This window comes from Mustela putorius, unplaced genomic scaffold, assembly GCF_011764305.1.
Source record: "Mustela putorius furo isolate JIRA1106 unplaced genomic scaffold, ASM1176430v1.1 tig00003853_pilon_pilon_pilon, whole genome shotgun sequence".
NCBI lineage: Eukaryota > Metazoa > Chordata > Mammalia > Carnivora > Mustelidae > Mustela > Mustela putorius.
In genome coordinates this window covers 33,253,050-33,393,227 of record NW_025422005.1, presented here as the reverse complement: position 1 = coordinate 33,393,227, position 140,178 = coordinate 33,253,050, and the positions used below count along the sequence as shown (strand labels likewise).

The following is a 140,178-nucleotide window of genomic DNA, read 5'->3' as shown; positions in this document are numbered from 1 at the left end:
GCTTAACTGACTGTGCCATCCAAGTGCCCTGATGTCATTATTTTTGTGGCAAACCAATGCCTATCCCTGGCACTGGGGGTGCACTGCCTGTAGGGGGCTGACAACAACATAGGGGGAGCCCCAGCCCATTGAAAAAGCCTCCAAAACCCATGGCTCTTGCCCCTTCTGTGCGTCCCCCCCACTTACCCCGTCTCTCACTGCCCTGGCATCATTGCTTCATCTGGGACCTCCACTGGCAGTTCCCAGAACAGAACATGGCCTGCAGGTTCAAAACCCCTGCCAGGAGTCTGTCCTTCCAGGGGGTAGAGGGAGAAGTCTTGACACCATCAGATGGCAGGGGCTCCTGTGAGATCTGTGGTCCCTCTGGCGTGGAATGGAGTGGTTGGGGTGGGGGTGAGACCTGGTGCCAGCTTAGTGGACTTTCCACCAGGCTCCAATTCACTGTCCTGAGGGAGCTGGACCCCTGCAGCCTGATTTTGCTGGGGCTTTTCGGAAAATCCCTGAAAAGTCTCAGGAGAGACTTGGGCTGCTGACGTAGCACGAAAACAGATCAGGGAAGATTCCCCACATCCCATAGACCCACAGACACCCCATTCCTAGGAGTGAGGCTAGGAAGAGCTTTCTCTGGATGAGTCTCTGTGGGAATGGGTCGTTGATGGCAGCCCGTCTTGGTGCCAGGGTCTTTGAATCTGGCACTGGGGATTGCCAGGGCAGTCTGTCTGGCAGGGTTGAAGGTCCTGTTCACTTTGGCAGAACACCTCCCTCAGTTCTGGGAAAACATGGCGGGCCCGATGTCATTTTGAAAGTGTGTGGAGAACACTTGGGCAGCATCTGCTCTTCTGGAAAATGACACAGATCCTAGCACAAACGTCTTCTCTGCATGGAGAAATCTGAGCCTATGACACAGTGGCACGTGCCAAGACTCGAGGCCCATCTGCCCTCCCTGCTTTTTCCGCTGGGAAACACATCCAGCAGTAATGATCTGTGGATAAATACAGAGCAAATCCCACAGAGCTGATACACAGAGACTTGTATTATACAACAACCTCCTATAAGTACCAAAGTGTATTTTTATGTGCCTTGAGATTACAGGGCAAGTAATTCAGTGTATGTGCTGCCCAAGGGAGCATTGTCATGAGTAATATACGTCGCACAGGTTTACAAACAGCATGTCACAAGTGAAACATCACCGCACAAACACATTCTGAGTGAGTTGCACGTGGGTCTGCTAACCCTTAAAACCATGATGCGAATCTCAGAGTTTCAGTCGCTGGGAAAGTCAGAGGCTCAAAAGGATGCTCACGCAAAGGACAGCTCCCCACATTGTAAGGTCCATCCCTGAACCCCAGAACTAAGTTCATAATGAAAGCGCTCAACCAAAGATGACCCCCGCCCCCCAAATGGGAATAGCAGCCTGACCAACTCCACTCAAGGCTGATAATTCACAGCAGAGAAAGCCGCCCTCCTGCAAATAGTGGGCATTCCAGCTGCAGGCCTGTGGGCGTACCCGGGCGCGCTGTGCCAGCCAGTTGCCAGTGGTTTCTGGGCCGCCAGGCTTCCTGGTGGAATGCTGAAGCAGAGATTTTAGTGCCGCTGAGGATGAGATTTAAATCTACGTGCCACTTTTAGTTTCCAAATGCCAAAGTTGGGGACCTCTAATTGGAGTGTTACTGGTAAGAAGCCGTAGCTGGACCAAAAAGGAAGGGGTAGTTAATTATCTTTTGCCCGTAGTGACTGAAAAATGGACTTGTGTTTTTGGAATAATCAGGACCCACTGGGGCGACCCCATGCTCCACGGTGGGCTGTGGAGCTAAGCAGGTCTGTGTTCTCTCCGTGGGGTCATCCATTTCGAGTGACACTGAATTGTTGTGTGTTTTTCACAACTGGTCTAGATTTGGGGCTGCTTCCTTTGGAGAAGTCGTCTGTCTTGGTCTTTTCTGGCTGCCGAAACAAAATACCACTGACTGGGTGACTTACAAACAACAAATGTTGATTTCTCACCATTCAGGAGGCTAGAAGTTGGGAGAGCAGGTGCCAGCATCCTCAAGGGGAGGGCTCTCTTCCAGGTCACAGGCCCTCATTGGGCAGAAGCAGACTCTTGGACCTTTTTGAAATTTTATTTATTTGAGAGTGTGAGCGTAAGAGTGAGATCGGGAGGGAGAGCACAAGGAGGGGATGGGGCAGAGGGAGAAGGAAAAGCAGGTTCCCTGCTAAGCTCCATCCCAGGACCCCAGGGACCATGACCTAAGCTGAAGGCAGACGCTTAACTGACTGAGCCACCCAGGCACCTCTCAGACCTTTTATTAATAAAAGTATCAATCCATTCATGAGGGCTCTGCCCTGTGACCCAATCACCTCTAAAGCCCTATGTGTAACATCACACTGAGCATGAGGGTTTCAGCACGCTTTCTGGGGGAACACAAACGTTCAGATCATAGACAGCATAGTCCTTCTCTAGAGATGGGGACAGGCCTACAGCTTTCCAGGAACCCATGCCCACATGCTGATGTTTTCCACGTCCCTCCTATGGGCCAGACCCTGTGCCATAGGCTAAGGCTGCAGCCATAAGAAGGACAGACATCATGCTTTGGAATGTTTAGCCTAAAAGGCAGCAGAGATCCTTTCATGGCAGAAACCTGAAGGCTTGAAGCTTCAGGGCATCTGTTGAAAAAATGGGAACCACCTTACCCTTTGGGGCAAGGCCCATGTTCTACTGGGGTTCCTGTTAAGAGGCTTAGTGTGTGATTTAGTGACACATGGAGTGATGTCCGACCCACACTGAGGTTCCTTTGGAATGATGTTTCTTCTGTGGGGAGGGAGAGAGGTCTAGGTACCAGAATGACAGATGCAGAACCATAGGATCTGATTTGGCCATAACAATGTACAAGCCTCAGTGTGGTACTTTCTTTTCTGCATGTGCTGATTATGACTCAGTCTGAGAAAAATGTTAACAGCGACGGCAGCTTGACTGAAACGTTTCTGAATGTTTACTCTCACTTTTTGCCCTAATCTCTTTGTAAGAATGCTCTGACAAGTGCTGGGTCACCAGCCGCCTTTTGAGTCACACTAGTCTAGTAGGGTAATGGAGCTGGGGGGATAGGTGGCTGGGGTTAAAGGTGAAGTCTGACTTTGTTTTATTATACCCCTTTTTGGGGTGTGATAGAGTCTATGGTGTGGCTGTGTGAGTGCCAAGGAAGTGAGGGCCACAGGAACAAGAATCTAACAGAGTCATTTATCAGGGTGTGTTCCTTTTCCCTTACTGTTCAGAACACGCCACATCTCTCCATAGAGCGGACATATAGAGACTCTGCACTGGACATTTCCAACATGGGCCTTTCTGATTTGTTACCATCGCCATCTTGACTGTAACACAAGACTCTTAAATTATCTCAAGATGGAATTCTGTCTTTCCTCTACAGTGGTTCTAAATTCTCTCGGGGTGTGATGGGAAGGACAGAGCTCCTCCAAAATGATGGGGGTTTAGTTGGCTGCATTGGCCTGTTTGGCCAAATATGACCAATGAGTGTCCTATTTGACCCCAAGGTGCTCAGAGGACTCCAGACAATGAGAGACCTGCTTTTGGGCTTATTTGGGGCCAAGGACTACTCTTCTCCAAGATGGACCATTCTCCATCTTCCACGCTCTTCTGTGAATGGAGGTTAGGGAGCAAGGAAGGAAAGGGAGGAGGGTTTGGCATAGGGACCCCCAGACCATGTTGGGTCATGGGCAGGAGGTTGGGTGGGAGCCCGCCAGAGTTCCACTTAAATTGTACTTCAGATAGTGGTGGTCCTGGGGAAGATATCCCTTTCCGTCATCCTGGGTTTACATCAAGGGACTACCTGACCTTTCCCCTTGACCCTGTGACGAAGTCAGGGATGGGTTGGCAGTGCCTGACCAGGTTTCCTCAGTATCAGAATGATGGGCAATGCTGGCACAGTCTATGGCCATAGCCCATGGGCTCCTATGACTCTTGTTCTCCTGAGTTGGAGGAAAAGTGTTTTTTTTAAAAAATGGATTTTATTTTTTAGAGTGATTTTAGAAATCATAGAAAAGTGGAGAAGATAGTACTGAGTTCCCATATATGCCACACCTGCTTTCCCCTATTAACTTCTTACATTAGTATGATATATTTACCGTAAGTATGAACCAGTGTCAATACATTAGTATTACTACATTAGTATTAGTACTAAGTCCATAGTCTATTTGGGCTCCTCAGTTTCTTCCTATGTCTTTTTTTCTGTTCCAGCATCCATCCACATCATCACATTCCATTTAGTTGCCATGTCTCCTTAGCCCCTTCCTTGGCCTGTCAGTTTCTTTAGCATGACAGTTTCTCCAACTTCTTGTTTTTGGTGATCTTGACAATTTTGAGCTGTACTGATCAAGTATTCTGTAGGATGTTCTATTATAGGAATTTGTCTATAGATGTTTTTCTCATGATTAGGTGGGGTTACAGGTTTTGGGGAACAAGACCACAGAGGTCAACTGCTATTCTCATTCCATTATATCACAGCTACAGACTATCAACATGTTTTTCACTGTTGATATTGACCCTGACCACCTAACTGAGGTGGTAATGATCAGGTTTTTCCACTATAATGTCACTATTCTTTCCTGCCTTTCTGCTGTCCCCTCTGAGGTCCCTATGCATAGCCCTCACTTAAGGAGGGCAGACTTGCGCTCCCCCTCCTTGAAACTTACCATAAGTTATTCAGAATTCTTCTGAAATGGAGATATGTCCCTCTTCTCCTCCACTTATTTATCTAGTTAAGCATTTATTTATATCACGATGGATTCATCGGTATTTCTTTCATGCTTTGGCTTATAATCCAATGCTACTTTATTTTATTGCTTGTTCTATCTTTGGTCATTGGGAGAGCTTTCAGTTGGCTCCTCCATTCCTTTGACATATCTCCACCAATGTAGGGTTTTGTCATTGTTGCTGTCTGTGTGTTGTGCTTCAGTACTTCTAACTTCCTGGCACAAACAAGATGCTCCAGGTTCATCTTGTATATTCTGTGGTCTAGTCCTAGAATCAGCCATTTCTGAGGCATTGTGCCTTCTTTTATTTGAGACTGGCATTAGAAACCAGAAGCTGGGTGCCAGGTATGTTCATTGCAGCTGGGGTATTGCTCCTAGGCCCTCCCAGCAGACAGTGTAAGGACATATACATGTTTATGCCGACTGGTACCTAAGTGTTTCTGTATTTAACGATTTGTATTTATATTAAGCTAAACATGAATTCGTAAGATATCTCCAACTTTATTTTTTTTAAAGATTTTATTTATTTATTTGACAGACAGAAATCACAAGTAGGCAGAGAGGCAGGCAGAGGGAGAAGGGGAAGACAGGCTCCCTGCTGAGCAGAGAGCCCAATGTGGGGCTTGATCCCAGAACCTGGAGATCATGACCTGAGCTGAAAGCAGAGGCTTTAACCCACTGTGCCACCCAGGCGCCCCGGATGTCTCCAACTTTAATCCATTTCTACATGGGTCAAGGACAGTGCTTTTTACCTTAGAACCACCCTCTCCCTTGCAAAACCCAACATTCATCCCAATTGTTTGATTTTTTAAAAGCAAGTTTTTCAGAAACAGATCACATCTGGTAGGGAGAGCTTGACCATAATTAGAACTAAATGTACTTTATGAAAATGATAAAAGGTTGACACATGATTTTCAGTGAATTCACCTCAAGTACCAGATTTCTAAAAAGGTTACTCGAAAGACCCCTGCTGGTAAGAATAGTCAGGAAAACTCCGAGATCGAAGAGGGATGAAGGGTGTTCCTGCCCTATCAGATTGTCTTTCCCAAATTGGCCACAACAGTATCTCCAGTTCCAGTTTTACATTGCAAAAAAAATGTTTTTTCTTACAATGTGACCTTGACATTTGCCCCACCGGGAGGTGAGGTCATGTTTCCTCTCCTTGGCTTTGGAGGGGATTGAATCACTTGCAGTCAAACAAACGCAGAGGATGTGATGCTACGTGGGTGAGAAAGGGTAGGCAGCTTCTAGGTCCTGAAAGTGCCTACACCATCACTCTGAGCCACGATGTAAACAGTCCCACCTCTCTGAAGCTGCCATGCTGTGCGGAAGCCCAAGCTAGTGCATGTGGAGAGAGCACATAGAGAAATCTTGAAGCTTCATGATGACAAAAAGATGGTAGGCCAGCCCCCAGCTGCTCCAGCTCTTCCCCTCCAACATTTTCCCAATTGTACTTACTGTCTGATAAGCCAATGAGCCAAAACCACCCAGCCAAGACTTTCTTGAATTCCTGACTAACAGAGACTGGGAGATGGAACACAAGGATTTTATTTGAAATGACTAAGTTTTGGGTTGGTTTACTTCACAGCAATATTTGCCAGAACATAAAACATATTACATGTAAAGTCTCAATAATTAAAACAACATGATACTGGCCCACACATAGACCAACGGAAGGGAAAATCCAGAAGTGGACCCAAATACATACAGGAAATTAGCATAGATAAAAAGTGGTATTTCAGGGACGCCTGGGTGGCTCAGTTGGTTAAGCGGCTGCCTTCGGCTCAGGTCATGATCCCAGCGTCCTGGGATCCCACATCGGGCTCCTTGCTCGGCAGGGAGCCTGCTTCTCCCTCTGCCTCTGCCTGCCATTCTGTCTGCCTGTGCTCACTCTCTCCCCCTCTCTCTCTCTGATAAATAAATAAAAAATCTTTAAAAAAAAAAACTTAAAAAAAAAAAAGAAAAGTGTATTTCAGGGGCACCTGGGTGGCTCAGAGGGTTAAGCCTCTGCCTTCGGCTCAGGTCATGATCTCAACATCCTGGGATCGAGCCCCACATCAGGCTCTCTGCTTGGCGAGGAGCCTGCTTCCCCCTCTCTCTCTGTGCCTGTTCTTTGCCTACTTGTGATCTCTGTCAAATACATAAATAAAATCTTTTTTTTTTTAAAGTGGTATTTCAAATCAGTAGGAAAAGTTGGTCTTTTTAATAAATGGTGTTACAACAAATCGCAGCTGTCTATAAAAATATGAAGTTGGATCTATACGTTATAGATCCAGATAAATGCCAAGGGTGCCTGGGTGGCTCAGTGATTTGAAGTCTCTGCCTTTGGCTTAGGTCATGATCTCAGGGTCCTGGGATCGAGAGCACCGGGTTGGGCTCCCTGTTCAGCGGGGAGTCTGCTTGTCTCCCTCTGTCTCTGTACCTCCCCGCCTGTCCCTACCTTGCTCATTCTCTCTCTGAAACAAATAAATCTTAAAAAAAACAAAAACAAAAAAACCGTAACTCATATTACAGATTAGAAATCAATAAAAACACATAAAATCCAATAGATATATGGGTAAAGACTATAAAAAAGATACTATGTTAACACACAATTCCATGATTACAAACAGTTTATAGGAAAGTAAATACAAATAGTCCTTTAAAATATGAAAATGTGGGGCGCCTGGGTGGCTCAGTGGGTTAAGCCGCTGCCTTCGGCTCAGGTCACGATCTCAGGGCCCTGGGATCGAGTCCTGCCGCATCGGGCTCTCTGCTCAGCAGGGAGCCTGCTTCCTCCTTCTCTCTGCCTGCCTCTCTGCCTACTTGTGATCTCTCTCTGTCAAATAAATAAATAAAATCTTTAAAAAAAATATATGAAACTGTGCCTGGTCTTACTTATCGTAAGAATAATTCAAAGTAAAACTCTTCCTGAGTACCATTTTCATCCATCAACTTGGCAGAAACACAGTCTTGATGAGGCTGTGGGGAAAGAGGTATGTTCACATGTAATAATACATGCTGGTTTAGCTCCCACGGAGAGGGATTTGGGAATTACTGTCAAAACCACAAACATGTTGACTCTCCCACTCACATTCTTGGGAAATCATCCTTGCAGTACTCTATGTAATGGCGAAAGATTGGGAAAGACCCAAGTGTCAGTCAACATGGGACTGCTCCAATAAATTTTGAGGTAGCCACATGACGGAATATTCTGCAGCTGTAAAAATGGTTGAAGAAACTCTTTAAGTCTATATAAGGTTTTCCACACACTAATTAGTGAAAAAAAAAAAAAAAACAAGATGCAGAACAGCGTGTGCAGTATGTTGGCTTTTGAGGAGGAAAGAAGAAAATATATATGTATATTCATAGTGCTCGTATTTGCATAGAGGAACTGGAAAGATGCACCAGAAGTTCATAAAAGTCAGTCCTCGGGGTGAGAGGAATAAGACAGTTGGGAGCCAAGGGGCTGGGAGTGAGAACTGTAACTGTCCACCTTTTCTATTTTTCTGATCTCTGACTCATATTTGAGAATAAAATACAAGGCATGTGACATAAAAGGAGTCCCAGTTCTTTGATTTATTTCCTTGATTTGAGAAAAGGCAAAAAGCATTCTGTGACACATGAGACAACTCCCGAGTGTGAAGGTCTGGCTGTGGTCTTAAGTACCACTTAGAAGGGAGTGGTCAGCTGCTCACCAATAAAATAAATAAAGCCTTATTGTCTTGACTTTTAGTTTAGGAGAGTAAGGGCCCATTTCTTATGGTCATCCCCAATGGGTTGGGCCCACTGTTGTCCAAGTGACCCTCATGTTCAAGGGGGACAGAAAAACCCAACCCTCCAAGGCCCATCAGCCTCCCGTGCCCCAACAGGTCACTGAGACCACACACTGATTTATGCCCCTTCAGTGGTCTTCCAGGGTGTTCCATGTGGCTTCTTAAACTGCTCTGAGGGTTTTAGAGTGCATGTAAATATGTGTGGAAACATGCCACAGGTTCCTTTGAAAATTCAACTTAATGTTTTATGTATACAAGTTCCCGGTCTTCTGGCAGAAATGGTGGAATTGAGACCGCTCTGGGTTATGCGAATTATGCTCAAAAAGTTACTGGTAAAATTTAGGGCTGGGTCCGTGGATGATGAAGAACATAAATCTCTCCAAGATGCCCCTCACAATTGACATGAAGGCCATAGGAATGGTCAGATCAGTCCTCTGCTAAGTCATAGAGACTCCTCCCAAGGAAACCTGCCAGGCGCGGGTGGATTACCTGGGTGTCCATGCAATTATTTTTCCAAAATAAACAGAGTGAGAGTTCCATCTTTGCTTCTTGGATCTCAATAAGCTGTTATATCAAGCTGTGGAAAGTCAGTATGTGAAGCTGAATGCTGGGCTTTGTTTTCCTCACTGATGCTAAGGAGATGGGTGGTCCCAATATTCCCCTCCCCATTACATTCCTGTCTTCTCCTAAAGCATGCCCTTGTGCATTGGCTCCTAGAATATTCTGAAAAGTATTTAAGATATTTCTTTGTTTTGGGCAACCCCCAATGCTGGTGTCTTTATATATTCCAGAAGTGTTTTATCTCTCTCTCTCCTCTTGGTCACAATTGCTTTTTGAAAAACCACGTGAAATGTTGCCTACGGAATGGATGAAGTTTTCTTTTGGCTGAAATAAGCGACACGTTCACCCAATTCCTACACGCCCCTTACCCCGACTTTAATTTTACCAGCAAATCACTCTTCATGTTGATACGCCAAGAAGGTCAAAAAAAAAAAAAGTGATTCTTCTAAGATTTTTTTAGGTCAGCTGTTGATTAACAAGAGTCCCTTCACTTAACACTCAACAGCAACTAAAGTCATACTGTCGAGTCAAAACCTGTTTTTGCTCTTCTTCTAGGAAATAACTGTATTTGAAAGGAAGTCTGTCAGCAGATGTTTCTGGAACATCAGGCTGAGGCTCTGCCCCCGGAATTAGTGGGTGAGTGTGTGTGTTTTCACCCTGGGCTGAAAAGATGTGCCAGGTGTTTGTGACAAGCTGTGATGAGGACTGCAGATTACTTGGGATCCATTGTATTCTTTCTCCTTGTTGGAGAAAGAAAGCTCTGAAAACAAGCCCTTATTTAAAGGAAGCCCCAGTTCATCCGACAAGGCTTTGAATGAAGTCCCTTTCATGCAAACTGCTCTACAAAGGCCATTTGGCCCTGAGAAACCCTATGAGGCCAGAAGCTGGAATGAACACCCCATGGAGGGTTCAGACAGTTCCAAGCTCAGGACTTTCTTCAAACATAACAGGTGTTTATTGACCCTGGTCGGAATGAAAACAACCCAGTAACACAAGCAGGAGAGCCTGGCGTAGAACGAACATCCATCACTGTGACTAACAGTTGCGGAATAGTTACAGGTACTGGGAAAGGGTGCTGATGACTTCTCATGGGCTCTCTGCCTTTGAGGTACGTTTCGTTATTATTTTCTGCATCTTACAGGTGAGGACATGCAAGCTTCTTACAGGCAGCTGGGTTACGGTCGTGTGGGGGCCCAATAAAGATGGGCAGGCACGACTTTTCAGGGTGTCTGGCCTTGGAGGCCCACGGGGACCTTGCTTCACCCCTGCCACCCTGAAATCCTAGAACCAATAGCATGCAACACAAATGACTCATTGTCCTTCTGCCTCAAACAATAGCAGGCCTCCTTAGAATACAAAGCACATTTGATGAGAGAAAGCGGCCACCAGAGGCCACAGCCACACATTAGGGCAGAATCCACAACCCTGGGTGGGGGGGTGGCAAAAGGGGTGCTTCCCACTTGTTCAATCTCACTTCAAAGATTGCTTGAGGAGAAATGGTAATGACAGCACAAATCCATGAGCTCCGTGACCCATTGCTGGTGACACAGCGATGACACGGAAACGTCTGAAGGCAGGGCCTCAACTCCCACTCTTCTTGAGACACTTTTCTCCTGGAGGCACTCTGGTGCTTTGCCAGCACCATCCTGGCCACCGCCCTGAGGAACGGATGCTAGTACAACAACACCAGGTTCCCTGCCCCCATGGGGGACAAGCCTCCTTTCAGCCGTAAGTGGCACCTGCCACCAGAAGATTTCCACACGGGAATGGCCCCAACACACCCAGGGACTCACAGGTGGGCACCAGCTTTTTCCCCTTTCCCCTTTATTACCAGAACCCTGTGAGAAAGCAAGAATGTGGGAGAGACAACTGCTCCCCTTGCATGGGACCTGGGGAGGCAGGGCTGGGTGGGGCAGCATGATGGGGTCACTCTGTCTAGCTGGTCTGCCCCTTGGCCACTTGCCTGGGCATGTCATCCCTCGGGAGAGGGTGGAGTCATCCCCTGCCAGGTCTGCTGAGCTCCGTCCTCCTGGTCCAGTTACTCCAGAGATAACTGATCATGGGGGGCCTCAGACCGCTATCTCATATCCAATGTGGCAAGATGGAGCTGGCAGCTTGGGAAGAACTTGTCCCAGGAACCCGGATGTTGGACTGATGTGGCAACCGTCTGAGGTAATCATACTGGAGTTTCAGGGTGGTGTGGTTGGGGCTAGAAGAAGCTTGGTAAGCGCTTCCTTCAGGGCTTCTTGGAATTCTGTGGCCCTGGACAGGTTTTTCCTCCTTGAGGAAGGACTGGAAGCTTCCATCTCCAATGTTTCCCTAGTCTCAGGTCTGGGTCTGGGAAACTCCACTGGGATAAATCCTTCGAGCTTACCTCAGTGAAGTGTGACTTTTGGTGATGATGAGGTAAGAGGATTTGTTTCACTGAGCTTCGAGACCATTGCCCACTGGGGCCACTTCAGGGACGCTCCGAATGCTGGGGCATGTCCAGGAGGTCAGTGCTGGCAGACCAGGAGTGGGGACAGGGCCAGCCTCCAGGGACAGGCCACCCTCCAGTGGCTTACAAGAAGAAGGGTCCTCTACCTATTTCAAGGGTCCACCTGTTTACAACAAAATAGAGCTTCCTGCATACAGAGTGTGAAGGGTTAACACCAGTTCTTCTCCTGGGAAGAGCAGGTGAGCCCCCGAACTTCCAAGGATTCATCCTCATGATGAGTTTTTAGTGAGCACCTACTCCATACAGACCCGTGAGCGTGTTTGTAACTGTGCTCACTAGCATCTTCCTGCTCGCATCAGCTTCTCCAAAGGGGACCGCAACCACCCCGAGGCTAAGACCCCCGGGACGAGCCCAGGGAGGGGCTAGGTCCCATGGAGAAGGGAGTGGGTGTAAGATGGGGAGCAGGACACCTTGTTCTTTGCTTCCTCAGCATCCATTCCCTGTTCTTCTATTAGCAGCACTCTCCATTTCCTTTGGGAGATACAATCCAATCTTTGAAGGGACTGTTGTCTGTCACTGCAAATGATTGTAAGGAATGGAACTCCCTCGATGGTAAGTTTTACTGACAGAAGAGGGATCTAGCTGGGATATAACTGGACAGGTGCTGGACTTAGAGTCAGAAGAGCCGGGTTCGAATCCCGTCTCTTCCATTTACTCATAGAGTTATTAGTGGGGTTTCTTCAGTCCTCTGATTAGCAGGTGGAATTAATGTACTTCAGGGCATAGTAAGACCATCATTGGTCCATAGACGCCCATCTCAGGACCACCCCATGGTTCATATTGGAGGGCATGTCTGTATGAAGAACAGCATCCTCTGGATAACCTCTATTTCCATTTGGCACAGTCTGCTGCTGACCACCTCCTATTTTTTCAACCTACTCTCTCTGGCACAACCAGCAATGGCTCTAAAATTTGTCCATCCCACTTTTTTTTTTGGGACCCCTCACACCTCCTGCACCTGGCCCTCACATCCTCCTGGCCCAGATTGCATGGGCCAGCAGGGCAACACCTCTGTTGCCCACAGCTCAGTTCCCTTGCCCCTCTCTGGCTGTATCAGATTTGCTGGACAAATCCGCAATCCTGACCCAATGATTCTCTCTCCCAAACCCCAGGCTGAGGAATTTACATCTTCTAGAATCCCAGTACCAACACCCCCCCCCACACACACACTCTTCATCATGAGCTGATGACATTGCTTCCTGTTTCTCTGGAAAAACAGAAGCCACCAGAAGAAAACTCCCTAAGGCTCCCTATCATTTCACCTGTGCACTCCACTTTCGTCAGAGGGAGTCTCCCTGCTCAAGGCCAGTGCCAACCCTCCACCTTGACTCCACGCCCCTTGATGCCTAAGGACTCACACTCCCATTGTCTCTTCTCTCTTTGTGTCATCAGTTTCCTGTCTCTCCTGGATTATTCCTAACAGCAGACACAGACAGTCTAAAGGCTCCTAACCTTTTAAAAAAAAAAAAAATCCTCCCTGGGTCCCACACCTTCTTCTAGAGTCTGCCCTTCTGCTCCTTTTACTCCTTTACAGCAAAATCCCTTGGCAGAGTTGCCTTTACTTCCTCTGCTCCCAGCTTGTGCATGGCTCGTGCATCATACGCCATGCCCCGTTGGGCATTTGTCCCCACCGCACTGTGGAACTGCTCTTGTCACAGCTGCCAGGGACCTCCACATGGCCAATTTCAAAGTCAATTCTCAGTCCGTAGCTGGGCTGACCTCCGGTCAGCATCGGCCATAGCTAACTGAGCCCTCACCCTTGAAACGCTTGCTTCTCTGGCCTCCGGGACACCTCTCTGGGGTGTCGGCCTCCTACCACGCTGGCCAGTCCTAGGCTTCTTTCCTGCGTCTCCTCCCCTCCCCAGCCTCTGCTCCTGGCAAGCTTGAAGGCTCGGCCCTCCTCTCTTTCCACGTTTCCTTTGGGGCATCTCATCTAGATGGCTGGCTTTAAAAATCGTCCACATGGTGCTGGTTCTCAAACTTACATGTCTAACTCTTCCCTTCCTGCCACATTCAGGCTAGTTCCTGGTAGTGCGTACTTAGGATGTTACTTGGATGTCTCATGGGCACCCCAGGCCAGCGTGCCCACAACTGAGGTCCTGACTGCCCTGCCAGATCTTCCCCTTTCAGAGTCTTTGCATTTCAGTAAATGACGACTCCATCCCACTAGCTGCTCACTCAAAACTCAGGAGGGATTCTTGGTTCTTTTTTTTGCTTCCTCAAACCCCACACCCCATCAGAAAATTACATGGGCTTTACCTTCAGAACATACCTGAAGAGTCTGAGCCCTTCTCCCCTTTTCCACCTGACTACTCTGATGCCACATTCCCTCTCTCATGAATGATAGCCACAGCCTCCCAACTGACCTGGGAAAGAAGGTCAGCCCCTCTCACTGACGGAAGGAAGGATAAGGCCCGACATGAGTTGGCCCCACATAGCCCCTTCCATTCTCCCCACTGTGCTCCCTTCAGCTAGCCTCTTTTCTGTTGCTTGTATGAGCCAACATGTTCCCACCTATTGGTCTTTGTTCTGGCTGTTCCCTCTTTCTGGAATGTTCTTCCCCCAGATACTGGCATGATTGCTATCCTACTTTTAGTCAGATCTCAACTCAAACATTCCTTCTTCTGTGAGTCCCGTCTTTTTCTTTTTCTTTTTCTTTTTTTTTTTTTTTGACTATCTGATGTAGAGTAACAGCCACCTGTACAAGTCTCTATCACATGAAGCTATTTTCTTTTCATAGCACTCAGTATCTGAACTAATCTTATCTATTTCTTGACTTGTGTATTGTCTGCCTTCCTAACCAGAAGGAAAGCTGAATGGTGGTGGGAACTCTGTCCCCAGTGCTAGCACTGAGCTTGTCACATGGTTGCCAGGGCATGCCATGGTTGCCATGGAGGGTTGTAAGGGTTGTTCACTGCATCAGAGTTCCTGGCTGAGGAGCAGGTGCTGACATCTAGCCTGTTCCCTGCTTTCCATGCACTGGGGCCATCCAGCAGGTTGCCTTCTGCTGTTCTGCAATTTGTGTTGTATGGGCTGGTAGTGGCTCTGTGACAGGCATTCAATAAATATTCATTGAAGGTGCCTGGGTGGCTCAGTTGGTTAAGTGAGCCTTCAGATCAGGTCATGATTCCAGAATCCTGGGATCGAGTCCCATATCAGGCTTCCCCTGCTCTGCAGGGAGCCTGCTTCTCCCTCTCCCTCTTGCTCTGTCTTTACTCCCCCACTTGTGCTGTCTCTCTCTGTCAAATAAGTAAATAAAATCTTAAAAGTAACAATAAAAAATAAATATTCATTGAATAAATTACTGATGGATGTGCAGACCTTTACTTGTTTTCTTCTGTGGAACTTCATGCAAAATACCTTCTCAGGGCCTTATTTTCATCATCTGTCAAAGGGATAACTAACATCTAGTTCATAGTATAGTTAGGAAGTTTAAATGAAATCGTTCATAAAAAATCTGGCACAAATATGATTAGATTTTTATGAAATACCCAGTATAGGCAAATCCACAGAGAAAAAAAGCAGATTAGTGGTTGTTGGAGGCTGGAGGGATGAGGAAATGGGGAATGACTACTTAATAGGGTGAGGTGCTCTTCTGGTCTGATGCAAGTATTTTTTTTTTTTTAATTTTTTTTTTAAAGATTTTATTTATTTATTTGACAGAGAGAAATCACAAGTAGGCAGAGAGGCAGGCAGAGAGAAAGGAAGGGAAGCAGGCCCCCTGCCGAGCAGAGAGCCCGATGCGGGACTCGATCCCAGGACCCTGAGACCATGACCTGAGCCGAAGGCAGCGGCTCAACCCACTGAGCCACCCAGGCGCCCTGATGCAAGTGTTTTAGACTAGATAGAGGGATGCTTGTACAACGTTCCAAATGCCACTGAACCGTGCCCTGAAAAGTGGCTAAAATGGTGAATTTCTTACATGAATCATGAGTTATGCTATATGAATACCTCAATTAAAAAAAGAACCAGCACAGCGCCTGGGAACGGTAGGTTCCACTTGGGGACTGGTAGGTGTTCAGTGAATAGCTTTTGAATCTTATGATGATGCTCTTGATTCAAGGGCAAGATCCCAGACCTTCCTTGATTCCTTACTGCCCCATCTGGGATACTATTCAGTTTCCTCTCATTCATTTATGTCAGAAGCATCTATTACGGCCACTTCAGATATTGGGGATGTGGAGAGGAATAAGACAGACACAGACCCTTCTCCCAGAGTTTACTGGCTCATAGAGGACTGTGCCAGATGAAGAGAAAATCACAATACTGTGCAGTCAGGGCTAGCTGGGAGAAGGGCCAATGTCTGTGGGGCACAGAGGAGGTGGGTAGGGACCCAGACAAGGGCATGTCAGGGAAGGCCCCTTTAGATAGAGAGGCACTGGAGCTGGCGCCTGAGCCATGAGTTGGTCTGGCAAGAATAATCAGCCAGGGGGCGCCTGAGTGGCTCAGGTCATGATCTCAGGGTCCTGGGATCGAGTCCCCGCATCGAGCCCTCTGCTCAGCGTGGAGCCTGCTTCCTCCTTTCTCTCTCTGCCTGCCTCTCTGCCTACTTGGGATCTCTCTCTGTCCAATAAATAAATAAAATCTTAAAAAAAAATTAATCAGCCAGGTGGGAGATGACGCGTAGGGGTAGGGGCTGGAGGGCGGGGTTGGGGTCCCAGAAAGAGCCCAAGCAAAGCCTGGCGGGGAAGACCGTATGGGTCGGAGGACTAGAGAACAGTCTGGTGTGGCTGGCGCAGTGTGCCCAGGCAGATGACGGACCAGGCAGGAGAGTTCTAGAAGGGGCCACTGGCAGCAGGAATTCAACTCCAAGCTAAGATATTCAAAGTCCTGCAGGAACTGACCTCCACTTGGTTGTCCCGGGGTCCCACTGACACACCCTAGGGGCAGCCCTTGCTCTGGCTGTGCCCCGTGGTTCCCTGGGACTTCCTCGTTTGTACTCTTCCTCCTTTCAATATTTATTGAGAATCTGCCCAGTGTCAGGGGCCAGGAACCCTGCTGTCAGGATCAGGACGGGGGATGGGTGGTGGCGGAGGGCGGTGGAGCACCAGGAAAGCTCCTGGGAGGCAGCACCCAGGGTGCCCTGGGCAAGAAAGTGGGGCTTGCTGGGAGAAGGCAGGACTAGTCTGCCCAGATCTAATGCTCGGGAAGGGGACTCTGAGCTAGGTCTTAAAGGACAAGAAGGCGCTAGGTCTGGGGATGAGGAGGAAGGCAAGAGGGAAAGGTTCAGAGCTGGCTCTGTGGGCTCCCAGGATCCTCGAGATCCAGATCCAGATGACAGGGCTAGAAGCCTCTATCCTGATGCACACCTAGGCACACAAGTAAACCCCAAGGGCACCGGTACATTTTCCATTGACCTCAACATTCCGCACCCCCTACCCCCAGCCCCCCAGCGTCTGCTCACAAACATTTTTGCAGGCCATTCTGAGTGTCCTCGGTGCCTGTGGGTTTGCAGGGAGGAACTCCCTCCCTCTCCCCTCCAGTTCCGTCCCACTGCCTTACCGGGCCTGCAAAACTCCCCCTTCCACTCTAGACTTTGTACAGGTCATGGGAAACACACTAGCTTATGGGGCCGTCGACCTGAGCAGTCGCTCCGCTGAGATGCCTGCCTGCCTGCTCCTTCCAGAGCCTGTTGAACGCCCCCTCTGGATCCCAGGAACACGCCTCCCCCTCCCCCGACTTCTCACCGGGCGCAGAGGGTGGGGGTGGGGCCTGAGCCAGAAGGTTCCCTGCAAAAGCCGAGCCAGAAGAGTAAACCTCCGGATTGGAGGCTTCTCCTGCAGCCTGGCCCTCCGCCCTCACCTGAGGATTAGGCCCCGCCTGCCGGCCGCGTCGCCAGGTGAGTCAGGTGGCAGCTCCGGCCCACCCACCTGTCCGCGTTCTGCCCGTCCCAGCCGGAAGCTTCCTCCTTGGACTCTGCACAGTTCCTACAGGTGGGGAGCAGAGGGGAAGACTTTGGGGGGCCTGGGAGGGGGATCCCACAGATCTCTGAGGGCTCCTGGGAGTTTTAAAAGGAGCCCCAAACCAGGGTGGAGTGTGTACGTCTGTGAGATCAGAGACTGTGTGTTTGTGGAAGGAAGAGATGTGACATGTGGGGTAGGGTGACAGCCTGTGGGGGTGTGTGTGTCCTTGAGAAGGAGTCACAGGGGCAGGGCAGGCAGGAAAAGAGTAGGAGTGAAATTTTAGAGATATCCATTTGAATACAATTCATTTCCATTTAAAATCTGATTTCCTGAAGATCCAGTGCCTATGGTGGGGCCCAGAATAGGCACCCAGTGAGAGAATGAGTGATTGAGCCCTCCTTCCTGACGCCCCGCTTCACTCTCCAGCTCCCCCTTCTTCTTCTCTTACCCGCACTGAGCAGCTGAGCATCAGCTCTCCACTAGCTGAGCACCAACTCTCCGTTAGCACCAGGCCACCCATGAACCAGACTGGTCCTTGGCCCCAGGCAGCTGCCCATCTAGTAACTGGCCACTTCTGCTGGGTAGTTGACTGCGTAGGGCAGGGAAGGGGTCCTCCAAGGGGGTCCTGGGACAGTCTCACAGGAGGGTGTGGTCTGATTTGGCCTGGAGGGATGGGATGGCTGGGCAACAAGAGGGAGGTGAGGTGTGTGTGTGTGTGTGTGTGTATAGCATGGGGGAGGGAACTGTGGACAAGAGGGCTAGTTTGGCCCAAGGGCCATGTGCTGGATTCTGGAGCCTGGGAGAAAAGGCTGAGAATCTTCATGTAGCCCCGAGGGCTTGGGGAACGGTAGAAGGATGTTTAAGAGTTGGGGAGTGATGGGGTCAGATTTGGGCTTTAAGGCTCATGCCTCCGGGGAATGGACTGGAGGCAGGGCAAGATGGATTAGGAGGTCCCGTAGATGAAGGTGGCTTGGACTAGGGCAGTGGCGGTGGGGTGCAGGGGAGGGGCAGAGCCATTCCAGAGATGTTTAGTTCCAAGAAGAACTCATGAGTCTTGGTGACAGGTTGGAGGAGACGAGGGAGTGTTTCAGGAAGGTTATTAAAAAACATGGGAGGTACTCCCCTAAACTAGACGCTACTCTCCTAGGTGCTTTCCTGGCTTGGATACTCCTCCCCAGGTACTCCTCTGATAATCTGCAGCCCTAGCTGTTCCTCTGACAGGTACTTCCCTAACCTAGGTGCTCTTCCTCTAGATACTCCTCAGATTCAGGTGTTGCTCCCTCAGACATTCCTCTGACTCAGGTGCTCCTCCTGCTGAGTGTTCCCAGGCCTAGGTGATCTTCCTCCAGATCCTCCCTTAATTCAGGTGCTCCTCCTCTCGCTCCTCCCCAGCCCTAGTAGTTCTTTTTTTTTTCCTTATTTTAAAACATTTATTTAATTACAAGTTAATATATAATAGCCCTAGTAGTTCTTATCTGGATCATTTCCTGATCCAGGTGATCTGCATTTGGCTACTCCCTGAATACTGCCTCCCTTGGGGGCAAATGGAGGCCAATGGACAAGGGATGTGTCTGAAGAGCTAAGAGGGTCAAGGTTGGGTAGCAGGAGCTCCTGACTGAGGAGTGGGGTCCCCTGACTGGGCAGGGACTGGCACTCTCCTCCACATGTGGTCTCTACTTTGGTTCATCAGCTCTAAGCAATTGCTGTTGTCCAACCCCTGGGAGCCAGAACCGCCTCTGCCCCCCTTTCCCATCCAAGTGGTATAGCAAACTGGACTCTGGACCTTGGTTTCAGAGACCTGGGTTCAAGTCCTGGGACATTGACTGAGTTAGTTCACCCTTCTGGGCCTCAGACTCCTCATCTACAGAGAGGGGATCCTGTTTATACCCACATTTACAGGGTTCTGTGAGCACATTGTCCGGAGCTTGAATCAGACGTAACATTGAGTAAGTTCCCGCATTGATTTTTTTCTGAGGCTTGCAGAGCCGGACCCTGCAGCTTTCCCTTACAGAGAGCCAATTTCTAGGTGTGCAGCTCTTTCTCTTTTTTGTGCACAGCTGGTTGCGGCCAACTGTCCGGTGTCCAGAGATTGTGCAGTGCCCTCACATGGCTGTGTGTCTGCCTGAGAACGAGCACCTGTGCTCCCCGGACACCCTCTTGTGTGTGTATGTTCTAGGACTCTGGCCTCTGGGGCTGCCTGGCATCTGGGGGTTTCCTTGGAGCTCGATCTTTTCTGGCAGAAGCCGAGGCTCACCGGTGTCTTGAGGCCCCTCCATGCGTGAGACAAACCAAAGTGAGTGAGTGGGAAGGAGGCCAGGGCAGTGGGGAGAGGTTGGGAGAAGGACCCCGCCCCACACCTTTCGGTTTCCCCAGGGAACCCAGCTGGGGTCCCCATCCATAATGCTGTCCCTTCCTCTGCAGCCACTGTGGAGCCCTCAGAGCTCCCAACAGCATCGTCCATGTCCCCTGAAGTGGGCACTGGGGCCCGGGCATGGCCCGTGCTGGTAGGGGTTGTGCTGGGGGCCGTGGTCCTCTCTCTCCTCATCGCACTTGCTGCCAAATGCCACGTCTGCCGCAAATACCGTGCCAGCTACCAGCACCGCCCGCTGCCCAGGACAGGGAAGGGGATCTGCCCGGAGGTGGCCGAAGAGGATGATGATGGCTTCATCGAGGACAATTACATTCAGCCCGGGGTTGGCGGGCTGGGGACCGAGGGTAGCAGGGACAACTTATCCTTCTGAGTCCCCATCTCCGGACACCCCACCCTAACCCCGTGCCCATACCTGACAATGTAAGGATAATGGAGACTCCACGAGGACCGTGAGGCTCAGGGACAGAGGTATCTAGGGCTTCAGGGCGAACCAGGGGTAGAGCATCCCTTCTTACCCTGACACTGGCTACTAAAGTGACAAACCTTCTCTTGCTCTGTAACCCTCAATGGCTCCCTGCTGTTCTCAGGACAACCACAAGGGCCTGACCTGGGAAATAAGGCCTCTTTCAACCTCTTGATTCCCTTTCTTGCCTTTCCCAACTTCACTCCCTACTAAACGAATTATTTGTTATTTCTGTTCTCCCACATGGTGTTTTTCCATGCGCTTTTTCCTCACATGCTCTCCCGGGCCTACACTGCCCTTCTGTTCTCTCAAATCCTCTGTGACAGAGGGCACCCGGAGGGGGACTCACTTGGTGGAGCGGCTGGCTCTTGATTTCGGCTCAGGTCATGATCTCAGGGTCCTGGGATTGAGCCCTACACCGGGCTCCCTGCTGAGGATTCTCTTTCTCCGTCTGTCCCTCTCTGCCCTCCCCCACCCCGCTTTCACAGTGCGCCTGTGCTCTCTCTCCCTCTCTCTCAAATAAATAAATAACTATTAAAAAGAAATCCTCTTTGACAGTGATGAAAATCCCTGGCCAACAGAGCCCCTCTGGCCCGTCTACCTGCCAGCATTTCTGGTGTGCTGGAATGATAACAGTTGAGCGGGTGAAAACCAGTGTGCCAACCTTCCTACTGAATTTTTTTCAATGAAGTGAGTAATCTACATGGTTACATGACATTTTTCACAGGTAGTAATAAATTGATTTTCATTTTAAATGAAAGTAAAAAAGAGTCACTGATTTTTTATTTTCCTGAATTGGGACTTGCGGGTAAAGTGTTCCTTGTCGGGGCACCTGGCTGGCTCAGTGGTTTAAGCCTCCACCTTCCCCTCAGGTCATGATCTCAGGGTCCTGGGATCCAGCCCCACATCGGGCCCTCTGCTCAGCAGGGAGCCTGCTTCCCCCGCCCCCTCTCTGCCTGCCTCTCTGCCTACCCGTGACCTCGCTCCCTCTGTCAAATAAATAAATAAAATCTTAAAAAAAAAAAAAAAAAGCGAGGGAGGGAGTCAGATGTGGGAGACTTTATCAACAGTTGATCAAGAGGAGGAAGGCAGGTACATCCTTGCTGGTGGGGAGATTGGGGCAAAGGAGGCAGTTGTGTGTGTGTGTGTGTGTGTGTGTGTGATATTCAACAATTCCATACATTACCTGGTGCTCATCATGACAAGTGTACTCTTAATCCCCACCCCCTAGTTCCCCCGTCCCCTTGCCCCGCCCTGCCCCCGTAACCATCAGTTTGCTCTCTGTAGTTAAGGGTTGTTTCTTGGTTTCTCTTTTTTTCCCATTTGTTCATTTGATAAATTCCACGTATGGGTGAAATCCTATGCTGTTTGTCTTTCTCTGACTTATTTTGCTTAGCATTATACTCTCTAGATCTATCCATGTCATTGCAAATGGCAAGATTTCATTCTTTTTTAGAGCTGAGTAGTATTCCTGTGTGTGTGTGTGTGTCTGTGTGTGTGTGTGTCTGTGTGTGTGTATGTGTCTGTGTGTACCACTTCTTCCTTCTCCATTCATCTGTTGATGGACACTGGGGCTGCTTCCGTAATTTGGCTATTGTAAATAACGCTGCAATAAACATAGGGGTACATGTATCCTTTTGAATTCTTTGGGTAAATAAATACCTAGTAGTGTGAATCCTGGGTTGTAGGCTAGTTCTTTTTTAAGATTTTTCAGGAACCTCCATACTGTTTTCCAGAATGGCTGCACCGGTTTGCACCCCCACCAGTGGTGCACGAGATTTCCCTTTCTCCCATCCTGCATATCCTCTTATTCTAGCCGTTCTGACCAGTGTGAGGGGATAGCTCATTGTGGCTTTGATTTGCATTTCCCTGATGCCGGAGTGACATTGAGCATCTTTTCATGTATCTGTTGGCATCTGGATATCTTCTTTGGAGAAACGTCCATTTGTGTCTTCTGTAAAACTAAAAGACAACTTGCCGAGTGGGAGACTGGCAAATGACATATCCGATAGAGGGTCCGTATCCAAAATGTATAAAAAGCACTTCTACAACTCAACACCAGAAAACCAAATAATCCCAGCAAGCATCGAAGAAGGGAGCAAGTTAAGCTTTTGGTTGCAAGCAATGGGAAGAGAATAAAAGGGACAGCTGACTCAGGAGGGCAAGGAGCAAGTGGCTCCAGGAGCCTGAGGACAGGAACATACTCTTATTTGTGGACATTAATGAGACTCCATGCCTGGGACCCCCAAGTTCTTGACTCCAAGTTTCAAATACTCAGGTGATAGTCTCATCAGCCCAGTGTGGGTCAAGTATCCACCACTGGTCCAACCAGCTCTGAATGGTGGCAGGCTCCGTTAGTGCAGATGTGATTTGGGGAACCTGCCTATTTGTTCCAGGTCATTCCCAGACAAGGGGGGAAGTCATCATGAATCAGATGGTCACCCCGCATACACCCATTGGAGGCAGCGCTGGCCTTTGAGGAGGAGCCCGCACAGAAGGAAGGTGAGGGCAGGACTGATATAGGGAGGGGCTTGAGAAAAGGGTTGGTGAAGGAGGGCTGCAGGGCAGAGTCGAGGGGGGCCCTGGGCAGTGACGAAGCTGAAGGGTGGGCCAAATCATCTAGGGCTTTGGCGCCAAGAGAGCTTGCATTTCAATACGAGAGCAGCTGAGGCTCCGCTGTGGACAGTCAGGGAGTGATGTAATCATGATAGAAAAGTCATTCTGGGGGTGCCTGGGTGGCTCAGTGGGTTAAAGCCTCTGCTTTCGGCTCAGGTCATGATCCCAGGGTCCTGGGATGGAGCCCCACATCCGGCTCTCTGCTCAGCAGGGAGCCTGCTTCCTCTTCTCTCTCTGTCTGCCTCTCTGCCTACTTGTGATCTGTGTCTGTCAAATAAATAAATAAATCTTTAAAAAAAAGAAAAGAAAAGTCATTCTGGATGCCGGGCCAATGGGTCAGGAGGGAGAGACCCCAAGGGAGGTAAGACCTGCCTAGGATATGGCGGGGAACAGAGATTCCAGACACACAGGGAGGCAGGATTGGAGGGCTTGCTGCTCCTGGATGTGGGGAGTAGGAAGGAGGCAACAAAGTCACCTTGATTTCTGGTCGGGTGGCTGGGTGCCTTGGGGAGGGGCCGGCTTTGAGGGAACAAGGATTCAATGCTTGATGGGCGATTTCCAGGGGGAGATGCTCAGGGACAGCTGGATTCACCTGGGAGAAGTCCGGCCTGCCGGTGTGGGTTTGGGACTACTCTGCAATGGGGTCACTGAGACCCAGGAGTGAATGAGATCAGGGCCTGGGTGGAGGACCAACTAGGGAAACTGACGTTCAAGGACTTGTCAGCAGAGAAGGACGTGGCAGGAGAGCCCAGTGCATGTGTCACCAGCCCTAGCTGTTGTTCCTGAGTCCAGAGACCGTCTCACCCTCGCAGGCCTGGAAAGTCCCCGTGTCTGGAACAGCAGCATAGGCTGCCCCAGCCTGAGACCTTGAGAAGGACCTTGAGTAGCAGAACTAGGGAGCTGAGGGCACGTCCTGAGCGAGGGAAGAGCTGCTGGAAATGCAGCTGGGCCTGTTCCCTATGCTTATGCCCCCTCAGTGCCTATGTGGAGGGGTTGTCCTGTCTGAGTTCTGGGATAGAGAGTAGCTCAGCTGTCCCCTTGGTCACATACCCTTCAGGACCTGAGTCAGAACGTCTGAGGGATCCAGGGAAGGTAAGGGCTTGTTTTTCATGAGCCCAGCACCCAGCAAGGGTTGGCAGGGAGAGCTTCCTCCCAGAACCTGCTGTGGGTATCACGCCTGGCTGAGCAGGCCCCTGGGGTTGTAGGAACCTTGGACCCTGTCCTGAGAGGCTTTCCTGGATTCCTCTCTGAGGCATGGTTTTCCCTGTGCTCTGCATGCTGGGCTTCTTGTACACAAAGAGGGAGCTTGATTTGGGTCCACGGGTTCAAAGGCCCAGGGATGCTAGAATTGTGGGAGGCCTGAGACTCAGCCAGACCTCTCTGTCCTCCCTCCCCTGGCTTCAGACCCTCGCCCCAGCCTGCCTCTGTCCCCAGCCCTCTGCACCCTGTCCTAGAGAACACAGCAAGTGTTTTCTGTATCTTTCTGGGTACCCTCAGGGCTGGCTCCTTACAGCAAGGGGCCAGTCTTCATCCTGAAGGGGAAGTTTGCCAAGCCTCCTTCCTCCTCATTCACTCTGGGCTGGAGATTTGAATGTGTCTGTTTACCTGGACTCAGGTCAGAAGATCTGAGGCACCTGGGTGACTCAGTTGCTTGGGCATCTGACTCTGGATTTTGGCTCAGGTCACGATCTCCAGTTGTGAGACTGAGTTCCACGTCAGGCTCTGTGCTCAGTGTGAAGCCGTGAAGCCTGCTTAGCATTCTTCCCCCCACCCTGTACTCCTCCCCTTACCTCCCCATGTGCGTGGGAGTGCACACACACACACACACACACACACACTCTCTCTCTCTCTCTCTCTTCCTCTCAAATGAATAAATAAAATCTTATATACGTATATATAATATTATATAGAAAATAAATAAATAAAATCTTATATACATATATAAGATTTTATTTATTCATTTGAGAGGAAGAGAGAGAGAGAGTGAGCACAAGCAGGGGGAGCTGCAGGCAGAGGGAGAGGGAGAAACAGACTTATCTCTGAGCAGGGAGCCCAATGAGGGCTCCATCCCAGGACCCTGGGATCATGACCTAAGCCAAAGGCAGATGCTTAACTGGTTGAGCCACGCAGGTGCCCCATAAACAAAATATTAAGAAAAAAAAAAAAAGAAGAAGAAAACCCAGTGAGGACAGGACAGTAAAGGACTTGAGTTAGAATCTTTGATACTGTAGAACATAATAATAGTAGGAACAACCGCCCTGCTGGGCAGGAACCCCCATTTTACAGACTGAGAAGCTGAGGCACAAACAAGTTAACTGCAGCTTGCCTGCTTCACTCAGCAGCAACGCCGTGAGCTCACCCCAGAGTACTGATGAATAAATTTAGAGAGGGAGCCTCCTGGTTCTTGGACTTGCTCCCACTGTGCCTGGGCTGGTAACCCCCGCCCCGAGGGAATGGAAGCTGAGAAGTTCCAGGGCACAAGCGCCTGGTTTGGGAGGGCAGGCCGTGAGGGTAGAAGTGCTATGCCCCAAGCCAGTCCCTGGGGTTGACTTCTCAGGAAATCCGAGGAGCCTCATGGGTACTGGGGAACAGTCGAGAAAGTAGCCCCCATCTGAGTGCAGAAAGCTGAGCGTGAGGGGACATGTGTTGGTCCCCTGAGGCCTGGAGGAAGCTGCTCTAGACACCTGAGTGTCCCCAGAAGCCTGCGGTCTCATGTGGGATGTAACTGGATACGATGTAAGAACCACCCGGATTGGAACGGATCAAAAGTTTCTGGAACACGTTCTTCCAGTTTCAGGGTGTACAGGTAACACAGCGGAGAACCTGGAATGTGACTCCTGAGCCCAGGAGGAAGCTGTGGCAAGTGCCTCTGTCTCCCTCCCCTGTTGCCCAATGGGGACCCCTGTCTAGGCCCAGACCACTCCACTGTCTCCCCATCAGCCCCCTCTTAGCTTTGCTCTTTACCCAGTACCAGCTCGGATTTCAGGGTCCACTAGGTCGACCTTCCACTAACATCCTCACCTCACCTGCCCCATTGTCTCCCCATGCCCATTCCAGGTGGGGCTCCACCTGAGGCCTGCATCTCAGGCCCCGTGTGCTGTTAAGAAAAGAGCCCAGGGTCAACGCTGCCCGTGTCTCTGTTCCTGCCTGGTATCCGGCCTCCTGCGGGCTCCAGGCTTCCGGCCATCTTGCTAGATTGGCTAGATTGGCTAGACTGGCCATCTTGCTAGATTGGCTCCTTGGCTAGATTCCCCTCTCCTCCTGAGCAGCTCCTTGACATGGCCTCAGCATCTCCTCCTGAGCAGCTCCTTGACATGGCCTCAGCATCACAGAGAGAACAGTTGTCGGCCAGGGCCTCCCTCCTCTTCCTGCTCCAAACTTACCTGGTCTGCATTCTTTCTTCTCCCCTATCAAAGTGGCATCGGAAGCCCAAGGCCTCCATCGCGGGCCCTGGAGCCACCCTCCCTGCCTCTCCACTCAGGGACGTTAAGAACAGCCTCTTCTCTGCCTTCTGTCTTAAATTTCTGGTTCTGTCTGCATTCTATCAACACATCGCATCTCTCCCATCTTAAAAAGCGGCTCAGTCGCAAGGACGGGTTGGTCCCACCCTTCGAATGTCCATCAGATGTGTTGTGTTTCACTCCGTCCCGACAGCCACCCCTTTGTCTGGGCCCCCATCATCTCCCATCTGGGGATGCCATTCACCCCCAAAGGAGTCCCCTGTCCCTGATTTTGCCCCTGCCAGTTAATTCCCTACAATGCGGGCAGAATGACTATCCTAAACCACAATTCCAACCAGGCCATTCCTCGGCTTAAAATCCTTCACTGGCGTCCTCCTCACCGTAAGCAATGGTGTCACCTACTATGGAGCTGCTGAAGCCTGAGACTGGCCCAGGGCCTCTCCCTGGGTGTACCCTTGCCTCCCGGCCATGAACGCTTGGGTTTGGGCCCCACAAACTGTCCGTTTCCTTGAGGAAGTCAAGTTCTCTCGTCTCTGGACCTTCCTCCTGCTCTTCCTTCTTTGTGGGATACCCTTTCTTCTCCATCGCTCTACTTTGGCCTGCTGCTGCTCATCCCTCAGGGGCCAGCAGAAACGGCCCTTCTGGGACTGACTGGACATTTCTTCTGATTTGTTCTCTCCTAAAGCCAACTCCCGGCTCTACATCGCAGCCAGCCGGGCCCAGATCCTATTCTGGGCAGAGTACTTCCCTCATTAAAAGCTTTCCATGCTTCTCATTGTCCTGAGGACAAAGTCCAAATTCCTCCCGCTGGGCTGACACAGCCATTCCACAGACCACAGGAAAGGTGGTGAAACTCTTTGGTAGGAGCAAGGTGAAGGCTTCCCACCACATGACTCTATTTTCTCGTGACAGGGAGGCCAAGCCTGGGGGTGGGGGGATGTTTGCTGGGGTGTGAAGGTTGTGGAGAGAACCTGGGGGCCGCTGTGGAAGGAGGAGCTGACCAGGGAAGCTTGTGTAACTGAGGAGTACAACTGGGGACCGGTTGAGATGGGTGGTGGGGACACCAGGTTGCCTGGCCGTGTGGATTTCTCTAATAACATTTCACCATGAGGCAGACGGGTGGATTTATCCAAGGGCGGGGATTTGTTAGAAAGTGGGACCAAAGGATGAGGGACTAAGGAGTTGAGGACTCTGTGGAGGAGTGGGTGAAATGATGGGTCATGGAATCTTAACCAGAAGGGAGACGAAGACAGGAGGGCCAGTGGACGGCTGCTGGCGGTGTGGACTGAGATGGGAATCCGTGAGAGGCTCTGAGCAAACAAGCTGGAGGTGGGAGGTTGTGGGAAGTTAGCCCTAGTGATTGCGGAAATTGTAGCATTTCTGCCCTGCCTATGCCTCGACCCACCTCCTGCCCAGACCCACATTATAAGCTACGTTATAGCTGCATGTGGTGTGTTACTTCCCCAGCCCTTTGGAACTGCCCTCAGGGGTAAAGGCCAGATTCTTCATCTGGCATCCTTCCCAGGAGAGCTCAACAAAGGCCTTGCCCATGGTGGCTGCTTACTCGGACATGTGTGCTGTATAACCCCTCCCCTCCCCTTTCCCTAGGACTGTGTTTCTGTTTTCTTTTAGTTTTTTGTTTTTGTTGTAGCATGCTATTTGTTTGTTTGTTTTTCTCAAAGAAACCATCTGCCTCTTGTTTGGGTTTTTAAAAGTAATCTCTAGGCTCAACATGGGGCTCAAACTCACGACCCCAAAATCAAGAGTTGCAGGGTCCACCAACTGAGCCAGTCATGTACCCTTCCTTTAGTTTTTTAAAAGAAACATCGTAAAAGTTTAACCTTTACTCAGCTGCAAAAAAGCAGGACTTCTCCCCATATTACAGGATGGAGAGGCAGTCTGTGGTCCTTCGATGGCCCTGGAGGTGATGAGAATGGGAGCCCCAGAAGAGGGAAAATTTGGGGGCAGGAGGATTCCAGGCCAGTAGTGGACAGTGGCCCAAGTTCCCAACCCGTCCCTGTTCTGGGTAGGTCTCTTCCTGATCCTCACATACACATTGCCATCCAACCAAGCTGAGTCCTTCATCCATGCAGCAAAACTACTATGTGTCAGGCCCGCCTTGGGAGCGAGGGACATACGGATGAATAACATCACAATCCTGATTCAGGAGACAGGCACACAGGGAAAGAATTCTAGACTGGTGCCTACAGTTGTGGGTCCAGGCATAGAAAATGGGTAACTCATTAGTTTCAGGGGACAGGGCTGGGGAAGATGCCTAGAGAACTAGGTCTGAAGGGTATGAAGGCAAGGAGAAGAGAGACACGAAGCCTGGGAGAATTGAGAGGACATGGGACGGTCACGACAGTTGCGTGCGGCTGGCTCCTGGGCTGTTTTGAGGTGCGGGAGCAGCCAGATCATGTCGGGGAGCCCGCGCGTTAGCTTGCGTGCCATGGAGGGTCGGGCAAGGACTTGAACGTTTTAGGACAGCCCTGGGTTGCCACCTGGAGCTTCCTGGGTATAGTCTGAAACTGGCCCTCGTACGTGGAGGGCAGAAAGAGATGAGACACAGAGACAGGCCACTCTAGATCGGTGGCTCGCAGGTGTAATGGGTAAGGGAACTGACTTATGAGGTTTTCTTGGGTCACTACAAAACAAGGAGATCTCCGGACCTGCCCGTCAGGTCTTGAAAATTTATACAGAGGTCTTCAGTGGGTTCAGTCTCATGTGCCATTCCGATAAGTCTCCACACAACACAACTGTCTCAAGGCTGTATTTCTGGGGCAGCTTCCAGGAGCTGGAAAGTCAAGTGGGACACACATCTGAAGGACAGGAGAAGGGGTGGGGAACTTCCCACTGCCTGGTCCAGCTCATGGGTCAGCTGGCGGTCCCATTCCCCTAACCCCATCACCTCCCCTAAAGTCACTGGCTCAAGGGTGTGTGTTGGGGTTGGGAGGGAGATGAACTGAAAAAGAAAAGAACAAAAGCAGGAAGCCCCAAGGGGAGGCCGCAGAAATCAGGCTTGGTTGGGGAAGGTGCTAGAAGTGAGTCCAGAGAGCTGGGCGCCCCACACACATGTGTTTGGGGAGTCTGCAGGTGGTGATGTGGTTGCTAGACCCTGGGTAAGGAAGAAGCGAGGGCGCCGTCAGGGACCATGCTGCGCTTTCTAGCCTGGGTGCTGGGTGAGGGCCACAGCTCCCAGGTGAGACGAGGAGCTCATTCAGGATGAGGACAAAGGGGATTGGATGTTGAATATGTGGGGTCGGAGATGCCATAGTACCCGGGCAGAGGTTCTGCTGCTCCAGTGGTCCTGGACATGGCTTCTTGTTTCGGCTCACCTGGCTCCCTCCTTGGCAGGCAACACCCTTCCATCATCCATCAGCTCAGAGTTTTCTCCAGGAAAGCCCCTAGATCTTGCCCTGAAAGCAATTTTCTCCCCGTCAGAACCCAGGTAGCTCTACGCTTAGTGCCCCTTGGAGGCCTGTCCGGTGTCCCTGTCTCTCTTGGCTCCCTGGCAGGGCTGCGGGGCACCTGATCTTGGATGTTAGAGGTGATCGTTGCCACCCAGGAAGTTCTGTGCCTTTAGAAGGGCGATCCCTTCCAGGGCTGACCCCAAGCAGACAGTGACTCTTACAGCCCAGGGGGGTTTCCAACAACCCTTCCGTGCCTCGGGTTGGGGGGGGCAGGTGAGGGTGGGGTGCAGAGGGAGGCCAGCCAGTGCAGCAAGTACACAGGCCAAGATATCCCAGTCCCAGAGGTGAGATAGGGTACTGTGGCCTCCAGGGGAACCAGCTGATGAAACCCCAGTGCTTCAGGCTTTACCTCGAAACAGTGCAGGAGCAAATGTGAAGAATTTGGGGTACGCTCCCCCCGCCCCAGACCAGAAACCCACTTCCTCCCCCCCCAGTTCGCTCGCACAGTACCAGTGAGGAGAAACCACACCCCTGACTGGGGACATGGCATCTTTGTCAGCTAGAGAGAGACACAGAATATAACCTGTAGAAGGGCAGTTGTTGCGGGGGGTTGTCGGGGAGGGGGAAGGAAGGTCTCTAGGTGAGATGGCCAGGGACAGACAATCACCATGACAGCGGCCACCACTTTTATTGCACACCTGCCACGTGCCTGGTCCCTTCACACACGATGGCATGTGGTCCTCACGATCCAGTTCACAGCACAAGACTGTGAGTCTCTAGAACCCAGGGCTCAGAGAGGTTCAGTCACTTGCCCCAGGCCCCCAGCTGATGAGTGGTAAATGGGGGGATTCCAGTCCAGTCCCGGCACTTCCTGGAGCCTGTGTCCTTTCACTTTGTCACCCGTTACTCTCCTCAGTGAACAGTTGCCGGGATGGTCTCCGGGCTAGGCAGGTAACAGTCACTCCCAGAAACTCCCTGACAGGTGTTACGAGGCAGGGTTGCATTTGAGGGGTGTCGGGAGTAAGGGTCAAGGGTCTTCAGGGATCCCAGAGAGAGGCAGGGTCACACCCCCCCACTTCTGAGGAGACACCCCCATGCCTTCCTGTGGCAGGGGGACAAGTGGGCTCTTCAGCACAGGTCACGCAGCCCCACAGAGGGTCGGACAGTCCTGGGGAGATGGACAGACGCGCACACTCCCCGGCATGTGTCTGTGCAAGCACACACCCACCCACATGTACCGACAGCCTGGCGCAGCCCTGTGGCTGCTGGGGCAGGGGGCGGAAAGGGGAAGTGGGGCTTGGTCAGATGAGGCTGGCGATGCTGGACGTGGTCTCGTGACGCTGGCCAGCAGACAGCTGGCCTGAGATGCTGAAGGTGCTGCCGTGGCCACCGTGGTCACCGGGGGTGGCGGGGGCTGCTGCGTGGAGGGGAGGACAGTGTCCGCTCAGGCCCACCTGGTACAGTAGCAAGCCCAGCAACAGAAGTGAACCCGTGGCAGCCAGGCCGATGCCCACCGACAGCATGGCAGCCAGCGGCCGGGCTGGGGCAGGGGCAGCGGCCAGCCCGGCCAGCGTCAGGCCGGTGACCAGCACCACCAGGCCGCTGAGCAGCACCACGAGCGCATCGGCCCCTCCGCCGCTCCGCAGCAGGGCCACATGGTGGGGCTGGCGAAGACAGTTCATGTCCTGCACGGCAGAGCTCATCAGCTGCTTGACCAGCACCAGCAGGGCCAGCAGGCAGAGCACTGTGCCCGTCGCCAGCCGCCACTCGCCGGAGCGGCTGCTGGTGGAGGACAGCAGCGCCACGCCACCCGCCCCACAGCCCGCCACCAGGACCACGGCCACGGCGAAGCAGAGTGCTGAGCGCCGCGGCTGCTGGGACCACCATAGCTCTACCTGCTCTCCCAGCATGTCTGGGGGCAGCACCCCCGGACCCGGCGGGGCTGGAGCCTCTCCTTCAGACATGGCTGGGGGGCAGGCGAGAGGGCAGAGGGCAGTGTCAGGGGTTAGAGGGTGTGGGTCATGGCCTAGAGCCCCCACCACCTGCTTGGCAGCTAGAGGCCCAGAGTCCCGTTCCTCTCCCCGTCCGGGGTGTGGTCACCATCACCTGCAGGGGGGATCACACCTGTTACCTCCCCAAACAACTCACCCTTTTTGGTCTCTCCTGGGAGCCTTGGGGATGATCCCTGGGAATCCTCCCCAGTGTCCCCCAGCAGCCCCCTCCCCAGCACTGCCACTCAGGAATGCTTCTCCAATGATCCCAGGAGAGTTCCCCCACATAACACATCCCCCACCCCTTCCGGGGAAGCCCCTGGCCCAGCCCCTGACCTCTTTGGCTCTCTCAGTTGCCTGTCCCATCCCGGCGGCCGCCGCTGAAGGAGCTGGTGTCACAGTGGATGATAGGACCAAGAGCAGAGAGATAAAGCCTCATTCAGGATCTGCCTCACATGGCCTCAGCTGTCACGGCTGGCTCCTGGGGGGCTTATGACTTAACCCTTCTGGAACCAGCAGCTTGACCCTGAACCTTCTTTCTTGGGACTACAGCTACTTCTCTGTGGGTCAGGATCGAATCCCTAACTCTTCCCTTCCCCCACATCTCATCTGATTTCCTACCCACAGCTGCTGGTGCCCCATCCCTCTCTTCCCCAAACCCGGATCTCCCTCCTAAGCTCCAGACCCATAAGCCAATCGTCACCTTCATGTTCCCTAGTCGTCTCTGATGCAACACTTCCCCGCCCAAGCTCCGTCATCTTAGCCTAGACCTCCTCCTCTTACTTCCTTACTTCCTTGTGAAGTGCACGTCTCAAAGAGGCCACCTGTAAACCTCTCTCCACACGGTCCCTGCTTCCACCCCCACGCCTCCTGCCACATCATCCCCACCCAAGCCCCTCTTCCTGCCTCCTTTCTTCATTCTCCCTCTCACCAACCCCCCCCCCCCATGCCATCCTCCTCCTCCACCATTATTCTAAAGTGGAGCAAACGGAGGAGGGCTCTGTCCTGTCCTTACCAGCCATGGGACTCTGATGAGGGACCTGACAGTGGTTACTCATTTAACATTTAACCTTCCTCTCGAGGCCAGCCAACATGATTCAAACTGAGCAAAATAAAGCAGTTATGGTCCTTGCCTTCAAGGAAAGCCAGCTTACAGCAGGTGTGTATATGTGATTAAAGCCCCGAGTGGGGGAGTCAGAAGAGGGGCCTAGGGGAGGGTCAGAGGGGGAGGGTCAGAGAAGCCCCTCTTAGAGCCTCAGTCTCCCTATTGGAAAAGCGAGGACGATAATATTTATCTTGAAGCATGGGGGCGAGTCATTTGACATTTCCGCTTCAAATGCATAGATGTCCAAAGAACTCTTTTTAAAATAAAAGAATACATCTTCTCTCCTCCAATTCAGGAGAGGACTCCTGCTTTATACATAGGATGCGGGTCGTGGGTTGTTCCAGGAATATGATGAACGTGGTCCTCCACGGGTTAACACCCCTGAAGAGTGGTCCTTCCCCACCCCCCAGCAAGGGCAGCCACTGCACACAGGGTAGGAGGAGCAGATGCAGGTGCCCCCAAGGGAGGTGGGGGAGGGGCCCTAGGAGGGGACCAGGACTGAATCCCAGCATTCCTCAGGGCTGTGACTTCACTGATCTGAAGGTGCTAGCACAGGTGTGCTGGGACAGTGGGGCCAGGCTGGGGGTGGAGTGAAGGTTCTCAGGCAGACGGGGGGGGGGGGGGGGGGTGGGGGGGGGGGGGGGGGGTGGGGGGGGGGTGGGGATCAGGGGATCGTGGGAGACTCACAGAGGCCTGGAAGTGCTGGATCCGATGAGGGCAGGCTGGGCCAGGCAGGTGGGGCATTCCATCTCTGTTTCCGGGGAGGCGCTTCACCTGCTTAACCTGCATCCAGGTAAGGCCTGGGGGTGTGTGTGTGGTGGGGGAGGGGTATCAACAGGTGTTTCCTAGGCAGGGCTTGAGCCGATTGGCTGACGTGGCACAGCTCCATCTGCCTGGGCTGAGGCGTTCCTGGGAAGGGAGGGGCTTCTCTCTGCTGGCTGTTAGGGCTCGAACACAATTCTCAGTTCTGGGCAGTAGGAGGAAAGTTGTCTATCTGCCCCAGAGTCGGGACTCTAACCCATCGCCCTGGCTCCAAGCCCAGCTCAGTTTTAGTTCTATCCTAAACCTAATCCCAACCCCAGGTGCACTTTCAAACCCTAATTAGATTTCCTAGCTCCGACCCAACCCCTAGCCCACATCTCAGCCCCAACCCCCAGCCCCATTTCCAAATCCAATTCCAGTCCCAGCTTCAAATCCCAACCCCAAATCTGGCTTGAAACCTCAGCTCCAACTCCTCACCCCAGCCGCAGGCTCCACATTCTGGAATTAGATCCTAGACTACAACCTTGACTCTTGTTCCTGAATTCAGCCCCCAAATCCCAGCCCCAGACTCGAATCCTGCCTCAGCCCCAAATCCCAACACCAGCTGATCCCCAAACCCAGGCCTACTACCCTCATACCTGGATTGGAGCCCATACAAGCCCCTTGCTCTGTTTCCTTTAAAGCCCCAAGTGCCTAGGTTGGCCTCCTGGACTCGGCTCCTGCTGGGGGAGGTGGGACTTGGGAAAGGCTTTTCAGGTGTGAAAAAGGAACTCCCTTGCTTAAAGCTCTTGCAGAATAAACCCTTCAGGGTAGCCACCACACTCCTTTGCTGGGCTTGAGTTGCCCCTTCCATCTACCCCACGCCAGTCATTTGCCACTGGCCCTTCCGCTCCAGCCCGATGGCATGCCCCGCAGTTCTGTGTGCTCTGTCCACTGCTTTGCCCTTCCAGTGGGTTTCTGAACTCAGAGTTCCCCTGCATAGGGTATTTGCCACCATCCAGCCTCAGTCTGGCCAACTCAAATTCTTCAACTGGGATGTCACCTCCTCCAGGAAGCCCTTTGGGACTTCCAGGTGGGTTTATGTGCCTCTGGGACACCCACGGCCCCTGTGCTTGCTCTGCAGCTGCTCTTACCTGAGCCTGTGCTGTAATTGCCTCTATTTACCTACTTGTCGTCCCCCATGACACAGGGGTCTTAGTGTCTGTTTCTGCTAACCACCTGACCATAGTAGGCAGCATTTTGCCTGGCATGTGGGAAGTAATGATAAATATTTGTCGAATGAATGAATGTGTGAAGTGATAGGGGCAGGCAGTGTGCGAGATAAGGCTGGAAGGACAAGTTTGACAGGTTGCACCGGGACTCGTGTCCCAGAGATGTGGCCGGGGCCCTGCTTCTTCTTCTTCTTCTTTTTTTTTTCTAAGTATTTATTTATTTGACAGAAAGACACAATGAGAGAGGGAACATAAGCAGGGGCAGTGGGAGAGGGAGAAGCAGGCTTCTTGCTGAGCAGGGAGCCCGATGTGGGGCTTGATCCCAGGACCCTGGGATCATGACATGAGCCCAAGGCAGATGCTTAACGTTTGAGCCACCCAGGAGCCTCCCTGCTTCTAATAATAGGGGAATCTGGCAGCACCCACCACACGCACTTTGGGTAGGTGAAGGGGGCCTGCTTGGAGGCGGTTATAGATGGTCACCCATTTCCTGGGTTGGGCCTCTTGCAATGTCTTTGCTCTCTCTCCTTCTGATATGTGTGAAATAGACAAGGAAAACAAAGTCTGGGTTTTCTTCCCCTTATCAGCTTACAAAACAACCACGCTTGAGCTGTCTGTGCCTCTCTTAGCTTTGTTCTGTGCAGGTGATGGGGGAGCCGGTCATAACTTGAGAGCAGGGCTAGCAAATAGAATTACAATGTGAGCCACAGATGTGATTTAAAATCTTCTAGTAGGGGCGCCTGGGTGGGCAGTCGGTTAAGCATCTGCCTTCGGCTCAGGTCATGATCCCTGGGATCAAGACTTATATCTATCTGGAGGATCCTGCTTCTCCCTCTCCCTCTGCAGCAACCTCTGCTTGTGCTCTCTCTCTCTCTCTCTCTCTCTCGGTCAAATAAATAAATAACAACTTAAAAAAAAAATCTTCTAGTAGCCACGTGAAAAAGGTTCAAAAGAAGGTGAAAATAACACATGATCATTATTTTATTTAACCCCCAAATATTTTCATGATCGTGAATAATTATGATTTCCATGTAGTGTATGATTACAAATGAGTGATAAGATACTTCAGTCCTTTATTCTGGAAATCTCAGTTCAGACTAGCTATGTTGCAAAGGCTCGGTTGCCACATGTGGCCCATGGTTCCCTGACTGGTGCAGATCTAGATGATTTTTCCCCTCGAGGAAAAGTGCAGGCAAGCTGACTTGCTTTGGGGCGGGCTGGATCTCAGGGAGGCCCACGTGGGTGTGCCAACTTTGCGAAACTTTACAAAGGTCCCCCTGCCCTGGCGCGAGTGGGGTGAGAGGGGTGAAGGGGTGGGGAGGGTCAGGGTTCCAGGATGTGTGTTCCTTGGGCTGAGAGGCTGATTTCTAACAATTATTTACCTTCCTGGTTTTAAGACGTCAGCCCAGCCAGGCCCATGATCTAGCTGTCCTGAATGGAGCTGGGGCAGGGGAACTCATGAGATTTTTTTCTCCCTTTCCCCCGAGTGGTTTGAAAAGACCTTGTTGGGCGGTGGTAATGCAGCCTAAAAGGTTCCTCAGCTTACACTGATTGCACGAGTCCTTGGTCTCTGTCTGAGTATTATCAAATAAGTCTGGAGTCCAAGTGGGCAGCAGGCTCCTTGCAGGGCTTTTGAACTGTGTTCCCAAAATAGAAACTACAGAGTTAGCTCAGATGGGCGTCAGTGAAAGCCAGGAGTAGGAGGTGGCAGTGGGCACAGAACACAAAATATGGATTCTTTTTTTTTTTTTTAAGATTTTATTTATTAAACTGATGGAGAGAGAGAGATGGCAAGAGAGGGAACACAAAGCAGGGGGAGTGCGAGAGGGAGAAGCAGGCTTCCCGCTGAGCAGGGAGCCTGATGCGGCCGGATTCATGGACCCTAGAATCATGACCTGAGCCAAAGGCAGATGCTTAATGACTGAGCCATCCAGGCGCCCCCAAAATGTGGATTCTAACTGGTCGATTAGATGGCCATTGGACGGTGGGAGTTCTGAGAGGTCCACTTCTCAAAAGAGAGGCCCCGTGGCCCAGTCTCCCTGCTTCTGCTGCATTTCCCCCTCAACCTACTGTCACGTGGGAAGCTGGGCTGACCCTGTCCTCATGCGGAGCTGATCCTGTCCTTACTATGCACGTGCCTCCAGTGGCCCACCTTCCTCAAACAGCCAAAGTCCTCCCGGATCTCCAAGGCCCTCTCTGATTTCATCACAGCTATCCCTCCCTCACTTGCTCTTGCTTGGAGGCTTTGCATGGGCTGTTCCCTCTGCCTGGAATGCTTTTCTCCCACGTGACTCCCTCCTGCACCTTCTGTCAGGTACGTGTTCAAATATCACCTTCTCAGCAAGAAGCCCTTCCCCGACACCCTATAATCACAGCCTTCCCCACTTCCTACCCCCACCCTATTTTATTTCCTTTATACTGTTATGTTTCTCTGTAACAATTATCACCGCCCAGCAGGCTATATATTTTTCTTATCTGTCTAGAATATTGTCTCTATACTCCCCTAAAACGGAAGCTTCATGATGGAAGGGATTTGAGTGTGATTCATGATGTCTCCCCAGTTCCTAAAATAGGCTTGGCGTGTAACAGGTGCATGGTGAATGCGCTTTGAATGAATGGTGGAAAGCCCGTGGGTTTGGGAGCTAGATTGACCTTGAAGTGTCAAGCCCCAGCTCCAGCGGGGGAACCAGAGAAAAACTGCTTAAACTGTATGTGTTTCAGGCTCTCCATTTGTAAAATGGGAACAATAAGTACTTAATCTAAATTATGTGTGTGTGTGTGATTAAATAATATAATTATATTCTTGATTAATTCCAGCAAACATTTACCATTTCCTTTCTCTGTGTTCCCACCAGGTGCTGTTCCAGGTGCCAGAAGACATTGTGCTGAGCAAAAGAGGTGCTGTTCCCACCCTCCTGAACCGCTTTATAGCGGTTTGTAGCTGGGGTGACAGTCCCCTCAGAGACACATCTTTGGGAGTATCTGCCCTGTGCACAATGACTGCCTCCCCACCCCAGGGATGAACCCCAGCAACGGGGATCACATTTTGTGACCCATCCCCCTGGCTGTAGCCAGGGGTGAGCCCCAGACTCAAGCAAGGCCCCAAATGGTTCTCTTTTGGCATTTTGAAGTCAGACTAGAGATTCTGTTTCAACTTTGTAGCGGGTACTAATGAGACGCCGAGGCACCCTTTGCCAGCTGAGCTGGGGGTGGAAACTGGTCTGCAGAGATGGGTGAGGACAAGAGAGGGAGGGGTGGTTTCAGCTAGGCTCTGGTTCAAGTGTGTCTTGAGGCCCGGTTGTATCTCTGCCTGGAGATTCCTGAGACCAGCCCCACTCTCACCCCCTTGCCCAGCCCGGTGATAAACTTCCCCTTTTGCCTTAAACTGGCTGGAGCTGGGTTTTGTTACTTGGACCTAAAGAAGGGCTTCCATAGTTCTTCTGCTCAGAGCTAGACTCTCAAAGTCCCAACTTGAATATACTTACTCCACCAGAACACAGAGGCGGTGCTAGGTGAGTCCCAGTCCTGAGTCCCAGTCGTGAGTCCCCGTCTACATGGGACACCCCTGTCAAATCCCAGTACGCGACATGCCCTAGATGAGCAGTAAACGCCAATTCTGGTACAGGATTGGTCATCGGAAGCGATGGCGAGGGTTAGTTCTTCCGCCTGCCTGGCGCCCTGAGGGGTTATGTCCTTGTAAATTTGCTCTCTTATCCAGTTCATCTCCAAGCCTAAGTAGGCCCTTGAACCTCCAGTGGTCTAGGGGAGCTTACCCTAGCAGAGCTCAGGAAGAATGAACCCCATGGCAGGGCCTGACACCCTCCTCTGTGACCTCTCACTCTGCATCCAGACCGATGATTGCAAGGGGGTCCTACCTGGACACGCTCATATTCCCAGGGCACCAGACGTTGCACCATAAATGAATGAGTCCCCAGAGCTTCATAATGGACTGCGACCAGAGGAACAAGAGTGGGGTCTGTATGCCAAATGCCTGGCCACTTGGGGGACCAGTGGGGTCCTGAAGGAGGAGGGACTGCCAGGCCCGCCTACTCTGTTAATGGGGGGGGGGGGTTTCAACTGGCTGTAGGCCACTGGGAGGGAAGTTGTGAAGGCGGAGGTTGGCCAGTGGGTTGAGAAGCTCCCCATGGAGACAGGATAGGCAAAATGGAGAGAGGTCTCCTCTGTGGGAAGCCCAGTCAGCGGCCCCCAGCAGCCGGAAGTAGGAACAACAGAGGAAAATGGAGAGGTGAACTGTGTCGCTAAGCCCTGACAGTAACTTTCTTTTTTTTTTTTTGGTCACGCAAGTGCCTTACCTCTGTTTCAAAGAGGACTATCTCAGAAAACACATTGCCAGCCACCAAGACTTCTCTGTTTCTGAGATCTTGGTGGATTTCAGCAACTGACCAGCTGATACCCTCTCCTCCCGCTTCCTACCCTTCAAATTCCCATTCTTGTATTTAAAATAATGATCCCAGAAACCATAGGCCCCCACGCTTGACCCCAGCAGGGCAGAACCCCAGGCCTGTGGGATGGCTGTCTCTCCTCCCTTCCTCTCCCTCCCCCCGATCCTGACCTTGCTGTGTAGCCCTGGTGTTATTTTCACGTCCCCAAAACGATAAGCCTTTCTTTCCTGATGGCGGTTGCTGAAGGGAGTCTGGAATCGTAATCAGAACCATAAGAGCCAATCTGGCCATGACATTGGTTATGGAGAGGTGGAGGTTGGCACGGAACAACAAGACTATACTTCGGGCTCCAGATTTGCCTGCAAGAAGAGGTTCCCCCGCCCCCCCTGGGCAGCTGAGCAAACACCCTGTCCCTTGCTGGCCCAAGTGCCAGGCATGGCTGGGACAGGGCTCTCCCTCTGCCTGAGCATCTGCCTCCACTTCCCTCCCAGCAACTGAACTGCAGCCAGCCAGCAGCTTAGGTGAGCTGAGCTTGGGAGTCATCAGCTCCCTCTACTTCTGGTCTAGACTTTCCTGGCTTCACACTCCTGTCATCTCTGCCATCTGGCCCAGGTTGTATGTGGTGTTCCTCCAGAGCAGGCTTAAAGGGCTGGAATATGGAGGCTGCTGGCAGCCCGGGCCCACAATCCTGGCCTTGCCAGGACGAGCCTGGATCAACCATTTCACCCTTCTCAGTCTGGATTTCCTCACTTGGAAACTGTGGCCCATCTTGTAGGTGAAATGTGAAGTCTTGATTCTCAGGCATTTTTAGGTCGAAAGCCCTCTTGCTTGAATGTCGCTGCATCCTAGTTCCAGTGAATTTCCTTCTGGCCGGCAGAAGAACCACAGGTGTGCTCTGCATGTCCCCTCTTCCCAAATCCTTCTCCCTCTCTCTGTGTTGGGCTAGCTCCCTTCATCCCGAAGTCAGAGGCATTCACGTCTCTGCATCTCCACTGCCACCATCCGGGTCGCTGTCTTCTTAGTCATGGTTGGCCACAGCATCCTCCCCACAGTCCCTAGCCTCTCCTGTTGGGTCCCTCCATCAATGCTCCACCCAGACACGCAGGGAACTTTAAAAACAAACCCAGCCCTTGCACCCACGGCACTGAGAGCCTAGTGGGAGAGGCAGCATCCCACCATCAGATGGATGTGTTCTAGTGGGGGTGATGAAGGAAAACAATATGGTACATGTAATCCAGATTGGGGAGGAAGGGATCGGGGACTGTCTTTCTGAGAAAGCAGCATTTCAACTACCCTCTGAAGAAGGACATTCACTGAGTGAGGCGTCAGGACAGAGCATTTCAGGCAGAGACAACAGTATGTGGAATGACCTGGAGGCAGGAAGAACTTGACTTTTTATAGGAACTGAAAGGAAGCCAGTGTGGCAGGAGCCTGGGAATGGTGGGCAGGGATGGCTCAGGGGCTTTGTGCTGGCCTCTGGACAGTGTCATCTCTGGCCTTCAATACCCTGCAGCATCGGGCTCTGCTGACCTCCCTGACCCCCATTTCAAGCCATTTTTTTCTGCAAAGGTAAAGCCAAGAGCCTGGTTCGGAGTGACATCTGTTCTAGCCCACCTGCCGGGCACAATGACGTCACGGTTTGTTGTCTCTGTGGTTAAATCAGTCAGGGGGTGCCGGAATCACCTAGAGGGCAGAGGACATACTGGGTACACACTAGTCTGAGGGGGATGAGCTGGCACCTGTGACAGGGTATAGGCAGCCGCACCCTGGAGGCCCAGAAAGAGTAGACGGGCAGCAGGAAGCTGGGCCCAAGTCTACTGTGTTGGTCTCCACAGTGACAGGCAGCCCTGTGCCTGGACAGGGATAAGTAGCAATGGCTTTGGACAAGCTGGAGCCGCCCCTGCAAGTCCTCAGGATACCTACTTTCCCTCACCCCTCCCTGGCTCCCTGGGTAAACAGAGAGTTGGACATGGTTGCTGGCAAATATCTTTATTCTGCCCAGGGGCAGGACAAAGAGGTTGGTGTGGCCAGTGCCACAGGTACTGGAGGGACAGTACAGGGTTGGCCTGAGGGCAGGGGCACAGGGGCATCAGCAGATGGCTCACCAGAGGGGATCAGTTGGTTTGTACCTCAGTGTCCACTTCTGACTGGACAAGGGAAGGAAGCCGAATTCCAGCAAGGGGGTGGAAGCCCGGCACCTGCTCTTGCTCTTGGATCTGGTCTCTGAGGCGCTGGATTTCTAGGCGTTGCATTTCGATGATTCTCCCGGTTTCTTCTTGCTCATTCAGTCTCATGGTGGGTGCGATTCCAGGCATGTCCTCGCTGGACACTGGAAGGCACAGAGCAGGACTTCTGTGGGCCTGTTACTAGACAGCTGTGAGGTCTTTGAAACCAACTTACCCCTCTTCTTCCCTACTGTCCCCTGATTTATTGAGCTCCTCATAATCCCAGATGCTAGGGGCAGAGACAGGCCCTCTCACTGTCTGGCAGAGATGGAAGAATGAAGTGACACTTTCTCCAGAGTGAGAAAGCTTGTGTCCTGAGCCCCCCAGGCCCTTCCAGCGGACTCTGCTCATTCCCCCACGCCCCACTCCCCAAGCAGGGTGGTGTTCTCCTGCTGACCTAGGTCGGCTTCCAAAGCCCCCGGTCCTCCTCCTCACATAAGACCCCTGCTCCAGGAGGCAGACCCCTCTTTAACCCTCCTGGACTGGCAACTCACTCATGCCTTGAGGACCTTCCCCAGACTCCATTCTCCTGTCTCAGGAGCTGCCATCATCCCACACAATGCCAGTGTCCACGACAGTCCATGGCTCATCCCATTCCCTAGACCACACAGGCTGAACGCTCACCATTTATGTTCTTGGCCTCCATGCCATGTTGGCACCCGTTCTGTGGGTTCCCCTTCCTCAGCAGGCCTAAGACCCCACACCTTCAAATCTCTACCGTAGTAACCCATCCTCCCATTCCCACCTCTCTCACTGCCTTCAAGATTTCTGCTCTTTGACGGAGCATAGATTTCTTCTTTCTGGACAGTTCCGTTTTTTACCCACCAAATGGGTTCCTTTTAGATTCACTACCTTTTCTGTCCAGTTAGGCTCACTGTGGGTCTCTCTGCCATTTTCTTGACAGCACCCTCGAGGTTCTAGATGCCTAGTCTCCCTGCCCCGTGTGCTCTGCACAGCCTGAACCTGAGATCATCCAACCACCCATTCCCATCTGGCCTGTTGTGTGCTACCTATGAGATTCAAATTCTCAGTTTCCAGCCCCAGACGAACTTCCTGCCTGTAGTCAGCAAATTCTCATTGCCCCACTCCGGCTATGCTTCTGAACTTTGACCTGTCCTCTAACTCCTCACCCTCTTTAAAGAAAATTATGGTCAAATATAACATAAAATTTACCATCTCACCACTTGGAAGTATAGAGTTTGGTAGCATTGAGTTCATTTACATTGTTGTATAATCATTCTCCAGAACTCTAGCAAGCAGTCTCATGCCTCTGTTCTGCTTTCTGGCTCTAAGAACACAATGCTCTAGGAACTTCGGACAAGTAGAATCACACAGTGTATGTTTTTTTGTGTGTCTGGCTTATTTCACATAGCCTGATGTCCTCAGGGTTCATCTGTGTTGCAACGTGTGTCAAAATCATTTCTCTTTCAGGCTGAAGGATATTTTATTGCGTGTATATATTACATTGTTTTATCCCTTCATCCAATGATAGACATTGGGTTGCTTCTGCCTTTAGGCCACTGAGAATAATGTTGCTATCACCATGGGGTTACAAATAACCTGCTGTCAGTTCTTTTGGGTATATACCCAGAAGTGGTTTCTAGGTCATATGGTAATTCTGTTTTCAATGTTTTAAGAAACTGCCATGTTGTGTGGCTGCGCCATTTTACGTGCCAACCAACAGTGCGCTAAGGTTCCCATTTCTCCAGATCCTCACCAATGCTTCTCCATTGGTTTGTTTTGAGAGCCGCTATCCTAAAACATGTGAGGTGGCATCTCATCATGGTTTTGTTTTGTTTTTTGAAAGTTCAGGTTTTCTCTTCTTTTCTTTTTTTTTTTCAAAGATTTTACCATTTATTTCCATTTATTTGACAGAGAGAGGGAGAGAGCACAGGCAGGGGGAGCAGTAGAAGGAGAGGGAGAAGCAGGCTCCCACTGAGCAAGGAGCCCAACATGGGACTCCATCCCAGGACTCTGGGTTCATGACCTGAGCTGAAGGCAGCTGCTTAACTGCCTGAGCCACCCAGGCGCTCCTCATCGTGCTTTTGATTTCATTTCCCTGATGATTAGTGATGTTGAGCATCTTTTCATGTGCTTCTTGGCTATTTGTGCATCTTCTTTGGAGAAATGTCTATTCAAGTCCTTTGCCCATGTTTCAACCTGGTTGTTTTGTTATTGCTGTTGAGTTGCAGGAGTTCATTACATATTCTGGCCATAACTCCTTACCACATGTGTGATTTGCAAATATTTTCTCCCATCCCAAGGGTGCCCTTTGACTCTGCTGATTGTGTCCATTGATACATGTGAGTTTAAATTTTTATGTAGTTACTTTTTCTTTTGTGGCTTGTGTTTTTGGTGTCACATCCAAGAAAGCATTGCCAAATCCATCTTCTCCCCAACTCTTCACAGATGACATTGACATCTACTTTGCTGACAGTCTGTGTCTCCAGCTCCCAGTCAAGCTCCTCTCAGCAGAAGAGGGGTCTCTTTCCTACTCACTGCTAACTCTTCCCTGCACCTCAGAAGTTAACTCTAGAAAAGAATCCATGTTGGAACACAGTATTGCAAGGAGCAAGTTGTCAGCAATGCCCAGAGGCCAGCCTTGCCTTACGCTTGTAACTGGTCTGAAGATGGAGCCAGCTTTAAGAGTGCTTGACTCATCCCATTCTTCCTGAGAGAAATCTAGACCATTCTCTTCTTGCTTTTGCTCCTCAACTCTTTTTTTGGCAATATCTAGGCTCTTGATCTTTTAGTATTTCTTCTTTTTCTAGCTCTTGACGCTTCCTCCTCCTGCTGCTACAGGTTGCCCCTGATAACCATCCTTTTGGTCAAGCTGTGGCCTGGCCCTGGGGAGAGCAGCACCCTTCGGGAGGGACAGCATACCCAAACCAACGAGCCCAAGCACCTGTGTCACTTGCCTCTGCCTAGTTTCGGTTTGCCTCTCCACCTGCTTCCTTAGCTATTTCCTCTTTCCTGGTTACCAGCATAGTTTTTGGACTAAACTTTGTGCCCTCCCCATTGGCTTTCATACTTAGTTATTATCTTGTTGCCCAGAGAGATCCAACCTGTGTTTGTGAAGCCACAGTCCTGGAGATATGTACCAGACTGAGCTCTGCCCTGCCACTGGCCATACCATCCTCTCTTTGTCCCAGTGCTTCACCAGGTGCTGTAAGGGTCTTGATGCAGATTGTAGCTTTAAGCTCCTCTAGGTTCTGCAATCACTGGGTGATGTCAGTGAACCTCAGAGGTTTGGCAGTGAGAGGTAATGGATAAGGAGTATCCTAATTGGCATGGGGAGGGGGAATCAGACACTGCAGGGTTATAAGACAGCTCAGGGTTGACACAGCTGCTGGCTGGTGGCTGGCCTCCAGAAGCAGTTGTCTCCTGAAATATCCCTGGCCTGGGTGACATTGTCCATTAATGTTCCCAGGGGTGCAGCTTTGTCTCCTGAGAGCAGTTCATGTGGGCCCAATGTTTCCCCCTCTGTCTCCTTCCTTGGTCTGTGAGCTTCTTGAGGGCATGGGCTGGGCTTATCCTGTTTCTTCTCCTCACTCCCCAATTCTCTCACATTCTTTGATAGTGAACTGCCTGCTCATCAGAGTTTGGTTCCGTCTTATGGAGTCCCCCTTTGATGGTCCTTCTTCATGTGCCGTGGGTGTGTAAACCCTCCTGTCCTTTTCCTCCATGATTGGGTCAAGTCAGTGCTCTCCTCCTGGCCCCGTTCCCCACCTTGCTCCTCATATCCCCTGTGTCCTCTTAGTCCATGCTCTGCTCTGATCCTGCCATCTACCAAAAGCTGGGCAGTCTCCTCTCAGCACCCTGCCTGCAAGCTTCTTTTGGGAGATTAAGTTCTGATTTTAAATGATGGCAAATAAGAATGTGACTACTAATACATTTGCATTTATTTCTACTGTTTTATTTGCATTTATGTTGGTGTCACTTTTTTCCTTTTCTTTTTTGGCCTTTTCAAAATTTAGGGGGTTTTCCCCTTTACTGGTTTATTTATTTATTTTTTTAAAAAGATTGTATTTATTTATTTGACAGAGAGAAATCACAAGTAGATGGAGAGGCAGGCAGAGAGAGAGAGGGAAGCAGGCTCCCCACTGAGCAGAGAGCCTGATGCGGGACCCGATCCCAGGACACTGAGATCACTACCCGAGCCGAAGGCAGCGGCTTAAACCACTGAGCCACCCAGGCGCCCCCTCTTTACTGGTTTATAAGGTATACATACTCTTTCTTTTTTAATAGTTATCCTCAAAAGTTTAAGAAGCATATTTAACTTAAAGTCCAAGACTTAAAGTCCAACTTTACCTTCTTGCAAAACAATACAAGACTTAGAATGCTTTAGCTTTGATCCCCCTGGTTAAATGCTCAGTATTTTAGTTCTGTCTTGGTATTGTGATCCACAATTTAGACATTGTTAGTATTGTTTTATACAGTTGTCAGACTTCCCTCTGGAATAATTTTTCTTCCTGACATGTATTCTGTGACAGTTCCTTTAATGAGGTTTTGTTGGTGACAAATTCTGGTTTTGTTTGTAAAAAAATTTTTTTCTCGAGTTTCACCAGTTACATAACTCCAGGGGACAGTTATTACCTCTTAGCACTTTGAAGACTCTATTTCAGAATTTCTACGTGGTTTACACTGCTGCTCTTGGGAGGTCAGGTATCTGTTGAATTGTTACTCCTTTAAACGCAGTCTCTCTGTTCTCTGGCTGCTTTTAACATCTCTGTCTTTGGTTTTCTGCAGACCAGGTATAGATTTCTTTTTATTTATCCAGCTTGAGCTCCCCCGGGCTTCCTGGACCTCACGATTGGCATCTTTCATCAATTCCGAAAAACTTCCAGCTATTCTTTATCATAATGTCTCCTCTCCTCATTCTCTCTTTCTCAGACTTCAGTTAGACGTAAGCTGGGTTATCCTATCCCATCTTCTTTGTTTCTTATTACACCTTTGTCCCTTTGGGCTACAGTCTGGGTAATTTCTTCATTCCTTCAGTTCAAAAGTCTCCTTTCAGATACCTTTAACCCATTGTTCAGTCTGTCCATTGAGACTAATTTGCAACCTATAGTTTTCATTTCTAGGAGTGTTTTTGGCTCTTTTTCCAAATCTACCTAGTCAATTTTGGGAAACTCTTATTTTGTCTTATTTCCAAGTTTCTATTTCTTTTTTTTTTATTTTTAAAATTTTATTTATTTATTTGACAGACAGTGATCACAAGTAGGCAGAGAGGCAGGCAGAGAGAGAGAGAGAGAGGAGAAAGCAGGCTCCCTGTGGATCAGAGAGCCCGATGTGGGACTCGATCCCAGAACCCCAAGATCATGACCCGAGCTGAAGGCAGAGCCTTAACCAACTGAGCCACCCAGGCGCCCCTCAAGTTTCTATTTCTTTAAATATATTAAATATTCTTATTTTAATAATCCTACTATCCACGATCTTTTTGATTTTATCCTGTAGATTGATGTTTTTGTCATGTTTCACTCGTGGTGATTTATTTCCTCCTATATTTAGTGATTTTTTGATTGTGAGCTCATGTTCCTTAAAACGTTATCTATAGGAATTCCTTGACAACCGTGTTTAAAATGTATTCTTCCTTAGCAAATCTGCATTTGCTTCTGCTTGGGACCTGGACACACTGCCAGTGAAACTAAATCTTCAGCCAAGGTTGCTTTGAGCCACAAATTAAGTGTAAATTCTGGACTTAAACCTGCCCGAGTATGGACTTTGGTTAGACGTTCTCAGGGAGAGATCTTTTCTCTTGTGTTTTCTTTCCTTCATCCAGAGTCAAGAATGACAGATATTTATCTCACCTATCTCCCTCTGTAAGGTAGATTTCCTCCTCTAGTTAGCATATAGTTTTCCAATTCATTCTGTATTGATCTGACTCCATTTCTTCCTTCTTCATTCCTTTCCTTCCTTCCTTTTCCTATCTACATATTCACCAACACTTACAGGGTTTGTTGATGTTGTTGTTATTTGATGATAGTGATCATAATGGCTCCAGGTCATGATCGCAGGGTCATGAGATCGAGCCCTGTTCTGGACTCCATGCTGGCATAGAGCCTGCTTAAGATTCTCTCTCTCTCCCTCTGCTCCTCCCCTTCTGCTTGTGCACACGCATGTGCATTCTTTCTCAAAACAAACAAAAACTGCATATTTCTATTGAGTATCTTTTCATATGCTTATTAGACATTTGTGTATTTTCTTTGGTTAAGTGTCTGCGCAAGTCTTCTCTTCACCAAAAAACTTTTTTTGGTTGTTGGCGAGTTGTAGGAGTTTTTTATTTATTCCGGATCTCAGTCGCTTATCAGACATATGACTTGCAAATATTTTTCTCCCATTGTATGGATTGTTTTTTCACTCTTACTGAAAGTGTTCTTTGATACATGAAAGTTTTAAATTTTGATGTAGTCTAGTTTTTTTTCCTTTTGTTGCCTGTGCTTTTGATGTCATATCTAAGAAATCATTACCATATCCAAAGTCATAAAGCTTTTTTCCTATATTTCTTCTATGAGTTTTATAGTTTTAGCTCTGACATTTAGGTCCTTGGTCTATTTTAAGTTAATTTTTGTATATGATGTAAGGTAAGGGTCTGACTTCATTCTTTTATATGTGGGTATAGTTTTCCCAGCACCATTTGCTGAAAATATTGTCCTTTCCCCATTGAGTGATATTGGCACCTATGTTGAAAATCATTTGACAATATATGTGAAGGTTTATTTCTGGGCTCTCTACCCAATCCCACCGCTCTGTATGTCTGTCTTTATGCCAGTACCACACTGTTTTGATTACTATAGCTTTGCAGTAAATTTTGAAATCAGGAAGTGTGTGAAATTAGAATGTGACACCTCTAATTTTGTTCTTCTTTTCCAAGATTGTTTTGGCTATTTGGGATATCTTGAGATTCCACGTGATTTTTGGAATAGATTTTCTATTTCTGTAAAAAAAATAATTGAATTGAGATTTTTGACAGGGATTGTACTGTTAGTACAAACATAAGATGTCTTCCCATTTATTGATGTTTTAATTTTTTTCAACAACGTTTTATAATTTTCAATGTATACGTTTTTTTGCCGGCATATTTAAGTTTATTCCTGAGTATTTGTTCTTTTTGATTTATTATAAATGCAATTATTTTCTTAATTCCATTTTTGCTCATTGTTAGTGTATAAAAATGCAACTGATTTTCTGTTGATTTTGTATCCTGCAATTGGGATTTTTGATCTTTTGCATGAAACCTCCCCCATGCTCTTTAGAAGTTTGTAGATTTTTCCTTTGTTCTCTGGTCTTTGGGAATTTCATTCATGATCCATCTATTTTTAGCCATTGTATTGGCTACAATGTAGATTGAACAGCTTCTAAAGACCTTCCCTTGTTTTTAGCCCCATCTTCACCCCTACCTCCTGATATATGTGCTTCAGCTAATTCCTGAACCTTGAGGGGGTTCTGTGATGTACATTAGGTTTCTTCTAGATTCCCCACTTCTTGCCTAGGAGTCTCTAAAGTCAGTTACTACTTATCTTTCCGTTTCCCAGCTTTCAATATTTTGTGTCTCTTTCTTTGTTTTCTTTGTTCTGAAGGTTTATTTATGTCATTTTAGCAGGTTTCTAATTAGCCATCTTTATTTGGAAGTTCTAATTATATGGTTTTAATAATTGAAAAACATGCAGGTCTGTCTATTAGATCTGTTAGTTAATTGTTTTGTGAATGAAAACTTAATATAAATGCTGCTAAAATTAAAATAGTGGTTTGGGGATGGCAACCTGTCCTGTTCAGATAAAGACTTTTTTTTTTAAGATTTGTTTATTTTACAGGGCAGTGGAGGGGGGCGCAGAGGGAGACAATCTCAGGCTGAGCCTAGAGACCAACACAGGGCTCTATCTCATGACTCTGAGATCATGATCTGAGCTGAATCAGGAGTTGGATGCTTAACTGACTGAGCTACCCAGGCACCCCCAGATAAAAACTTTTTAAAAACCAACTGAATTGGTCAATCTTATACAACTTAAGGATATATATTTTGAGCTAACTGGTCTTCGTGGCCCCATGTTCAAAATTAGAAGTCAGACTTAGGTTCTTCATGATCAAAGCAGACAGTTGGAGTATCTGTCAACTGTTACAAATGAAATCTTCCTTGAGTAAAACTATAGCACACAAATGATCCGATGTTGGGTTTGTTTTAAAATAATCCATATTGATGGGAGAGGAAATAACTGGGGTTATGGATACTGATGAAGCAAGAGAGACAGCAAGCAAGATTCCCTATTCATTGAAGTCAGGGAATAGATTCATGGGAATTCATTAGACTTTTCTTCCATTTTTTAAATATACCTGACAGTTTCAACAATAGTAATAAGAAGAACTTGGCTATATCATAGAGTATCCTGAGGAGGTCTCAGCTGATTATTTGCTGGGACACTTGAGCATATTTGAAACATTTTTTAAAGGGAGGCTTTGCAGTTGTTCACAGGCACATCTACACTTCCCCTGCATCTCCAAGAAGTCAGGTATCTCAATCTTTCTAACACTCACTGTGCTCTTTTTAAAATTTTTTTATTTTTTTTTTAAATTTTATTTATTTATTTCACAGACAGATCACGAGCATGCAGAAAGAGAGGGGGGAAGCAGGCTCCCTGCTGAGCAAAGAGCCCATGTGGGGCTTGATCCCAGGACCCTGAGACCATGACCTGAGCCAAAGGCAGGGGCTTAATCCACTGAGCCACCCAGGCATCCCACATACTGTGCTCTTGTGTCAGGTCTTTAGACCTAATATTGTCACTACTTAGAGTTCCCTCTTGCATCAACTCCTTGACTCTAATGAAAAGGGTACAATTATACATATAATTGTATTGTGCTGTCACAATTATATGTATAATTTTGTAATAGTTTAAGAGTCCCAACAAATTACAGAGACTTCCTGTGTATACTTCAGTCACCTTCTCCCAATGAAAACCTCTTAAGTGACCATTAGCACATGAGACGACTGTGAAAGACTGTGAAAGACTCAATCCACGGCCAATGGCAGGTTTCCATTCATCAAGGCTTCTAAGCTCTATTCCTGAATGTAAACCACCAGAAAACAATATACTCAAACCACACTGACTTAATTTTCCATGGAAATGCCTTATACTCTCCATCTTTATTGACTGTCCAGATACGAAATGGATACCTGAAGAATGTTTTTTAATAGTCTGAAGACATACAGTTAAAGGCTGTCCACTGTGTGATTTAACAGCCCTTTCATAAGGATCCATGTGTTAAGTTTCTTACAAAATTTAGAACCAGGGAAAGGTTTGTTTCCCTAGGAAAAAAAGCCTCCAAACCTTCTTTTTGCCATAAATGAGGACTATGTAAACTATTGTGTTTTTCTGTTTCTTTTTTTGCCTTGGCTGTCAGAAATTCAGAAGAACTGTAGGATATAATCGCAGTAACTAACTCATTTACTATTTCAATGTCATTCTTTCTCTCTTTCCATTTGAATATTTCTAATCTTTCTTTTTGTCTTTATTTTAATTGCACGGGTCTACAATCCCTTATCCTCAATCCTAAAGTGCCAAAAGCTCTAAAAATGTAAAGTATTTTAAAATTTATGAAGTTCAGTGTGAATATTCATGTCTCACTACAGAAATACAAATGTGTTTGATTTCAGGACCCTGCCTCAGACTCCTCTAGGGATGTTATGTAATATGCAGTATATAGTACGCTCTTTCTAAAATCAGAAAGATTCTGAATTCTGAAACTATAGCTAATGCCAAGGATTTTGGTCCCGCACATGTTTGCATGTGGCAAGTGCCTCACAGATCCTTTGGATAGCAGGTGTACAGCATGGAGACGTTCCCAGAAGACCATGGGGTAGATGTGACCTGAGACAGAAAGAATCGGGAAAGGTAGCCTTGGAAGACAAAGGGAGACTTCCTTGTGGCTGCCATTGGCTTCTTGATCCCAGTGCTCATCCCCTTTGGCCACTGGTGATATTACCTGTCTCTGGAACATCTTGTGGTCGAAGTTTCTTGGTCAGTTTCAGAGCTGCTTCGAGGTCATAGACTTGGGAGCGGGTGAACTTGAGCTCCCTGCGGAGCTCATTAATTTCCTTGATCAGGGAGACATTTTCCTGTAGAAAAGAAGAGAGAATGAGTATGGATGGATGAGTGATCAGTGGGCACAGGGACTGCCCTGGCCTAGGGCTGAGGCCGTGTGAAACAGACAGGATTGGGCCTGCACCCAGATTCCTCTGCTGGGTACGAGTCCTAATCCTAGCTCATGGATCAGCCTCTTGAGGCACCAGCTGATTTGCCTTCAGGTGGACTCTGGCAACACAAGCTAGATAGAGTGTACCAGTCCCAAGCATCCAGACCCTTTCCAGCATCAACAACAATGCTTTTCTAAGTATTCCATATGAATTGAATGTTACTACAATAATCTTATGAGGAAATTCTATTTTAATCACAATCTTATAGTAGAGGAAACTGAGGCATAGAGAGGTTATGTCACTTGTCCAGATTACATAAACAGCAAGTGGCAGAATGACTCTGACAGTCCGGCTCCAGAGCTCTGAGCTCTTAGGTGCTGTGCTATATTTTATTCACTTTTCCCCCATTTATTTGTTGAACCTACCTTTATATGGTATCTGGTATGGCCCTGGGATACAGACAGAAATGAGAAATGGTTTCTGCCCTTAGCAGCATATTGTTTAGTGAGGAGCACAGAAAATAAATGAATAATGAACATTTGCTATACTCATTGACAGTTCACTTCTCCTATTTTTGTTTGACAAATATCCATCCATCCATTCACCCTTCCATCCATTCACCCTTCCGTCCATCCATCCGTCCATCCATCCATCTATCCATCCATCCGTCCAATACTTACTTGAGTACTTACTATGGACCAGGCACTGTGCTAATCCTGAGGAATATCGAAAGTAAGACCTGGCCTCTGCCCTTGAATAGGTGAGAGTTTAGTGGGGGATCTGGCTGTAACTGAGCATGGTGGTCACCTTGCTGTCGTGGAGGGGTGGAGCACAGAGGAAAGGCACTTAGCCCTGCCTGAATGACCAGGGGGCATTCCTAGGAACTGGTCTCTGGGCTGAGGCTGCAAGGAGTTACGACAGAAAAGGGAAAGGGGCGTGTGTGGGGGGGGTCACATACAACTGGAACAGCAAGAAAAAGGCACAGAAATAAGACATGGCTGGCGTGGGCAGGACTTGCAGCTGTTCTATATCGCTGGACACAAAGTGCGGGGGGGGAGCATGGTGGGGGCTCTGCACCTGGAACCAAGCAGTCACTTCTGTCTTCCCTTCCCACACCTTAAATCTCTGCTTTCCTTCTCACACTCAGCCTGAGGGCACTGAGGGTGCCTCCGTGAAGGTGTCCCTGTCACCATGGGTCTAGAGAAGGACTGGTTAGTGTATTCTGTTTGGCTTGTCCCCAAGCACATGAGACTGCTTCTCATGTGACAATGCAAACGAATCACCTAAGGATCCTGCTTAATGTGGCTTCTGACTCAGTCAGCCTGGGGCTGGTCCTGGGATTCTGCATTTTGAACTGGCTCCTAAGAGATGCTGCCGCCAGCATGAGGGCCAGACCTTCCGTGGGGAGCAAAGTCCTCGAGGGTCAGAGTACCAAAAAAAGGGCAAATGCAGGCCGAATCTCCATAAAACATATCTGTGCCACGGACTGCCACCACTCGGGACACTTCCCATAGTGGGAAGCATGGAGTCGGTCCAGAGAACAGGGTGATCCCAAGCACTATAGTCCATGAGGCATGACAACCACTTCTCTGTTGGGGGGATATGCCCGCAGAGCCCAAGTGCCTGGAGACATCCTGACATATTCTTTCCCTCCAGAGCCTCTTTATCTGAGCCTGTCAGATATACTTTCAGGTTTTTAGTATATCACTTAATTTCAGCATTCATTAAAAAAAAAATTCTCTCAGACGCCATGCCCAATTATTGCTGATCCCTTGTTTTCAGGCTGGGCTTTGTGCTTTTTTCCCTACAAAGTCAGCAGATTTCTCCGGCTGATCTTTCTCTTTTAAGCAACCCAGGCCTTAGTGATGAATCTCCCACATTTCCTTTCCAGATGCTCTCCAACAAAACTCGCTGCCAGTTTCCTCCCCTGGAACCTCTCCACTGCTGACTTTCTATTGTGATGTGCTCAATTAAATATGTATGTATTTGGTTCTAAGACGTTGGACTCTGCCTTGTGTGTAAGAGGCGCTCAATAAATATTTGTGGGATGGGTAGCAAATGAATAACGAATGCAGCAGATATCAAGCTGAAGTCATTCTTCCTAACAAGGAAATTACAAACTAGGGGGTAAAGGTTGGACAGGGGAGACCAGACAGAAGAGAGATTTAGGGGAGATTCAGGGAACTGGGGCAAACCTGCTCTGGCTCAGGGGCTCGTTCCACTCCCCTCTTCATGGGCGTCACTTAGCATCCCTTCACTTGCCTCTTTCAATGAAGTAACAATAACCAGAATGAAGATTAGAGACCACTGAAGGTATCATTTGGCCTGCCTTCTCCAGCTGTGTCTTCAGGTACTCCTTGCTCATCTCCATCCATTCTGTCACTAAGTCCTATCAATTTTGTGCCTCCCCTGGATCTCATGTTCACCTTCCTGCTGTGATCCGCAACCAGCTCTCAGCCTCTCTCCGCTCTACTACCTTGATGACCCCTGGCGGAGTATTTGCCCTGGTGTCTCCCCATCCCTCCGCCCTCGAAAACCCTGCTACCAAGGTTGGGACTTCTGGCTCCTGGTACTTTTTGATGCGATTGCCTGTTTCTAACCCCACTGCCTGCTTCGGACACCTCCATGACACCTGCCACCTAAATGGGCCTCCAGATGTGACCCAGTCCCTATTAGAGTGTGATCGAGACCCATGACTTGATGCGATCCAGTTCCCGGTTCTGTTCATTCATTTGTTCATTCATTCATTCACTTACTCATGCATAAAAATCACCTAAGAACCAGTTCCTGGAAGCCTACTAGGCACTGGTCATTGTGGCAACCACGGGGAGGTCCAGCTTGGATCCAGTGCTTAGAGATGCCATGGGAGTCTGAAGAGCGGCACTCACCTAGTGTGAGAAAGGCTCCCTGGGGAGGTGGGGGGCAGGGGAGAGTGTTTCAGGCCTAAAGGATTTGAGGCACGAAATGATGATGATGACGACAATAAGAGTAATCATAACTTCAGGCGACAATAAGAGTAATCATAACTTCAGGCACTGCTTGGATCCCTGCAGCACATCAAACATTTTGTATACAGTAACTCATTTAAACCCCACAACCACCTTATGACATAAGAAGTTATAATTAGACTCATTTCCATTTGAGCAAACTGAGGCCATGGCAGCACACAGTGGTAGAACTGGGATTTGAATCTAGCTGCATCAGCCTCTAGGACCATTGCCTCCCAGAGTCTACTTTCCATCTCTCATTGATGTCACCCCATTCTAACACCTCAAATAGTATGTGGTCAGCCATGGAAGTCCCCTAAATGTACAAGTTTGGCACCTTAAACAGTGTTTTCTGGCGAGGTCTGTGTTCTCAGGAGTCCAGAGGTCACACTGAGGTCAGCTGTATATGCTTTTGGGTAGCTGTGTGAGCTTAACATGTGGACGGGACAGGTTTGCTGATCTTCCGGTCCTGGTCCCTCTTCAGTCAGCACCACCTTCAAAAGCCCCTCCAGTCCTCCAGCACCCCCCCCACTCCCCCACCCCCAGCTCCTCTGCTGCAGGAAAAAATGTGGCCTGGGATCCATCAAGTGTCAGGTCTTGGGGTATGCATGACCGGCTGGGAGAATGCTAAAGTCCATTTCTATAGAAAACCTAAACAAAGGGGCTACACTCAGCTGTCCAGGACTGCCTTTGGTGGAGGGGCGGGGACTGACCCAGACTGAGCCCTCAGCCCAGAAGGGAGAAGGAAGGGAATGACTATAGCACCCCCTACCGGTCTTCCCTATGTTGACACCTTAAAGAATATGGCCGCGCCTGGCCGTGTGGGAAGTGCAGGCAGCATGCTGGGAGCCCTCCGTCAGTGGCGTCTCTCCAGAACCCACCACCGCTGGTGGGATCGCCATCGCCTAACTGCATGGACGAGGCATCTCTCTGCTCCTCTCTTAACCCTTCTCTCACATCCGACCTGACGTTTCATCATTTCTATGCTGAATTGTATTTTGATGTCACAACTTAGCCCCTTCCAAGGCCTTCTCCTCTCCCCATAATAGGCAGCCATCTTCTCATGGGGGTTTCCGCCACCCACCTTCCCCCCCCTGCCAACTGAGGTGATCGTTTCAACAGAAAACACCCCTCCCTGCTTCAACCTTGTGTGGCACCTGCTTCTAAGAGGAACATTATGCTTCTTAGTGTGGCCAGGAAAGCTCTGGCAAGGGACCCTAAGCTACTTGGCTTTCCAGCGGGCTTTGTTCTCCTTGTCCCCGGAGTTCTGTGATGAAGGTCTGAGGACTCCTGGGCCCCCAAATACCCCAGACACCTCGCTCTTCTCTGCGGGCCCGTTCTCAGGTATTCTCTCTGCCTGGAAGTCTCTTCCTCCACTTGCTCCCTGACCACCTCTACTCCCCTTCGAGGCCCAGCTCGAGGGCTTCTTCCGGGCCCTGAAGGCCGCCCCTCCGACAGGCCCACAGCACTGGAGCACTGGATACACTGTCCTGAGCAGGGATTGTCTGTATCTGGTTTAAGTTTCCTACCAGGATCTGTGGAGGGTAGGCATACCATCACATTCATCTCGGAATCTTCCACGGCCTGGCAAGGAGCTTGGCTTGCAAGAAGCCCTCAGAATTGTGTCCTGAATGAATAAAATGTGTGTCCTAGTTGTTTGTATTCAAAGCGGCTCTTACCTTCCTCTCTGCAAGCATGCCAGAGAGCCAGTGCAGAGGCCCTGAGCTCCTGTCTCAACATATAAATGAGACAGTGACCTCATTTTCTGGGGTTCTGCCCTGACCTTCCTTGCTTTTTTGGACTGAAGTGCCAGGGCCTTGGCACCCAAGGACGCAGAGCAAGGTGGGGCGGCGGGGCGGGGAGTGGGGGGGAGTGATGGGAGGAGGGAGATGGGCTGGCCACCTGCTGGGGAGTCTGGGACATGTCTGGCCAGCCCCCCTCCCTCCCATCCATCACGTCCACAGTCCACAGGCAGCCCTGGTCCTTGCTGGGATGGCCTTCCAAGCTCTCCCATTGACTTCTGCCTTGGTTGCTGAGTAGGTCTTTTGGTGAGAGGACCAGCCAGGGCCTCGTGCTTTATGGTGGTTAATCTCATTCAGTTCCCATGGTAACTTGCTGAGGTGGATACTTTCTTCCCCATCTTACAGAAAGAGAAGAAGTCCCCTGGAGAAGAGAAGGAATTTCCCCCAGTTCTCCCAGGAAGCGTGGCTGGGGCAGGATAACCCAGGTTTAGACAGACTCTCATTTCTGCTGCCCTGACACCTTGCCAGGTCCTAGCCTGTTCCCTCTCCTTCAGCTGAATAGCAAAGAAGGAAACCACTTTAATAACTGAAAACAGTGGCTTTCAAAGTTTTTCTTCCTTTTTCTCTCACTTCCTTTCTTTTCTACTCTTTCCCTCTCCCTCCCTCCTTTCCTTTCTTCCAAACCAAATCTGATACCTGCGCCTACTGTAAGCAAGGCATTTCCCAGGTGAAGGCGTAGGGCCCCAGAACCCTGCCTCTCGGCCCCACTCTGGCTCCCTGCTATTGTCTGAGGAAACATCTACGGATCCACTGGGTGCCACAGCACACAGATTTACAAAGCTGCTGGAGAAAGCACTGTTCCAGGGACTTCCCCTGGATGACAGCTCCCTCTGCCAGCCATCAGGCAGGGGCAGGCCAGGGCTGGGCAGGAGCCCTGCTTGTGTCTCCTTGCTCCGTCTGCCCTCTCACCCTGCCCAGCAGGCGTGGGCAGGAGCCTTCTGGGGTCCCAGGGAGCAAAAGAAGACCTGTGCGTGTCCTGAGTGGCCTCATGCTGATGCTTGTACCGTCGGGCTAGCCTGTGGTCTTTCAGTTCCCTTTCCTTCTTCTCCTAGGACTGACATTTGCTTTCCCCAAATCCATTTGGCATGGAGAGAGGCACCCCGACCCTGGAGGGTCCTTCAGGCCTGTGCACTGGTGGCAGGACACAGGTGAAGGCTCAGCAACATCCCCAGCTGCCAACTGCTCCTATAGTAGTCCTGGTCCCACTGCCCAGTGCACTGCATTCCAGAACCCAGTGGGGGCTCGGTGCCTGGGGGCCTTGAGATCTTAGCTGGGGCTCTGTGTCTCTGCTGCAGGTACCTAAACAGTCCCATCAATGGAATGCACTCCTCTCTCTGGGCTTCGACTGCTTTGGTGGCCCGGGAAAAGGGCAGTGGTTTGACAGGGTGGGGTGCTCTGAGGCAGGGGCCCAGCTGTAGGATGGTGAGAGAGACCCATCACGCCTGGGTCTGGCCTGAATCAGGATGCGCTCTGCTCACCCAGGCAGGGACTGGCTGAGCTGGGAACTTGTTTCAACCCAGCTGCAGCCCCTCCCCATCCTAGTATTTCAATTATGGCGTTCAAGAAATATAAATATAAAAAGGTATGTGCCTTATAAATGCGATGTTCTCTTTTGATATTAAATCATGTTAATTGCCTCAGACGATACTGATACTCCGGGCAGAAATCTGGCAGCAGAATCCTGCCTAGCAGTCCTGATAATGTGTGTAAGAGGAGGCGGTGGGAATGGGGTCAGCGCTCTCTGCACAGCCCGGTGAGGGATCGGGAGGTGGGTGTGGACAACTCATTAAATCAGAGTAGGGCCAGCACTATCGTGGGTGTGGTTGGCTCTGGACCCGAGAGATAAGGGAAGGGACCCGAGGCACCAGAAAAGGCAGATGAAGCGGGTGGAGAAGGGGCGTGCTCAGAGGGAACCGGCTACTGGGGGTCACGGGATTCAGGTAGCAGAATGAAAAGCAGCAAAACAAATCAAGGTGAAATAAGAGTGGGAAACCAGAGGAAAGAGGAGAGCGTGACTTGGGAGAGCTAAAATCCTGTGGCTGCAGGGCCAGAGGGGGCGTGAGGAGACGGGGCAGAGACAGGGAAGGATGCCCGCGGAGAAAGGCTGGGGGTAGAAAGGAATGGGCGCTGACGGGGCCAGGGTGAGCAAGGGAGCACCTGGAAAAACCTGAGGGGCTCTGGGCCTCGGCCTCAGCCAGGTCAAGCTTGGGGAAGGCAGAGAGGAGTCCGAGAGAAAGCGGTAGAGAGAGCTAGTGGCCCCTGGCCGTTTGAGGAGCGGCGGTACCTGCATGATGCGGACGTAATCTGTGCGGTGCAGCTCACTCTCCTTGACCACCTTCTTCTTGAGAGTGGCCAGGTTTCTCTCCAGGTGCTCCCGCTGACGGGCATACTCCTGCTGCAGGTCCGTGTTCAGCCCCGCGATCTCCACCTGTCGGGGGTGGGGTGGGCAGAAGGGCTTCTCAGGGAGGCAGCGGGGAGCCAGGAGAGCAGGTGAGCACGGGAAAGGGGAGCAGGGCTCACCATGTCCGCCCGCTGCACGTACTTCTCAAAGAGAGCTCGGACCTTCTCCTTCAGGAGCCGGGGTTCCTGGATGTGCGCCACACAGTTGTGAAGGTCTGTCTTAAACCTTTTGACCAGCGCCTCCAAGTCCCGCTCCTGCAACCATAGGCATGTACTTCTGGCACCCCCAGGGGCTCTCCAGGGGAAAGGCAGATGGCAGCAGGAGGACGAGACACACCGCCTCTGGGGCTCATGGTTGGCTGCTGGGACACAGAGACCTAGTGGGGCTCACAGCCCAGAGGCAGAGAGAGGTACTAACACTCATGGGCATCTGCCCGAAGAGCTTCAGCTTTAAAAGTCTACCCAGAAGATTCCTTCATTGGCTCTAGACTCCCTTTAGGACCACACACCTTAAAAGATGAAAGGAAGCCCGAGTGGTCCCACTACTCCTTTCTGAGCGAAGATGGATAGTATCGCTTCTCCCTTGCAGGTCTCTGGACCATCGCTTCCCTGTCCCCCACTCTGAGCTCGCCCGGGGAGCACTGTTGTGAGAGGGTAGCAAAAACATGACCAAATGGGGCAGATTGGTTGCGTCTGCACACTTGGGCCAGAAGCTTGCTTTTCCATCCTGCCTTCTCTGATACCCAGCCTCCCGTTCCCCTGACCTGGAGGGTCTCTCCTGCCTCCTGCTCCTGTAGCCCTTTGTTCATCTATCAGAACCTTTCGCCTTGCATCAGGATTGCTATGCACACATCACAGATCACCTAGCCACCTGGCGGGATCTGTGTCCGTTCACGGTGGTGGCTCGCAGCTTCTATTCTGACCCAGTACAGAGTCAGTGCTTAATGTGGGGGATGGAAAAAGTCAGTCCGCTGAACCAAACATGAGGGGCCTGTGCTAGGGGGTAGGGGGTGCAACCAAGTCCTGGCCCAGGAGCAGAAGACGTGGTTCCCAGTGCTGGCTCTGGGTACACTGCTTGGTTATGGGTGCCTTAACTTTCTAATCCCTCTGGCCTTACAAAATTACCTAAAGAGACCAGAATAAACAATTTCTGAGGCTCTCTTTGCTTCAGTATGTTTTCGTTTTGTTTTTGAGAGTCAAAACCTCTTCCCACTGCCTACAGATGACCTCTCTGAGCATATTCCTTCCCAGACCAAACAAGCCAATGCCGCAAGCGCCCTTATGATGCTCGGCTTCCCATCCCCTTGAACATTTTACCCAAAGTCCTCCTAGTCTCAGATGGATGCAGTCACGTGCATTTGCATGGGCATGAAACCAGGCAGGGCTGTGAGCAAGGGGAGAGCGAGTTAAAATGGGAATGTATCTTAGCAATGGGCTGGCACTGTCTCTTGGAAGCCAGCTGCCCGCTGCAGACAGGTGCCAGATTCTAAAGCTCAGATCTGCCAGACTCCGAAATCCTCACACCTTCTGTCTCTCTCTGTGCATCTCCTGATCGGTGGCTCTTAGTTTCTGCCACAGTTCTGCGATGTTCAGCTCCAGCTGCGTGTTCTGCTTATGGAAACGCTCCAGTTCTGCTTCCATCTACAGAGAACAAGGGGGGAAGTCAAGAAATAAGAAAGGCTACCAGGGCATCTCTTTCCTAGTTCCCACCTATGTCCTCTGCAATGAAACCTTTCTTCTCCACTGCCCGCACCCCAACTTTTTTTTTTTTTTTTAAGATAGAGAGACGGAGCAGGCACACACAGGACAGTGTTGGTGGGAGGGGAAGAGGGAGAGAGAGAGGGAATCTCAAGCGGGTTCCATGCCTGGTGCAGAGCCTGATGAGGGACTAGATCCCAAGACCTTGAGATCAAGACCTGAGTTGAAATCTAGAATCGAATGCTTAACTAACTGAACCACCCAGGTGCCCCCCAAACCTTTCCTCTTAACTCCTTGCCATCCCCAAAGCCCCCGCCCCTTGGTGGACATGTTGAGGCAGACCATGTGTTTTTATAACCAGGCTCTGAATTTTTCTGTCTTTGTTTCCCCGTTCCTTCATCCATGCTGATTACCTTCTTTTCTTGAATTCTCTATTACTTGGTGGCTTTCAAGTGCTGGAACCTGGAACCTGAAGCAGGGTTCTGCAGAGAAGCACTCTCCTTGCCTACTTTGTGAAATCGTGTGAGTGGACCCTGACCCTTTGGGGCCCGAAGACATCAGAGTCAATCCCAAAGCAGAAAGTTGTAAGGGACCAGCAGGTAGGTATTCCCCAGTTGAAGGAACCTCCACCTGTCATTCTGTTAAAAAGTACAACTGAGGAGAATGTCTCGTCTTTGAAAGAAAAGGAGGAAACTACTAATGAGCTTCTGCAAGATGTTTTTTTTACTCATTATTGCATTTTTATTAACCAGGGACATGAGAATGTCAATTGGAACTTGTTTAGGATGAGACCAGGTGTATGCAAGCTCTCAGTTGATCTAATTTCTGCCAAAAGCAAAGGGGTGATGTTTGATTGATGCCCCAAATCTGGTGGACACCAGTATTTCTGTTAATAGAGAGGTTCGCTATTTTGGGGGAGATGGGCTAGTTCACTGGGTCTTTTTTTTTAATGGCTGGAGGGAGTAGATCTTCTTGTCTATCCCAGGCCCTCTGGTCAGATTTGAAAGCTCCTGACCATATTCTGGGGTACCAGGAAGCCCGAGTGAGTCACATCTGTGTTCTGGACACGAAGGGGCAGCTTGTAGAACGTTCTCGTCATGACTGGAAGCAGTCTGTATAGACAGAAGAGCCCTCTGACCCGCTGTCTGGCAGGAAGGCAGCACTCAGTAGACACGCGTCTGAATGAACGAGTGCATGGCAAATGTCCAAGGCAAAGGGGAGCCCCCCCCCGTGAGGGAGGAGAGGGCGCTTGAAGCAACCTGCCTTCCAGGAGAGGAGTGGAGAGATAAACGTGCCGTGTTGGCAGGGCTCTGTCGGCCCATCTGTGGAGGACACAGCAGGTGTGGGGCTGTGCGCAGCTCAAGAAAGGATGTGTCCACCGGAGAGCGCTGGCCAGTCATGCCAGGCCTGGGGAGACAGAACTGATGAAGAGGGAGTTTTCAAGAGGCTGCAGGTCTAGGGAGAAAGCACCCTCTGCATGAACAGGGAGGCTCCGTCAGGTTTTGTGAGACAAATGGGTATGGGAGGTCAGAGTGGAGAAGGAGAGCTCCGGGCAGAGAGGGAGGACCGGAGGTGTGCGTCTCTGCAGGCTACAGGTGCTGGGGTGTGGTGTGGAGGTGAGGGGGCCGCAGGAGGGGTGCAGGTGAGGAAGGGCTATGGAGGCTGGAGAGGTCCGCTGAGCTGGGTCACATGGGCCCGACGCAGAAGTCCTACTGGAGAGAGCAAGACTGGAGCCAGGTGGACCAGTCAGGAGGCAACACGAGGGTGCCCAGACCAAGGGAACGGTGGCTGGAAGAGAGAACGGGGCTTCCCCAAGGTCATGTCGGTGAGCCTACAGCTGGCTGTGCCTCTTTCTCTGTAGTCTTGAAGCCAGTAATGACAGATTAGATTAGAAAGGAAGTAATACAGGCAAAGCATCAAAACCTGCTGAGAACAGAAATAACCTATTTCATAGAGAAATTGTGAAATATGCTGAATTTGAATCGCTGGCTGGACAGCTAGGATACTAGCCAGTATGTGGGAACAAGCGCCCTCTTCCCGGGGAGGAAATCCCATCTACTTTCCCATGTGTTACTCCTCACACTCAGTGACTCTCAGTTGGGGGGAAGGGGCAGGAAAGAAGCATTTTACCCCCTGGGGGACATCTGGCTACATCTGGAGACATTTTTGGTTGTCACATCTGGGGGTAGGGGAAGGTGGCCACTGGCATCTAGTAGGTAGGCCCCAGGGATGCTGCTAAGGGCCTTAGTGTGGGGCAGCTCCCTATCACAAAAGATTATCCCCATAACAAAAGATTAGCCACCCTAAAACATGAAAATGCTGAGGTTTAGAAACCCCCCCAGTCCTTGTAGGAAAAGGAACTTCATGGGAGACACGCAGTGGATGGGCCCAAGAGGTCTGTGGCCCCCCCCAGAGGGAGGCCCCAAAATCAGAGTCGTCCCCCCACCCTGCCGCCTCCAGGTGGAGGAATCAGGCCCAAACATCAGTCCTGGTGGCAGCTGGCATGGGGTAGGAGGGGCCCTGCTGGGATCACCCTCAGGGTGCAGAGATACCGTGCTGGGAATCAATGCGTGGGTAGCCCAGTTACCAAAGGCAAAGTGAATAATCCTTCCAGTGTGCTGGGGTGGAAAGTAAGTGACCCCACTGTAAGTCTCCCCGAGAATGAGAAGGGGAAACGGGAGAGTGATTTCGGGAGGCTGCAGTGTCACTTTCCAGGCAAGTGGGGCGTCTGCTCTTTTTCAGACAGCCATTTCTGGACCCGGAAGTCACTCAAGAATGGCAGGAGGCCTAGATGAGGCAGCTCTGTGGTCAGCCTGGGACATCCTCCCCTTTCCCAGAGGCCAGGGAGAAAGTCACTGCCACGAGGACATACCCTCTCCGAACACTCTAGCCCTGGACTGATCCCACCACCAGACTTCTTTCCTGGGTCTCCTGCAGACCCACCAGAGCCCTTGGATCCAGTTCCACTGAGGCTATGGACACTCTGACACACTCGCGTCCTTGCTCAGCACAATCCTCGAAAAGGGGTGGGGAGCAGAACTGCCAGAGACTTCGGGCTGGCGATGGAGAGGGGTAGCGCCTGGACCATGCGGGGCCCCACTGGCGAGGATGGGTTCTTCTAGGTGGAAGGGGACACCACTGGGGGCTTGCTGTGGCGTCTGTGTGGAGACCAGACTGGAGGCTGGAGTCAAGTCCAGATGAGAGACGACAGAGGCTTGGACAAACGTGAGACAGCAGAGAGGGAGGAGGCCTGGGTTGGAGCTGTCTCTGGTGACTGTTTGGATACAGCAGTTAGGGGAAGGGAAGAAACGAGAAGACTCTGTGCTTATACCTTAAGCACCTGGGGGGATTGTGGTACCATTTACTAAGAGGAAATAGGAGAAAGGTGACGTCAGGAATTCAGGCTTTTTTTTTTTTTTTTAAATTAAAAATTTTATTTACTTAGTTGAGAGAGAGAGACACACACACAGGGAGAGAGGGAACACAAGCAGGGGGAGTGGGAAAGGGAGAAGCAGGCTTCCCACTGAGCAGGGAGCCTGATGTGGGGCTCCGATCCCAGGACCCTGAGATCACAACCCAAGCCAAAGGCAGACACCTAACGACTGAGTCACCCAGGCACCCCTCAGGGTCTTTTTTTTTTTTTTAAAGATTTATTTATTTAGGGGCACCTGGGTGGCTCAGTAGGTTAAGTCTCTGCCTTCAGCTCAGGTCATAATCTCCAAGTCCTAGGACCAAGCCCTGTAGGCTCCCTGTTCAGCAGGGAGCCTGCTTCCTCCTTTCTCTCTCTGCCTGCCTACTTGTGATTGCTCTCTGTCTCTGTCAAATAAATAAAATCTTTAAGAAAAGAAAGAGTTATTTATTTATTTGAGAGAGAAGGGGGGGAGAGAAAGTACACACACACACACACAAACACACACACGAGTGGGGGAGGGGCAAGGGGGAGGGAGAGAGAGACAGAAAGAGAGAGAAAAGAGAGAATCCCCCCCACCCCGAGCTTCCCTGCTGAGCACAGAGCCTGACCCTGAGATCATGACCTCCACCAAAATCAGAAATCAAGAGGAGGATACTTAACCGACTGGGCCACCCGTGCGCCCAGGAATTCGATTTGAGATCAACCATGGACCCTACTGTCAGCTGCAATCTGTTTAAGGAGATGCTATGTCCGGGGCGGAGGGGTGGAAAGGGGACACTTGTCCCTCACTGGACTCTCGGGAGCCCTTGTCCTGTTGATCTTGCTTTTAATCTCTCCTCTCTACCTGCATCCTGTCTGCTTCCCAGAACACACACTTGAAGCTGCCACTCTCCTCTCAAGAGCCTTCATGACTTCCCGTTTCTCCTCACACGAAGTCCAAACACAGCAGTGCACCCGCCCCCACCAACAGTTCCAGATGGAAAAGATGTCGAAGGGGAGGGGTGCGCTTTCCCTGGCGACAGGCTGGTGGCTGAGTACGCACCGCCCCCTGGTGGCCGAAGGCCGCACAGAGCGAGCGCACTGCGACTCCGGCAGGGCCCAGGCCCACCCCAGCCTCCCGCCTTCGGCAAGCCAAATCGGAAAGCCTTTCACTTCTGCACCACTGACCTCCCAGCGGGACCTTTTCTGGGGCTTCCCCTGCAGTGTGGGGACCCACACCCTTGGGGAGTGGGCAGGGCTTGTGATGAGAGCTTTGTCTCCTTGCCCCTGGCGAGTGTCAGGAAGAGTAGGGGAGGAGACAGCGGCCCACCACCGCCCAAGCGGATGGCTCTTGCAGATGGCTCTCACCTCCTGAATCTGTTCCTTCATCACCTTGATCTCATTCTCTCGCGGTTCTATTTGCTTCTTTAGCTCCTTGATTTTGTAGTCTAGTACAAACTTGAATTTCTCTAGTTCTTGGTTTTTCTTTTTCAGATCATAGATGCGCTTCTCCTGTGGGAGGGATGAGAGAGAGAGAGCAGGAGAGAGAGAGAGAGAGAATATGGCACTTCCTTTAGGCAAAGGCCATCAGTCCTGTACCCTGACTGAGGAGGCCACAGACCACTCTCCCAGCCCGGGATACGAAGACTGGCTTCTCTGCTAGGCTGCAGCCCCGACTCTGTGGCTTCTGTGCTAGGACTGCATTCATTCGTTCATTCATTCATTCACTCATTCAAATACAGCTTGGAGGAGACTGTATTTTCCAGAATCTCTCATCCCACACGCTCTTCTGTCTCCAATGGGACTGTACTCTTTTCTGTCAGGAGCTAAGATCTAATTCTGTTGTCTTGCATCTGGCTCCACCTATGGTTTGCTTGCAACACAAAGAACACAGCTCGAGTGATGCTGTGTGGCTTCCCACGCTGGCTCAGAAAAGGCCAAGCAGCTCCCACCTGGTTCTCTGGGGACTTGTGCTCTGAGGGAGGTCATCTGCTCTGGAAAAAGTCCCATGACATCAAGCCCATCAGACTGAGGAGCATGATGGTACTCTGGTGGCCAGTCCCAGCTGAGCCCAGCCTCCTAGCGCCCCCGGCCAAGGGGCTGGACAGGTTCATGAAGAAGCCACATTGGATACTGGTCTTCCAGCCCCCAGCTGTTTGAGTCACCCCTAGTTGAGGCTCAGGAAGGTCCCTGCCACTAGGGACAAAGACAAGCCATTGTGTTGTAGCCTGTCCAAATGCCAGACCCACAGAACCGGAGAGCATAATCAAGCAGTGGCTGTTTGGCACCACCAGGTGTTGGGATAATTTGTTCCACAGCAATAGTAACTGCAAAGCAGATCTGTCCATCCATCAAACAGTTACTGAATGAGGACCTTGTGCTGAGATGCCAGAAATAGGACACCGTCCCTGTCCTTACAGGCAGGAGAAGGCAGATTTGTCAACAAGAGCAGCCCGGCCCTGTCATGGGTGTAAGAGAGGACGGCTCAGAAGGCGCAGTATGTACAGAGGCCATCGAGAATAACCAGGGGGCGTGTAAAGCAGTGCTTCATGGGACCAGAGGGGAGGAGGCGAGGGGACTGGGGGCCGGCCTGCTGGGTTAAAGGGGGTTCAGAAGGTGTCCAGGAGGCTAGCGTTGGCCAACTATGGCCCTTGGGTCAAATCTGACCCGTTTCCAATAAAGTTTTATTGGAACGCAGCCAACCCCACTCATTTATGTGTGGTCTGTGGCTGATTTTACAATACAGCGGCAGAATTGAGTGGTGTGACAGAGGCAACACTGTATGCAAAGTTGAAATATTTACTACCTAGCCCTTTACAGAAAAATCCTGCTGCCCAAGCTGCAGGCAGTGGGGAGCTATGGCAGAATTTTAGGTGGCGGAGTGACACAGTTACAGAGGACGGTGGCAGGAGCTGGGGTAGGCGGTGGGAAGGAAGGCTGTTGAGCTGGATAGGAGACTGTCGCAATTCCAGGTCAGGAGGCCTTACCCTCTTTATTCCCTTTTGAGGATCTGAAGAGAGCTTAGGACCTTTCCTACCCCAAGGCCCAGACACATACACAAACACGTGCAGAAATTTCATGTAGGCACCATCCCATTCCTCTTAACAGAACCCCTGAGGGACTCCACTTCACAGGTGAGAAAACTAGGCTTAGAGACACTGCACAAGGTCCTGTGGCCAGTAAATGACAAAACCTGTGCTGGAACCCAATTAACCGGGCCGAAGCCCAGGGTCTCAACCACCAGAGAATTCTGCCTGCCTGAGGCAGGAATGGTGAGGGGGTGGGCAAGAGGGCCTACAGCCTGGATTTGCTGGGGAGGAGGAGCCAAAACTTTGGGGTAAGCCTCACAAAATGTGACGGGTCTGTCTTCTAAGTGTTTTGTAAGAAAAGCATCCTAAAAAGGGATACCAGCTTTTTGGGGCACCCAGTGGTTGTAGGCCAACCACAGGGAGTGGGCAGTGGGGTAGGTGAGCTGCCCCCCATCCATGGGCACAGTCGCCCGAGGATGCCTGGAGCAGTGGAGAGCAGGGGTCCTGCTGTCGGCTGACTTAAGTTCTTAGCCCAAGTCTGTCGCCTATAGACTATATGACCTTGGGCAAGATACCAACCGCCTGGAACTCAGTTTCCTGAGCCCTACAGTTGGGTCCCTTGTGGCCCCTGGGGTCGCTGGGAGAATAGAGTGTGGTGTGTTTATAGCAATCAGCCCTGTGCCAAGTGCACAACAGGTACTTTGCAGACCCATCAGGTTCCACGAATGTGTTTAAAGCATCCAGGGGCCCTCTCTCCTGAGCTCTGTCCTCATCCCCTGGGTCTATCCTGGTGGTGGTTAAGGGAGGACAGAGAGGAGCCTTCACCTTGTCTTGAATCGTCTCGTCTCTTTCCTGGATTTCCCGCTTGAGGCCCAGGATGTCCTTCTCCAGGGACTTGATGACCCCCTGTAGCTTCACCTGCTCCCCCTTCAGGACCTCAATGTCATTGGTTCGCTCCTCGATCTCCTTCTGCAGGCTGCTGAACTGCGGGTACAAGTGGCAACAACAGAGACCACCAAAGTCTTTGCACTCCCCTCTCTGCCTCCCAAATGCCTGTCTGCACACAGAGCTCCCCGTCACCAACCTGTGACCCGAACTCCCCACCCTTGTGAGCTGAAAATCACATCTAACGCTCAACGTTCCTGGGCCTTTAGGAGTGGATTTTTGGAGATTTTGGACAGGTCAGGGATGTCTCGGGCCTCATAAGTGATGTAGCGTTCTGTCTGGGAAGATCCAGTCCCAGTCCCCTCTGCGAGGATGGACTCTTGGGGCAAGAAGCTCGGAGACCAGCTCCCCAGGTGGACCCAGAGTTTTCCATGACCACACCAACCTTGAAAGGTGGGGATCTGTGCCCCATCAAGGTCATAGATATTGTAATGGATGAGCCACCATGGCCATGTCTAAGAAGAGAAGGTGACATTGTCCCTGGATTGATATGCCGTGGGATTTCTAAAAGGAAGGAATGTAAGTTTGCTTTGAAGTTGGTTTCTTTAAGGCTAAACATTCTACAAGGATCTCTGAACTCTTTGCCCTGCCTTGTAGACTAAGCATCAGTTCTTCTCCCACCCAGAGCTCCCTATACCGAGAACCTAAGGACACCTTTAGGACTTGACCTCACGTCCAGAAGGTCTCATCTCCATTTCTATCAGAGGTTGAACTCTGAAAACTGACTAAATCCTACTTGACCATAAAGGAAAGCCGGGGATGTTCATCAGTGTCAGGGCCAACATCACTAAGTCACTAACCCTGTGAAAAGGACAGAGAATAGAGCCCCGAGGAGGGGTGGGAAGGGTATGCCTGCCTGGTGGGTTGGAAGTATTCTGGGCAATGCAGCCCAAGCCTGCCCAGAACAGCGTCATACCTTTTTCCTCATGATGCCCGTTTCTCCTTTGAGCCGCAGGTTTGATTCCTTCTCATCCCGAAGCTTTTTCTCGTACTTGGTTTTGATATCTTGGATTTCTCGGTCCTCATCTTCTTCAATCTGTTTCTTGGTCTCTTCGAACTCCCGCAGCTGTTGCCTGACATCCTCTTGTGCCTGGGTCAGAGAAGGGAGATTGTATGCTCGGGGAGAAGGGACACACACAACCCTTTCGCACTGACAGGGCCCGGGATGAGAGGAGCATATGGGGCCTCTCATGGGGAATGGGAAGGCGGGTGTTATTACAGACATGGGAGCAAAGGCCTTGGGGCCCCGGACCTTCCCCTGTCCTCCTGTCTGTCCCGTCTTCTCTTCTCTACCTACCAGATGAGGCCACCACTTCCATCACTTCAACAACCACCTTCCCGACATCCTCACGCCCGCCTCACCGCTGGTCTTCACCCTGACACAACCACACTTCCTCTATCTTTTCCTCAATGAATTTGTGACAGTTGGAACTGTATTTGTAAAACAACTTGACTGCCTTTCCCATTAGATGGGAGCTCCTTGAGGGCAGAAACCCGGTCTATCACGCCCACCACTGCATTCCCAGAGTACAGCCCCCACGGGCACACAGTAGGTCCTTAATCACCACCTGAAGGAGCGCATCTTGAACTCTGCCCTCCAGCTCCTTAATCCAGTCCGACCGTCCCCCAGCACTTTACGTTACATTGTCATTGCCTGTTTGTCAGGATCCTCCCCTGGCAAGGAAGCTCCTCGCTGGCTGGTGGGGTCACATCCCTCTGTGCCCCACGGGGGGGGGGGGGGGGCCCTGCCCTGCTCCTGGTACACAGAGAGTGAAAGCCTGGAGTCCGGATGCTGGAAAAGTTAACTCCGCCCACCTGGTGGAGTCTGAGAGGTGACTGGGATGTGCCTCCTCTTTGCTTACTGCCCCCAGGAGCTCCGAGTTCTAGAAGAAGTCAGAGGCTACCGGTTTCCCCTCCCATGGCCCCTGGCATGCTCTGAGCTGTAGGATCCCTGCAGTGAGTGCTTCGGGGATTCAGAGAGACAAGATGGTTTTAAGACTGGGCTCCAGAGGAAGGCTGCTCTCTTTCCCCATCACATGTCACCAGACTCTTGCTAGACAGAAGCCTGGCCCGGAGCACTCCATCTGCAGCCCAGAGTCGCCCGCCAGCCACCACTCTGGCTCTGGTAGGTGTCATTAAGAAGGAAAGTAAGCCAGCCAGGTTGGCGAGGCCTGCCAGGTGGGAGCTCCCTAGGGAAGTTCTGAACTGAAATCTTGGACTCAAAAGAAGAAACGGGTTGTCATTCCTGTGGGGGTCCTGGCCAGCCTCTCTGGCCAGCCTCTCTCCCCTCAGGGCAGATTCATCCCCGGCCCAACCCCGGAGCCCCCAAAGGCAAAGCTCCGACCAGTTTACTGGAGGTGGACTAATGTTTCAGGTGCTTCTAGGACGCCCTCCTCCCCCCATGCCTTGCAGGTTTTGAAAATCACTGATGGGTGAGACACAGTCCCTGCCCTTGAGAAGAGCCCCCCCTGGGCGGGTGGCGGGGGAAGAGAAGTAAAGGCAGGATGCTACTGGATAGGCCAGTAAGAGCAAGGGGTCTGGGGGCCCTGAGGATGCAGAGGAAGACTGCTTGGCCCCGTGGGAGGGGAGATGGGGGTAGCGAAGAACCCTGTAGGAGCTGGTTCTCCTCCCGAGTCTGTGTGGGGATGGACCAGTGGGAAGGGCAAGAGGGAACATCCAGAGCGGTGGCTCAGAGGCTGTGTAGGGATCTTGGCTACTCCATGTGGTTGGGTGGGAGGGGGCTAGACAGCGGCAGTGAGGGAGGACCCGGCAGGGAACATTCCCTGTCGGAGCTCAGCCTGCTCCGTGAAGAGACCCCCACTCTCCACCTCTCACCTCCTTTATCCCCCACGGCCTGCTCCCTTCCCTGCTCACTGAAGACTTTTGGGTGCCCACTCAGTTCTTGTGCTGGAACTGGGGGTGGTGACAGAGGGCCCTGTCATGTCCCAAGGTGCTTTGACCTTCGTCTCACCTCGGCCTCAGCTACCCACACTTCAGTCCACCGCCGGAATGGGGTCATGTCTGCAGCCCGAAAACTCAGGCCCTGCCCTCGGCACGGGTGATCTCCCTGGGGTACCCCAGGTACCAGGCACAGCTCTCCAGCTCACCACGCTCCCCCGCCCCCTCCCCAACCCTGTCCGGATTCCTCCACTGTCTTCCAGGCTCTCTGGCCTGGACCTGCTGGCTGTTCATCAGAGGACCTGTGTTGTCTTAAACCCCCAGCCGAGCAGCAGGGTGGCTCCCCGTCTTCCTCACTCCCATTCCTGCTCTCTGAGCCCTGCTGTGGATGAATGCCACCCGAATTCAGCCAGGATTCAGGTAAAAACCTCAGCTGCATGCTCAGCTACACACCTGCCAGTCGTCTTCTGCGTCACTCCCCCCCTCCCTCCCTTCAAGACTGCTTTCACACCTTCCTGACTCCCCTGCCCCCTCACTTGCAGGGTGCCATCTGCTGCAATTTCACGCGGAAAAGGCGGCCATCTGGCTCTTCTCCGTTTTCTCTCCATCTTGGGAAACTAGATATTTTGGCAAACCAAACTGCTTGAACATTCTCTGACTTGGCTCTGCCTGTGTGCCTTTGCCTCCTGCATTTCCCTGTCTCCTGTTCATTCTAGCTTCCATTCCCACCCACCCCCACTCCCGGGCCACCTTAGCTCCTGCAAGTCTCCTCTGACCCCTCCGGGAGGTCTGCGTCCCCCTGCTCTCTCCTGGGCACACCTCTCCGAGGATCCTTCTGTGGGACTGACTCCTTCACATGCCTGAAAAAACAGGCCCGGGTCTTTATTTCTCTTGGTCACCCAGCACTCAAGCTGGTAAACCAGTAAGATACCATCTGGGTTTGTTAAATCAGTGAAGGAATGATTTCATCTCGAAAGACACAAGAAGTGGCTAAAGGGATTCAGGCAACCGCCTGTCCCATTGTTCAGAGCCCTTGTTCCTCTCTTTCTCCTACTGGTGTCTCCTAAAAAGACCTTGCTGGACCTTAAGGCTTGAAGGTACAATTAGGATAGAACAGCAGATATGAACTTAGTCTGTCCACAAAATTTCAGTCCCTAAAGCTGAGTACCTCCCAGGTCCTTAGGTCCCCTGGTCTAGAGGGCAAGAAATGGTAAAAGAGCAGAACCCAAGGTCAAATGCATGTGTGTTGAAAGTGGGGGACAGAAGGGAAAGGGGGCGAGGCCAGCCCTCCCACGGCTATCTGGGCCGGTCACAGGCCAGGCCTGCAGGATGCACCGTGAAAGGGAGGCACAGGTCCGCTTCTGGTGAGTACCTCTTCTAGAAGGGTGGTCTTTTCCTGCAGTTTGGCCTCATAAAACTCAGTCAGCTCCTCTAGGGCCTGGCTCTTGGTCTCATCGTTATCCCGAAGCTGTTTTTCATATTCTTCCTGCATCCTCTGGGACTTGAGCTGCAGTTCCTGGTACTTCTCATATTCTAGAAGCAACTTTTGGTTGTTGCAACATTCTGGAGGGAAGCAAGGATGGTTATTTCACGTGGGACAGGAGCACGACCTCAGGGTCCCCTGGGAGCCTCTGAGATCTCCCACCTGCTGCCATTAGCAGCTAAGGGCAGGCGCCACCAAAGCCGTGATGCCAATGCCTGCCCAGCTGCCTCACCTGCCCACACCCCATCAGCTCGTCGGGCAACCAAACTCTGCTGCGGTGTCGGCTAGGCAGAAGGTTTCCAGGAAGGGGCAGAGGGCTATGTGGGGACTCAGGTCCAAGAAGAATGTCTTGAATATGCAAAAGAGTTATCAGCACCCCTGTTATACAGAAGAGTAAACTGAGGCTCAGTGAGGTTAGATGACTCCCCAGAGCACCGAATGTGTTTGGTGAGTCTGGGACCCATGGCAGCCTATCAGGCTCCAGACCTGCACTCTTCTGTATCTCCTACAGGCATGCAGTAAGTGCTTAATACATGTTTAACAAATGAGCAAATACACAGGAGTAAAAACCACAGTGAGGTCCAGGGCATAAATGCAGCCTGTGGACAGATAAAGCCAGATTACCTGGGACTTCTCTGGGGTTCCGGGGGACTCTCAGACTTTTATCCCCACCAGAGCCCATGGCCTCTACCTGGGGACTCACCCAGGTCCTGCAGCTCTCGGCTCTGTTTGTCTAGCAGGTCCTCAATGCGTTCCCGATGGGACACATCCTGCTTTTCTTTTTCTGTTCTTAAAACCTAAAACACAGAGTCCACCGTTCTCATTCCCACACATCTGCTGAAAGCAGCCCTAAGGCAAGAACACATTTTATAAGCGTTTGTTCGCTCACAAACATTCCTCAAGCCCTTATTTTGCACCAAGCATTGTTCCATGAGCAACAAGCAAGCTATCACTTTTTATTTATATTATATTCTGCTCTGAAAGTTCTAGACTTTCTCTATTTATATCCTGTCTACTAAATGGGTCTTGTCAATGATGAGTTCAGTTTTGGACATGTAGCAGATGGATTTTGGGGTAGAAGAAAGTAAAGACTCATTTGAATTCTCTGTTGCCTGCACATTGCTGTCAACTAACTTCTTGGATGTGCTAATGTGTCAGCTTCTAAGGGGTGTTTTCTTTAATAGGGCAGGAAAGCTCCTTGCAGGCAGAGGGGCCACCCCCAGGAATACCTTTGTGCTTAGTTTATGGAAGGCCCCACAGCAATGTCTGTTGACTAAAGGAACAAAATAATAAAACTAACAGCCAGGGGCTTTTTTTTTTTTACCCCCTGGTTGGTCAAATTCTCTGACCCGTGGAGATAACATAAAAGCACAATTACTCTCCGAGTCAAAATTTGGGGGTTTTGGATGAAGGGCAGGACCAATTTGTGGAGAATAAGGGAATTATTCTGGAGAGTCCTGGATCAAATCTTACTGCAGGAGGACCATTTAGACTAATTTTGTTCAATCCTGAACAACAATCCTGAAATCAGTGTTTGGTAGCTCTTCTCTTCCTATCCTCTGTTTTTCTTATGACCTTATCATTCTGTTTTTAAATAAGTTCCTCTTGATCATAAAGATAATATAGTCTCATTGTAGAGAATTTGCAAAAATACAAAAAAGCATAGAGAACAAAATTTAAATGATCCATAATCCCAACTTCCAGAGGAAATCCCGTTGCTAGCTATTTTCTTACTAACTGGTCTATGTGTGTTTATTTTACTTGATTAATACCGTTTGCTATAGAGAGTTATAAATTCTGCTTTATTCCACCTGGCACTTTGCTGGAAGCATTTCTGATGATAGCAGCTCTGCTGAAAAACCACACATTATCATGTGGTTCACCTTCCGAGTGTAGCTTGGATAGCCTACGCCACTTCCATCTTGAGTAAATTGAAAACGTCTTGTTATTTGTGGTTGTTGGCTGAGTCTCTCAAACACACCTGGTTTTTCGTTTTCAAGGACTCCATTTCCTGGAGGAACTTATCCGTTAGCTCCTTAATCTTCTCAGAGTAGTTCATGTCTTTCAGTCGAAGCTGATACTCGTTCTCCATTTTTAATTCTTCCACACGAGTCTTCAGCTCCAACATAATCTGAGCCTTTGGGGGAAGGACACCAGAATCAAGAACATTCACAGTGGGGGGGGGCGCGAATCGGAAGAGTTAACCTGGTGGCCTTGAGCTCTCTTGAGATCTGCAGCTCCGCCCAACCTCAAACTCATGAGTCTCCACTGCACCTTGTCATCTTTTCCCCGCAAGACAACCGGGCTAAAAACTAGAAGACATAGGAGTTTCTTTCTCTGCCCTCACAACATCCATACAGTGAACCCCTCTGGGCGCCAGGCACGACACTAACAACTCTCTCCTCTTCAGATCCGCGTAAATGCCACCTGCTCGGTGAGGTCTACTGGGACCACACTAGGTATTCCTGCGGCCCTTCCCTTCCCATTTCTGGCACTCATGACCCTCTGCTCTACATTACTATTTTCTTAGATCTAGGCACTTTCCAATGCAATTTAGGTTTGATTTTGTTTATTGTCTTTTGTCTTCTTCCCCCATTAGAATTTTTTTTTTTTAAGATTTTATTTATTTATTTGTCAGAGAGAGAGAGAGCGAGTGAGAGCAAGCACAGGCAGACAGAGTGGAAGGCAGAGGCAGAGGGAGAAGCAGGCTCCCCGCGGAGCAAGGAGCCCGATGTGGGACTCGATCCCAGGACGCTGGGATCATGACCTGAGCCGAAGGCAGCTGCTTAACCAACTGAGCCACCCAGGCGTCCCTACCCCCATTAGAATTTAAGCTCGAGGAAGGCTCAGCTCTTTGCTGGCTTGGTATACTGATATATACAAGTGTACCTAACACACAGTAGGTACCTAAAGAACATGTGTTGAACTAGGATGCCTGCCCCATGGAACTTACTACTGAGGAAGCCAAATAACATCATTACAAATTCCGATAGGTGCTCAGAGCCGGGTGGTTCCCCAGGACTGTCAGTGTGCCCCTCTCAACGTCTATCATGCCTCTTCTGGCCTCACTATCCTCACTTTAACTGAGGTCCTAACTCTTCCTGCCTTGCTGGTTCCTATGTCTAGGGACTTCTTCTTTCAATCTGTTGTATTCACTGATGCCAAAGTTTTCTAAAAATACTGTGAGACAGACACCCTTCCTTTCCTGAAAAAGGTAATGCTAATGACAGAGAGGGTGAGATCACAGGTGTTTTCCTCTCACTCATCCATGATGACCCCTCACTCCCAGCCGTGCGTCTCTATCTCATCTATTTTGGTTCATCTCCCCGCCCCCACCCCCCACTGCAGACCACTAGAGAAGAAGGAATGTGTTATGCACATTTCCGCAGTCCCTGCCAGTGGACAAGTGTGGACCTGGCACACAGGAGAGACTGATTGAGATGAGGAGTGGAAAACAAATTGCTTGGGCAAAGTTGGGGGTGAGAGTGTGGATGCCTGGTCAGGGCACTGCATGTGATGTGGAATGGGTGGGAGGCAGAGGGACAGGCGGCCTAGACCAGCTCAGACCATCAAGGTCCTTGCCAGCCATGATAAGCATTTAGGATTTTCTCCTAGAGGGCCTCTGAAGGTCCTGTCCAACCTGATTAAGTTAATTTGGTCTCAGAAAGGCCTCTCTGGTGGCAGTGTGTAGCTCGGGCTAGATTCAAACATGAAGGCACAGGGATTAGGTCTGTGTGTGTTTGTGTGTGGGAGGTACTTCACAGTCCAGTGGAATAAAGAGATTCAAGAGCAAGATTTTAGCGGCACCTGGGTGGCTGAGTTGGCTAAGTGGCTGCCTTCGGCTCAGGTCATGATCCCAGGGTCCTGGGATTGAGTCCCACGTTGGGCTCCCTGCTCTTTGAGGATCCTGCTTCTCCCTCTCCAACACCCCCTCTCCCCTGCCGCCACTTGTTCTCTCTCTCTCTCTTAGATAAATAAATAAAATATATATTTTTTTTTAAAAAGAGCAAGATTTTAGGGAATGTGGTGTCTGACTGGGAGTGGGGTGGAGGGGACAGCTCCTTGGAAGAGCGCCCCCTGCAGGTTGCACTTGGACTCTCTTGCTTCACCGCTTTATCCTGGGTGCCTAGCCCAGGACCAGCAACATATCTCTAAATGAATGTTTATCAGATGAGGCGGTCTCCCTGGGGTCTGCCTTGGACTGGTGGGATACATTTATTGATGGGAGTGCTGGCTTTGGGCTCACCTCACCGCCCTTCCTCAGTCTGTTCTCCCCCTAGCTGCAGAGGTGGCTTTCTACGATGCAAATCTCATCAAGTCATTCCCTGACTTAGATCTTTCAGTGGGTCCTTAGGAACAATGTCCAAAGTCTAAACCGTGGTGTAAAAGGCCTCCACAATCCCCTTCCAGCTCCAGCTCCACACACGCTCTCTTCTCTGGCCCCACCTAGCCAGGAGAGTCTTCCCCAGAGCACCTCTCTCATCCTTTTGCACACTCATCCCTTGGTGTGGAGGACCCTTTTTCATCTGTTCCTAAAGGCTCCATCCAAGGCTCACTTCTTCTAGCACCACCTGGCCTGGGTCAGGGTCCCTTCCCCTGTAACCCCAGAGCATCGTTCCTTCATAACACCTGTAACACACTTAATTTTCCTTTTTCATTTTACCGGTACCTCTTCCCAGGCTACAAGCTAAAGGCCCCTGCATATCTTTCACTTCTGGCACCCCAGACCTTAGTATAGTATCTGGTATGTAACAGACCCCTCTGTGAGTACTAGTTGGATGGCTGGATGAATGAATGAATGACAGAATGAGTAGGTAAATCATGTCCTGAGAGACAGTTACATAGAAAAAAAAAAGAAAAAAGAGAGCTGGGAATTCTGGAAAATGTGACTTTTATTTTAAATTTTATTTTTTAAAATTTTTATTTTATTTTATTTTTTAAAAAGATTTTATTTATTTATTTAACAGAGAGAGACACAGCAAGAGAGGGAACACAAACAGGGGGAATGGGAGAGGGAGAAGCAGGCTCCTCGCAGAGCAGGGAGCCCGATGCGGGGCTTGATCCCAGGATCCTGGGGGTCATGACCTGAGCTGAAGGCAGACGCTTAACAACTGAGCCACCCAGGTGTCTCTAATTTTTATTTCTTAAACAAGAGTTATTTATTTGAGAGAGAGAAAGAGTAAGCATACGCAAGTGTGGGGGAGGGGGAGGGGGAGAGAACATCCAAGCAGACTCCCACTGAGTGCGCCCGACGTGGGGCTCGATCTCACGACACTGAGATCATGACCTGAGCCCAAACCAAGAGCTGGATGCTTAACTGACCAAGCCATGAAGGCACCCCCAGAAATGTGAGAGAGGGTTGGGAGGGAGCTGGGAAGGACAGAGAGGCTCACAGGGAATAAGAGCGCAGTCTCACAGATACAGAGAGAAAAGGGGCACCAGGAAGTGAGCAGAACATACACTAGTCATTTCCAGCTTAGCAGCAGTTTGGCCAGGCCAAGCTGGGGGTTGGGTCGGGAGTCAGCCCAGACACCTCAGGCCTTTGGCACAGCCTAGAGTCTCCCAGTTGCTCTTTTCCTCTACCCTCTGGGAGGAATGGGGGAGAAAGCAGAGAAGAAAGAAGAGGAGGAGACACACTTGCCTGCCTGCCGTAGGGCAGAGCCTGACTGTCACAGGCTCTCCCTCATCCTTTCCTCCCACTTTGCCTTTCTTGCAGAAAGTTCCAGGGGGCTCTTGCAGAGATCTCTGGAAATGTCTGGGTCTTATCATCCTGTTTGGGGGCCATTTCTGCATGGTTGTTCTGATGGTTTTACTCATCTCTACTTGACTGAGTTTCCTGATCACAGGGCCCAGGCCTTTTTACACACGCGTCCCCAGTACCTAGCAAACAGTGGGTATTCAGTAGATGCCCTTGAGATTCTGGATGAACAGCAATGAATGCATAGCTCTGCCATTCTCTGTAAGCCTTGTGAGTTTCCCATCCCTTTGGTGTCTCCCTTAGGCAGCATGGTGCAGAGCTAGCTGTCCACTCAAGACTCTCAAAACACATCTTCCCACAGTGTTTAATGCATTCCCAGGAGGGAAGGGACTTTGGGGGTAGTGATTAAGAGAGTAGGGTTGAGATTAAATATGGAGCAGAACTCTAATCCTACTACATGTCACTTAATTTCTCCAAAGTCACCTCTTGAAACATGGGGAGAATAGGATCTTTCTCACAGAGATGATGTAACATTTAAACAAGAAAACACTTGTAATTAGTACAGTGCCTGGTTCGTGGGAAATCTAAAAAAAAAAAAATGCTGGTTATCATTATTTTTATTATTAAAAAGCCTGGGTTTCAGGGCTGTTTTATAAATACTTCATTTTTTTTTTTTAAATAAAGGCAGCTCCCCTAAGCAGTTATTAAGTTTCACAGATACAACTGGCACATTTAGCCAGTTGTCAGTTCAATTCTGCAAATATTTACGACCCTCTTCCACATGTCTAGCAAGGGCTAGAAACTAAGGGTCACACAAGAGAACGACTTGTCATGGTTCCCGCTCTCCAAGAGTGGGAGGAGGAAAGCTGGTTCACAGGCTAGAAGTGGAGCAGAGTAGGAGTCAGGATGACCAGGGGGCAGGATGGCACGCAGGGGTGAGGGTGGAAAGAGATCCAACCACAGGGAGGAGAGAGGCATGGCGGTGTGGGCTGGAAATACGCAGGGAGCAGGGAGCGTGGGACTCAGCACAGGGCACTGGGTGCAGCCAAGTGTGGGGGGCCTTGAATGCTGATCCTGGGGGTTTGGACACAGACTGCTAAGGAACTTCCACATCCCTCTTCATTCGATCTGGTTCTTACCTTCTCTTCCATGTCTGTTTTAGTAACAAGCACCTCTTCGGCAAAGCCCACTTCCCTCTCACGCTTGATTCCCCGACCATCCTTATCAAAGACCTTCCAGGTAAACAGGCAGCCATCCTCGGCAACGGTCAGCAGGAACTGGTCATCAAACGTGAGCGACATCTGAGGAGAAAAAGAGTTTAGAGAGGAAGCTTTCAGAGGCCACGGATGACCAGAACTGACCTGGTTATTTGCACGGTAACTGTTCAGGCAACCCCGAGTGGGCACAGCCTCACGGGCAGGAAGACTGGATCCTGGGTAAGAAGAAGACATGGAGCTCTCACAAGCTTCTGTTAACAAAGAGAGGAAGCAAGACTGTGTTTATGTCCTCTGTGGATTTGGAATCTTAGGAGTTAACTATTACCTGGATTATAAAAAGAACTCTCAAAACAGTAAAAAAACCAAACAATCCAACTAGAAGGTGGGCCAAAAATATGAGGACATTTTACCAAAGAGGGTATACAGATGGCAAAGAAGCACATGAAAAGATGTTCAACATTATTAGCCACTAGAGAAATGCATATTAAAACTAGGGGGAGATAGGACTACACGCCTGTTAGAACAGCTGAAATAAAAATAGTGACAATGCTAAATGCTGGCAATGATGTGGAGAAACTGGATCTTGCATGCATTGCTGGTGGGAGTGGAAGAAACTTGGCAGTTTCTTAAAAAATGAAATATAAACATATCCTATGATCCAGCAATCATTCCCCCAGGTGTTTATCTCGAGAAATGACGGTCCACCCAAAAGCTTTTTATGATGGGTCATAGAAGCTTTATTTGTAATAGCCCAAAACTAGGAAAAAATGAACTATCCTACAACAGGTAGATGGCTAAACAAATTATGGGGCATCTGGGCCATGGAATGCTACTCAGGAGTAAGGAGAAATGAAGTACTGATACGTGAAATAACTCAATGGAGCTCGGGGGTATTGCGCTGGGCGAGAAAAGCCACTATCAAAAGCTCATATATTGTATGATCCCATTTATATAAAATTCTCAAAATGACAAACGATGGAAATGGAGAACCAAGGAGTGTTTGTGAAGGACTTGGGGGGGCAGCTGATGGGGGCAGGGGTCACTTGCAAGGGCAGCACGAGGGGGCTCTCTGTGGCTATGGAGTTCTTGTGTATCCTGACTGCAGTGCTGGAGACAGGAATCTAAGGCACGTGATAAAATGACATGGAAACACACACGCATATTGTACCAATGTCAGTGGTATGATACCATTCTTCTTCTGTTGTGTGATTCACTTCCACAATATCGCACCAATAGGTATGACAGATGCACTTAATTGGGGCAAAGTGGGAGGGGGTGCCCAGGCCTCTATGCTCTCTTTAAATTTCCTGTGACTCCATAATTATACCCAAATAAAAAGTGAAGGCCAAAGAATCAACGACGAAAAAGGCCTTCTCAACAATCAGCGCATGTGTTGAGAACCTTACAAATGGCAATGCTCTTCTACTCATCACCTCTGTCTACCAGCTCAGCCTTTGGGATGATCAGAGACACCCACAGGATCTTGTGGAGCAGCATAGTGGGTAGAGTTCATAAGATCATCAAATGCCCAGTTGTAAGAAAAGAATTAAGTAAGTTATGTCCATCATTTGACAGGATATATGTGTGGTTACTAACATCATGTCTTTCAGGAACATCTAATTATATGAAAAAATGCTTATAATAGCATTAAGTAAAAAAAAAAAAGCAGGCTACAAAAGAGTATATACAGTATACTCTCAATGTATTTAAAATACATACAAAATGTAACAAAAGAGTAAGGGAAAATGCATCAAAATATTAATGATGATATTATTAAGAGGATTTTTCTTTTTTTAGAGAGAAAAAGAGCATGAACATGTGAGAGAGGGTGAGGGACAGGCAGAGGGAGAGAAAGAATCTCAAGCAGGCTCCACACCCAGCTTGGAGCCCCTCGGAGGCCTAACATCATGACCTGAGCTGACATCCAGAGTCAGATGCCCAACCACCTGAGTCATGCAGGCGCCTTAGGAGGAATTTTATTTCTAAAATAAACATGCATTATTTTTATAACAGCAAAATAAGTACCTTATCCACAAAACTTCATACTTATGAAGAGAAGAGGGGGATTTTTAAATTTACTTTGAGTGCAAGACTCAATCAAGGTCAGTACAAGAATGTTCCAGTTGATAATGAAAAATCCTTTCTTTAAGTCAATCAGAGAATGATTATCATATGATCTCATTGATACGAGGAATTTGAGAAACAGGACAGAGGATCATAGGGGAAGGGAGGGAAAAATGAAACAAGACGAAACTGGAGAGGGAGACAAACCAAGAGACTCTTAATCTCAGGAAACAAACTGAGGGCTGCTGGAGTGGAGGGGGATGGGAGGGATGGCCATGGCTGGGTGATGGACACTGGGGAGGGTATGTGCTATGGTGAGCGCTGTGAATTGTGTAAGACTGATGAATCATAGACCTGTACCCCTGAAGCAAATAATATATTATATGTTAATTTAAAAAATTCCTTTCTTAATAACGACATTATCTGCAGGCAAGCCAGTATAGAGTTTGGGACAAACTTCAAAGCCTTAGTTAGGTATTAGAGTTGTTGGAGGGACAATTTACAAATATGTGCTCACAGTATTGCCCCAGGAAAGGTCTTTTGTACCTTCTGGCAGTGGCAGGGGCTCATCTTCCGGGCTTTGGCTCTTTTTAAGTCCAAGGCACTTCCTTGGAAGAGGAAACCTGTGTGCCACGACCAGCACTCAGCAGATGGGAGATCTGGGTGGCATGCCTACAGCATCTCTTAAATGGCCCATTATCAGGCACAATATTATGGGGAGCAACGTTGTACAAGATTCTTTAGGTCTCTTTCTGATTATTCCCTAGAATATATTCCTGGGAGTAGTTTAAATAAAGAATATTAGTAACCAATCAATGTTCACGGAATGGGAGGTTGGATGAATAAAGAAGGAGAGAGGAATAAGGGGAGAAAAGCCACCGGGGAGGTGGAAGGGATGAAGAAGGTATGTGGAGGGCAGGATCAGATGGATCCAGCAAGGGCTAGTTCTGGGCATGGGCCCCTGAGCAGAGGAACCCTACTTACCTTGGTGATGGGACCTGCATGGGCCTGGTACTCATTGAATTCTTTCTGCAGAGGCAGTGGGTACTTCATCGCGCGAATGGTCCCCACCGAGGTGCCCACAAACATCATCCGCCCAGAGTGCGAGATGACAATGGCTGTGTAGATGACATCAATTGCTGAAATCTCTCGAAGGACCTGCGGAGACACAGATGGCTCTGCTCAGGGTGAGGGGCTGAGCCATACCCTCAGGGTGTCCCTCCTTCCTCACCACCTCGCTAGCACCATTTGATGGCTTTCACATTTTGTAACTCATTCAATCCTCCCCAAAACCCTCTGAGGTAGTTGCTGTAGCCCAAGCCCCAGGACCCGCAAGTAATTTGCCTCGATTCACCCACCGAGCCTGTGGCAGTCAGGCCCCTAATCTGGCCCCAGTGTCTCTGCTCTTGACTGCTGGGCCACCTTGCATCTCAAATTCAGAACCGATGTGGGTCCTACAGTTATTCAGCAATTACCAGTGTCTCCTACATAAAGGAAACCCTACCAGCAGGGAACTCATTCAATTCTTCACTTGCTCATTCACTCACCTCCCCATCTAGCCACCCAACTGCCCATCCCCCCTCCCACCAAACACTTGTTGAATGTTTGCACGGATCACACAGCTAGCGGGGATCCCAAGAGGCGGCAACAGTAGGTCTGCCCTGCAGGGGCTTTGCTCTGGTGCAGCACTGGAAAAGCCACCACACAATTAGGACTAAGCTACTCAGGGGCACAATAAACAGAACCCCTCCTCTCAGCTGTGTTCTAGTCATGGGGGAACCCATCTCAGGTCAGTTTGCTGCAGTGGTATCTGTGCACTTGCCCAGGCACCAGCACCGGGATGGGGACAAGCACTGGAGAGAAGCTGGAGAAGCCAACAAAGGTCAGCTGTTGCTGGACGCCCAGAGAAGTACACAGCCACATTTGTACAAAGAAGCTCCTTTGTTGAGCTCCTCTCTCCTCCCTCAACTCTTTGGAGCCGAATGAGGTAGTTCCTAAAATTCAGAGTTTGAGGGTTTCAAACAAATAGGGTGGCAAGCTGAGGCAACAGCGGGAACTATAGTTCTGTTTCTACCCCAGGGTAAGCATGTAGTTTAGAGATGCTGCTGACCTGCGGGCTTGGATGGTGGAAGAGACCTTAATGGCCAGCCAGCAAAACGGAAGCGGAAAGGGGCCCCACAGTTTCACCCAGTCAGGTAGGGTGCTGGGCAGGAAATGCCAGGAGTAACAGTGACTGAGCTGACCCAATAGGCACGACGGGCTGGACATTATAAGGAGAAGGGACCCTGTTCTCATGAGCCCTCTTCCCATCACTCTTCCTGCAGCCCACACAGAGGCTACCTTCTGCAGACCAATGCAGCAGCCGGGAGGGAGGCCCAGGCCGACTCACCGAAGAGTCTGCAATCTCCTTGAGGGTCTGGTCTGATCCAACTGCAAAGATAATTTTGGAATCAGGGGAGACAGTAACACAGTTGTAGCTGCAGGACTTCAGCACACATTCTGTCTCTCTCTTTCCAGAGGACAGATTCCATTCATATACGGCACCATCTGTGCCGCAGGAAATCAGTTTGCTGTCATCCGCGTTCCACACAATTGAACGAACCTATAGGGATGAAGATAAACCCTGTTAAAAATCTGCATGCACGCGCACACGCACGCGAGCACACACACAGACACACACACCCCTCCTTTGGGAAAGGAGGATGCATGCCTCACGTGTTCCACCAGACTGAGGCAGCATGTCCTTTCCTGGTACATGCCCTTCAGCAAGCACAAAACTGACTTTATTTGGAACACAGCAGAAAGAAGTCCACCCTCTGGGCGTTGTCTAAAATCATGGAGATATTGGTGGAAAGCAATTTAGAGAAGGCTGTTCAGTCCACGATATAAGCAAAATAGCAGAGCATAAGAATTATTTTATAGAACAAGGGAAAGAGACGGACAGGAAGAGCCCTTCTGCAATCACAGAGACAACTCTGGGGGTCAGGAGGGCTGTGTGCATGGGCTCAGCCACACCAGCTCAAGAGTTGTCAGAGCAGGATGTGGGGAAAACTGGAAAGCATCTTCTAAGCTGCACGGGGACCCGTTAACACAGGGCAGAAGCCTCACTGGCACAAGGGGTTTAAACATAACATCTGACCTAACGCTAACTGAATAATAATCACCTCTGGTCCGCGGCATCTCCCAGGAAGCCAGGCTTAGAGATAAAAATCACACTTATTCCTGGCAGCCTGGAAGACTGTATGCATGACTAAAGCTGTACTCTCTTGGGTGCAATCACAGAGAGAACCTCCAAACTACTAGTCAGTCTCTGGCTGAACAAGAAACAAAAAATGTGAACTCCGTGCACTGTGACAGCCTCCTGGCCACACAAATCCAGCAGTAAAGGGTAAAAAGTTAACTGGCTCAGGGGGCTAAGCCCAGTCTGCGACTCCTAAGTGACTCACATCAGCCCAGGGGCAGTCCCTAGGTAGCCAGAAGGAATGATAAAAGAAGAAAAAAAAATCTGAGCAGAGACATCAAGGCTGCACACTGCAGGGGAAGGAAAGACTTCTCAGAATTAGTTCAGCCAGGTCACTAAACAAAGACACATCTTTCTAGGCTTTCCCTGTTGTCATATTTGTAATTCCCTTCTCCAGCAGTGAGAGACGTGCCTCCTATTATCTTCAGTATGTTTGCTTATTTTCTCAATCTCCTCCTAAGTGACCTACATCCTGACCCACTGGCCACTTCTTTTGGTATTTCCAGGACTCCTACCCTGTCAGGCACATCCTTGACCACTTCTTTAGCTCCCTCTCCACCTTTGAAATTGCATTCTGTTTGTTACTATTATGTAAAAATACACTTGAAAAAATATAGGGACATGATTTCCAACAGTATTCCTAGATTCACTAATTTTAATAGTTTATTTTCAGATAAATTCTTTGAGCTTCCTACATACTCAATCATGTCATCTATGATGATTTATTTATTTATTTCCAATTTTTACGCCTTTTATTTTGCTATGGTCTGAATATTTGTGTCTCTTACCTCCCATCCCACCTCCCCCATGGTTCATATGTTGATTAGTGCACTTAGGAAAGAGGCCCCAAAGGGCTAGGTCATCCCTTCCACCCTGTGAGGACATGAGAAATCTACAGCCAGGAAGAGAGCCCTCACCTACCCATGCTGGCACCTGGATTTTGGACTTCCCACCCTCCAAACAGTGAGAGAAATTTTCTGTAGTTTATGAGTTACCAGTCTGTGCTATTTTGTTATAGCAGGCTCATGGACTAACACATATTTCCTTTTCTTGCCTTATTGCATTGGTTAGGACTCAGTACAAGGCTAACTGAAGGCATCATGTTTTGTTCTCTATCTCAGAAGGAATGCTTTCATAATTTTTTGATCAAGTGGGCGTTTGTTGTAGGTTTTCTTAAATATCTTGCATAAGATTTTTAAGAATTAAAAAAAAGATTTTATTTATTTATTTGACAGAGAGAGAGAGAGTGAGAGCGTGCACAAGCAGGGGGAGCAGCAGAGGGAGAGGGAAAAGCAGGGTTCCTGCTGGGCTGGGAGCCCGATGAAGGGCTCGATCCCAGGACCCAGGAATCACGACCTGAACCAAAGGCAGATGTTTAACTGACTGAGCCACCCAGGTGCTCCTTGTATAAGATTTTTAGTAAGTAAAAGGAGACGTTCCATTATTTTTTAGTTTTTAAGTGTTGTTTTTAAAATCATAAATGGATATTAAATGTTATCAATTTTTATTGTATCTGGACTTATGGAGATCATAAGGATGAAAAATCATGTTTATGTCAATGTGGTATAGTATATTAATTGATCTCAAGTTGTAAAACAACTTTGTATTGCTGGAATAAATCCAACTTGGTCATTCTGTATTATCCTTTTTATATGTTGATGGATTGGTTTAATAATATTTTGTTTAGGATGTTTTTATGTTCATGAAAAAGACTGGCTGGCCCTTTCTTGTGATGTCTTTGGCAGGTTTTGGTATCGTGATTATGCAGGCCTCATAAAACAGTATTGGGAAGTATTTGCTCTTTTTTCTGTTCTTGATAAGAGTTTCTTCAATATTAGCATCATTCTTCATGAACAGACACTTCTCTAAAGAAGACATACAAATGGCTAACAGACACATGAAAAAATGTTCATATATTATTAGCCATCAAGGAGATTCAAATCAAAACCATATTGAGATACCATCTTACACCAGTTAGAATGGCCAAAATTAACAAGACAGTAAATAACAAGTATTGTTCCCACTGTTGGTGGGAATGCAAGTTGGTGCAGCCACTTTGGAAGACAGTGTAGAGATTCCTTAAGAAATTAAAAACAGACCCTATGACCCTGCAATTGCACTACTGGGTATTACCCCAAAGATACATAGATGTAGTGAAAAGAAGGGCCATCTGTACCCCAGTGTTCACAGCAACAATGGCCACAGTCACCAACTGTGGAAAGAACCAAGATGCCCTTTAACAGATGAATGAATAAAAAAGATATGGTCCACATATACAATGGAATATTACTCAGCCATCAGAAAGGATGAATACCCAACTTTTGTATCAACATGGATGGGATCAGAGGAGATTATGCTGAGTGAAATAAGTCTAACAGAGACAGTCAATTATAATATGGTTTCACTTATTTGTGGAGCATGAGGAATAACACAGAGGACATTGGGAGAAGGAGAGGAAAGGGAGTTGGGGGAAATTGGAGGAGGAGACAAACCCATGAGAGACTGTGGACTCTGAGAAACAAACTGAGGGTTTTGGAGGGGAGGGTGGTGGGGGGTTAGGATGAAACTGGTGGTTATTAAGGAGGGCACGTATTGCATGGAGCACTGGGTGTGATGCATAAACAATGAATCTTAGAACACTGAAAAAATAAAATAAAGTTAAGAAAAAAAGATTAGTGTCATTCTTTTCCTTACAAGTTGATATAATTCTCTAGTGATATGCTCTGGGCCTAGTTTTCCTTATAAATTCTCTACAGACTCAATTTTTCTTGGAATTTGTTGGTTTCATCTATATATTCAATTTATATAAAGTTGTTCAAAATATCCTCTTTTGATCTTTTTTATTATAGATAGGATTTGTAATGATATCCCCTTTTCATTTCTCAAACTGGTTATTTACCTTGGTTATTTACCTCTTTTTTGTCCTCCCTTGACCAGTCATGTCAAAGGCTTGTCCATTTTGCATTTTCAAAAAACGAAGTTTTGGTTGCACCTGGCTTTGCATTTTCAAAAAACTAAGTTTTGGTTGCACCTGGCTGGTTTTGGTAGAGCATGCAACTCTTGATCTCAGGATTGTGAGTTCAAGCCCCATGTTGAGGGTAAAGATTACTTAAAAAAAAAAAAAAAATCCAAAGCAGGTTTTGGCTTTGATGATCTTTTATTGTGTTTGTTTTTTATTTCATTAACTTTTGCTCTTAGCCTTATTATTTCTTTCCTTTTATCTTCTTTGAGTTTACTTGCTGTTCATTTCCTAATTTCTTGAGGTGGATGATTATATCACTGACTTTTTATCTTTTTTTATATTTCTAATATATACATTCAAGGTTATAAATTTTCCTTTAAGTATGGCTTTATTGCATCCTCCATCTGTATTTTTTTTTTTTATACATTGCAGATGTAAGCCCAACATATTTCCCTGGTTAGACACCAGTGTTATAAATATTTGCGAAGTTGTGAAACAAATAGCTGCTGGTGAGGGAGGGCCTCCCGTGGAGGAGCACAGAGTTCTAGAAAGAGCATCAGAATTACCTGGTGTGATTTCATCTGCATCTCCATAGTCGCTTGAAGACCAATCCCACTGTTGAAACTGAAGAAGTCAGTAACTCAATAACACTTGTGTTTTCATAGCACCTGCACTGATCCACCTGTGACTTGCTAAACTCAATGGTCAGTTTACAGGATTTCTCTCTGACCTTTATTTTTAAATTTTTAAAAAGATTTTCTTTCTTTCTTTCTTTCTTTCTTTCTTTCTTTGAGAAAGAGCACATGTGTGCATGTGTGCAAGTGGAGAAAGTGGCAGAGGGAGAGAATCTCAAGCAAACTCCCCTCTGACCATGGAGCCCAACATGGGGCTTGATCTCACAACCCATGAGATCATGACCTGAGCCAAAACCAAGAGTCAGATGTTTAACCAACTGAGCCCCCCAGGGCCCCTCTCTGACCTTAAATGCCCCCAACTTCTATATCCTTTTAGGAATGAGTTCCTTAGCTTCTGTGATACAATTCCTTGATTCCCAGTTCTTCTGTGCCTTCCTTCACAGGCTTTCTTTACTAAACCAGTTCCTTAAATGTTGGTCAACTGTCTCCTACCCAAGATTCTTCTCAGATTCTACACAGGCCCTCGGTGATGTAACTCATGCCTCTGACTTCCACTACCACCGAATCCCCTGAATCTTCATTTCCAGCCTTCTTTCCTGACCTCCACTTTCATGTGTCATACTTCTTGGGCACATCAACATAACAAGTACAATATAGAACTAATATCATGTTTCTTTCTGTCTCTACTACAAAAGCCACGGTTTACTTCCTGACTCATCTTTTACCCTCACTTCTTAGCTGGTCTCCATCCCTCCAACTTCCCTCCCCTCTAATCCATCCTCAATACTGTTTGGAGAAGTTCATTTCTTTGTTTGCTCCTTCGCTTCTTTCTTTCTTTCTTCCAAGATTTTACTTACTTATTTGAGATAGTGAGAGAGAAAGTGGCAGACGGAGAAGGAGAAGCAGGCTTCCCGCTGAGCAGGGAGCCTGATGCAGGGCTGCATTCCAGGACCCAGGCAACTGAGCCGCCCAGGCACCCCTGGAGAAGTACCTTCTAATCCCACTACTTCCTTTCTTAAATCCTTTCAGTAGCTTCTCATCGCCTACAGTCCGATTTCTTGGCATAGGACACACACTGTGATGCAGCCAACCTTTCCAGCTCCTTCTACCACTTCTGGGATGTGCTCAGTGTTCCATCCATGTATATCCCAAACCACTATCCTATTTTATACTCCCATTCCATCATCTTTAACAGGTCCTTCTGCATATAATGCCTTTCTTAAGTGCTTTTCCTTTCCAACTCTTCATACCCCACCTCCACTCTGTCTAAAAACTGTCGGCTTTGCTTCCTCAATATCTTTTGAATCCACCTACTTCTCCCTATCTGTCCCACCTCCATCGTGGTCCAAAATAGTGTAGATCTCTACAATATTCTCTTTACCATTTCCACCCTGTCCTTTTTAATATATTCTTCTCTCTGCAGCCAAAGTAATCTAAAATGCAAATCTGGTCATATTATTCCCTGCCCTGAATGTCTACAATGGTTTAAAGGAACAAGGAGGACAACCCCTTTTTATCATTTTTATCCTTAAAAGGCCTGGAAGGTTCCATGTACTTGGGGCCCTGCTAACCTCACCAATCTCGGCTCATTCCTGCGTTTCATCCTGATGTGTACATACCAGCCCCACAGACTTTTCAGTTCCTCTGACAGCCATGCAATCTCTCATCCCAGGGTCTTTGGATTCCTATCTGCAATGATGATCACCAGCTGTGTCTGGTTAATTCCTTCCTACTTTCTTAGGACCCAGCCTTTGTCAACACCCCCATCTAAATTATGCCAACTCTTTCATTATTTACTCTCATAACACCCCATGCTTTTCTTTGACTGCATTTATTGTAATTAGTAATTAGCCTGTGCTTTTGTTTTATTGTTTCCTTCCCCCACTTAAACAGTGAAATCCAAGAAGAAAGGGCTCATTTCTCTTTTGTTCACTCAGTGAGTGAAATGCTTGACTCTATGCGCCTCATTTCCCTGGACACTGCTCACTCACTTACCTTCCCTGTGTGTCCTTTCAGGTTCGAGACGTTCTCCAGGCTTGTGGTGGTAAAAATGTGAATCACATTTCCATTGACTGCAGCGAACAGGTGACCACCATTACTAAAGGAACACTGCGAAGAGATAAAGCAAGACATCAAGAATGAAAGAAAGAAATGAGTAGTCCGGAGGTTACAGCTAAGAGCTCCTTTTCCTGGAGAGCTCTGGCTAAAACATTTGCGGAAGTGGGAATTGGTGGAAGGCACAGCTAGGACTGAGGACGGACTGCATCTTTGCTATTGCCATAGCTCATACTGGCCAAGATTGCTGCCACTGCCGTGTGCACTGACCGTGAAGCTGCTTGGATCGTAGTGCACAGCACCCAATCCGTCTCTAGAAGTTTCAGAGTGGGGAAGCAATTCCCTCAGTCACTATCTGGTTTCTGCAGTCATCTCAGGGGGAAGTGCGATGGGCTGCTTCCTGCCTTTCCCTGTTAACATGCATATTCCCTGGCCCCACTCAGTCTCCAACCTCACCTTTCCAGTTGGGACTCTGAGTCTGAGATAGCTTTGCTTTTTGATGTTTTTTGTTTCTCTGCAATCACAGAGAGGATTAATCACACCTGTGATCTCACAAGGCTTGGGGTTCTATGAAATATCTTGATGAGCATGAGAAAAACGAGATGGAGCCCATACGTTCAAGAATGTGGTGAGAGAAGAACTAGATTTCTTCCTTTTTCTTCTTTTAAAGTCACTGAAGTTCTTTAAGACAGGCTTTGGTCTCACCTCACAAGAGCGTGTTTTTCCAGAGGGAGTCCACTCACTTCAATTATCTGATGATACTCAAAGAACAAGAGTTCTTGATATTTCAACCCCAGTTTTCTACAAAACTGGACCATTATCTCCAGCGTCTTACCTCTCTGCATCCTCTGACAGAATATTCTTTGAAGGAACGTATATCATCAATGAGTAGATTCATAAGGCGTAGTTTGTCAGCAAACCCTACTACAATGAAGTGTCCAGACGGGTGAAGGCTGATTGTATATGCCTCTTCTTGGTATTCCTTAAATAGCTCCAGTGTGCTGTGAGAAAGACCAACTACTGAATTAGAAGTCCAGCCCGCTAATGCCCTTGAGCCCTCCACTTTATCTGGTAAATTCTTTTATCATAGCATTTGAGACATGTTGTTGCTTAAAATGATTGGTTCCTCTTTTTTCTAGATTTTGGTTCTTTGGGGAGTGTCCCCAGCAATGAGTATGGAAATTAGGGGATGTGATCAATGAGCTGTCTAGTGATGCTGAGGGCACAGCTCCATTTAGAGTCACCAGATCAGAGGGATCATACAGTTTTTTCCCAGCAGCCCAGCGGCCATACACAAAGACCCAAGATATTCCAGTGTGGGGCCAAACTAAGTTGGAGATTCTCAGGGGAGCTATGCCAGGAGGGTAAATTCATTAGGGAGTTAAGGGTGACGGGGGCAGGGATAAGGAGAAAGAGATGGAATGAGTGATCCTGAGAGCTCTATGTGGCAAAAAGTACATCAAATGGGAGTGAGGGGATAGGAAAACTGGAAGAACATAGGAAGTTATACAAGAAGGTGAGATACTGGTGTGCTATCTTTATGTCCCTAGTGTCCAGCATGGTGTCTGGCATGTGGTAAGTACTTAATGAACACAAAGCAATCTTCTAGGTCAAGCACAAACAAAAACAGAAGGGAAGCAGGTACGTTGCCTGACTTGCTAAAAAAAACATCATTTCCAGGGTGCCCATGTGGTTCAGTCAGTTAAGCAGCTGCTTTCGGCTCAGATCATGACCCCAGGGTCCTGGGATCAAGCCCTGTGTTGGCCTCCCTACTCAGTGTGGAGCCTGCTTCTCCCTCCTCCTCTGCCCCTCCTCCCTGCATGTGCTCTCTCACTCAAATAAATGAATAAAATCTTAAAAAAAAATTCTTTTCCAACTGAAAGCTTCTAAGCAATTACATTTTAAAATTTTCTAATTAAAACATTTCACATGAACAAATTTAACAACTGAAATCTTGCACACTACAATAGCAATGCCTTTCATCCTTACTTTGATTCGTAATTCCAGATGCGAACGGATCGATCCAGAGAACAGGTGGCAATGAGGGGTTTGCGGATGCACGTGGCTAGACCAGTGATGGATGCTGAGTGCAAGGGGTACATCAGATACTCGAAGTGAGCGGGCTCCCCCTGGAGAAATCACAGAGTGAGATCTGGCAGAGTGAGCGAGAGGCTGGCTGTGCACGTCAGCTCTCAGTACTATCAGGAGCATCAGTTAGCCTGGCTGCCCAGGAATCAGGCTGTAGGAAGACTGCTTTAGTATCATGTATCTTATTTTAAAACATTATCTTAATGGCGCTACAATATTTTATTCTATAGCTATGCCAGAATTTAATATAAATTACCATTCCTCTACTGTGGGAACACTTCAGTGGATTCCATTTTTTTGTTATTTAGGAGTAACCAGGCTAAACATGTCTGCATGTATGTCTGTGTACCTCTGTGATTACCTCCTTAGATCCTGAGGTGTGAGTGTCCAACACTAAGCTTTTGAATATGCAGGCATCCATTTCCAAATACCTCCACCTGAATAGACTTATTGCCGGTTGCTAGCGAAACCACCAGGTAAGGAAGTAGAGTGCCCCTACCCATGGAGGTCCTTTTTTCAGAATGCCCTGGATAACTTAGACACTGACCGCTTGATTGATCCCACTTCTCCCTTCCTGTGCTCTCAATCCTGCCCTTAAGCCTTCAATTAGCCCATAAAGAGTGAACACATATAATCCTAGACATCCCACCTTTACTGCCTCATATAAGCGAAGTCCCGTGCCCTCTCTCTTTTTCTCTCTCTCCATGACCTCACCGTGTGGCCATCATGTGTGCTCTGTACCCTCCAGAGCCTGTGAGTAATAAATCATGTTCCCCGAAGTTCCCTGAGGGTTTTTGCTGAAGTGCCTCCTGCAATCTTAGTGAGAAACAAAAGGTCTGGTCCAGCCACATCTCTGTCCCTGGTGGAAGAAACGTCTGGGGGTTTGCTAGGAGTACTATGGGCCTGATCAAGTGCCTCAGGCATTCCTAGCCAATAGCATCGCCATCAGCAGGCTGGGACTGACACAATGGATACTTTTCTAGAAATAGAATAAGGGGAGGGGGATGTCATTTGAAATTCTAAAGACCTTGAAAGGTACTGCCAAATTCCTCTCCAGAGAAACGGTGCTGTTCTGCCACCGGCAGCAGTGGGAACTGGGTGAATATTTGACATGAAAATGTATTCTATTACACTGGCTGTGTAGGCCCCACGTGTTCTGTAACTGGGGGCTTTATCGCTGGGACACCTGAAGGAGGAGTGATGGCCGGGGAGTTCAATCAGGTGCAGACAAAGGCTGGGATGAGAGTTCCGTCAAATCCTGGCCCTTTCCCACTTATTAGCTTATCTCTCTCCTCTTGGCCTTCCTTACCACCTCGGAGGAAAAGGTGCCGTGCTGGGGACGATGAGCAGGCACAATTATTCCCATTCTTCTCCATGTCTTACCCCTGTTTTCTCCAATATCTTCAACCTCCTTGTTTCTACTGGTACATTCCTACCAGCTTTTAAACATACTCAAGTCTCTTATCTTAAGAACAGCAATAGTGGGGCGCCTGGGTGGCTAAGTGGGTTAAGCAGGTTAAGCCTCTGCCTTCAGCCCAGGTCATGATCATGATCCCAGGGTCCTGGGATGGAGCCCCGCATGGGGCTCTCTGCTCAGCAGGGAGCCTGCTTCCCCATCTCTCTCTGCCTGCCTCTCTGCCTACTTGTGATCTCTGCCAAATAAATAAATGAAATCTTAAAAAAAAAAAAAAAAAAAAAAGAACAGCAGTAGTTCTTCCTTTTTTGTTTTTCGTTTTTTGGGTTTTTTTCTGTGCCTTTGCCTGAGAAGCTGTACAATGATGGAGAATCAGGCAAGCAGGCTTACTGGTTTCACTTAGAATTCAAGACCGCAACCCTCCAACGGACCCAGTAACTCTGCCAGGTTTCTCAGTAAGTTCACTTCCTGAATCTACAAGAGATACCAATTTCATGCTATTTATTCTCTTTCTAGGCCCTTCAAATGCTCTTCCTCTTCTCCCATTCCCAAAGCTCATCTGATGACCTGGCTTCCTATTTCCTTGATTTGGTATCTTTATTCTCTTTATTTTATATCCCAGGGGCAGAGCTGTAGACCGTCATAATCAATTCATGTATGGTCATTTTTTATTTTATGTTTATTTCATTTCTCTGTTCTTTAATTTTCACTCTTATTCTTCCCTCTCAAAGGCACCAATCAATGTGTTTCATTTCTGTCCTTGGATATTTCTGTAAACGGCATGTGCTTCAGATTGCATTCTTAGTTTTACCTTTTTCTCTCAACCATCTGTGTTGTCATATGTATAATCATCGCTTCTAACTTAGGTTTGGTATTCTGTAGAATGAATCCAGCTACTTCACTTTTCTATCACTCCTAGGAATGGACATCTGGGTTGTCTTCAACTCTCCATTCCTACGAACATCAAGGTGAAGGCCTTTGGGGATGTTCTTTAGCAGACCGGCATGATATAGCTCCTGGTATGCATCTAGGGCCAGACCACTGGGTAACAAGATGTATGCATTCTCTATTTGACCAAGAACTACCAGATTGCTCTCTGGAATACCTGTGCGGGTTTACATCCCCATCACCATCACATTAGGATCCCCCTTCTCCCTTGTTCTCAGAAGTCTCTGAGATCTGACTTTCTAATTTTTGGTAATATATTAAAAATAATTCTTACAAAGAAGACTCTCAGTTGTGACGTGCAGGAAACCATTACCCCACCACTCGGGCCATGCTCTCTGGCTGCTGCGGCCACCCCTGCCCTTGCCTCTGTCTCACATTAAAGATCCTAAACCATGCTAGGTGAAATAAGTCAATCAGAGAAAGACGATTACTATACGATCTCACTCATATGCAGAATTTAAGAAAAAAAAAAAAGAGAGGATCATAGGGGAAGGGGAGGAAAAATAAAACAAGATGAAATCAGAGAGGGAGACAAACCACAAGAGACTTAATCATAGGAAACAAACTGAGGGTTGCTGGAGGGGAGGGAGTTGAGGTGATGGGCATTAAGGAGGGCATGTGATGCAATGAGTTCTGGGTATTATCTAGGACTGAAGAATCACTGACCTCTACCTCTGGAACGAATAATACACTCTATGTTAACTGAACTTAAATTAAAAAATTTAAATTAAAAAAAAATCCCAAACCATAACTGACTCCAAGCATTTCACAATTAATGAAAAAGGAGAAATCTTTCAATTGCAGGCTGAACTCAATAAGGAAAAAAAAAGAAAAGAGAGGGAGGCTGTGAAGAAAGTGACTGTTGCCATGACTGTGGGGGAGGATGTCAGCTCTCTCTTTCCATATGTAGTGAACCGTATGCAAACCAGTCTGGAATTAAAGAGGCTTGTGTATCTCTATTTGATGAACTACTCCAAGAGTCAGCCAGACATGGCCATCATGGCTGTCAACAGCTTTGTGTAGGACTGTGAAGATCCCTATCCTCTAGTTATGGCCTTGGCAGTCAGGACCATGGGGTGTATCTGGGTGGACAAAATTATACAAGATCTTTGTGAGCCCTTTTGCACGTGCTTGAAGGATGATCCCTATGTTGGAAAACAGCAGCAGCAATTTTGTGTGGCAAAAGTCTATGATATCAATACTCACACGGTGGAAGAACAGGGATTTCTGGATTCTCCGTGGGATCTCATAGCAGATTTAAATCCAGTGGTGGTAGCATTATCTGAAATCCGTGAATCCCACCTAAATAGCAACCTGCTCGATCTGAATCCACAGAACATCAATAACCTGCTGACATCCCCAAATGAGTACACTGAATAGGGCCAGATTTTCATCTTGGACTATCTAACAACAACCCTAACAATGACAGAAGTTTAGAGCATCTGTGAGCACATAACTCCCTGGCTATCTCCTGCCAACTCAGTATTGGTGCTTTCAACTAATGAAGTTTCTAGAGTTATTACCCAAGGACTCTGATGACTAGAATATGCTACTGAAAAGTTGGCCCTTCCACTTGTCACTTTGCTCTCTGGGGAATCAGAGGGGTAGTACATCACCATGACACTACTTCAGCTGCCTCATCCCACTCAATGTGCTTTCTGTAGAAGATGGCAAATGAAGTGCCAGGTCTTCCTTGCAACAAGGAAGGATGTTCCCAATGAAAACAAAGCTCAGTTTTAGATTAAGGAATGTTATTTAAATGTCAACACTTTCCAGCAAATTTAAAACAACAACGTTTATACTACTGCCAAGAGGAATGTGGAAGGGCAGAACATGCTGTACTAATCCCTGAAGCTCATTGATGGCATTTGGATTTTGCTTGAGCTACGTATCTAGCCAGGAAACCCAAGTTACATGCTGTCACTGAAGCGTAGAGCTCCTGAAGTCTCTTGGTACATCTATGACAACAGTCTGGAAAATCAATAGACTAGATTGGTCTAGTGCCATCTGGCCACCCTGTGACTGGTGCAAGCCAAGGACTCTTAACTGGAAGGAACTGTATTGCCTTGTAGAATCTGAACCCAAACACTCTGAGGCCACCCACCAAGGCAGTGGAGACTCTAGCTTATGCTAACTTTAGGGTACAGAATAGTTTTAGCTTCCTGTGAACATTTGTAACCACTGCTTCAATCACTTCCCACCTCCTGCCACCTGCCACTGCTATCTGTCCTTAGCTGTGAGCCTCTCCATACTACGCCAATAGCTGGCATTTTTGAGTGTAGTTTGATATTTTGTAATTGAAAGTTCATTTCAAAAGCAAAAAAAGATTAAAAAATATTAAAGCAAGGAAAAGTGTCATTGAAAAAAAAAAAAAAGGAAAGATCTCAGACTTGTTTTAATTTGCATTTTTGTACACATAGGCACCAGAAATTGCTTGTGAGAGTGACCAGGTATTGGATTCAAAGTACGAAGATTTCACAGTGGCCATTATAGATCTATTCAGAGAACTAAAGAAAACCATAATTAAAGAAGTAAAGAAACTTCTGATAACAATGTCAGATCAAATAGGGAATATCAAAAAGGGATAAAAATTATTTAAAAAATAGAAATTCATTGTTTATAGCAGCAATGTCCCTAATGGCCAAACTATGGAAAGAACCTAGATGTCCATCAACAAATGAATGGATAAAGATGATGTGGTATATATATACAATGGAATACTATGCAGCCATCAAAAGAAATGAAATCTTGCCATTTGCAACAATGTGGATGGAACTAGAGGGTATTATGCTGAGCAAAATAAGTCAATCAGAGAAAGACAATTGTCATATGATCTCCCTGATACAAGGAATTTAAGAAGCAAGGTGGTGGGTTTGAGGGGTAGGGAAGGAAAAAATGAAACAAGATGGGATCAGGAGGAAGACAAACCATAAAAGACTCTTAATCTCACAAAACAAACTGAGGGGTGCTGGGGGGAGGAGGGGTAGGGAGAGGGTGGTTGGGTTATGGACATTGGGGAGGGTATGTGCTATGGTGAGTGCTGTGAAGTGTGTAAACCTGACAATTCACAGACCTGTACCCCTGGAGCAAATAATACATTATATGTTAATTAAAAAATAAAATAAAACTAATAAAAAAATAGAAATTCATGGGGGTGCCTTGGTGGCTCAGGTCAGTTAAGCTTTTGCCTCTTGATTTCAGTTTAGGTTATGATCTCAGGGTTGTGAGATTGAGCCCTACATCAGGCTCCACTTTGGGCATGGAGCCTCCTTAAGATTCTCTCCCTCTCCCTTTGCTCACACCCCACCCCTGCTTGTGTATATGCTCTCTCTCTCTATCAAAAGAAAGAAAAAAATTCTGGGGGTGAAAAATACAATTAACAGGAGTGAAAAATCCACTAGAGGAACTCAAAAGAGATCTGAACTAGCAGAAGAAAGAACTAGTGAGGTTAAAGACAGATCAATAAAGATTACACAATCTGAAAAACAGAAAAAAGAATGAAGAAAAATGAACTGAATTGCAGGTCAATGTGGAACACGATTAAACACACCAACATATGTATGATGGGAATACCAGAGGGGAGGAGAAAGAGAAAGGAGCAGAGAAATATTTGAATAAGTAATGGCTGAAAACTTCCCAAACTTATTGAAAAATATCAATGTACACATCCAGGAAGCTGAATGAACTCCAAGAAAGATAAACACAAAGAGATCCATAGACATATGATAGTAAAAATTTCAAAAACTGAAGAAAAACAAAAAGCAAAAAACCTTGAAAGCACCAAGATCAAAATGATTGATCAGTTACAAGGGAATTCCAACAAGATAACAGCAGATTTCCCAGAAAAAATAATAGAAGCCAAAAGGGAGTAGAATAACACATTCAAAGTACTCAAAGGAAAAACTGTCTATCAAGAATTCTATATCAGGCAAAGCTATGTCTTAAAAATGAAAGGGAAATAAAAACATCCCCAACAAGCACTAAAAGAGTTTACTGCTTGCAGACTTGCCTTATATGAAATACTAAAGGAGATTCTTCACGTTGAAAAGAAGTGACTCCAGAGAGTAGTTTGAATCCATCGAAAAATACACCACCAGTAAAGGTAGCATGTCATTATAAAAGGTAATATAAACACATATTTTATCCCCACTCTTCTTTAACTTTAGTGGGAAAGCCACTATATGAAAAAATACATATTTTATGCTTTGTTGGGTGCATGGAAATATATTTGCCAATAAAAACAAAAAGAAGGTAGGCGGGAGCAAATCTGTACTAGGCTAAGGGAGTGACTTCAGATGGTACTTCAAATCCACAGGGACAAGCAAAAAAGAACCAGAAGCAATAACAATGCTCTAAAATTGACTCTGGTAATGGCTGCATGACTGTAAATACACTCAAGACCACTGAATTGTACACTTTAAATAAGTGAATTGTATAGCATGTGAATAAATACCAATACTCAGTAAAACTATTATTTAAGAAAAAACACCATTGCTGAGAAAGATAGGTTAAAATCTCCTACTCTGATTGTAGATGGTCTATTTTCCTTGTTGTTCTGTCAAATTTTGCTTTATGTATTTTGAGTGCATGCTATCAGGTGCATACGGTTTTAAAATTATCTTCTCAGTGAAGTGAACCTTTTGGTATTTCAGAGTGATTCTCTTTATCTTTAACAGTACTTTTTTGTTGCAATGTCTGCAGTGTCTTTATGCTAGCTTTCTTTGTTATTTAAAGCCAAAAAAGGAAAAATAAACTTCTTTATATATGTACATCTTTGTGTCCATGAGCAGCTATAGGAGTACCTTGAATTCTCTTAAGTGCATCCGCAGGGTTAAAGGAGATGTACAATTTAAACCTGACAGACAACTCCAACGTGTCCTCCAAGAAGGCTGCAAGCAATCACAATCCCACCGAGAGTGGAGTATGTCTACAGCGAAATCTTAAGATTAGAGTTTCTTTTGCTCTTATGAAGAGGCTGAATGAGCCAGGCTCAGCAAATCCGGATAAAAGCTGCCCACATGGTAACTAGTCATTGGGCTGGAGGGAAGCCTTGCTGGGGAAGACTCACCTTGCTGATCTCTGTCAGGGACATGGTGATGCTGTAGAGTTGGTTCTTGCTGGTGCTGGCAACCAGGGTTTCCTCTGAGGGACTGAAGCACAGGCAGAGGATGTCCTGCTTGTCAGATTGACTTGGCTCATTGCTCTGTGGGTCCACAGGAATCTGTCCAAGATGCAAAACAACTGTTAGGAATGTTCCCACATCGTCAATCAGTGTGTCCTTGGGACTTCCAGTGTTCTCTCAGATACTTTTCGCTCCCAGACTCCCAGACCAGCATGCTTCCCAGGACCCTCCTCAGATGTGGAGAAGGGAGGGCCTCAGTCACTTCTGTTTCTGTGGGGTTCGTATTCACCCTTACATGATGACTGGCTGACTAAGGGACAGCAGCACGTATGAAAATGATCTCTCTACATCTCAGTTTGAGATCGCCTCTGAAAACAAGTGTTTGTTTAAATCCCACCCTTGCCCGTCTGTCGGAAGCCCAGTGTGGGTGTCACCTCATCGGGCACACTTTGCGCATCTCAGGGCAGCAGAGGGGAAGGTGACGGCTCCTCTTCCATGTGGGGCAGGTGACAGGGCAGAGAAAGGACAAGAGGGTCACACAGCAGCCCAGCCAGCAGTCCCTGAGAGGGCCGGGAGTTGCCAAGTAGACATTGTAACATTAGATTTCCTTTTCCCCTGCCATTGCTTTTTGTCTGCTAACAAACTTCTTGAAAGGTTGGCGTGCACATAGTGTCTCCACATCCTTACCTCTCACTCAGTTCTCACTTTCTTCTACTATATCATTTATTGAGTGTCCTCATCAACCGTAGAAATTTCCTTCTCACCAGAGCCAGAGGCTCCTGCTCAGTCCTGCTCAAGGTCCTGCTCACGTCCACTCAGGGAAAGTTCTACAGGCTTAACTTGCATAAAGGCTCTTCTCCCTCCCACTTTCCCTGCTATTCACTGCTGTGACTAGACCTCACTACTGCTTGGCTGGACTAACGCAGCCTCTTCACAGATTCCGAGGCATGGCAGTGGTAATAGGTATCATCTGAGAAGCACAAAGCACTGGTCACATCATTTCACAAGTGTTGCTTCCTCCTTTTGGTAACCCCACCAGGGATGGGCTACTTTCTCAGGGAAGAAACAGAGGTTTTGCTGGAGTCAGCAGCTCGTCTCAAGTCACTCCGCCAATAAGGTCAGAATCAAGGCTGGCTCCTTCAGTGTGTCTGTAGCCACAGCACATCCAGTGCCTCCAAGTGCCCCCACCCCCCACTACACGCCCCAGGAGGATTGGTTTTCCTAAGTGTAATGCTTCTGCTGAATCACACACACTCCTTCGGCTGGCATTCGAGATCTTTCACCAGCCTCAGCTCCCATCTTTTCCTTTCGAGTGATTCAGTTCCTCTCCACCAGGAAGCACAGCATCTCCCAGACACACCACCTGCTTGCTGTCCATGGTGCCTATGACTCACCTGTTCTTTCCACCTGCAATTCCCAAACTGTTCCCTCCCGTCACTTGCTATCCTTCGTCAAGGACCCCTCTCCAGAGATTCCCACCAGACACCCAGAGCCTTCCTGGATCTTCCCCAAGCACAGATGATCTTTCTCTCGATAGCGGTATGTATCACTTATTCCATAAACATTTACTGAACGCTTCCTGTGTGCCAGACGTTAAATATCAGTATCTATCATAATACGATTTTTATTGCAACACTAAGCTTCAAAGAGAAAATATAACTTGCCAAAGTTCTCTTCCAGAATTCAAATCCAGATCCTCCCAATTAAAAACCCCACTCTGTGCACCCCATCCTAAAACTACCAACAGGGACTAATGGCTCAAGTCCCCATTTCCACTCAGCACTATAGCCCTTTCCTCCCGGCAAAATCCCTGTCCGTGCTCTGCTCAAGGAGAACAGGTGCCAAGAGAACCCCAGTTCTGCTCTTCCTTCCCTCCTTACCCGGATTTCCCTGCTCTCCCGGTAAAAATCCTTCTCCTCCATCTTCTCAAACAGTAAAACTCTGCCTGGACCAGCGGAACAGGCAAATCCCTTTGAATAAGCTGCAATGGCGAACACCTGGGGCATGGTCAGCTGGCTGAGGCTCCTGGCCAACATGACCTGTTCGTAGGAAGGGGCCGGGGAGCTGATGGTTGGAAATTCAATCAGGCTAGAAAAAGAAAATAGCATATAAGGTTGACAGAGACGATTCCAACGAGGAGAGTTCAGCTAGGGATGAGAAGGGAGGGCTGTCTTTGGGTGTGGGAGGAATCACCCATTGTGAGTCCCATAACCTAAATGCTACCCTTTGTCCTCAGACTGTTACACAAACTCCAAAGATTGGAAGGTTGCCCGTTTATTCGGTAGTCTCATCCAGCCTGTGTGGTCACTATTATTACTACAGTCGTTCCATCCACTATTATCCTCCTTTTTAGGAAAAAGTGGTTCAGAGAGTTTTCTAGGATACACAACTAATGAGTGGAAGGGCTGAGATTTGAATCCAGGGTTCCACTTTCTCCCTCTCTCCCTACTTCCTTCCTCCTCCCCTCCCTCCTGCTCTTCTCTCCCTCCTTCCTTCCACGTAACAAATACTTATTGGAATTATACGGTGTTAACAACTCTGTGAAACAATGGTAAGTAAGAGGGCACATAGTTCCTGCCCTCAGAAGCGTAGAGTCTAGGGGACAACTCCTAAGGACCATTAGGGAACAGCTGGGTGGGATGCGAGCAGCCAGTCGGCAAGTAGCGAGGATTTTCTGAGGTCATTTACAGCAGAGATGCGCGCAACCTGAGATGAGCAGAGACTGAGAACTCCCAGCTGATCTGAGGAACGGACAGGAGTACGTCAGGGTGTGAATGGGTCTGGAGGACGGGGGTAGGGGGGACTACATATGACCAAGCCCGGAAGCAAGAGTGCATGAGAAATGCGTGGTAGATAGAGGCAGGAGTGCATGCTCCGGGTGTAAAGATGGGTCCGAGCAGCAGGGAGACGCGTGGGCCAGGTTCAGGAGTCTGGGCTTTATTCTTAGAGCACCAGACCACAGCAGGATTAGGAACATGGCAAACTGGAGGGCAGGGGGACTTATTAGGAAGCTCTTAATAAAATCATGACAGAAAAAGGAGAGGTCATGTATGAGGGGGATGGTGGACTGAAAGTTACACGGGGAGAAGACTTTATCATATGTCATGTGCTGGAGGACTTAGTTTCCAGAGCCGGGAAGACAGAATTACGATCTTGGGGTTTATGTATTATGATCTCTGAGGCTCTGTTTGAGCCTCATTGTCCTTTATAAAATGGGCATGATAATAGTATGCACTATGTAGGGTAAGCCTCAAATGAGAATACACAAAGTCACAGAGTGCTTAACACAGTGACTAGTACATGCAATGGTGCATCCTAATATGTTTGAGATATGACTATTATTGGCTGTTGTAAAGGTAAAGTTGACCTGAGCCCCCGCTTTACCCCATATGCTTTTGTCGGATTTACCAACAACCTCCCTGTACTTCTTTGTGGGTCTGCTGGCTCCTTTCGAATTGTGAGGTCCTTGAGTACCCATGTCCCTAGCACAGAGCAAGGTGCCTTGCATACTGCAAGGACTTAGTGGCCAGTTACTGAATTGAATCAGAAAATTAGGTAGCTACTAGAAAATGTCTGTTTGAAAATCTGTGGTTTTGAAGACTAATCATCTGAAATGGTTATAAAATGAGAGTAGGTATAAAAATAAAAAGAATTGTATCTAGGCTGTGGTTGCAACTGTTAAATTTGTGCGTGAATACAGACGAACATGAGAAAGGCAGAGGGAAGATGAAAAGAGTTGATTTTAAGGTGGGAGGGGGTTCTGAGTAACTTTGAAAGAAAGCTATTTTTGGTGTAAGGCTATTAGGATGACGAGCATATTTTCACAAGAGCACCAGCCCAGAGGGGCACCATTACCTCTCGGATTCCTGGATCTTCTCCAGGTTCTTGGTTTCACTGGAGGTCTCCTTGACCATTATACTTGTCTCCCAGCGTTGATCTCCAGATTCAAAGAGGAAGAGCCTGCCTGTATCGGTGCCAACGATGATCTTGTCCTCAGACACCCAGGCATGGGCTAGATAGTTATGGGACTCTCCCCTCTGAAAATTGGTTTGCTTCAGGGTTCCCTCAGCAAAACGGAGGAGCTTAAACATCCCATTTCCGGTGACACAAACCTGAGTGTTATCCTGGGGATTGAAGCTTACCTGTAAAATGGGAAAGGATCAAACTTACTTTGATGGAATTACTTCTCATTTCATGAATATTTATTTCCGGTAGCCCAGAGTAGCCTTTAAACATCACGAAATCATGGTAAGTTTTGATACCATATTTGACAAGTGCCCAGTTTCATCATATTTGTAGAGCCCAGCATCTTAAACTAGGAAACCTACAGAGATCATTTACCAAGGCCAAAAAGGAGATAAGCAGGTCTTGACAAAAATGGAACAAAGCCTCAGCTGGAAAAGGGGGGCTCTGGTGGGTTTACGTGCCCTGCCCAGGGGGAAAGGGACCATGTCAGCAACAGCTATGCATTCTCCCACCAAATGGGATGTATTATAATAGCAGTCAACCTGCACTCCTACTACATCTGATGGGCTGTAATTTCTTCAACCCTGTATTCCCAGGGCTGGGTTCATAGTGCGCGTCCCATAAATGTTCACTGAATCTAGCGGATCTAGAATCTACATTCTAAGGGATGTACTCTACTCTGTTTAGAGAGGCTGGGCCTGACCTCACCAAGGCCTAGACGAACTAATCCTCCAGCTCTCTTGCCTTTGGTCACCAAGTAACCTCTGATTACTCATTTCACCTCCCAAGTTCTCTGTCGCTAGGGAGGAACTGCACCAGGTAAATGATGGGAGCATTCTCGTCGTCACATGCTGGGGTTGCCATCAGCCTCTCGTGAGAATAATGCAGTCCATTCCTGAGACACTGACTGGCTCATATCTCTGAACATGAGCAGATCTGAGTTCTTGAATTGTAAAGCTGAGTACCAGATCCTAGCCTGGGGTGACTGCACCAAGATAAAACCTCCTTGGGACCCCTTGCCTAAGTAATCCATCAGCCTTCGCAAGTGTCCTCTTCGTTTTACCCTCAAACCATGATGGCAAGTTCCACTCCCCATGTAACTGCAATTTCATGGACATATTCCTCAAGTTCTACCACTTCGCATTACATTCTTAAAATCTTCCCACTGCCAGAAGAGGCCAGGACCAGCAAGAAAAAGTGAGTTCTCAGTCCATCTCGGGGCCCAAGCTGGGAAAGCAGTTCTGGGCCACAGGAAAGAAGACAGGCACTGCAGACAGGGACTCCAGCCCCCGCCACCCCATTACCTGTGTGATCTTAGGTGAGAGGCTTAACCTCTAGGAGCCTCAGTCATCTCATATATAAAAGGACGATAATAATCATACAGACCACATGTGGTTTTTGAGAGACTAAATTTAGAAATGCAAATGAAATTAGCACTGTTGCTCTCACACAGCATTCCATGAAGCTTATACTATTTTTCATAACCTGCATTGTACTTGTTATGCGGGAAGGTACCTGGTAGGCAGCATTGTTTTGAGAGTCGGTTCTAATCATAGCCATTACTTTCTGTTTTTCCCACAGCCAATAGACAAGGTTTGACTCTGGAGGTGATGTCTGAGTCAACAGGTATTTGGAGTCTGGAGAAAAAGCCATGCTAATAAACCTCTGAACGGGGAAGTCAAAATTGTTAAGGATTTTGCGCTTCCGACAAGGGATGGATGACAGTTCATAAATGGTGATGATGGGTTTTTCTTGCACAGTCTCGGAGATAGCAAGATATCGCCGATTGGGACTGATGGACAAGGCCAGCATGCCCTGACTCTTGTCTGAGCCTGTGGACAGAGGTAAAGGCGGATAATGAGGGCACATGGTGCTTTCGCCATGACTCGACATGAGCCAAGCACAGTGGTGGCGGGTTTGCAACATGGGAGAAAGGCACAGAAAGAGTACCTGTCAATCCCTGTAGCTCCTTGGTACCACTATGGGGTATTAGGAAATGATGAGGATGGGTACCTGACTGAGGCTGAGGTAGAAGGAGAAGTTATGGAAGGATGCCAGGAGGACCAGGTGGGGCAGGTGGCAGGAAAAGCAAAGGTGTGGATGTGAGAAAGGGTACAGATGGTGGAGAAGTAAGAACAGTGGGGTGTGGTTGGAGCCAAGGGAAGCCAAAGGTGGATCTAGAGGGGTGGAAATGGGTGGGCCTTGATGCTCAGAGCCACCAGCCCTCAATATTCCTCTACTTTTGAGGCAGAGAGGCCAAATACTGGGGTCCCCAGGCTCTCTCGCAGTTAGGTCATCTATGTAATGTTCTGACCACGAGACAGCCACAGAAATCTGCTGGACTGGCTTTATGGCAAAGCTTGTGCATTCTCAAAAACCAGAGATGGATGCATTCTACCCCTAATTTTCCTGGAACATGTCGGTGCCATCTGGAGATAGAGCAGTCGTCCTGCAACCATGAGGTACCAGGCACAAGAATAGAAGTTGTGGTCTAGAAAGCAGAGGCTGAGGCAAAGGTGAAGTGCCAAAAACTTTATCTGGGAGATTAAATGGCCTGTGTTATGATGTTCATGGATCCCTTCTTCCATTAATGGTAACAATTAATAAAATGGTCTAAAAAATAAAATGGTAAAAAAAAATTGCATTTTATGATCGCATTGGTATAAAGAAGAATGTAATGCAGATTGGATTTATTATTATTCTATTCATTTTCTTGAGTGTTTAAAAGTATTAGCAGCCCAAGCCTCTGTGCCTCCCACGCTGTGTGGAGAAGCCGGCCGGGATTCAAGCCCAGGGTGGGGAGGGTGAGTGAGGCAGGGGACAGGCGCTAACCCTGATGCCCTGGGCCCCCTCTGTTGTGCTTTACAACGAACGAGCTGCGGCAAGTCTGGCCAGCAGTAGGACCTCTCTGGAAGGGCTGCAGAGAGTCACTGCGCCTCAGCAAAAAAGCCAGGTTTTAGGTCACTGGCAGCCTTCTGTGAGAGTTTGAACTTCACCACGGAGGCAAATGAAATGCCACAGAGAAATTTTTGGAAGGGTAACATGTGTGTCATAGAAAGATCACTCTGGCAACTATGTGAGAGACAGTCTTGGAGGAAGGGAAGCCAGGGAAGGGGGCAGATTATTTAAAAAAGGGAATGGTAGTGACAAGCAATATGAAGGCTGGGACAGGTGATGAGAGAAATGCTAAGTCAGACCCAGTGGTTGCCTGGGTGAGGCCCAGGAAGAGGAGAAGCGAGCAATGACTGACATCTGGTGACGGGAAGTAGGGGAGACAGCTGGGAAGGAACACAGGTAGGGGACAGTTAGGGGTCATGGTGAAGATGACATCTACTGTTTTTTGCTGAAAACATCCTGTCCAAGGATTTTGTGTGTGTGTTTAAGATTTTATTTATTTATTTGACAGAGAGAGAAAGAGAGAGAGCACAGTAGGCAGAGTGGCAGGCCAAGGGAGAGGGAGAAGCAGGCTTCCAGCTGAGCAGGAAGCCCGATGCGGGACTCCATCCCAGGACCCTGGGATTATGACCAGCCAAAGGCAGACGCTTAACTGACTGAGCCACCCAGGCGCCCCAAGAATTTTGTTTTTATTCATGGTTATTTGGTTCTAGTTTTTTTCTGATTTCTTTTTTTTTTTTTACCCTAAAGTCTTTACTTCATCTTGGGTTCGGGATGGTTAAAGACATGAAGTGAGGGATTTAAGTTGATTCCCATTTTCCAAATACCTCACTAGTTGTCCCAGCAAAGATTCCTTTTTTAAAATAGTTTTTTAAAAGATGTTATAAATTTGACAGAGAGGGGGAGAGAGAGAGAGAGAGAAAGAGAAAGAGAGACCGTAAGTGGGCAGAGCGGCTGGCAGAGGGAGAGGGAGAAGCAGGCTCCCCACTGGAGCAGGGAGCCCAACACGGGGATCCATCCCAGGACCCCAGCATCATGACCTGAGCCAAAGGCATATGCTTAACTGACTGAGCCACCCAGGCGCCCGCAGCATAGATTCCTAATGCCACCTTAATGATAAATCAAATTCATTTACATATATAAATATATACACTGGGTTTCTGGGATATTTATACCAGCACTACATTATTTTTGTAATCATAGCTTTATCATGTATTTGACAATCTGGCAAAGGAGGATCTTAAGGGAAGAGAGGGAGCAAAAAAGAAAGGATAAATTCAGTTCTGGATATACTGTGTGGGAACTACACACGGCAGGACATTTAGGTAAGGAGGTCTAGCCAAGAGCTGTGTATGATTCCAAAGCTCAGGGACGGGCTGGGCTGAAAATGCAGATTTGGGGTAAGAGTCATGTGAGAAGCTGAAACTGTAAAAGCATAGATGAGACTGCCTGGAGGAGGCAAAGGAAAATTTCTCCCTCCTTCCTTTTGTGCTCTCACACCAGGGCCATCCCTGGCATAGCATTTGTCCTGCTCATTTCCAAGTCCTGCTCCTTGGAACACATACCTGTCTGCACAACAACAGTGAGAGCCCCTAGAGGGTAGGGGCCGTGGCTTTCTTGCTCATCCATCCACCCACCCCTCCATCCACCCACCCCTCCCCCACCCCTCCCCCATCCCTCCCCCACCCCTCCATCCACCCATCCCTCCCCCACCCCTCCATCCACCCATCCCTCCCCAACCCATCCATCCACCCATCCCTCCCCAACCCATCCAATCACCAGTGCCTGACACCAAACTGGTGCCTGATACATGTCAGCTGATTGCAGAGCTTGTAAAATGCTTTTGCGCTGTTTTAACCCAGTCGATGACAGACTCCTCCTTGAAATATTTTCACCTCTTGCATGGATCTCCTCCAATCTTTTTGGTTACTCCTTCAAAGACTCTTCAGCTGGCTCTTCCTCAGTTCCCCAGCACTAAATGTAGGAGTGTCCCAGAGAGTACTCTACTGTTTTATAAATACCTTCAACCTTAAGAGGATCTCTGGCATTTGAATGATTTTATATTTCATCTCTGTGTGGATGACCTTCAAATTTCTATCACCAGCCTGGACCTCTCTTCCTTGTATCCAGACCTCAAATCAAACTGCTCACTTAATATCTGCATTGCCTCACTAGTGGGCATCCCAACTATGAGTAGGAGGTTTCCCCCTTCTCTCCGCAAAACCTGGCCTTTCTTCAGTCTTTTCTATCACTGTCCCAACTGCCTGCCACCACCCCACTCCAAGCCAGTGTCTCCTCTTACCTGGTCTTCTGCTTCCTCCCTTGCCCCTCCTTAAATCTGTTCTCTATACAGTAGCCACAGAGTCTATTGAGACATAAGTTAGATCCTGTTACTCTGTTCAGAAGGCCCCCATGGCTTCCTACTTTATCAGAGTAAGAGCCTTTAACCTACAAAGCCCTAGTACTTCTCCCACTGGCCTCCCCCTCCCTACTCCTCCATTGACTCCATTCCAGCCACACTGGCCTCCTTGCTATTCCCCTAACGCCCTGAGCACCCTCCTAACTCAGAGCCTAAAAGGCGAAAGGAAAAAGTATAGGAACAATATAGGGGGATATAGTAATAATATATATTAATAATCTTGAGGTAGGGAAGAATTCTTGAACAAGTCACAAGAAAAAGCCTGATAAATTTTACTTCATTAAAACTAAGAATGTCTTAAGTCAATCAGAGAAAGACAATTATTATATGATCTCCCTGATACGAGGAAGTTGAGAGGCCACGTGGGGGTTTGGGGGGTAGGAAAGGAATAAATGAAACAAGATGGGATTGGGAGGGAGACAAACCATAAGAGACTCTTAATCTCACAAAACAAACTGAGGGTTGCTGGGGGGGAGGGGCTGGGTGATGGACATTGGGGAAGGTATATGCTATGGTGAGTGCTGTGATGTGTAAACCTGGTTATTCACAGACCTGTAACCCTGGGGCAAATAATACATTATATGTTAATTTAAAAATTTAAAAATTTGGGGGTGCGTGGGTGGCTCAGTGGTTTAAGCCTCTCTCTGCCTTTGGCTCAGGTCATGATCTCTGGGTCCTGGGATCAAGTCCCGCTAGCCGGCTCTCTGCTCAGCAGGGAGCCTGCTTCTCTCTCTCTCTCTCTCTCTGCCTGCCTCTCTGCCTACTTGTGATCTCTCTCTGTCAAATAAACAAATAAAATCTTAAAAAAAGGAAATTGTTTAAAAAATTTAAAAATTAAAAAAAAAAAACCCTAAGGATTTCTGTTCATCAAGATACCATACAAAAGGAGAAAACACAAGCCCCAAAGTGGGAGAAATTCTATAGAGTATATAAAATGTGAAATAAGAAATAAAAAATAAGAAAAAATAAGAAAATTACCAAAAAGAGAGAGAGAGAGATGGGTAAAAGAGTCGAACAGGACATTCACACAAGACTAAAAGGAATGGCCCATAAACATGTAACAAGCGATCCATCCTCATTAGTAGCAAAGAAATGCACACTAAAACTACAACGAGATACTCTTTCTCAACCACTAGCTTAGCAAAGAATTAGGAAGTTGGACAATGTCAAAGGTTGGAGGCCAGGAAGGAATGGCGACTCTCATGCCCCCTGGTGGAAGTGTAAATTGGTACTAGCGCATTACTCAGTAATTTTAGTCCTGGCTGCGTGCCCTGCAGAATCTGCACAAGCGGAGGAGCATGCACAAAAGAAGAAACTTTACAGTGGCACGCTTTGTAATAGCAAAAAACTAAATTGTTTCCCAAGTGTCCATCCACACTAAAATGGATAAACATATTTGAGACATTCGATTCATATGATTGAACACGTATATTTAAGTTGGTCGAAAACCTTTCCTTTCAGTACTCTCCTTGGGTTTATCGGGTCATATCTGGCTCCTACGGTTAATGTATGTGTCAGGATGGAAAGGGTTTTTACCTGGAATGAATTTTTGCCACTTCTGGTCCACATTGTATTTCACACAGTGATTTCCTGAAGGAAATATAATGATCTGCTCATCGAAGAAGAAGATATTGTTGGCCACGTGGGATCGAAGACCAAAAACATGCAGCGACTGAGCCACCACGGTCGACATGGTACCCCGCAAAGTTCTGCTGAACGTCCCGCGAGCTGGTAAGGGCGGAGACCCGCCCCGCCCCTCCTTCCCGCCCCTAGCCCCGCCCCTGTCCCCGCCCCGCCAAGTCCCCGCCCCCAACCCCGCCCCGGAGCCCTCCTCCGCTCCCCCCGCCCTTCCAGCGCCCTCCTCACGCCCTTTTGTCCCGGGCTCCTGCTTCTCCCTCTCCTGCGCTCGTCCTGGCCGCCTGCTTCTCCAGACGACCCCCAGCTACGCGCTCCCACCTTTCGCTCTTTCGCTCCGGATCACCAGACTACTCGTGTATCCAGCGGTAGAACTCCTACGGGTCCCAAGCAATCCTGTCTCTCTCAGACGCCGGGGTGGTTCCTATAGCAACGGCAGACCGGAAGTGTGATTCTGCAGCCGGAAGCGGAAGTCCCTGTCGAAGAGGGCCGCAGCTGCGGAGAACAGTGGTTGCTGGTGCCGCTCTGGTCCACGTGGGCAGCGGTGTGAGAGCACCGGGTGGGGACAGGCAGTCGCGGCTAGAGGCGCCACTGGTCGGCCGAGCGGGCCTCGGGCCATCCGGCGAGTTAGAGTAGCGTGGACGCGCGCACTCGCTGGGACATGGACACTCCCCCGCTGTCAGGTTCGGACTCGGATTCTGATGATTCTCTGGTCACAGACCGAGAGGTAGGTGTCAGCCGGGCTCGCGGGGCAGGGCGCGGGAGAAGGTCCTCACTCCCCCGGTGCTGACTGCCCACTGTGCTCTGCAGTTGCAGGATGCGTTTTCGCGGGGACTCCTGAAGCCAGGCCTCAATGTCGTGCTGGAGGGGCCGAAGAAGGCTGTAAACGACGTGGTGAGCTTGGGCGCCTGGCCGGAGTCCTGGGACACGGGATGCTCATGAGACACTGTTGTGCTTCTCAGGCGGAGTTCTTGTCCCAGGGAAGACTCAGCCTGCGCAGTGCCCGGAGGGTCAGTTCCCGACCCGGTTGTGGGGGTTAGGGCTTTGTCCGTTGGCCTGTGTCCTTGATGCTGGCTCTGTGTCTGGGTTTCCTAGAGTGGCCTGAAGCAGTGTTTGGCTGAATTCAAGCGGGATCTGGAGTGGGTTGAAAGGCTTGATGTGACCCTGGGTCCCGTGCCGGAAGTCAGTGGACCTCAGTCAACACCTCAGAATAAGGATCAGAAAGCTGTTGATCCAGAAGATGACTTCCAGCGGGAGATGAGCTTGTATGTTTGTTTTCAGGTGTGGGAATTATGGGTCCCTGTGCTAGAGGGAGGGGGCTGCGGGGGAAGTAGTGTACCTGTACTCCTCGGACGTTGTCATAAGCCTGAGAGTAAGAAAGAGGGCTTCTTAATATTCAAAAGAGCTAAGGAGATTGTGCGTGGGTGAGACAAGCGCCTGCTGGGTCCACCAGTTATAATTCAAAGTCCAGTTTATTTTTAAATTTTATTTCGAAGTATTTAGTTTTAGAGTTACTTTGTACTTTCAGTTATTTTAACAAAAACTTGCTTCTGGTAGGTTCTTATGTGAACTTTTTCCAGTGATTACATAAGAATTCATAATTGATACTAGTTTGTAAGTTGATGGGTACTTTTATTTTTTTTTAAACCACATTGTTTCTTTTTTTAAAATTTTTGTTTATTTATTTATTTGACAGAGAGAGAGAGATCACAAGTAGGCAGAGAGGCAGGCAGAGAGAGAGGGGGAAGCAGGCTCTCTGCGGAGCAGAGAGGCCGATGCGGGGCTCCATCCCAGGACCCTGAGGTCATGACCTGAGCTGAAGGCAGAGGCTTTAACCACTGAGCCACCCAGGTGGCCCAAGTGCGGTCACTCTTTTAAATGAAAAATTTTTTTTTTTTAGCAGAATTCCCCTTCTAAAAAGGGCTAAATTTCTCCTAGATACCAAGTAAAAGAGGTTTTATTGCATTTGTGTGTGTGTTCTTGCTGGTGGAAGTCAGATGTTGAGAATTTTTCTGATCATGGATAACTCTGAGGTTATCCTTGTCAGATAGGCAAGTGAGAAGGAATAGAAGGTCTCTCTCTCTTAGCTTATTGCCCAGTTTGTCCCATATCACACTGTCCTCCATCCTCAGCTACCGGCAGGCCCAGGCTGCAGTGTTGGCGGTATTACCCCGCCTCCATCAGCTCAAAGTCCCTACGAAGAGGCCCACTGACTATTTTGCAGAGATGGCCAAGTCTGATCAACAGATGCAGAAGGTAAGACCCAAAGGTTTCCTCTGGAAAGCGAAGACTTTATACTTAAGTGTGGGTAGCTGACTTATCTCTTGTAACTTTTTTTTCAAGATTTTATTTATTTATTTGACAGGGAGGGAGAGAGAGTGAGCACAAGCAGGGGGAGCGGCAGGCAGAAGGAGAGGGAGAAGCAGGCTCCCCACTCTGGGATCATGACGTGAGCCGAAGGCTGACAGTTAATTGACTGAGCCACCCAGGCACCTCATCTCTTACAACATTTATTTATTTATTTTTAAATTTTTTAAGATTTTATTTATTTATTTATTTGGAAGATGGAGAGAGAGCACAAGCCAGGCGGAAAGGCAGAGGGAGAAGTAGACTCCCTGTGGAGCAGGGAGCCGGGTGCAGGGCTCAATCCCAGAACCCTGGCATCATGACCTGAGCTGAAGGCAGACGTTCAACCAACTGAGCCACCCAGGTGCCCCTCCTACTACATTTAAAAAGACTAAGCCCAATAATAGGGAAGTGGTTGTCAGAGGACAATTACTAGAACTGTCTACTTCAGACTCATGCCAGTCACCACCAATTAGAAAAACAAGGATGATTTTTTTCCCCTAATTTAAACATTTAAGGGGAGGAGAAGTACTATAAGAACTGTGGTTTCAGAGATAAAGATGGCCTTTTGCATTTCTTAGCTGGTGTGGTCATGGTATGGTGTGTAGAATAAACACACTTCTTGTTCTGCCATTGTCACGGGCTGGGACTATAACTTGTAAACAGTTCCTTTTTTTCTGGGCCTCAGTGTTTTCTAAGATGAGGGACTAATTAATATCAGATGTAATATAATTTCCAGTTAGACAGAACTTGGCCCTCATTTAACTTTGGGAGGAAGAGAATTGCCAGAATTTAATCCAAGATCTCTTCCAATAGTTGGGTCTCTGGATTTTAGGGAACTCTTGTCTCAGTGGTACTTGGGGAAGCTAATTTAGAGATGAGCTCAGACATATCTCTGTACACTTATCCTGACGAGCGCTTACCCTTTGACTGAACTGGCTGATCTGATGGAAGAGGCTGGGTACCGGATACTGGTTTGAGTTTTTAACATGTATCTCGTATATTGGAGAAGGGAACTGAGGCTGCATGCTGGTTTCACGAGTCTGCAGACAGTAGGGTTGGGGAGAAGTTCGTTTCTCCTGGCAGAATGCAAGCCGGCAGCTTTGCGTAACAGAACAAACAGCACACTGAGATTGGGAAGGTCCCTTTCAGGTTCTACTGCTGATGCTTTCAGTATCTTGGACAAAGTGTTCAGCCTTTGGGCCTCTTGTCCAAGTTTCCTTTGAGCCCTAGTTTGCAGAACTGGGAAGATCTGGTCCCACTCCAGTGCACCTTAAATAGTGGTCGGGCCAGACTCAAATAACATAAGCTGACAACATTTTGTGTTTTAGATTCGACAGAAGCTGCAGGCTAAACAGGCGGCCATGGAGAAGTCTGAAAAGGCGAAGCAGCTGCGGGCGCTTAGGAAATACGGGAAGAAGGTGAGAAGGAGAGTGTGCGGGCTTAGAATGAGGCCGAGTATCTATCAGGCTGGGGTGCCGGGGTCAGATCTGGTTCTGTGCCGTGTGTGTGTGTTCCGTCTTGTGTTGATTATCTCTCCTCAAAGAGGCCGTCTGTGCTTGGATATAAACACCATCTTTCCTTGATACCAGGGTCTCAAGGGATGAGCGGTTGGCAGGGGGTGGTGGTGGCGGGGCATGGTCACTGCTGGGAAATAATTCATTTTGCTGGGCTTCATTGGCACATCTGTGCAGTGAAGGAGTGGGTCCAGACCGGTGGGGTCCAAACCTGACCTCACAGCACAATCACCGGGGGAAATCTTTCAAAACAGATTTCTAGGTTTCAGAATGTCTGGGAATCTGTGTGTATTGTCTTCCCTTCCCCCAAAAACTTCTCATGTGATTCTGAAATGCATCCAGCGTTGGAGAATCACTGGTCTGGATAACTGAAAAGCCTTTCAAAGAACCATATTATTGATTGTCATCCAATTGAGGAGAAAAATGGCTCCTATGTGCTTGACCAATGGATGTCTGAGTTCTACCGTAATATCTAGGGAAACCCTTCTTGGTTTTTCTCCTTTATTTCGTGGCCATTTAGGAAAGAAGATGACAGGAGTTAAAGTCAGGGTTGTGGGAAGAAGTGAGTGTGGGGAGGATCAGCGCGAGTGTTCAGACTTTGTCAACATTTTGGGCATAAACGTTCATGGTCTGGGGTGCTGAGCTGCTCTCCATATTGGAGTTACGTCATTGACAGGTCCTCCAAGGAGTAAGAGTAGATCAGCATCCTGTTCTTTGCAGAAGGGCAGCTGTGCATGTATTGTATCGATCTGGTGGTTGACGGCTGAGGTCAACTCAAAGACCTGGATAGTTGGCAGTAACAGAACCCAACTGATCAAAGGCAAAGACAACTTTTACTTGGGCCTATTAACTCATCATTTGTTATTTGAAGAAATGTCACGGCAGTGGTTCTCAACTGGGGATAATTTTGCCTTACCAGGGAACATCTAGCAATGCCTGGAGACATCTTTGGTGTCATGTCTCGAAGGGGAGAGTGCTACTTGCATCTAGTGGGTAGACAGCAGGGAAGCTGCTAGGTGTCCTACAATGCCCAGGACAGGCCGTCCACTGCCCAGTAGAGAGTGATCCTAAGTGATCAGTAGAATTGATATTGAGAAACCCTGCTTTCGAGTGGAATCCTCTGTTTTTGTCCTTATGGCTAGTTTTTTCTTTTTTTTTGCGAGATTGTTTCTTTTGATACTTTCTTGCTTACTAACAGTAGGGGCTAGATACTTAATCTGAGAATTGGATGTAGGCCTAGATCTAGATGTAAAACTAGACCTAGTTTTGTAGGTAGGATTGTGGAATGGGGTAAGAGTGCAGACTCGGGGTGTGAATTCAGCTGTGCACTTTCTAACTGTGTGACTCACACAAGTTACTCTCTGTGCTTCATTTTCGGGGGGGTGATAGGAATTTCTACTTCACAGGGTAGTTGAGGAGATAAACTAAGAATATACTTAGAGCCTTAACATAGTTGTGGCACACAGTAAAAGTTCAGTGGGGATGGTAGCACAGCATTGTTACCAAGACGATGGAGACACTCACGGGGATGATGGTCTGGAGTGGGTGTGACAGCCCTGTGTTCATGTCCCAGGTGCAAACAGAGGTTCTTCAGAAGAGGCAGCGAGAGAAAACACATATGATGAATGCCATTAAGAAATATCAGAAAGGTCAGTATACCTCCTGTCTAAGGATACAGGAGAGTGGGGGCAGCTGCTGATTTTAACACCTGTTGCTGTAGAGCCTTGATTGATTTCAAACCGTTGGACCTAAAGTTTGGGACAGCATGGGGAGCAGAATGTGCCTCTTAAAATTGATTTAGCAAGTAACAACCTTCTTTGGAAGCTTCAGCTTTTCTTAAAATGTTTTGGTGCTGGAGTGCCTGGGTGGCTCAGTCGGCTGAGGGTCTGCTGCTTAGGTCATGATCCTGGGGTCCTTGGATCGAGCCCTGCATTGGGCTCCCTGCTCAGCGGGGAGTCTGCTTCTTTCTCTCCCTTTGCTAGTCCCCGTGTTATGCTTGTTCTCTCTGTGTCAAATAAATAAATAAAATCTTCAAAAAAATAAAATGTGTTGGTGCTGATCAAAGTACCTGTTCACCCCTAGGCTTTTCTGATAAACTGGATTTCCTTGAGGGAGATCAGAAGCCTGTTGCACGGAGAACGAAGGAAGGAGCAAAAGGCCAGCAGATGAAGAAGGGGTATGAGGGGTTTTGCTTCGGCTTTGTGGTGGGTACTGGGCAAGCAGTCTGAGTACAGTGGGGAACTCCCCAGGAGTGGGCTCAGAGCTGAGAGAGCACAGTGCCGCCTGTGGCCAAGGCGTATGGGCCTTTGGGATGGTCCTTTTAGCCCTATCAGTCTTGGAAGGTTAAAGTAGAGTGACTTAGGGGGCGCTTGGCTGGCTCAGTCAGGTAGAGCATTTGACTCTTGATCTTGGGGTCATGAGTTTAAGTCCCACGTTGGACATAGAGCTTACTTTAAAAAATAATTAACTACACAACAACAAAACCCTGAAGTAGGGTGATATAAGGACTTGGCACATTTTAAGTGAATACTCAGTAAAAGTTGATTCCACATCTCACGGTATGATGGTTTGGAGTGTAGACATAGGGTTCGGGTCTAGAGTTTGCCATTTTGGGTAGCTTTGAGCAAGTTACTTGACCTTCCTAAATATTAGTTGCCTTGTCTGTGAAAATGAGAAAATAGTATGCCCTCGTAGCATTATGCAGATTTAAAGGTCTAATGGTGGATATTATTATTTTCTTCTTAGTTTACCTTTATGCATCCCTGGACACCAGGCCTGGGGGAAATGATAATTTCTGTAGAATATATTAATGCCATGATAAAGGCATTTAAGACATAGTGCAGAAGCACATTTTAGAAATAGCTGACCTGGTCTGGAGATCAGGGTGTGAGGATGGCTCTTTGGAGGAGGGTCCCACCTGAGCCTAGTCTGAAGGATAAGCAAGAAGAATTAACCAGAAGAAAAGGAGAGACACAGGTTTCAGCTTCAAGAATGAAGAACGCAAATGAGCAGAAGCAGGTTTGTGTATGAGGAATAGCAAGCATCTGGTACTGCGGGGAGTGCAGTGTGGGGCAGTCTCGGGGAGGTGAGATATAGCTGGAGGGGCGCCTGGGCTGAGTCACAGATGCAATGTTTGCCTTGTTCCGAAGCTTGGTTTTATCCAGTAGGCAGTGAGGGAGACCTTGATGGCTTTACTCAAAATAATGAGCAGGTCATAGTCATGTGTTTGAAAAACTGTAGTGGTACAGTGGTACAGTTTAACTGTGTTAAAGGATGGACCTGAGGGAGGCAGGGAAACTGACTAGGGGGCTTCTACAGAGTCCAGAGAGCAATGATAATGAGCTGAAGGTGGTAACAGGCCGAGAAGAGAAAAAGGGTTGAAATATTCAAGAAGTTAAATTAGCAGCACTCCGTAATTGTGTTGGGCGTAGAGAGTGAAAGAGGGAAGAATCAAGGCTGGTGCCCAGGTTTCTAGCCTGGGAGGCTGGAATAGGTGGGAGGACCACCATCCTTGAGTCAGTGTTCATACACAGGAGGTGAAACCAGGCTAGGAAGGGAGATGGCGTGTGATCTTGGATATGCTGAATTTGAGCTTCCTACGGGATGACCAGTTTTTAAAATATATTACATTTGAATGTTAACTGTATGTTCTATCCTTGAAAGGAGTAGAAACATCTGAGAATGATCTAGCAAGAGTTAGTTAAAATAGAAGCTTTCCAGAGATAAATGTTGAGCCACAAGATACATATGGATCCTTTCTTGGATCTTGTTTTGTTTTCGTGCTCCAGTAGTTAAAACCATAAGTAGATGGGCTTGCCTGGGGAGTTTTTAGAGTTAAGGGTGTAGGGCCAGGGATGAGATTCTGGGTAACAGTAACATCTAAGAGCTTTTGCTTATAGACTGGAAAATAAGGGTATTGGTGGGCCATGGGAATCATCAGGATTTGCAGTGCCGTGGGTGACCGGTAAGCCTGCTTTTTTTCCAGGCCCAACGCTAAGCGGCGGTATAAAAACCAGAAGTTTGGCTTTGGTGGAAAGAAGAAAGGCTCCAAGTGGAACACGCGTGAGAGCTATGATGATGTATCCAGCTTCCGGGCCAAGACGGCTCATGGCAAGGGCCTCAAGAGACCTGGGAAGAAAGGATCAAATGTAAGTGAGCCATGGGTCCTATCCCATACCTACCTGCACCCTTCCCTTTCTTAGGGCAGAAGGCCAAGTTGCTGTGTGATCACCTGTGGTATTTTTTTTTTTCTGTAGAAGAGGCCTGGAAAACGGACAAGAGAGAAAATGAAGAGCAGAGCACGCTGAACAGCATCTTCGTACACAAAGAACCAAGAAAAGGGGTTGCAGGCTTGGGATTTCACTAGACAGTTGTATTTCTTCTGTTGGAATATTTTTGTAAAAAGTTTTTCCAATAAACTAAAAAATTTTCAAAGAAACATAGAATCTTGGTTAAAAACTCAGTAATAAAAGGTGGAAAAGTTACTTTTACATATTAAGTAAGATTGCTATTTATTGATGATTACTTAGGTTTTGAGTCCAAATTGCTGTTCCTTTATGATAGATGAAGATTTAACTTAGACCTACCTCATCCTAATTAATTGTATCATGATTTTAGATAAATCAGGAGTCAGTGGTTATATCATTGTGACTGTTTAAATACCTTCATTGTCAGCCAGATGTACTAGGATAAAAGTTCTTTTGTGGTACAGCTTTTGGGTTTTCCTTGAGTTAATTATTACTTTGTATTTTTTCAGTGTGCCTAATTTTCCTTGTAGATCCTTATTTTTCCCTAGACACATGTCATTTTATCCACTTTATAATTTCCTGCTCTAACCTAGGTCTGTCATATAGCTCTCACCCTGTCTCTTCTAGACCATTTAGATTGGTCTATTTCCTGGATCCCATTCCCATCTTAGCTTATGCCTTCTTTTTCTATGTACCGTCTTTTAGTATCTTCCTAGGAAAGAGACCTTTGGGACTCCTGCCTTTCTGATGTTGCCTTTAGTTTGGTTGGTGGGAGTTGCCCTGAGATTGTTGCATACTGCCTCCTCTCCCCACTGAAAAGTTGCTGCCATTCCTTCTCTTCTCTCTGGAATCTTTTCTTCTCCTGTGATCTGAAATTCCATGAGGACATGTCTTGGCATGGACCTGTTATTATTCTTTGGTGAGGATATTTGGAAGGATGCTAGATCTTCAGTTCTGGCAAATTTTATTTGATAGCCTCTCCCTATTTTCTTTGTTCTAATTCTGGAGTTTCTTTTCTTTCTTCCTTCCTTTTTTTTTTTTTTAAAGATTTTATTTATTTGTTTGTCAGAGAGATAGAGTACAGGCAGGCAGAGTGGCAAGCAGAGGCAGAGGGAGAAGCAGGTTCCCTACGGAGCAAGGAGCCCGATGTGGGACTCAATCCCAGGACTCTGGGATCATGACCTGAACCAAAGGCAGCCACTTAACCGACTGAGCCACCCAGGCATCCCAATTCTGGAGTTTCTGTTGGTCAAATTTTGAACCCCTTCTGATGATCTTCTAAGTTTGTATTTTAGTTCCACTTTAGAGAAAAGATTTCTTTGATTTTTTGTTCCTAATCATTTAGTGAATATTTATTTTAGCTTTCATTTTCCATTTTATCCCCCAGTTCTTTATTCTCTTATCTCAAAATGTGAATTTTGATTTTGGTTTTTTAAGAGTTTTCCTCTGTTCCTTTCATTCTGTTTCCTTGGGTTTCCCCCAGCCCCTCCCTGTTCATTATGATCCCCCTTTTTCATGTCGAGCTGTATGGAAGTCAAGAGCACGGACTGCTGGGTTTAACACCTGTTTCTACTGCTTACCTGCTGTTTGACCCTGGGCATGTTAATTTCTCTGTGCTATGTCATTTCTGTATAGACATGAGAAGAATATCTACCAAATACAGTTTCTGTCAGCTTTAAATGAGTTAGTATATGTAAAATGCTTAGAACATTGCCTGCCATATGGTAAGGGTTTATACCTGCTTGGAATTATTTTGCTGGGGGGCTTTCCATAATGTCTGAGCCTTCATGGTACATACTTGAGAGGTACTCAGATGCTGGCTGGTGGTGAGACATAGGTCGGACATGGGTAGGAAAGCCACATTGCATGTTGGGTTTTACTCTGTGTTGAGGGTAGGAAGTTTGTTTACCTTTCTTTTCTCCATTCCAGTTTAGAAAGCATACATTAAGGCAGCTGGAAATACCTGAGAACTGTATATTTTTAAGCAGAAAAAGTAATGTATTATCACATTGTTTCCTTTTTTGTAGCATCATTGGTATATAAAAAAGGACATTTCTGGTTCCATATGATTCTTTCTGGTACAAAAACAATGAACTTAGTGTTCGTAAATGCATTTCAGTTAACAACATTCTGAGCAAACAGGTCATGTGTTCAGAAGACCAAAATGTTTTACCCTGACCGGTTTTTGATAATCTACACTCTTAGTGCCCGGGGTAATGCAAAGTAATTCAAATAAGGAGCCTCAGAATTGGTTCAAGACTTTGGATTATGTGTGGAACATATTGAGAGTTTTAAGAAAGAATACATGTTAACAGTTCATACTGGTAAGGCCAAAAGTAACTCATTACTGCTAGTACTTTTAAAGAAAGAATTGAAAACTGTGTACCTACCTTTCTTCCTTTTTTTTTCTTGGATAACAAATAGAATCACTGTCCTAAACTTCAGAGATATACTTCATAGAAGTCATCATGTCACCTCTACCATGTCAGCCTGTGAAGTATCACCGGGGTGCAGGTCGTATCAGCCTCCCATTGTGTTCCATTACAGCCCCGGGCATTGAGGCTGCTGACGTGGTGGAACCAACTCCAAACTTAGGAGGAAGACAGTTTACCAAAGCATGGAGAGGAAACTTGCTCCGTGTCCTGTACACATTAACACAGGCAAACACTTGTTTTGTTTTGTTTTTTATAAACAAAACAGTTGATTCTCAATGTGTTTAATGTTTTAAATTCTAGTCCACCAAATAACTAGTTTTATTGTTTTCTTTGCATGTAACAGTCGTTTTTTGTTTTTTGTTTTTTGTTTTTTAATTTCAGTGTTCTAGATTTCATTGTTAGGCACCACACCCAGTGCTCCATGTAATCTGTGCCCTCCATAATACCCACCACCAGCCTCACCCAACCTCCCATCCCCTGCCCCTCCAAAACCCTGGGATTGTTTTTCAGTGTCCACAGTGTCTCCTGGTTTGTCTTCCCCTCCGATTTCCCCCAACTCCTTCTCCTCTCCATCTCCCCATGTCCTCGTTATTCCTTATGCTCCACAAATAAGGAAAACCATATGATAGTTAATTCTCTCTGCTTGACTTGTTTCACTCAACAGAATCTTTTCCAGTCCCATCCATGTTGATACAAAAGTTGGGTATTCATCCATTCTGATGGAGGCATAATACTCCATAGTATATATGGACCACATCTTCCTCATCCATTCATCTGTTTAAGGGCATCTTGGTTCTTTCCAGTTTGGTGACCGTGGCCATTGCTGCTATGAACATTGGGGTACAGGTGGCCCTTCTTTTCACTACATCTGTATCTTTGGGGTAAATACCCAGTAGTGCAATTGCATGGTCATAGGGAAGCTCTATTTTTAATTTCTTAAGGAATCTCCACACCGTTTTTCAAAGTGGCTGTACCAACTTGCATTCCCACCAACAGTTAAGAGGGTTCCTCTTTCTCCACATCCTCTCCAACACACATTATTTACTGTCTTGTTAATTTTGGCCATTCTAACTGGTGTAGGGTGGTATCTCAATGTGGTTTTGATTTGACTCTCCCTGATGGCTAGTGATGATGAACATTTTTTTCATTTGTCTGTTAGCCATTTGTATGTCTTCATTGGAGAAGTGTCTGTTCATGTTTTCTGCCCATTTTTTTTTTTAAAGATTTTATTTATTTATTTGACAGAGAGAGATCACAAGTAGGCAGAGAGGCAGGCAGAGAGAGAGGAGGAAGCAGGCTCCCTGCTGAGCAGACAGCCCGATGTGGGACTCGATCCCAGGACCCCGAGATCATGACCTGAGCCGAAGGCAGCGGCTTAACCCACTGAGCCATCCAGGCATCCCCTGCCCATTTTTTTTGACATGATTATCTGTTTTGTGGGGTTTTAGTACTTTGATGAGCTTTTAAAAATCCCTTCATCTTGGAGATTGTATTTCAAGGAGAGTGTAAAAGGCAGACAGTCAATAGGCAGAGATGTGAGTCTAACTCTGATCCTGTGTAAATTATAAAGTAGATCAGATCCCTGGTTCTTTCTCATCACCGAGTTGTTGGCTCTGAAAGCTGTCCCTGCTCCTGCAGGTCTGTTCTCCCTGCTCCTGCAGGTCTGTTCCTTGAAATATAACACATTCACTAACTCAACATAAGAAAAGAGAGAGAGAGAGGAAGCTATTACTGTATACACAGGCTGTCCTCACTTTGCACAGTAGTGCAGGACCAGAAAAATGAGCTGCTTGCCAAAAATCAGACAAGGGGATCTTAATATTTTGACAAAATGTTCTAAAGGTATGGAGGTGGGGAGGGTGCTCGGTATTTCCATGCCCTTTTTGGGCATGACACCTTCCCACCCAGCCCTTGACGTGTTCACCAGCCTTGAAGCTCTCCAACCCTGAGTTTAGGGGTTTTCATGGTGGTTTCACTAGGTCGGCATGATTGTATTAAGTCACTGGCCATTGGTGATGGTCCCTCTTCCCTCCCTAGAGATGGAGTGGGGCTAAAATTCCAAGTTTCTAACCAAGGTTTGGTCTTTCTGGTGAGTGGGCCCCCATTCTGAAGCTACCTAGAGGCTGCTAAGGGTTGCCTCATTAGAATAAAAGGTGTCCCTATCACCCTCTCAGGAAATGACATGGGATTTAGAGCTTTGTGTCAGGAACCAGGGACAGGTCTATCGTAGATCTATGATAGCACAGGTCCCTTATAGCAAAAGGGCACATTTCTAGATGCCCGAGTAGTCATTAATGATTAGTCCTCACCATATTTTATGAAAAGGTCTCCCAGGGCAAGTCCACTCAGATTTGCAGACTTCCATTAGATGCTGTCAGGTTCCAAAAGCAGGAGTGATCTCAGCGATCTATAGCTTCACCCTTTCGGGCATAACTCAGAACAGCCAAAGGTGAGAGCTACATGGAGCAAAGTGGGGGTGGGCATGGGGCTTCTGTGTGCTCTGGGGTGCCCCCCCCCACATCTCCGTGTGCTCAGCAGCCTGGAGTTCTCTGCCTCTTTCTCCTCAGGACCTTCAAATGGTAGTACATTGGGTGGGGGGGGATTTCTTTAGAGCCATTTCATTTCTCTGGAGAAGAACCTTTCGGCTTCAATCCCAAGGTAAAAATGCAATATATGTGTGGCCTATGGGGTCAAGCTTCCTTTCACGGATTTTCATTGTTTGTAGCCTCACACCTCATTCCTACCCTGTGTTTCATGCACTGTCCCTGAGCCCTGGGCTTTCCCCATTTCTCCAAGAGTAGGCCTCCAGTGTGGGAGATGCTCCATGCCTGGTTGGTGTGTGGGGAGATGCTCTTTATGCCAGTGTCCATTTTTGGTTCCGTGCTTCACACCCCTTCTCTCCAAGTCCTGCACCTCTCTCCAGGGCTCTGTGCTCCGATGTGTTCCACTCAGCGTGTCCTATGTGTGGTTTCCTCACCTTCTTCCATCAGCTTTCCATCTCCGAAATACGTCTTCAGTCTTCTTGGATGCTGATGTTCCTCTCCCAGTCTCGCATTCATACATTTTTGTCTCTTCATTGTCCTTTACTGGGGTCTGAGGAGGGAATATTGTGGGAATATTCAGAGGGAATTCAGAGTTATTCAGAATATTCAGAGGGAATATTGTTTGCATCTTAACCTGGAATTCTGCCACTGGTTTATAAGATCAAGGATTTGAAGCAGTGGACGTGGGCAGAAAGGAGAAATGTGAGACTCGGGAAAAGCCAGACCGAGGCTTGAAAGTAATCTTTATTCATCCAAGCTGCACACACGTTGGGTATGGAAGACAGGGCCACCATCACCGCTGGAAGACTACTTGTGGCGATCATCTTCTCCCAAGCTCCACATTTTAGCTTTGTACAGTGTGATATCATTGTAGACCCTGAAGTGGTTCAGCCTGCGGTCATCACGTTCCGGGTTGACCTAGATAAGAGAACACAAGGCATCAAAAGGAAGCCTCTGTGGGGAAGGGACCACGTCGCTGCAAGGACCTGGGCTCCAGTGTGCCATCTCCAGGTCTCCTGGCGCAACCTTGTTTGGGAATGGAAATGACAGCATTTACATCAAAACAGTTATAACCTAGGCCAAGTTGCTGCACTACCCTTCCCACACCTGCGTTGGAGGCCACACCTCTGGACTCTTGGTCCCCTAGAACGTGAGCCCCAGGAGGGCGGCTGCTATACCTGATTCAGTCACTGCTTATCCCCAACACCTAGAACAGTGTCCAGCACACACTAGAGGTTCAGGACACATCTGTCACTGAAAGAATGGGTGTTGTTGATGTGGTTACACAGAGGGCTAAGGGCGAGCACTCAGACACATAAATCTGATAGAAGCTCTAAGACGAACTCAGAATATTCAGGATACATTTCCATCAAATGTTACTAGGAGAGCAGAAGCCGAGAGGTGTTTGAGTGTGGCTTCCCCAGTGTCCCAGTATTGGGACTGGGGTTGTCTGTTTGTCCAGGGTGAGGTTCTGCTAGAGGGCAGGGAGCTCTAAGTTAAATTCGGGCTGATCTTTGGCCCCCAGTTATATCACTCTGAATCTCTGGATTAATTCCCTTTTATGGCTGCACAACACCTGGATCTAACTTTTGGGGCCTGTACTTTCTTACTCTGCCACCAGCGCCATCCAACAGCACAGTTCCCTATGTTTGTGATGAACAGGTGTGGCGTTGTTTGTAGACCCAACACAGCTCACAGCGAAGGCTGACGGCTGGCGCACACAGTCCCTTATCGGCCAGGCCTGGAGAGGCTGGAGCGGGGCAGGGCTAGCCGGGGCACCCCCACTGGCCCTGCCCTGAGACATGCGGGTCAAAGATGCATTTCCACACGCCCACTCTGTACCCATGGGGCCCAGCCTTTCCTCTTTAAGAAAATGAAGAACAGCGAATTAAATTATTTGTGTTTTGTAGTAATTTTTAAAGTTGGTTGAATAACTCAGATAATTCGTCTTTCCCTTCACAATCCTCCAGCACCCCCCCCATTCACTCTTAAGTCAGCCCCCCACCCATCCTCCTCCTCTGTCTGTTTGAGCACGGCTCTTTTGGGACTCAGTCCCCCTGGGAAGGTGGGGTGCTCCTGCTGGACCCACTTCCTGTCTCCCAGGGTCCTCTCTTCAGGGTGAGCCCCACATCTGAAGAGGAGCTGTTGTAAAGGAGAAGCTTTTCACTCAATCAATCCTTCCCTCTCTGCCTTCCTCCCTCTCTCCCCTTCCTTCCCTCCTTCCCGAGCTATTTCTTCCAGTTTCCCTGCAGCAGACCCACATGCCCCAGACTGGAGCTGTATAAATGGGAGAGAAGGCGAGGCCCCAGAGTAGAAAGGTAAGAACCACAGGATGTGGCGGTCTTGGGAAGAAGGGTGCACGCTCAGTGGAGGACGACAACCGGGCATTGCCCTAAGCAGTTTAGACACAGCGTCTCTGTTAATCCCCACAACACGCCTTCAAGGGCCAGTATTATTATTCCCCTTTTAAGATAGGTAACTGGGAGTTGAGAGGTTCAGTTCCCACGGCTAGAAAGTGGTGGAGCCGGGATTTGAACTCCAGCTGTCTGGCTCTAGAGCCACCATGTTACACTGATACACAGAATTGAGCTGACTGGTGCGGAAGCTGGAGGCACGCGGTGCCCCAGTAGCAGGAGGGGAAGGTGCCCAAATCTGCCTGGTGGGGAGTGTGGGATGCACATCCCTTACTTGTGCTTTATAAAGAGGTGACTCCTTAGCAGTCCTGAAGGACGAGGAGGATCTCCTGGAGGAGTATAGGTTTGGGGTCAGGAGGCAGGCTGCGGGAAGCATCCACTAAGGAGACGGGGTGTACGAGATCCCGGTGCTTTTGAGGGACCGCAGGACGTTCTGCCGTAGCTGAGGAGAGCGTCTCCAGCTTAACATCAGGCACCAAATACAGAGATGGACTAAAAGCCAAGTGTTAAAAAGAACACAACAACTTGGAGAGAAATCTAGAAGGAAAGCTAGTCACCTGACTACTCTGAATATTGAAGGCTTTCCTAAAAAGGCACACATCCCAGAAACAGTGACGGAAAAGGCTGGCGCATTTAACTTAAAAACTAAGACAGTCTATGTGATCAAAGACGTGGGCAAGTAAAAAGGCAGATGTGGCAGGAAATTCAAACTGTCCTCGTACCAGAAGCCCTGTCTCATTGCAGGGTGACAACATGCTGATGATCCCATTTCCCGGGCTCCTGGCAGCTCCCAGGCCTTTCCGATCCAACAAGGGGCATGTTACCAGCGTTCCCATTTTATAGATAAAGGAATGGAACTCTGTGAGGTCACGTGATGTGCCGACCACCCTGCTAGAAACTGGCAGAGTAGACCCAGGCAGTCACCAGCAAGCTTTGTCTGGTCCACACCTAGATGATGTCTGCTATGTGTTGGGCACTGCTCTAAGCACCTTACAAATTAGCGCATTCTGTAGTATCTCTGCTATCTCCATATTACACTGAGGACATGGAGTCACGGAAGAGCTTTGTGATTTACCCGAGGTCACACAGCTGGTAAGTGGCAGCCAGAGTTCAGACCCAGGCAGTCTGGCCTCATCTACTGTTCTCTTAACCAATGGCCTCTGTTGCCTCTTGCTTCCTAGGTGAAGAAGCCACACTTACCAAGGGCTCTGAGTCCCATCCAATTTCTTGGCTTTCGGTCTGTGTCTCTGTGTATTTCTTTCTTGGCCCGAGGGCAGCATGGTGGATAAGATTTAGAAACCTGGCTGGGAAAGTAGGCATGAGTTATGGAGGAGGCAGGCTTTGGGGCCGAGAGTTCCTATGCCCTTTACTCAAACCACAGGCTTCCTTAGAGACACAGTGCCCAGACTTGGGGGCCCTGCCAAGGCCTTGCAAGGCTCATCTTTCCACAAATATTTGTTGAGCACAAACTTGTACCAGGCACTCTTCTGGACCCCAAAGGCAGAGCACAATGTGATGAACATGGTCCCTGCTCTCCTGAAGTGTGTGGTCTTGGTGGGGCAACAGGGTACACAATGACCAAGGGGACAAACAAATCTGAGGGTGATGCCAGCTGAAGCAGGAGGTAGCAAAGGGGCATGCAGAGGTGGAGACCAGGGTCTGGATGCCAAGCAGGATCCAGCCCTGAGACAGAGGCAGAGGAAAAGCACAGGACAGGCAGCAAGAACAAAGGCCCTGAGGTGCGAGCAAGCTGGGCCAATGTGGCTATGGCAGAGTGAGGAGGAGGGTTGTAAACAGGCCAAATCCTCCGTACGGCTATAGGAATGGCTGCCAACCCCATGCCGATCTGTAACTCCACAGCTTGCGGGCTTACAAAGATTTCATTTTTAATTTCCACCCTATCGAGTCTCAATTTGAGAGGCAGTTTGACAATGGTAAGAACCTGTGCTTCGTAGTCAGACAGTCCTGGCCCTTTCGCTACCAGCTTGACGGGGGGTTTAACTTCTCTGGGCCTCACTTTGCTCATCTGGAAGATGGGGAGGCCAATATCTACCTCAGCAAGACAACTGAGCATGAAGACCTGGCCCCGGGCTGAGCTTATCTGTGATATAAACAGTTTGCAGTACACTCCTGGCTCACTTTCAGGTCCCTCGCTGCCTGTTACTCTCTCTGCCACTGCCCAGCCCCAGCTCCTCTCCCTTCCTCTAGCTGGGCTGGTTTCTTCACCTCAGATAACGTCCCACTTCCTCTGACGAGCTCTAGGAGTCGATCCGCTTGGCTGTCTCCGCTATGCTCTGAGATCCTCCCTCCTCCTGCCCACCCCACCTTCTTACCCTGTCCTCCTAGAGAAACTTTACCTCTTCGCTCCATCAAATTCTACTCTAAAGGGGGAGGGAGGCGAGCTTGCCAGGAAGGATTGGGCTTTCCATCAAATACCTCTCCCATCATTCCTGAGTGTGGTCCCGCCCACTTGGAGACCACAGCCATGCCCAGCCACCCGCTTCCTTGGGCCGTGCTGCTGTCTCTCATTTCTGCGCCTTTCCATATAACTCAGAACGTCCTTCTGGTCTTCTCTACCTGACCTACTCCACCTCAGCCTGTTACCACCTCCTCCGAGAAGACTTCCCAGAACTCCACGACCTGTCTAGGGCACCTGTTTTTCTCTGCTGTTGCCATCCCAATTTTGTTCTCTATTTACTCATCTGTCTCCTTCACTGTGGTGTGAGGTCTCTACCTCCCCACGCCCTGCCCCATCAGAGTGACATGGTAATAATAATCAGAGTGACATGGTAATAATGAAAGTAATAGCATTTCCTGATCACCATGTACTATACTGTTCTATGCTCTCAGTACTTGGGTTATTCTGTTGAATCCTCACAACAACCAGAGAGATAGGTTCAGGGAGGGCAAAAAAACTTGCCCAAAGCCACACTGTTAATGAGTGGCTGAACCAGGATTTGAACTCCATTAAAATGACTTCAGAACCTCTGCTTGTCACAGCGAAATGTTTGATGAATGAATATATAAATGCATTGCTAAGACCATTAGGAGCATTTTTCTTGGCCTGACAGTCAATGAACTGGCCATATGGTTGAATATATTGGTCTCCTGTGAGCTTCACGAGTGTGAGTCTACTTTTCAGATGATCAAAATGTTGCCCCAAGTTAACACAACCCTGAAAGTTCTCTCCAGCCAGCTGCCTATCTGGGCTCTATCGGTGGTGTTCACAAAGCCCAGGACTTACCATCTGCAGGTTCCTCCAGGTTATCATGCCAAGACATGGGCTTTCTGGTGATTGTGTGAACTAGAGAAAAACAGCATCACAGGTTGACGTTACAACATTAACATCCCGCCCTCTTGACGACTCACCCGAGCCAGACACCTGCTGAGCATTTTTCTGAGTGTCTGCCACATGTCAGGTATTGTATTGGGCACCAGGGAATGAGGCTCTCAGGGACTTCACAGTCCAGAGTGGCACTGTCCAGGACAGTGGTCATCAGCCACATGTGGCTACTTGCATTTGAATGGTTAAAATTAAATACACTTAGAAATCCATTCCACAGGCACACTAGCCACATTTCAAGGGCTCCATTGCCACATGGGGCTAATGGCTCCCAATCGGGGCAGCACAGCTATGAAACGTTTCATTGTTGCTGAATGTTCTCTCAAACAGTACTGGCCTACAGGGATGCAGACACACCAGGTAGCCAAACAAAGTTAGACCCATGGTGATATATCTCCTGGAGGCTGTGTGATAGCAGAGGTGCAGAATCCACAGACATCCATTCAACTCATAATAACCGATGCCCAGGAGACAGGGCTGTGAACAGAGGCAGTTCCTGTACTCCCTGAGCTTCTTATTTGCGGTAACAGACAATAAACAAATAAATACCTGGGAAAAATAAGAGAGCTATAGAACAGTAAAGCCCGTTACATGGGTAGAGTGTGGATGGTCAGGTGGGGGTGACAGGTCTCTAAGGAAATGTGCCATGTGAGTAGAGCTCCACATAAAGTGAGGGAATCCAAGTGTGAGCTTGGTGAGTTTGAGAAACATCGAGAAGACCAGAATAATTCTGTGGAGTGAGCTAAGTGGAGGGTAGTAGGAAATGAGCAGAAGCCAGAAGGAACCAGTGGTCTCCAAAATTGTTTTTAACCTCAGACTCCTACCAGTAAAAAACTTCTGAGTGCACACCTAATACATGTGTATTTATATGTCTCTATGTACTATGAGCAGTAAAATTTCTTACTTTATATCTAAAAGTAAACCTAAATACAAATTCTAGCAGACATATGAGTATTAATTCTAGTATTTCCTCACTTTATCCCAATGGATCGCACTAATCGTGTACCCAAGGGACATGAGCTCAGAGACCTAGAAAGACTGAACGTTACCCGAAAAGGTAATTTAAATTGTGGAAATGCACCAAGTTTAAACAGAATTGGACCGCTGATTTGTTTTCCTGAAATTGGCTGGGAGCTCCAGGGGAAAACCAGGTGAGTTCTGAGCAAAATGGAGTTGGGGGAAATTGGAAGGGGAGGTGAACCATGAGAGACTATGGACTCTGAAAAACAATCTGCAGGGTATGAAGTGGCGGGGGCGGAAGTGGGAGGTTGGGGTACCAGATGGTGGGTATTATAGAGGGCACGGATTGCATGGAGCACTGGGTGTGGTGAAAAAACAATGAATACTGTTATGCTGAAAAAAAAAAAAAAAAAGAAGACATTACATATCCTGTGTTCTCTCCCCAACCCCAACACACAGGGTAACTCTGTGAGATGGGTATGCTACTTAGCTTGACTCTTGTAATCATTTCACTGTGTATGTATGTCAAAACATCATGTTCTAGAACTTAAATATATACAAGTTTTATCTAGAAAATGACCTTACATTTTCTCTGCATAGCTGAGCTGCAGTGGACTACAGTGAATTGGGCCCAGAATTTGGGAGAGAAGTTCTGGAAGAAGAAACAATGATTACAAAGGTAACAAGATGGGGAAAGGTGTGATGTATTTAGGAAATCCACTTATTGAGACGTGTTGGGAGAGAAGGGAGCCTGTGCCTGGTGCAGAATAGGCACTAAAATATTTATTAAAGGAGCAGTGTGTGGCTGGGGAGAGGAGTCCCGAGGAGGCTGGGTGGGCAGCAAAGCCGGATCCACAGGGGTCTTATGCACTGACTGGTAAACCTTGGTTCAGAAGCTGGGGGTCCCTGAGGGTCTTACAGAGGGACTGATGGGATCGAACTCATTTTTAGCATAGCTCCAGCAGGAAGTGGTGTGGGGACAGAGTTTGGAGGAAGAGGGTAGTTAGGAGCCCATCCGATCACTGCGGACAGAAGTGAGAAGGGCCCTGCTGAGGCTTGGTGGGGAGGCTGGAGAGAGGGCTGGACTCAGGCCCTAATTAGAAGGGGGAAGCAAGTGAGTGCAGGTGGAGAGGTCTCCACGAACACCACAGTCTTTCACTGATGTCAGAACACTGGAAGGGTCGGTCGGGTGAGAGAAATGTTAAGGAATAGCCAGGACTGCGACCACTTCGATGTGTGCAGTGAGGGAGAGACTGAGGATGACTTCCAGGCTTCAGTCTGGGACAGAAAACGATTGCAGTACCTTCTCCTCAAACAAGATCCTCTGGAGTAGCAGCAGGTGGGGGACACCTGCCCCCAGTTTTCCAGCTGGGGAGTTTAAGGGACCCACAGCTTGTCCAGGGGAAGAGAGCTGGGTGGTGGTTGGGGGCATGGGTCTGGGACTCCATCTGAGACCCACGGGCATTCAGGGGCACTGCTCAAGGAATGTGTCAGGTGAGGAGTGAGGGCAGGGCCGGTTTATCAGAGGGGCACTGTGGGCCCTGAGCCCAGCACCACCCCACCCCCTGAACTTTCCCAACATTTAAGACAATATGAAAAGCCTGGAAAAACAAACTAGCTTATTTACAACACAAACACAACTAGCTTCTTAACGACAAACCAAAACCTAACAAGGAAATAGAACGTAAAACCCTACAAGATGTAATTATTTAGAAAGCAAAATTTCAAAAAGTCTTTCAACCTTTTGACCACAAAAATACTATTTAATAGTGATGTGTGTGCATTTTATTTTTTTTTTCAGATTATTTAATTTATTTATCTGACAGAGATCACAAGTAGACAGAGAAGCAGGCAGAGAGAGAGGAGGAAGCAGGCTCCCTGCCCGCAGAGAACCTGATACGGGGCTCGATCCCCGGACCCTGGGATCATGACCTGAGCCAAAGGCAGAGGCTTTAAGCCACTGAGCCACCCAGGCGCCCCAATGTGTGTGCGTTTTAATACATTAAAGTTTTTGGTGGGATGTGGAGCGAAACTCTCCCCTTATTCACCCCTCTCCTGAAATCTAGGGAGGGGGGCGAGGTCAGAGAAGGCGTCTTCCACTGTGCTCAGCCCCGCATCCCCATCCCGCACCCCGACGGCCCCTCCTTCCTGGGGAAGCTCACCCCAGTCTTCTACCTCCGCCCCGGGGCGCCCCTCCTCACCTTTGCGGAGGGGATTCACGTGGTACTGTGTGTAGAGTTTCTGGGTTCGAAGCTCTTTGAGGTATAATTCCCGCAGGATCTGGTTCTGGTGGACCTCGTCTGGGATCACTTTCTCTTTTTGGCGTCCGGCCATGGCTTTGGCGGTGCTGGGTGCGCTCTTACCCCTTTCTCCCTGCCTTCCGGACGCTGGCCAGGGAGCAGGGAGGAGCGCCGTCTCCAGGCAACCGCGTCCCACACTGTCTCCCGGCAACAGCGTCCCAGATTACAGCCTCCCTTCGACAACCACCCCCCAATACATCCTCCCGGGGGCCGCCCATCCCCCCACCCCGCCCGCACCTTCCAGAACCTTATTTCTGAGCCCGCTTGCTTCCTAAGCCCAAACCCTGACTGACGACTCACCTTGCCCAGCCTCTCAAGATCCAGCCTGGTTCCTAGGACCAACCCCACATACCGCCAGGAGAGGACACAATCCAGCAGCAGACCCAGGAGGTAATGGACTTGATTGGACCTCACCTTGGACAGTCATTTCCTAAAACAGATTTGGGAAGGAGTCAGAAACCTCTCCCTTTAAAAAAAAAAAAAATTTTTTTTTATTTTTTATAAACATAATATATTTTTATCCTCAGGGGTACAGGTCTGTGAATCGCCAAAAACCTCTCCCTTTTTATTTTATTTTTTATTTTTTTAATTTTTTATTTTTTCCACTTTCCTGAACTTTATTAAAGAAAAAGCAATGATGGTAAATCTCGAGAACATAGTCAAATTTCTAGGATTCTTCCCTTGAAAATGTGACATTTGATTTCCAAACACATGCCAGAGCATACATGGTTCCCAACTGTACTAAGTAGGTGAGAAGCTGAAATCCTAAAACGTTCATCTTCCAACTTTCCCCTTTGTCTTTGGATCAGCAATAATTGCCTGAACAGCTACTATGGCTTCATTAATTCTTGTCTGTAGCTCTCTGAGCTCTTCTATATGCAGCAATCGTAGAATTTGAGCAGCTTCATTAAGAACTGCATCTCCTGTCTCAAAACCAAGAATATGTTTGTCTAAAACAACAGGCAAGCCCTCTTTCGTTTGATTTGCTTTAGCAACTGCATCCTGTGTCAGGTGCTCCTGGACCAAAATGCTAATTGCCTTAAGCATTACCAGGTAATCATCATGACGCTGAATTTGAAGAAGGTTAGCCAAAGCCATTACACCAGCCTTAAAATCAGGATTATTTACATCCAAATTGATCAATGACTCTGCATTTTTAGCTGCATTGTCAGCATTTTTTGTGTTATCAGATACCAAGTCCTTGTATTTTTCAGCATTATCTCCATATTCAAGTCTAACAGCTAAACCAAGAAGCCAGTCAATTGCTTCTTGTCGATCTTGAATCTTGAAAGGACAGTTAACATCTTTGAGATACTTTTCAAAGAACTTGGGCCAGTCACTGCTGTGGATGTTTCTTAAATTACCTCTGTCTTCAATTTTGTAGTGTCTGATTTTCTGGTCTTCAAGCCAAGCAATAAAGTTTCTAAATTAGGTTTCATCTTTGCAGTTGAAACCAGCCAGATTGTGGTAGTCAAGGGCCGTCAGCTTGCGTCGGAACATGGTCCCCGCGTCTCGCTCTGGTCTCCTGGGCTTCCAACCTCTCCCTTTTTAAAGCAGATGACTAGAAAGGAAACTCTCAATGTCTGTCTCACAAAACAGAGAAGGTTTCAAGTTTGACAAGGTATTCTGGCCCTTATCATCTGTGGGATAATATAGACAGAAGAACCCTTTACTTTTGGGAGGGGGTGTTTTAAAGATTTTATTTATTTATTAGTCAGGGAGAGAGAGAAAGAGTGGGTGTGAGTACATGCAGGGGAATGACAGACAGAGGTAAAAGCAGGCTCCTCAGGAGCTAGGACCCCCAGGTGGAACTCGATTCCAGGACCCTGGGATCATGACCTGAGCTGAAGGCTGCTGCTTAACCTCAGAGCCACTCAGGTATCCCAAGAAGAGCACTTTCCTGATGTAAGGGACTTGAGGACTTTATAGTTTATTTACTTAAAAAATTCAATTGTGGTAAAATACACAACATAAAATTTACCATTAGAATCATTTTTAAGGATATAATTCAGTGGTGTTAATTATATTCACATTGCATTAAACCAATTTCCAGAATTTTCTGATACTCATTAAACAACTTCCCATGGCCCGCTCCCCCATAGCCTCTGGAAACTGCCATTGCACTTTCTGTATGAATTTGACTACTCCAGATACCTCATGTAATACAGTCTGACTCCAAAGCCCATGCTCTTTTCCATTAAGTACTTCACTGATTCATCTATCCATGCATTCATTCAGGGACACAGCATATTCAAGGATGTGTGTAGGTCTGGGACAGGCCTGAACCCGGCTAGCTCCTTAATGGCTCCTTGTTTTAGCTCCTGCTACTCCTTCTCCTTGGCCTGGAAGGCTCTTTCCCCTGTGTCTGTCTGGAGAGGACCTATTTATAACGAGCTCACGTACAGTGAGCTTCTTCCAAAAAGTTACTGAACTCCATAGTCCCTAGTCCAGCTTTTCTCTGTGACATGCTTTGCTCCAAATCTGTAGTTACCGGACTACTTTACTAAAATTCTTTGTTTACATGTAAGTTACTTGAGAATGAGAAATATATTGGGTCCATCTCTGCATGACCAGTACCTGGCCTACTATGGGCAGATATGGGTGTTTGGTAAAGGTTTGCTGGCTGTTTGGATGTCTGCTCAGTTAGTACTGGGATTTTCTTCTGCTTACATCATTACATAAACCCTCGCACGATTCAGAAACACAAACGGATTCTATTACACCAGGACTGAACTAGAGAAGCCCCTTTGTTACTTATTGTGAGCCATACCTGGGTCCCTTTTTCTAGCAAGGCTCAAACGGCCTCTGAAGTCTTCACTGTCTTCCTAAGCCTAAGTAGGAATGAATCATCATTCTGCTCAAGAGCTGCCTTGCTAGCTCTGGGACAACTAGCAAAGGCTGTATTGGTCCCCAGCTAAACTGACCTTTCTTCAGCTCTGAACTTGTGGTCCAGCAACCCTCCCTCCATACAGGAAGGACTATGACAAGGAGGAGGCTCAGAAGGAAGGGAGTCACTGAAGCTTCATCTTCCCTCCACTCCAGCCCCACGTTATTATACTTCGCAGGTGCCTTTGAACACTTCATAGCCCAGCCCAGTGGAGGCCAGTCCAGTGAATCTCTGGGGCTAGCTTCTGCTTACCTGGGGACATTCCAGGCCATCAGTGTGCTTCTAAACTCTGAGACTATTTATTGAAAAATACAGGGGAGTTGAAAAACATGATGGTCTTGTCCTCTAGCTTCTCAGCTGTTGTCTGAGGTTGCAGATTTTTCTTGAAATCTGTGTTACCTCTCCATTAGGAGCAGATGCAGAGACTCAGCTAACAGGGAAATCAACTAGAAAAATATAATAGAAAAAGTCATTCATATTAACAAAAAACAGCTATCTAGGAATTAACCTAATAAAGACACATGAACATTTTATGAAGAAAAAAAAATTAAAACTATCCATATCATACAAAAGGGGAGATCAGCATCGTTTGCTGGTGAGCTGCCATGCAACACTTAGAGCCACAAATGAGATGTCCTTATAGCCATGAGGGCGGATCTTAAAACAGCAGCGACTGAAAAAAGTTAAGGCTAAGGTTTATAATATAATACTATGCCCTAAAACTACAAACAGACCAACTCTATATGGTACAAGATTGATTCTGCATGGTACAGAGTGAGTGTGTATTGGGGTAAGGAGATCGGAAAGCCACCCAGGCTTGTAAATAAAACAAGATATTTTTCCTTCTGGGCTTCCCCAACTTCTACAAACATTTAAATGCAGGGCCTGGGTATGGAGCAGTGCTGGACTGTGATTCTTTGAGAGAAGGGAGACAAAGGAGATGAGCCCTATAGTTGTTCCAAATTTCTGCCTGGAGATATTTTCTCAAAAATGCAGGGAAGGCGAACCCAAGCTAAGCAGGTGATAATGGCCTGGTTGAGGAGACACAGACTAATGTTCAGGAGTGTGAGGCAGATGAAAATTTGTGGAGCCGATAACTAGAGGGAGGGGTGAGGGAGAGAGTGAGAGAGAGCCAGAAATGTGCATGGAAACCCTTTGAGTCTTGCCCGAGACTAAAAAGGGAGAAACTCGGTGAAGGAACGACTTGGAAGCTGTGAGCCGAGCAACAACCAGAATTCATACAGGACTGAGAAAAAACTGAGTTCTGACCAGACAAGGTAGAGAGTCCTTGGTGAGGGTGTTGGGTGGAGACCCCCAAAAGTTAACACCTTAGTAAAAAGACTAAGCTAGGCTTAGAGAAAAGGTTGCTCTAGGCTTTCCCTAACAAAGCTTCAAAACAAGGCTCTACAAGTATCAGATAGATCCACAGAAGGGGCCAGTCTGTCTCCAGGAAAAATTTCCAACACATCTTAAAGAAAGAAAACAAAACCCAGCACTCAGCACTATAACATTCACAAAGGACAGCATCAATTGAAAATTATTAGCAAAGCAGACAGTTGAAGTAGGGAAATGTGACCCATAGTCAGGAAAAAAAGCAACATAGAAATTTGAAAACTTAAACGAAATGGATAACTTCTGAGAAGGCATAGATTTCCAGAACTGACAAAAAAAGAAAAAAAAAAGGAAATGGAAAATATATATAGCTTTATATCTATTTTTTAAAATTCAATTTTTTAAAAGATTTTATTTATTTATTTGACAGAGAGAGAGATCACAAGTAGGCAGAGAGGCAGACAGAGAGAGAGGAGGAAGCAGGCTTCCCGTTGAGCAGAGAGCCCGATGCGGGGCTCGATCCCAGGACCCTGAGATCATGACCTGAGCCGAAGGCAGAGGCTTAACCCACTGAGCCACCCAGGTGCCCCTAAAATTCAATTTTTGATTGAAAACTTCCCCTAATATTCCCTCCAGGCCCAGATAGATTCTCTGGTCAATCTGTCAAGCATATAGTGATGAAAATTCTACTCCTACCCAAATGCTTTCAGAAAACAGGAGTGGAAGAATTATTTCCCAACTCATTTTTTGGTCATTTTTATTTTTTAATTATAAAAATTTCTTTTTTTTTTAAAGATTTTATTTATTTATTTGTCAGAGAGAGAGCGAGCGAGAGCAAGCACAGGCAGACAGAGTGGAAGGCAGAGTCAGAGGGAGAAGCAGGCTCCCTGCGGAGCAAGGAGCCCGATGTGGGACTCGATCCCAGGACGCCGGGATCATGACCTGAGCCGAAGGCAGCTGCTTAACCAACTGAGCCACCCAGGCGTCCCTAATTATAAAAATTTCTTTTAAAGTAAGCAGTACACCCATCAATGTGGGGGCTTGAACTCACAACCCTAAGACCAAGAGTCACATGCTTTACTGACTGAGCTAGCCAGATGCTCCGTTTCCTAACTCATTTTGAGGTCAGTATTATATCAACACTAAAACCAGACAAATTATTACAAAAAAGGAAAACTAAAATAAGCCTTGCAAACATAGGTAAAATATTGTAAAAGATGTAAAAATCCTTAACTAAGTATTAGAAAATTATATCCAAAAAAATTAAAAAGATTAATATACCATAGTCAGATGGGTTTGTTCAAGGGATGTAAGGCTGGTTTAGTGTTTGGAAATATCAATTCACCATATTAACAAATAAAAGAGAAAGACCATATGGTAATCTCTACGTTTGGTAGAAGTGGAGGAAACGTACAAGGGGAGAGTTGCTGGGTCCTTTGTGGGAGCCCTGGGCACCCTAACCTGTGACAACTCACAGTTACAAGTTAGGGATTCCTGATAAGCACTCATGTTTAAAAATCACAAGAGAAACTTTTTAATTGTGAAACATCACACATACACAGAAAAGTGCTTTCCTGCAGAACGGGTAGCTCATACTTATTTACCACAAGTACATACGTGTAACCATCACAGAAGCAGACAATAGAACATTAAGAGCACCCCAAGAAGCCTCTCTCACACCCCCACCTAAACCCTGTCTTCCGCTTTCTCCTCAAAGGTACCCCCTAACCTGACTCAACACCATAGATCACTTTGCCCATGTTTTCACTTTGTGTAAATGGAATCATACAATGTGCATGCTTTTGTGTTTGACTTCTTTTGCTTAAATTGTTTGTGAAATTCATCTGTGCTGTTGTGTGGGGTTGTGGTTTCATTCCTGTGTACTGTTCACTTTTGTGACTATAAGACAGTCACAATAGAGTCTTGGAGGAGCCAGATCATGAAGTGTCCAGAACCTGTGTCTGGACACTTCATTTTGCTACTAATAGACATGGGGCTGTTTCAATATGGACCATTACAAGTCACGCACATTTTTGGTAGATGTCTCTTGATGCCCATGTGCAAACATTTTGTTGGCTGTATACTTGGGAGTGCTATCTCATTATGGTTTTAATTTGTGTTCTTCTATTGACTAATGAGGTTGGCCAACTTTTTTTGTATGCTTATTGGTCATTTGAATATCCTTTGTGAAGTTCCTATTAAAAATCTTTTTCTATTTTTCTTTTGGATTGTTTGTCTTTTCTTTATTAATTTATTGGAGCTCTTTATAGAGTATTGATATACTAAGCCCATTGGGAGCTGTATGTTCTGTAAATTTATTTTTTCACTGTACGGTTTTCCTTTTTAGACTCTTAATGATACTGTTTAGATAACTTAAAAGACACTTTATAGTATCTTCTTAAAATTTAAATGTGGTCAAATATATCAGTTTTTCCCTTTATGCTTTCTAAATGACACTGAAGACATATTTTTCTAATTGATGTTGTGACAGTATTTTCTTATGTTACCTTCAAATCAGTACCGTTGAATAAAAATATGAAGCAAGCCACATCAGCAATTAAAAATTTTCTAGTATCTAATCAAAAGAGCAAAAAGAAGCAGATTCAACTAATTTAAAAGATGTTTTATTTAATACAATATATCCAAATTATCATTTCAACATTTCAATATAAATACTGTTGAGATATTTTATTGTTTTTTTTCGCACTGTGTTTCAAATCCAGGGCAAATTTTATACTGGATAGTGCGTGTCAAGTGCTCAATAGCCAGGGGTGACCAGAGAAATTCTACATGATTTGTTTTTACTCTTTCACATTTATGTGTGTTTTACCTGAAGTTGATTTTTTAGTGTAGTTACATGGTAAGAATCGAGCTTAATTTTTTTCCATAGGAGTACTCAATGGACCAAGAACCAATTTATTGAAAAGACTGCCCATCCCCATGGTTCTGCTATGATACTTTTGTCTTAAATCAAGTGTCCACATGTGTAGGAACCTGTGTCTGGACACTTCTATGCCACTTATCTATTTGTCCATGTTGGCACTACTACTATACTATCTTAATTAATATAATTTTTGTCACAAATCCTGGTATCTGGTAGGAAAATTGTCCCTACCAGTTCTTAAGAGAGTCTTGGCTAATCTTGGCCCTTTTCCCTGTCCACCCAAATTATAATCAG

The 140,178-nt window shown here is 47.9% G+C and overlaps 5 protein-coding genes, 1 long non-coding RNA gene and 1 pseudogene across 17 annotated transcripts; 3 read left to right on the top strand and 4 right to left on the bottom strand.

Moving 5' to 3' along the window:
* The first annotated feature begins 17,141 nt into the window (after nucleotides 1-17,141).
* Nucleotides 17,142-21,079, top strand: CUNH1orf210 (chromosome unknown C1orf210 homolog). 4 transcript variants are annotated; one of them, XM_013044887.2, is made up of 4 exons: nucleotides 17,446-17,507; nucleotides 18,625-18,655; nucleotides 19,654-19,770; nucleotides 19,899-21,079. In XM_013044887.2, exons 3-4 carry the CDS (start codon nucleotides 19,752-19,754, stop codon nucleotides 20,216-20,218), a joined length of 339 nt encoding a protein of 112 aa, XP_012900341.1. In that variant the 5' UTR covers nucleotides 17,446-17,507; nucleotides 18,625-18,655; nucleotides 19,654-19,751; the 3' UTR covers nucleotides 20,219-21,079. The 4 variants fall into 4 exon arrangements, with proteins under 4 accessions (XP_044920288.1, XP_004740654.1, XP_012900341.1 ...); XM_045064352.1 differs by having other exon boundaries at nucleotides 17,455-17,507; nucleotides 18,625-18,698; XM_045064353.1 differs by lacking the exons at nucleotides 17,446-17,507; nucleotides 18,625-18,655 and adding an exon at nucleotides 17,142-17,413.
* A 1,193-nt stretch (nucleotides 21,080-22,272) lies between these two features.
* LOC106003610 lies at nucleotides 22,273-53,675 on the top strand. Its single transcript, XR_001176204.2, has 3 exons — nucleotides 22,273-22,813; nucleotides 37,723-37,765; nucleotides 53,576-53,675. It is a non-coding gene; the product is annotated as an uncharacterized LOC106003610 (long non-coding RNA).
* Nucleotides 30,468-33,735, bottom strand: TMEM125 (transmembrane protein 125). Of its 6 annotated transcripts, XR_001176203.2 has the most exons (4): nucleotides 33,582-33,731; nucleotides 32,126-32,270; nucleotides 31,694-31,904; nucleotides 31,091-31,215 (listed from the first exon to the last, which is right to left on the bottom strand). XR_001176203.2 is itself a non-coding variant. In XM_004740604.3 (3 exons), the coding sequence occupies exon 3, from the start codon at nucleotides 31,760-31,762 to the stop codon at nucleotides 31,100-31,102; it is 663 nt and encodes a 220-aa protein (XP_004740661.1). In that variant the 5' UTR covers nucleotides 31,763-31,904; nucleotides 32,126-32,178; nucleotides 33,582-33,735; the 3' UTR covers nucleotides 30,468-31,099. The 6 variants fall into 6 exon arrangements, 5 of the variants coding, with proteins under 5 accessions (XP_004740661.1, XP_004740658.1, XP_044920286.1 ...); XM_004740604.3 differs by having other exon boundaries at nucleotides 30,468-31,904; nucleotides 32,126-32,178; nucleotides 33,582-33,735; XM_004740601.3 differs by having other exon boundaries at nucleotides 30,468-31,904.
* Nucleotides 41,244-111,114, bottom strand: CFAP57 (cilia and flagella associated protein 57). 4 transcript variants are annotated; one of them, XM_013044892.2, is made up of 23 exons: nucleotides 110,998-111,110; nucleotides 110,578-110,750; nucleotides 105,243-105,559; nucleotides 103,617-103,903; nucleotides 101,642-101,849; nucleotides 99,708-99,860; nucleotides 92,179-92,318; nucleotides 91,025-91,190; nucleotides 90,130-90,243; nucleotides 83,686-83,898; nucleotides 82,281-82,454; nucleotides 79,155-79,316; nucleotides 74,299-74,454; nucleotides 73,021-73,114; nucleotides 72,207-72,397; nucleotides 68,853-69,026; nucleotides 67,817-67,975; nucleotides 65,331-65,474; nucleotides 60,398-60,514; nucleotides 58,994-59,128; nucleotides 58,758-58,901; nucleotides 51,474-51,606; nucleotides 41,244-41,599 (listed from the first exon to the last, which is right to left on the bottom strand). In XM_013044892.2, the coding sequence occupies exons 2-23, from the start codon at nucleotides 110,732-110,734 to the stop codon at nucleotides 41,385-41,387; spliced, it is 3,753 nt and encodes a 1,250-aa protein (XP_012900346.1). In that variant the 5' UTR covers nucleotides 110,735-110,750; nucleotides 110,998-111,110; the 3' UTR covers nucleotides 41,244-41,384. The 4 variants fall into 4 exon arrangements, 3 of the variants coding, with proteins under 3 accessions (XP_012900346.1, XP_012900360.1, XP_012900365.1); XM_013044906.2 differs by having other exon boundaries at nucleotides 110,578-110,753; nucleotides 110,998-111,090; XR_006601733.1 differs by lacking the exon at nucleotides 41,244-41,599 and having other exon boundaries at nucleotides 59,016-59,128; nucleotides 110,998-111,114.
* A 30-nt stretch (nucleotides 111,115-111,144) lies between these two features.
* Nucleotides 111,145-118,977, top strand: EBNA1BP2 (EBNA1 binding protein 2). Its single transcript, XM_004740598.3, has 9 exons — nucleotides 111,145-111,403; nucleotides 111,487-111,570; nucleotides 111,772-111,941; nucleotides 112,809-112,932; nucleotides 114,354-114,443; nucleotides 116,113-116,188; nucleotides 116,622-116,715; nucleotides 118,525-118,687; nucleotides 118,796-118,977. The coding sequence occupies exons 1-9, from the start codon at nucleotides 111,338-111,340 to the stop codon at nucleotides 118,844-118,846; spliced, it is 918 nt and encodes a 305-aa protein (XP_004740655.1). The 5' UTR covers nucleotides 111,145-111,337; the 3' UTR covers nucleotides 118,847-118,977.
* Nucleotides 118,978-124,490: 5,513 nt separating this feature from the next.
* Nucleotides 124,491-132,903, bottom strand: FAM183A (family with sequence similarity 183 member A). Its single transcript, XM_013044948.2, has 4 exons — nucleotides 132,683-132,903; nucleotides 129,423-129,482; nucleotides 127,379-127,482; nucleotides 124,491-124,682 (listed from the first exon to the last, which is right to left on the bottom strand). Exons 1-4 carry the CDS (start codon nucleotides 132,813-132,815, stop codon nucleotides 124,572-124,574), a joined length of 408 nt encoding a protein of 135 aa, XP_012900402.1. The 5' UTR covers nucleotides 132,816-132,903; the 3' UTR covers nucleotides 124,491-124,571.
* Nucleotides 132,904-133,377: 474 nt separating this feature from the next.
* LOC101688897 lies at nucleotides 133,378-134,296 on the bottom strand (annotated as a pseudogene).
* Between the last annotated feature and the right edge of the window lie 5,882 nt (nucleotides 134,297-140,178).

Bases quoted from the DNA above. Each gene is read 5' to 3' on its own strand.
- CFAP57 (XM_013044892.2), bottom strand. From the start codon at position 110,734: ATGTCGACCGTGGTGGCTCAGTCGCTGCATGTTTTTGGTCTTCGATCC. The intron at 103,904-105,242 runs GTACCTTCCCGC...CCCATTTTACAG, and splicing joins AAAACAATGCTGCCTACCAG to GTAAGCTTCAATCCCCAGGA. The intron at 82,455-83,685 runs GTGAGTCGGCCT...GTGTCTCCGCAG, and splicing joins AGGAGATTGCAGACTCTTCG to GTCCTTCGAGAGATTTCAGC.
- EBNA1BP2 (XM_004740598.3), top strand. From the start codon at position 111,338: ATGGACACTCCCCCGCTGTCAGGTTCGGACTCGGATTCTGATGATTCT. The intron at 111,942-112,808 runs GTATGTTTGTTT...CTCCATCCTCAG, and splicing joins TTCCAGCGGGAGATGAGCTT to CTACCGGCAGGCCCAGGCTG. The intron at 116,189-116,621 runs GTCAGTATACCT...GTTCACCCCTAG, and splicing joins CATTAAGAAATATCAGAAAG to GCTTTTCTGATAAACTGGAT.
- TMEM125 (XM_004740604.3), bottom strand. From the start codon at position 31,762: ATGTCTGAAGGAGAGGCTCCAGCCCCGCCGGGTCCGGGGGTGCTGCCC.
- FAM183A (XM_013044948.2), bottom strand. From the start codon at position 132,815: ATGGCCGGACGCCAAAAAGAGAAAGTGATCCCAGACGAGGTCCACCAG. The intron at 129,483-132,682 runs GTGAGGAGGGGC...GTTTTTCTCTAG, and splicing joins CGTGAATCCCCTCCGCAAAG to TTCACACAATCACCAGAAAG. The intron at 127,483-129,422 runs GTAAGTCCTGGG...CTACTTTCCCAG, and splicing joins CCTGGAGGAACCTGCAGATG to CCAGGTTTCTAAATCTTATC.